Raw genomic sequence first — 116,575 nt, 5'->3', positions numbered from 1 at the left:
TAGCTATTACTAGTATTGTTCTGTTTGGTCCTTCTTACATACCTATCAGGTTAGGTATAATTTGCCCTTGTCCTGAATGGCTCCAGATGGTCTTGGTCTAAGCTCTTATTCCAGCTTCTCTATTCTCTTTGCTCTGATTTCCCTGCTCCTTCACATCAGAAATCAAAAATCCACATCATAGTTCTAGCCTTGCAGCCTCTCTTCACCACCAGGAAGAGTCTACACACTTAGGTTCTGGTTTGGGTTTTAATTTCACACCTGATTATTCAACCACGTGTCTGTGCACCAGATGTAAACCAAAGTCCTAAAATGTTGAATGGGAGAATCAGAGGAGAAGGTCTGTATAGAGGCTGGCCAAAGGGAAGAGGACCTGAGGATAGGGATTTGTAGTAGACGCAGTTGCATTCATTTTTGTCTGCTGCCTTTGAGGCAGGGGTCAGGGGTTAAAGTGCCCCATGACCTCAGAAGAAACTCCCCAGGCTTGAGAATGGTCTGTGTACTAGCTCTGCACAGCTCTGTCCCTTACTGCCATATCCAACTTCCTACCAAGTCCTTTTGTTTCTTCTCTCATGGTGGTTCTTGCTCCCAGCCCATCCTTTCCATTTTATTTGATGTCGTCCCTCCATTCATTCACCCACGGAATCAGTTTTACAGTTTCCTGGACTGTAATCTCTTTTCCTCTGCATTCTGCTGCCAGATCTACCTGAATCACCATTTTTGTATCAAAATACCAGCTGGCAAGGTGGTCTAATGGAAGAAGGACCAAACTGATTGCCTGGAGCCCTGGGTTCTTGTTTCGCAGTCCCTCTCTCTCTCTCTGTGACCTCCTGTGTATGCTTTTCCTCTCATGACTTCAGTTTCCCTATCTATAAACGGGTGTGGAGTGGTGGTGGTTGAATTGGCTGATCCCTGAGGCCCCTTCAGTTCTGGCATTTCTCGCCTCTGTCACTTGAGTTGTCAAGAATCTGCAGGACTCCCTTTTTCCTGTAGAATTGCATCTCACCCCCTCATTCTGTCTAGTCTTGCCCCACCTCTCCTCTCCTTTGTTTCTTCCCGTGCTCTCTTCTTTTTCCACAGTCTCCTGAATGTAGCCACCCATCCCCCAACATGTACGCCCTTTCTCGTGATGTTTTCTTGCTTACAGGGCCTTCCCAGCTTCCTTTCTGTATATCCAAATATTGGTAATCCTTTAGGCCATTTCTAGTTCCACCTCTTCTATGAAAACCTTCTTGATTAAATTCAACTAACATTTGATCTCTTGGCTTCCTGCACCCAAGAGAAATATATTCTGTGCCATTTTTAGTAGTGCACTTCATTACATTATTCCAGGAGCAGGACCCATCTGTTGGATAGAAAAGCATCCTCCTGTTGACTGACATGGGGAGCTGGGATCACTGTCCCCTCCTCCCTCACCCCCTGACCCCCATCAGCAGGCTTCTTGTTCCCCAGCCAGACTTGGGAACAGCTGGTATTCGCCCAGCCCTCTGAAGTCTCCAGCTGCCCCTGCTTCCTTTGGGTTTTCTCAGATCCCAGCTGTGGGGCCCAGGGCAGAGCCAGTGACAATGCCTCCAAGGGCAGCTGGAGCAAACTGAGATACCTGGACATGTAGCGGTGGAGACTTAGAAGGAGAGCAGAATGGAGCACAAATCACACCAGTGTTGAAAAGGAGGGAAAGCAGTTTGCCAGCTTATTTTTCCCATCTTGCTTTCATCTAAAAAAAGAAGCTGCTCTGAAACACGGCCCTCCTCAGCCTGCTAAGCCAGATGGTCCCTAGATGCCTGCCAAGCATGCACATCTAATTATTCATCTTCCTGGAATCACACCCAGGTCTGAATCTAGACACTGACACATTTTTGCCATTTGATCTGGAGCCAGTGAACCCTTCTGAGCCTTTGTTTCTTTTTCTGTAAAATGGGTTCAGTAATGTCTGCTGTGTCATTTCAATATTTGGTGGGAAGGTTCAGTGTAAGATGTAAGAGCACTTTGTAGTTTACAAAGCACTGGAAAACTGTGTGTTGCTATTAATAGTAAAAGTGCCATATTTTGCTTTTGCTATAGTGTGCTCCTAATTAATGAGCGCTTATTCTGTGCCAAATACTGTGCTAGATGTTTTACATACATTGTAAATACATTTAATCCTAACAATGTTTGTATAAGATAGTGTGTGTTATCACCAGGAAAGTGAGGTTCAGAAAGATTTGCTAGCCCAGCTTCATTCACCCAGCATGTAAGTGCTGGAGCCAGGATTTGAACCTAAACTGCTGGGTTCCAAAGCCAGTGCTCTTAATTCCTGTTCATTCCTATCTCACCAAAAGAAAGCAGTTCTTTACCCTATGTAAGCTAAAACAACCCACAATTTGCTCTCCAGTAAATGCCCTAAGCAGTTGGGTCATACAAAGAGTCATTTTTGTTGAAGATTCGACTGAGACCTGACAGTACACCTTGAATTGCTTTTCTGCTGGTAGAGATGGGCTGGCTAAATCCATCCATCCATCCATCCATCCATCCACTCACTTCACATAAAGTTGGCAGTTCAGGGAACAAACCCATTAGTACTGTATAAACCATGGAGTCAACCAGCTGGCAGAATTATTTTTTTTGTCTCTAACCTACATATTGTAAATTGTGGCCATGTCTCCAGTGATCCAGAGATGCTGATTCAGAAGATATAGGGTGGGCCCAGGGATGAGAGAGAGAAAGACAGAGGCTCCAGGGGTATTCCTAATATGCAGCAAAGTTTGAGAACCCTTGCTCTGTTTTAAAACTATTAGCCTATTTTATAAAACAAGAGTATCTGCTACCTGAAAATACAGAATCATTAAATTTTAGCCTTGGAAGTGCTTTTACGAGGTCAGACAATTAAGTTCATGAACTTCTCCTAGAAAAAGTGCTACACACCTCATTGCTGAATATCACTATGGTCACCTTTGAAGTACTCCCCCAAGCTATGCACTGACGCCAGTACCTAGTCCACCTTTCAAAGCAATTTTGGAACTCTTTCTGGAATGGCCATCAGAGCTGTGATTGTATTACCCTTGATGTCCTGAATATCATCAAAATGTCTTCCTTTCAATATTTCCTTTATCTTCCCCAAAGAAGTCATTGGGGGCCAGATCAGGTGAGTAGGGAGGGTGTTCCAATACAGTTATTTGTTTACTGGCTAAAAACTCCCTCACGGACAGTGCCGGGTGAGCTGGTGCATTGTCTTGATGCAAGAAGCATGAATTGTTGGCGACAAGTTCAGGTTGTCTAACTTTTTCACGCAGCCTTTTCAGCACTTCCAACTAGTACACTTGGTTAACTGTTTGTCCAGTTAGTACAAATTCATAATGAATAATCCCTCTGATATCAAGAAAAGGTTAGCAATGTCGTTGCAACAAGTTCGCGAACTTGTCAGACCTCGTATATTATTTGGTCCATGAGGAAACCAAAACTCAAATAACTTCAACAAGTAGTTGGCAAACTTGAATTAAAATCTAGATCTTCGGACTTCCAGTCTTATGCTTTAGATACCCCCATGGGTACCAGGGTTTTATTGGATTGTTGAGAAAATCCTCAGGACCCACTCATCGTGACATCCATGATTTCCAGCAACCACACCTTGAAGTTTTTGTGTAGGGAAGAAGCCCGGCTAGAAGGTGAGAATCTACCCAGATGGCAGTTCTCAGGTGTGTTCATTTATTCTACAAGCACTTATTGAAGTCTGTACGATGGCTGGCCCCATCCTCAGGGAACGGAGTCCAGAGAGCAAGAAAGGCAAGTCCACAGGTCCCGTGTGATGAGAGCTGTTGTAGGGCGTGTATGAGGGGAATTAGTTCAACTTCAGCAGAGGAAAAAGGCCTCAGAGAGGGTCATATACTTGAGCTTACTGTTTGTTAGTTATCTATTGCTGCATAATTATCCCAAAATTTAGCAGCTCAGAGCAACAAACATTATCTTACACTGTCTGTGGCTCAGGAATTCAGGAGGGGCTCTGCCTTAAGGTCTTTCACGAAGTTGCAGTCAAAATGTCAGCTGAGAATACTGTCATCTGAACGCGTGAGGGTCTACTTCAAAGCTGGCTTATTCACATGGCTGTTGGCAGGAGGCCTCACTTCCTCAACAGGTGGAGCGCTCCAGGGGACTGCGGCTCAAAACATGGCAGCTAGCTTCTCCTGAAGCAGGTGATCCAAGAGAGTAAAATGGAAGCTGCAACATCTTTTATGTCCCATCCTTGGAAATCCTACTCCGTCATTTCCACAGTATCGTATTATTACACAGGTCAGGCCTCTTCAACGTGGGAGGGCATGAATACCAGGAAGTGGGGATCATTGGGGGCCATCTCGAAGGCAGGCTACTATGGTATTAAAGATGAATGGAATTTTCCAGATGGACAAGAGAGAAGAAAGGCATTCCAGGCAAAGGAAATAAATATCAGGACAAGTAAATATGACATACATGTTCAGGATATTATAACTGGTTTGGGGAAAATAGTTGAAAAATAAGGATGTAGGAGAGTCTATGGAGGAAATCAGAGAGCGCCTTCTATGCCAAGTGCATGTGGGCCAGTGGGTTTCAAATGTTGGAATCATTTGAAAACCATATTGGAATCACCTGAGGAGATTGTAAAACTTCCAATGCCTAAGCTACACCCGTGTCAATTCGACAGGAATTTCTGGGAGTAGACCTGGAGATTTGTAGTTTTAAAGTTTCTCAGGTGACTCCAGAATTCAGCCAAGGATGAGAACCAGTGCTGTAGGCAACAGAAAGTAACTGAAAAGCTTGAAGCAGGAGAGTCATACGATCAGATCTGCACTCTTCTCAGTGATGAGGACGTGCAGCTGTACCTTCGCTGCTCACCTAGAAAGTAACACTAGAAAGGTCTACCATCTGTACTCACCTCCTCCCGCAGGGATTATGTTTCATCAGCTCTACTACCAAAACCGAAGCAGAAATATTTAAACTTTAGCAGCCCCAAGTAAGTTCCCAGCATCCTAAATCACCTCTTATTTTTAAACTTCCAAACCGAATGTTGATGCCAACATTCTTATATCAACATAACCCTCTTTAGAGGTTTTCTTTTCCCCTCACTTAACACTGTTTCATATATGCATTTTTCTATTTGTGCATGGTCCTCACATCCAACCGTCTGAAGCAGTAGAGTGTATAAAGGTTAAGGCATGACCTTCAGAATCAGATGGACCTCTGGATTTGAGTCCTGATGTCATCACTTACCAACTAGTGGGGAAACTTAACTTGTTGGGACCTCAGCCAACTCATCTGAAAAATGGCTAGATTACCTACCTCAGAAGATGCTTGAGGGTATGACATGAGATCATGCATGTCAAGACCTCTGCCCAGTGCCTGGCTCATTGTTAGTACTCAGTATTAGTTCTTCAGCATTCCAAATGGCATTTTAATATTCTGTTGCATCAACACCCACCCCCACCCCCACCCCTCCGGGTCTCCTTAGCAGTTCTCCCCATTGCCAGACTGTTTGGGCCATTTCTAATTGTTTTTAGCTATAATATTATACATGTCTTTGTATAAATTGGTTGGATGTTTTCTGAAAAGTTATTTCCCTAATTTTTTAGTTGTGGAAACAAGATTGGAGAAGTGATTTGTCAAACAGAAGTCATATTGCTTGTTAGCGACAGAGCCAGGACTAGGGCCCAGGTCCCAGCTACCCTGAGTCTTGACCGCATGTCTCTCCACGCTGCCACCTAGCCCCCGTCCTCACTACAGACTTGAACACTGGCCCTTCTTGCCTTCTTTTCCCCAGGCTGAATGATTCCGATCTCCCATTGTGTCCTCTTACATCTCCTCTCCCACCCTTTCATCATCCTAGCGGTCCCTCACCAATCCAGGATAATTGGAGCAGCATCTCTGGGGAGTGGGGGCAGATGATGACTAATGCTTTGGAGACCGGGACTCATCTTCAGCGCCTCTGGATCTCTGTTGCTGGATGTGCAGTCAGAATGGGGATCCTATCTGATTTAGACGTACCCCTCCCTCCTACCAGGAACACTGTCTGATTCCATCAAATCTACCTTCCCAGAACAGTAAAGCTTAAAGGGACCATAGAGCTCATTCTCTAACCTAGCCCCTTGTTATTTAAAAAATAACTGACGCTCAGTGATGCAGGTTGATCAGTGGCCAATCTGGGATGGGATCTGGTGTTTGGGAGAGAGGGCAGACACTGGAGCCAGGCAGGTCTGGGTATATCAACTGTGTGAACTTGGGCAGGTGAGTTAAAAGATGCTCAATTTCCTCTTCCATAAAACGGTAATACCCAGCTCACGAATGTTATAAGGATTAGATGAGAAACCTAATGTGGAGTCTGGAGCACTGTGCTCAGTAAATGGTAGTTACTATTCAGTAGGGCACAGTGGTTAAGAGTCTGGGCTCTGGAATCAGAGAAACGATTCAAATCCTAGACACCCACTTACGAGATGGGTGATCTTAGACGACTCATTTAAAAAGAGCTAATACTTATTGAATTTGTTCAGGCCTTAAGCCATGTGCCTTAGGTATGTGATTCCATGTAACTTTCCCAACAATTTTAGGAGGTAGGTACTATCAGTACCCTGATTTTATAAATGAAGATATCAAGGCATGGATCACTTTAGTGGTTTTACTGCTCCATCCCATTTTTTCCCTGATTATTTTCTAGTTTGAATTCTTTCTACGAAAACACACCCACCTTCTCTGCTTCAATGCTTAAGAATTTCTCCTGATTTGAGCTTTGGAGCAGGCCATAAACTCTTCAACACACACCGCCCAGCTCTCCTCTTCAGCAGGTTCTTTTTCTCCCCTCTGTTCCAGCATTGCTGCTGACGCTCTAAGAAACCCAGCCTGCAAGCCTGCGTAAGCCACGCCAGCATCTCCCCTCTCCTGTCCCCATCAGCTCCTGGATCTACTCTTCAGGTTTGTTAGTTTCACTTTTTTTGGTACGTATTCTGATCCGGGTCCTTGTTGTGCATCCTGGTTCCCTCTTAACACAAAGGACTTCCTGAAGACAAGTGTCCCTGGCCAATTCAATTCAACCAACATCACACCTGCTTGTGTCACTGCTGTACCAGGTGTTGGGTACCATCCTGATCATGAAGTCAGGCTGACAAATCACATATTGCTCACCCCTGCTCCGTAAGAATGAAACTCAGATTTCTTGCCCAAAATGTGTAAGTCTGAAAACATGAGTGTTGGCACAAATGTGGAACATTGGGAACACCAAACTGTTCTGGTGGAACAGCAGTAAGCAGGTGCAACCACTTAAGTTTAAATATCTAGGTGGTAAAACCTAGTAAATTAGGAAACAGCCATGTTATTAACAGAACATGAAATAACCAATGTTTTAATTTACCTTAGCACTGAGCTGCCTCTTTTCTTGTTGACATAAAAGATGTATGCTTTTTCTTTCCTTTTTAATACTTATACTTCTGCTATTTCTACCTTTTTATTAAGAAAAAATGAAAACATAGAGAAAAGCTAAAATAATAGTACAAGAAACTCCTGTGAATCCACTACCTGGAGTCAATAATTTGGAGATTTAAGCAGTTTATAAAATTTCACCTTCATAGGTCTCTCTCTTGGGTTAGTTCTTGTATTTCATGTGCCCCATTCTTTCTGGGCTTCATTTTTCATTTTTCTAGAGTACGCATACTTTTTTGAAAGGATGGTTGAGAGGGAAACTTGGAGTCCTGGCAGGACCTCAGATGTGTGTGCTAATTTGGTCGGGGAGAGAATTCTAGGTACAACTTTTCCCCTCAGAACGTTGAAGGCCTCATTCCTTTATGTATTTCGATCCAGTATCATTGACAGCGTGTAGTACTATTGGTAAGAGATCTGATGCCAATCTAAGTCTTGGTCCTTTATTGCTGGGAACTTTAGAGGCCAACCTTTGTTCTCAAAGGCCAGACACTTCAATACGTGCCTAGATATGCATCTCATTTCGATCAAAAGACATTTATGAATAAAGGACTTGGTCAAGGAGTATAGATAGTTTGTGTTAAGTTTCCTCTGAAGCCTGTGAGTTTTTCTTTCACAGAAGATCTCTTTCCTGAGTGGGAAGTCTGACTGTGGGATCTGGTAAGTGGCAGGGCCTGTCAATAAGCAGACTTCCCTTTAGGCAATCCTGGGATCTCTGTAAGTGCCAAAATAAGGAGTGGAACAATGTGTTAGGGGTCTGTTGCAATTAACAAAAAACAAACTTGATCCCACTTAAGCAAAAAGAGAATTTATTGGCTTAGGAAGTTTGAAGTGGGATTGTTAGCTGTCTGCATTGTTGGCAAGGTGGCTGCCAGCAGCCCGAGACTCCCATCATCGTTGTAGTCCACCATCCCAGAGGGAGATCTTGGAGGTGTTCTCAAAGGGACCAGTAATATGTTCCCAGGGACCGTATTATTAGACCCCGTGGAAGGAGGTTGACTCTGCTTGGAGGTGTACCCACGTCCTAGGCCAGTCACTGTGGAAAGGAGATAGGTACTAAACTTGTCCAGGCCTGAGCCATAGCCCAGCTGTGACCCTGTGACTGATTGTTTACCAGAACCACATGGCATGGCAGCAGGGCAGACAGCCCCCCAAAGGGCAGAATTCAGGCAGACAGACCACCCATATCCTCATGCCGTGTTTCCCCGAAAATAAGACCTACCATCAATTCGAATGCGTCTTTTTGAGCAAAAATTAATATAAGACCCGCTCTTATTTTACTATAAAATAAGAGCGGGTCTTATAATATAATAAATATATTATATATATAATATATTGTAATATAATATAATATATAATGCAGTATATTGTAATATGTTACAATATATTATATATTATAATATAATCCAATCAGATAGGGCACAGTCTCCTGGCAGAGTGGGCCAGGGTCCGGGCAGGGCAGATTCCAGGCCCAGACTCTGCCCTCATTTATCTCCCATGGGTCACTCCCTGAGCAGTTGGTCTGAGCAGGTGCTCCACCCATTCTTTGTCTCACTCCCCGCACCTCCTTCCTCTCCCTCCTGGGTCCAGATCAGGAAGGTGAAGGTGACATGGGCAAGGGTGAGCTGGATGCCTGCTTCCACCCCACAGGCGCCACCTCAGCCCCTGCCACTCAGTTTCTCCTGCCTCCTTGTCTATAATAAGTAAAACTAAGCCCCAGAGGACACCCTCACCTTCTTGCTCCATCCAGTTCAAAAGCTGCAGAGCCTGAAAGACTTCCTCTAAGCTGCTTTGGGTGGCTGGGAAAGAGATCCACAGCCCCTGGGTCCTGGACGCCTCGTGGAAACAGGGCAGCTGCCTCCCCAGGGAGCAATCCATCCTCACTTTAAGATCTCAGCCTTGAGTTGCTATTTTTATTGGTTTTTTGTTTTAATTTCTCTTTGTTCCCCACCGCCACCTGTGTTTTACTCACACCCCTACCATCCCTCTTCTTTGACTAAGACATGCTGTCTTAGTCAGCTGAGACTGTCATAACAAAATACCATGAGTTGGGTGGCTTAAACTGCAGACATTTATTTCTCACAGTTCCTGTACCGGGAAGTCCAAGGTGAAGGTGCTGGCTGATTTGGTTCTTGACGAAGGCCCTCTTCCTGGCTTTCAGGCAGCTGCCTTCTCTTGGTGTCCTCCCATTGGCAGAGAAAAAGAGAATAAGTTCTGATCTCTTTTCCTCTTCTCATAAGGACACTAATTCCATCATGGGGGCCCCACCCTCATGACCTAATCTAAACCTAATCACCTCCCAAAGGCCCACTTCCACATACTGTCACATTGAGAGTTAGGGCTTCAACATATAAATTGGCGTGGGTAGACAAACATTCAGTCCATAATAGATGTTTATTGTAGAAAATTTTGAAAAATACAAAAAAGTGAAACAGAAGAAAAGTACAACCTATCCTACCATCTAAAGGTAAGTAGTGTTAGAAACTTCTAGTGTATTTCCTTCAAGTATTTCTCAACACATATTCTTAAAACTATATATCATACATAAAACTTTATATCTTATTAGCATTTTCCCATATTAAACAATCTTTACAAAACATTTAATAATGTTTATATAGTCACCACTATAAATGACTGAATACTTTCCCTTATACCTATATCATAATTTATGTAAGCAATCTCCTAATATTGGACACTGAGATTGTTTTTACTTTTTTACTGTAAAAATTAACATTATTCCTTCTGATGGAATAAAACCACTGTGTTGTGGTTTGACTATGGTGTGGTCCCACAATTCTACACTTGATGAAATTGCATAGAACTAAATACACACACACAAATGAGTGCATGTAAAATGGTGAGATATGAATAAGGTGTGTGGAGTCTATGCATGGTGATTCCTTGATTATGATTACACAAGGTATTATTGCTAGAGACCAAAAGTTTGTGTCCTCTCAACATTCATTGTTGAAACCTGATTCCCAATGTGATGGTATCAGGAGGTGGGGCCTTTGGGAGGTGATTAGGTCATGAGGCTGGAGCCCTCAATGGGATTAGTGCCCTTGTAAAAGGGACCCCAGAGACTTCCCTCACCCCTTCTGTCATGAGAGGACACAGGGAGAAGATGGTTATCTTTGAACCAAGAAGGGGCCTTCAGCAGACCCCTGGCACTGCCTTGCTCTTGGACTTCCCAACCTCCAGAATGGTGAGAAATAAATGCTTTTGTTTGTTTGTTTTCTTTAAGGAGGGCGCAGCTCACAGTGGCCCATGCGGGGATCGAACTGGCAACCTTGGTGTTATTATCACCACGCTCTAACCAACTGAGCTAACCGCCCACTCCTAAATGTTTGTTTTTTAAACCACCCAGTCTGTGGTGTTTTTGTTACAGCAGCCTGAACAGACTAAGACGGTTACCTCTGAGGGAAACTGGGTGAAGGGTATTTGGAGTCTCTCAATGTTATTTCTTACAACTGCATGTTAATCTAAAAATTAACTCGAAAAGGGGGGTTGAAGGTGAAAAAGGTGAAGGGATTAGCAAATACAGATTGGTAGTTACAAAACAGTCATGGGGATATAAAGTAAAGCATAGGGAATATAGTCAATGATATGGTAATAATTATGTACAGTGCTATGTGGGGACTAGACTAGTTGGGGAATTGCTTCTTAAATTATATAAATGTCTAGCCCCTATGCTGTACCCTGAAATTAATATAAAATAATTTTGAATGTCAACTGTAATTGAAAAATGTTAAAAGGTGGGGGGAGGTGAAGGGGAATAAGAGGTTCACATTTCCAGGCATAAAACAAGTAAGTCACGGGGACGTAATATACAGCAAAGGGAATAGAGTCAACAGTATTGTGATGGCGTAGTACGCTGTCAGATGGGTGCTGGACTTATCCTGGTGATCACTTCTTTAGGTCTATAAATGTTGAATAACGATGGTGTACACCTGAAACTAATATAATATTGTATGTTAGCTATATTTTAATAAAAATCTTTAAAACTAATAAAAATTAACTCAAAAAGTCTTTGAAAATCCACTGTAGAGGACATCTTTTAGATGTCACGTGTACATCTCAACTTCTAATTATTTCCTTTGGGTAGATTCCTATGAGAGAAATTACTCATAAGAAAATTCAGTAAGAAACAAGAGCTCTCAATCTCGGCACACTAGGGTTTACTGGCTCTCCCCCAAGGAGCCTTGTAGGCCTAGACAGCTGATACGCACACGTATGTCAGCAGAGAAAGAGGGGTTAGGCGTACTCACAGACTGTTCTATGAACTCAGAATGCCAGCTCACTAATTTACAATGAAAAATGTAAGTGGAGGAGACCAGACAACCCACCCCGGTCACCAACCAGAACTTGTGGCTCCACTGGCAGAGCCACATTACAATCAGAATATTGGTGATATGGATGTAGTCCAAGCAAGGGGAGTAAGTGACATGATCCAAATGTTCAAAATATCAGGCGAAGACGTGCTGCACACATCTCCATTGGAGACCTAACCATTGTCACCAGGGACAGACAAATATTGTCATTTCTTGGGCCAGGGCACCCTTCCTTTAGCAGGACTTGAATGGGCACAGCCTATATTCGCCTCAGTAACTCTCCATTTCTGTGCTCACGAAGTTTATTAACCCCTGTTTCAATCAGCACATTGTTTCTTAGATGTGTGGCTATCATCTAGTGAGTTATAGCCAATCCTGTTGGCCTGGGAGGTGATGTATCTCATTAAAGCTTGTTCTTCTTCTTTTTTTTTTTTTCAAAGAGGGCACAGCTCACAGTGGCCCATGCGGGGATCGAACAGGCAACCTTGGTGTTAGTAGCACCACTCTCACTGAGCTAACCCAAAGCCTGTTCTTAACCCCTGCTTCAGTGGACCTCTGGAAGGCTCTCATCCTCCCTGAAATTGCATGCAAAATTTTGAGTGTATGGTCAAATATGCATTGTTTTTCTGGAGAGAACATTTGTCGTGTTGACCAGATTTTCAGAAAAGGATATCAACTTACTAGTGAACATCCCATGGACCCCATCTTCCAGACCTTGTGCTGAGGGTTCACATACATTATCTCATTAAATCCCCACTGAAGGCAAGAAACTTGCCGCATGTTAACATTTGGGCAAGTTGAAGAACTATCACTTTAAAGTGACTTTGTAAATCTTTTCTCAGGTGCATTCGCTGTCTGTGCCACAGGGAAGTGTTATCCCCTGACCCCTCTCTTATCTTCCTAAATGAAGAACAAAGATATTGGCAACAGGCGCACACAAGATCCTGCCAAATGAAGCTGTGGAATGGCTTTGTTGATTCTTCCTAGAGACTGAGCTCTGCTGTCTGTTCCAGCCTCTCTAGTTACCTGTTTTATTTTCTTATTCACAGATCCACTGTGTGCACTCAAATTAACTTGTGAACTAGCACTTCGTATCAGCATCTCACCCACATCGACAGCTTGGGTTCCATCTTCTATAAATGCCCTTTCTTCCAAAAAGCAGTCCCACTGTCGGTTTACCCTCCCTCTTCCTCTATCAGAGTCTAGAACCTTCGGGTTTTCTAAAGGATCACTAGGTTGCTTTTTATCAAAAGTGGTATGCATTTCTGTTGGCTTTGCAATAGAAAATCAGGTTATTCAATTCCCTCACTCACTGAATACTCATTAATTTTCCAGACACTGTTCTGGGCACTAGGGATGTGGATAAAAATCTTTGCCCTCGTGGAGCCTAGGTGTTAGGGGAAGAAAACAGACAATAAACAAATAACCAAGTAAAGCTATAGCCAGTCAGATGCTTTTAAGTGCTGAGAAGAGAAATGAAACAAGCTCAGGGCATTGGGAGTGCCAAGGATGCCGCATCGCTTGTTTACTTCGAGTGATCAGGGAAGCCTCCCTGAGAAGTGACAGTGGAGCAGAGACCTCTATGGCATAGTGGAGAAAGATGGATTTGGGGGTCAGAGAGGCCTCCGTTCAAATCCCGACTCTGTTCTTTTAATTGTGTGGCCTTGGACTAGCCCCTTAGACTGAGCTCTCATTTCTCCATTTACAGCAGGAAGATAAAAGTACCTACTTTATGAGGACAGGAACTGCCGTCATAGCTTTTGCTATATAATCTTGAGGGTCCATCTGGTCCAGAGTTTCATTATTTCTGAGGGTCTTACTTGGATCCAGAGGCCCAAGGGGAGGGCCTGGAGTCTCCTCCCCTTCCTGAGCCCAGCAGCAAGATGAGGTCTAAACCTTCTCTATGATGATTTGGGTGAAAATCAGTCTGTAACGATATCCTCTCTGAAAACAGGGTTTTCATGTTTAAGAAAGACTCCTCACATTTCTCTCTTCTGCTTCTCCGATAAAGGTGTGGTCTTCAATCCTGTTCACTGATTGCAAAAACCTGGATTGATTCAACACACTTGATCTATTTTCATCTCTCTACCACTTACTTAAAATAAGGAGCTCATTGCTATTCCGCCCACGGCTGTGTCTAAATCATAACTGGGCTAGGAGTTGAATACATTTTTCTCTCTTCTGCTAATATCATTTTTATCTTTGCTGAGCCCGAAGTCCTCAGACAACAGTGTCTGCTCTAGCAGTCCATGCGTGGGCCTGAAGGAACAGACAGGTGTTGAGGGACCCCTCCCCAGCTCAGAGTGAGTGTCCCTCCCCAAGACCTGTTTGTCCCCCACAGAAAGTTATCCTACACCTGGAGCTAGAGGAGGCCACCTACCCAGCTGTCACCAGTTCCTTCTTCGGTTTTCACCATCCTTCTGTCTTTGGTGGAGAAAGGGGGGTGGGGCTTGGTGAGCCTTTGAGTCTCTAGTTTGTCCTGGAAGGCTTGACTCTAAGCCCCTCTGGACTGAAATCTTCCCTTTTTTTTTTGACCCTTGTTATAAGAGGTAGAAAATTAGCAAAATGAAGAATTCAAGGATCTCTAAAAAGCAGTTTCATAAACGTGAATTAAAAAAGACTCTTTACTCCTAAAAGGAATGATGTCATACTCTAAATTCAGCCTGAAACTCACGCTTTTTCATCTCTCATCCTCTCCCATCCAAGCTTTAACTCCTCTCACGTACCTCCTCTCCCCCTCCTTCCCATGAGAAGGGACAGTAGACATTATTATCATTTTACAGACAATTGAATCAGCCCCGCTGAGGAGGGAGTCAGTGGCTTGGTCCAGATTAGGGCCTGAGGCTTCCCTGAGGACAGACTAGAGCCTGAGGTGTCCCTCCACTGCTTCATTATTTTAATCTTTATGAATTTTTTTCTTTTCAGTTAGCCCCTGTGCACTTGCGATAAGAAATCCTTAATAAGATAAGAAACCCACTGTTGCAGACCTCACGTATTAAAAAGAGGCACTAGGAAAAAGAATAAACATCCCATACTGCTGCTGGGTAACTGGGAAAACTGAGGGTAAGGACCCCAGAGAGAGTCAGGAATGCAGGAGAGAGAATGAGAGCTGGCCTCCGCCTCTCAGTTGGAGCCATTCAGAAATGGGACCATCAAGTGAAGGGTTTTCCAGCCGTGGAGGTGGACACCAGCGAGCCAACTACTAGAATGGCAAGAAAACAAGCTCTGAAGCTAGTCAGCCCCTAGCCAATCCTGATTCTGCTATTTACTAGCTGTGGTACCCTGGACAAGTTACTTTGCCTTTCCAAGCCTCAGTTTCCTCATCTGTAAAATGGGAACACTAATATTTCCACCTTATAGGGTTGTTGTAAGGATTATATGAGATGATACAGTAAAAAATAGCTAGCACAGTGTGTAATAAACAGTAGCTATAATTGTTAAATGCCTACAGTGTACTCAGGCACTGGAAATGCTTGCCTAAATAGGGCAGATTCCTCACCTTCATGGACAGGACAGACAAGTAAACATTTACCACACAGTGCGCTGGGAGTAACGCTGTCCATAGCTTTGTAACAATAGATCTTCCTGCCATTAGATGAAGTTAATTGTGTGAGAACAGCGAGACTGAACCCCTGACCTTAATAAAACATTAAAAAAATAATAATAGCAGATAGCAAGTGGCCGTTTCCAGGGAGAGGGTGTAAAATGTCATCGAAGTCAGTGATTTCATTTTATCCTCTGCAAGGCCTTATAAGACTTGCTGATGAGTAACTGAAGAGGTGAGTGGGGCTTTTCTGTGGCCTCAATAAAAGTAATTGTCCCTAAGGCCCTGCGCATACCAACCCTTACCCTGATAAAAGCCAGCAGGGTCGGTACTGATATGTTATATGTCCCCCACCTACCTTGCAGTGGGAAAAATCAGTAGCAAAATGGCAAAGGGTAATTTGGGAAGAGGCTGCTGACCAGAACCTGGTGAACCTATTACCTACCAGTAAGCAGATCAGTTTTTACGAGGTCAAGGAATTTAGGAAAATGCCTTTAGGTTTAGGTTCAAGTGAAACCCTCTAGCCTGCCCTCCCCTCAGGTGGATATAGGGCAGTGGCAGGAGAGGTGGGAATGATATGACGGAGGGCACTTGGCCCTGTCGCTATGCCCGTGACCTCTGCCCATACCTAGAGCTCCATCTAAAGGCACGTCCTGGCATGGGTTGGACTTGAGGCCTTGTTCACCCTGTTTTGAGTTTGCCATGTCATTTTTGTCTTTCCCCTCATACACGTAGGATATTGACAGAGTATAAATTCTTTTCAGCGCTGGATGCCCACAGATTCTGTGAATCGCCCTGTGAACCAGACATCTGTCACTTCTTAGGAAATGGAGGCTCAGAGAAAGCAAATGACATAACCAAGATCAAAGCTATAAGAGAAAGTGGAAATCCCAAGCTCTGCTGGCCCCGAGTCTGGTGCTTCTACTGTTCTAGATGCTTCCCTCCCTGGGGCTGTTGATTTGGCTTTTGCTAAGGAGAAGTTTTCCCAAACGACCAAAGGATCCTTGGCCACAGGACTCACTTCCTTTTCCTGACACCACCTTTCACATGAGAGGTCACAGGAACATCATGAAGCCAATGGTGGAGGTACATTGAGCCCCAGCTTCACAGTCAGGAGGTCAGAGCTCTCCTCCAAATCTGTGCCGTCTCTCCTGTGACCTTGAGAAGGTCACTGTACCTCTTAGGGCTATGGGGTCCTTGTCTACTATCAGGAATACTACATGTTGCTCTCCCTGCTTATCTTTTGGATATGATGAGAATCAAAGTAACAAGTGATGTCAGAAAAGCTTTTGAGAATAGTTGAAAACATGATTCTGAACATCTTCAAGCTGAAATGAGGGCTTGCCTGGTGGCCCTCAGACTGTTTCTCTCTTTCGTTTCTTTCATTCATTCATTCACAATGCTGGAAAATGTTTGTTAAATACTTCCCCTATGCCAGATACTGTTAAATGATGTTAAATGATGGGGACCCGAGGAAATTCCCAGGCTCTGAGGAATTCAAAGGAAATAGAGACCGATCTAAACAAATAATTATGGCACGTAAAGATGAGGCCTTTGAAAGAGACGTCCACAATTGGGGAGACCTTTCATCGAGGTGTTCAGAGGTGCTGTGGGATGTAGAAAGGGGTGCAGTGAGGAACAGTTGGAGCCAGAGAAAGGCCCCACAAAAGGAGGATTAGTCGGAGGGTAGTGGGGATGTGGGAGAGTGGGGGGTGGGAAGGGAAGAAGAAACCGCTTACACGAGGCTCCGGAGAGTATGTAAGTAGGTTAGCATAGCGGGAGCTCTGGTTGGTTGAGGGAAGTGTGGTGGCTGCTTCTTATTGTCAGAATGGGGCCTAGTGGTCACGCTGGAGTCTTCCTTGAGGCACATTTAGCTGTGTATGTCCAGGAGTATTTGTTTGCCTCTCTGGGTTGCAGAAAGAACCCCACGGAAATGAAATTCAGTCACAGAGCTTTGTTATGAGGTTCCATGGGAGGAGAGATTTTGAGGAAACTGTCTCAGCTGCTGGCTGGCCATGCTTTGGGTTCCTAAGCTTCCTATTCAGGTTCCAGTCTGCGCTGTAGAGTCCCACCCTCTGCAGGACCACCTAGTGTTGGTTGGTGGTGGTTCCTGAGAGAAACAGGGTCTACAAGTGACTGGTGTAACTTGCCCCTCAGGGGCAGAGTTTTCAGCCAAGCCACATGGTAGGAGCTGGTTTCCATTGGGTCCAGCAGACACCAGGCCATCCCTTCCTAGGGCCAGGCAGCATCCATTTTAATCACAACCTTATGCAGAGAGAGCTCATCCGGACATCTTCCTCAGAAGGAGCTGTGAGTGGAGCAGGTACTTAGTTTTCCAGAACCCACCTCTTGGATGGCATTTAACCTGCATAGGCTGCATTATCTATCCTCCGAGCCCTTTTCAGTTGGAACTTTAGGGTTCAAGTTGATATTTCATGACTTTTTTCTTCTTCTTTAATGTATCCTGATCTCAACACAGTTTCCCCTATAGAGCGCTTTGTGGATCTCTCCTTTGGACTGAGAGAGTGGAGCTGAGAAGGAACCTTTAGAGATCACAGTCCAGCTTACTTTACAGAGGGGGAAATTGAGGCCCAGAAAAGACAATAGACTTGCTCAAAGTTGTTCAGCAAGTTAGCTACAGGGCTAGGCCTAGAACTCGGTCTCCTGACTCCAGTTAGATTTTTTTGGTCGCTATATAAAGGTGCTTCTGTGCTATGAGGTGTTCATGAAGCCACCTCTGTGTACATGGCGGTGCACCATGTCCTAGGAAGAGGCCTCCATGTCATTCCTGTCCTCATGGAAGCTCCAGCCAGGGTGTCAGAGCACAAATACAGAAAGATAGCTGTCCGATTTAAAACGGCCCTGAGGGAAGCCAGTACAGTTAGGTAAATTTTCCTATGTCCACAGGAGAGATCTATGAAGCTCTGAGTGCCTGCCTGCCCCTCTATGACCTTCTGAGAAAGGTGATCCAGATGTTTTACATTTTTGTCTTCTTAGACCAGACAGGCAACAGCAGGACCCAGCCATAGACCAGCAGAGAGCAGTGAGGAGTGTGAAGGGAATAGAAAGGGGTAAGATTGGGGACCTCATTGCCTGTGACCTGTTCTCTAAACCATCTGTTCTTGCAAACCGCTACTAGCAGCCCAGAGCAACTAGTGAGCAGGACAGGGGTCTATGAAACACAAATCACCAGTGATTACAAGGCCATCAGGCATGAGACTTGTCTTTTCTGTCTCCAAGTGGATATGGTTTATAAAGGATAAGGGGTGTATTTTTTCTGGCTGGTCCAGTGTCCCTCCCATACACGGCTAGGGGTGCTGTCAGAGGCTCCTGAGAGTGGCGGTGGACTGGCTTCCAGAAAGACAAGTTAAAACGCAGCTCCAAGGTAAGCTCCCGAGCCTGGACCCGGGCAAATTAGTCTTTTGCCCTGGTTGCCATAGAGACAGACAGGCAGCAGCTGCGAGGGAAGAGGGAACAGCAGCTTCACCGACATCTAGGATTCTGAGACAGCCATGGTGGGGGAGGGGGCTTGACACCGCCCTTTCTCCCCCAGATCCAGAGGCTCCCCGTCTGCGCTCCAACGCCCAGACTCACAGGATCTGGTGAGTTGCCAGGGTCAAAAAGGAGACATGACAGCGCTGGCTCCTGAAACCCGGGTTTCCTGTTTCTAGGCCAGTGCCTGCCCCCTACCACCGTTGCCTCTTGCTCAGCTTTTGGAGCAAACAGATCTTCCAGCGCTGAGCTCCTGGGCCCCAGGAGGGTTCCCGAGCTCCCTCCTTGGATAAGTCATTAGAGGTGAATCCCAGAGTGTTGGCCACCAGAGGCCAATTTGGCCCCGTACTCTGTCGCTGTCTCTCTGGAAAATCTGGCAGAGGCTCTGTGGGGATGTGACCAGCCATTGTCTGGGAAAGGAACCTGAAGCTGAGCCCAGAGGGAACTCGGCAAATGATGGGGTTTATTGTTCCCTCATCTGATGCTACACTGATACTAATTTGTGGCTTCAAGCCTTGTCCCCCCTGGCCCAGAGGAAAGAGTTCTGGGCTCTCCTCTCCTCTGGGTTATCTCTGGAAATTGAAGGTGGGAGAGAAGGGGCCTGGGATCCAGATCGTCAGAGTCTACTTTCCCAGCAGAGCTGCCAGGAGGTTGTATCTCGGTTTCCTCCTCTTCGGTAAGAGGAGAAATGGGGCTGGTATTATCTGGGCCTTTGCACTCCTGGGCGTTGCATGTGAGCAGGGTCATTACCTGAGAGAACAGGGCCCTAGTGTGGAGGAAAGCAGAACTGGAGAAAAGCAGAAGCTACTGCCCACCAGCCGGGGCTTTGGATGATGTTGTTTTCATTATGATTTAATATATGATTTAATATAAAGTGAACTGAGAAAATGACCCATCACCTCAAGCCCCAATCCCTCATCCTTGCTGGAAACTACTCATACTTTTGTTGTGTATCTTTTCAGATCTTTCTCTAGGTTTATACTTTTCCCCCTATATGATTATTACTTTTTAATTACACAAATGATATGAGAACACATTTTTATAAAAGACACAAACACCATATACAAACATAGAATCCACAGCAAAAGTCTTCTTTTGGTCTATTCCCTTCAGCGGAGACAACTGTTCTTAACAGTTGAATGTCCTCCATACATTTATGTACAAATACAAATACAGTGTTTTAGCTTTACTTTCTTGAGCGTAAATGCAATTATAACATCCGTGTTGTTGCAAGTTGCTTTTCCTGCCACGGTAATATGTTACCCTGTAGATTTTTCCATGTTGACATACCCACCCTGTTCTCCATATCTGCTGCCTAATATTCTACATTATGGATGTCCTGTACTTACTTAAGTGGTTTCCTCTCGTGCACACTTCGGTTGTTTACAATCTCTTGTTATTAATTATGCTCTGAGCACTTGTGCATCTATTTATGCAGGGCTTATTTCTAGGAGTAGAATTGCGGGCTTAACATGTCTGTATATCTTAATTTTTTTCAATACCATGGGGATTTATTTTTAAGTTTTATCTTTTAAAAATTATCCAAGACATGGATGCCCATTGCAAAAAAAATGGGGAAGGTATGAAAGCTACATAGGGGGTACAAAATCACTCACAATCCCTCTACCCGGTGGCCATGACTATTTACTTTTGGCATGTTTCCTTCCAATTATTTTCTATGCCTGCTATTGTTACAGTGATCCAATTATATTGCATAGGTGATTTTCTATCTGGCTTTTTAAAAAATTTTTACTTAATGTTATAAGCATTTTCCTATGTCACCAAAATATTTTTATAAGCATCCTTTTTATGATTTCATGATATGTATTATATAAACATACTATAATTTTCTTAGCTATTCCTCTATTGTTGGACTTTTAAGTTGCCTATATATTTTTTTCACTATAACACCTTGGTGAAGATGTTTTTCTGTAAATCTCTGTCTGAAATCCAAAAATTTTCTTAAGCTGGATTCCCAAAAGCAGAATTACTGGGTTAAGAGGCTGGATTTTAGTGAATCTATTTTTTTTAAGTTGATTTTTGAATTGCTAATATGTATACATGGTACAAAATTCCAAAGGTACTAAAGGTTACACAATGAAAAAACTGTCTTTCTCTGACTTGTTCCCTTAGCTGTGATTTTCCTCCTTAAAGGCCACTATTACCTGGTTTCTTAGGAAAAAATAATAAAAACAAAACAAAACAAAATATATATATATATACACACATATATATACACACACATACACATACACACATTCCTTTTTTCATATAGAAATAGTAGCATATCAGATACGTACTTTTGCACTTTTCTCTTTTCACTTAATATTTCTTGATGATTGTTCCATATATAAAATATAGAAGTGCCTCATTTTCTAGCAATATTACATAGAATTTATTTAAATGGATGTGCTGTAATTAATCAATTCTATTGATAGATTTTGAGGTTGTTTCCAACCTTTTGCTATTTGAGCAGTGCAATAATAAGTGTCCTTACATGTATGCCATTGTGTCCATGTACAGTGCCTCTGTCTGTAGAATAGAGTGGAATTGCTGGGTCCCAGGGAATGTGCATTTTACATGCCGATAGCTATTGCTATCTCCTTAGAATGTGATCATCTCCTCATTAAAGGGGACGACGGGCAGTTTTCAAGGTCTTGATTCAAATGGCTAAACTGCTTTTTGGAACTGTTACCTATTTCCACTCTCACCAGCAATACACCAGTGCCCTGTTCACTCCACCCACTGAGTAAAAAATAGTATGGGAATGTGTGCAATGTTCTTAATGGTCATTTTTTCAAAAGCATCTGTGAAAGATTAGCAAAAGTGAGCAAATAGTTAATTTAAAAAGCTCCAAAACTTTAAAATAAAAACACAGGATCTGGGAGAATTTCCTAACCCACTTTTGCCATATACATGTGTGACCTTGGGGAATTGCCTATCCTCCCTGGGCCTGTAATGCCTTAGAGCTGTCGTGAGGAGGAAATTAGATAATACACTTAGTACAGTGCATGGCACATAGCAAGCACTCAAAGGTGGTAGCTAGGAAGAAAGGTTTAAGGAAAAAGTGCCGACCCTCCTAGTAATCCCAACTGTGAAAGGAACGGAGCCTTCCAGGCTCTGAAAGTGCCAACTTTGTTCCTACCCCCAAATTCTCCCATTGGTCTTTCCTGCCTTGAAGAGGAAAAAGGAAATCTGGCCACCAGTGCCCAGGGGAGAAGCATCCCACACCAGGACAGGCCCTTCAGAGGGGCTGGGGTCTGGGACGTCACCCACATTCACCTTACGCACCCTGGAGGAGCCCAAGCAGAATTTGGTCTTCACCCTCGGTGGAGTCCCTGTCACGGAGCTCATACCCTGATCTGAGACTGGGAAGGGAGGAGTGCTGACCCAGCTTTCCCTTTCTTACTCAAAGCTAACAGCAGGCGCTTGCAGCTTGCGCCTCGCGAGCTCCGGCGTTTCAGAGCTGCCGGGGGTGGGGGCAGCTGGGTTTGCTCTGGCCGGGGAGGTCCTTGTGAAATCTCAGCGCTGCTCTCTGGCTTCAGGGCCTGTCGAGAGGCAGCTCACCCTCTCCAAGGTGCTGCAAGAGGCAGGGAGGTGTCCTGGGGGCTCGTACTGGGTGCTGGGTGCTGCAGTCGGCTTGGCGAGCCTCTGCCCCGACTCAGGATGGCCACGGTGGGCTCGGCACCGCCACTGGTCCAGAGGGACTTGGCCTCCCCTTCTCCCAGAACAGAGCTGCCGCGCTGAAAAATCAGCTGCGGGGACGCCATTGCTGTTCCCACCCTTGTCTTGGCTGAGGAAGAGCCAATCAGATCCTTGTGTGTAGCTCTGAAAGCTGCAGGTAGAAGCTGCCTCGGGTGGGAAAGCAAATCTGTGGAGCGCAGGGGAGCCATTTTCTGGGAGGATTTGGAGTCATTTCCACTCACAGTATAATCACCATGTTGGAGAATTTCAGCCCCTCCCTCCCCTCCACCCACCTTACACAGGGGAAATCAAGTCTTTCCTTGATTTTCCAGAGAGAGCTGACAGGGACAATACTATGTGATGCAAAGGCTGTGCTACAGGGAACCAGCTGACCTGGGGTTTACACCTGGCCCTGAACCTACCCTGCTCTGTGACTGTGAGGAAGAAGAACAGCCCCAGGCCTCAGTCTTCTTATCTATAAAAATGCAGGAAGGAATAAAATCAGACTATTCCAAGTATGGGTAAGGTTGTGGGGAAATGCATTCTCTTCACTTGTCCTTATCTAGTAAAGCTGAAAATATTCATACCCTGTGCCCTGACAATTCTGTTCCTGGGTTTTTACCTGGGACAAATACTTACACATGCATTCAAGGAGACTGTTCACTGCAAGACCAAATCTAATAAGAAACCATTGGAAACAGCTCAGTGGCCGTCAGGAGGGTAAGTATAAATAAAATAGGGTCTAAATTCATAATCGGTCACTATATCACATTTAGAAGGAGTCAATCAGGTTTATATGGCTAGAGCTCAAAACCTGTGAAGAACAGAAAGTTGCAGAATAATGCATACAACATAATACAATTTTTGTAACATGTCAAACAGAACAGTGGATTTTCTATGGCATATTCAAACATATGGAAAAAGCATTTTCTTTTTAATTAACAGATACACTCCTAACTCATAAGAGTGGCTTTCTCTGGGGAGAAGGTCAGGGAGTTGGGATAGCCAGGAGAGGTGGAAGGGAACTCCAGCTTTCATTGTAATATTCTAATTTTTTCTTTAAAATAATGACAGTATATTCATATGTTACTTAAGGAATTTTAAACTGCCTATTCATAAGAAAACACTGGGAACAAATATGTCAAAATGTGAACAATGGTTGATTCTAGGTGATGCAGAATATGAGTAAATAAATACATAATTTGCCTGCTTGGGATAAGAGGGATGAAATACACAGGACAATAGGAAGAATAGGTTGGAGGAGGGGAGAAGATGAGTAGTTCAGTTTTAGACGCATTTAGTTTGAATTGCCTATGAGACAACCAAGTGGAGAGGTAGCATAGGAGCTGGATAAATGTCTGGAGTTCAGGGCTTAAGCCCAGGTAGATACATACATTTGGAAATCAGCAGCATAGACGGTATTTAAAACCAGGCACTGGTTGAGCTCACCAGGGGTGTGATTGGGTATAGAGACGAGGTCCAGTTCTAAGCCCTGCCATACTTAAAGGTGAAGGAAATGAAGAGGAATTAGCAAAGGAGACTTGCAGGGAACAGCCACTGAGGCAGGAGGAAAACCAAAGAGTTTAATACCCTGGAAGCCAGGGAATAAAGTGATTCAAGGTCACCCATGACAAGAATGATGCGGATGTGGAATTGGCCATTGGATGCAGTAGTGTGACGTCATCAGTGACCTTGACAAGAGCAGTGTCTGTACAGTGTCTGCATGAGGAGGGTTTAATGAGCAAAGGCAGAGAGGAATTGGACAACAAAGACAGGCCTTCAGAGAGTGTTGTGATAATGAAGAGCAGAGAAGAAAGGAAGGAGTCAGGGTGGGGAGGGCTTCAATGTGGAATGAATTACAGCAGGTAGAGATGCTGCTGGGAAAGTGCTATGGGGAAAACTGATGCAGGAAGGGCATCTGAGACAAGCGTGGGCTCCCCACGTCCTCCTTTTCATTCTTCTACCCTCCTTTCTCCATCTTTGTTTTCCTGTGTTTTCTCCTGATCTCCTTGCCCCACTTTCTCTTCTTGTAAGGAGCCCCCATAGTCGACCTTACCTCTGCAAGCGTTCGGTGCAACAATTCCCTATTCAGGGAGGATTTGCCATGATTTTGACTTTTCTTCATACGAACACCAGGCCACCCAAACAGAATCTTTTCTGTCCAAAATGAGAATGGATTTACCACCATAGGTCTCAGTAGCCTCTCCTGCCTGATGTCATACACCACCAGTATGGTTTACCCTTTCTTTGGTGAGTATCTTGGGAACCCTACTGGATTGGAAGGATCTTGAGGACAGGGACTTCACACAATGCTTCCTTGGGTCCTTCATGACACCGAATTGGGTGCTGTGTAAAGAGTATTCATTTAGTCAACATTTATTGAGTACCTACTGTGTGCCAGGGTCTGTGCTACGTGTTCCAAATCAATAGTCCCTACCCTCAGAGAGCTCATGGTCCAGACAGGAGGCAGATATGTAATCAAATAATAGCAAATAAACTGTTGAGTGTTATACTAGAGATATGTAGGGTGCAGTGGAGGCTCAAAGAAGGAAAAGATGAACTCCATGGGGGAGTGGATAAGAAAGACTTCACAGAGGGGATGGCAATGAGAGGGCACCTGAAAGATGGCCAGAAGTTTCCCAGGGGACTGGAGGGGAGAGGGCATTACAAGCAGAGAGAGAGAGTGCAAAGTCACAGAAGTATAGAACAGCATGGCAGGTTTGGAAAAGGGCAAGTGGGTGGGGGCCTGACAGGAGCAGTGGGAAAGGATCCTGGAGAGCTGGGAAAGAATTGTGGAGGGCCATGCTAGGGAACTTGACCTTTAATCCTGTAGACATTGGCAAAATGGAAGGACAGGATCAGATTTTTAGAGAGAACTTTGTGGTGACAGTGGAGTGGCGGTCCACTTGCTTTCGGCAGTCTTGGTATTAGAAAAGTTTAGTTCTATTTAATTAGATGCCAATATGTAAAAATCAGGAGAATTCACACGAAATCCTAAATTCCAACTTCTCTAGTCACACATTGTCCCAGGACAGCCATCAGCCAAAGCTGGGAACCCCCTACTGTGGGGTTGAATTGTGTCCCCTCAAAAGATGTTGAAGTCCTAACTCCCTGTACTAGTGAATGTGATCTTTGTAAATTGGGTCTTTGCAGATGATCAAGTTCAGATGAGGTCATATGACTGGTGTCCTTAGAAAAAGGGGACATTTGGACACAGAAACAGACACTGAGGAGATGATGTAGGGGCTCAGGGAGAATGCCACCTACAAACCAAGGAACGGCTAAGGCTACAGAAGCTAGAAGAAAAGCTTGGTAGATTCTCCCTCACAGCCCTCAGAAGGAACCTACCCTGCTGTCACCTTGATTTTGGACTCTGGTCCCCAGAGCCGTGAGACAATAAATTTCTGTTGTTTAAGCCACCCAGCTTGTGGTACTTTGTTAAGGCCTCCCCAGGAAGGTGGGACGTCCCACTCCTCCCGCTTAGATGGGGCCTGCACTCTCCAGTGATTTGAGGTGTCAGGTGCCCAAGTTGGGAATGGATTCGAAGGGGGGACCAATGAGGACCAATTAGGAGGCTACTGTGGTAATCCAGTGGAGTGGTGGCGTCTGCAAAAGCCCTCCTGCAGTGCTCATGCTTACCAGTTGATGCAAGAGCTCAGCCATAAGCCCCTGAAAGTCTGTAAATCGACTCTGCGTTCCAGTGACACATCTGCTTTCTTCCCCTCTTGAATCCTCTTTTACATAACATCCCACCCATCTCCACCTGACACCCTAGCCACCCCCACCTTCCGGACTTGAATTCTACTCTGGGTGTGATTTCAGCAGCCTTGGTCTCAACTTCCTGTGACAGCTGTAACCTCTGTTCTCACTGAATTGCTAAGATTGCTGATGAATGCCAACGACTTGGCAGTTTTGTAAGGAACCAGGAACATGTTCCCATGCATGTGGCCACAAATTAATGAATTAAAAGTAACTGGTAACTCCCCCGTTTTTAGGCCCACAAGTGCCCATTCAAGAAAAAGACTAGATCTGAAATGAAAATCATCCTCCTAGCCCCGTGTGGGAAAATAGTCCATACACCAGTTCAAAGCCCCAGAAGTCAGCAGAAGGTGAGTGCTGCAACCTCACTGTCCCCACGCCATCTTTCTTGTTCCCATTTTTATCATTTGGAAAAAGTCAGTTGAAAGCAAAAATAGAAAGCAATTACCCCCAACTTCCATGCTACTACAAGGTGGTGTCCTGAATTGGATCCTAGAACACAAAAAGGACCCCAGTGAAAAAATGGAGAATCCAATAAAAGCCAGCTGTTTAGTTAATGGTATTGTACCCATATTAATGTTTTAGTTTGGATAAATGTATCATGATTATGTAAGATATTAACATGAGGGGAAGCTGGCTGAAGGGTATATGAAAACTCTGTGTACTATTGTACTCTCTTTGCAACTCTCTGGAAATCTAAAATGGTTTCACATTAAAAACATGTAAAAAATATATTTTTAAAATGTCCCTGGGATAGTACTTGTTGAATTGCAAGAGGCTGGACTCCAGAATATACCTTTAGTCATGTTGACCCTATGCCTGAAGTGTTGTTTAGTGGCCAAGATGACATCAGCCAAATGATTCAACACTTGCTGAGTGTCTTTCTATTCATGGCACTTAGGGACACCAAGACAAAATCAGATAGAGCCTGCCTTTTGGGAGCTTACTATCTAATGAGGGAGACAAACATATCTATGGATAACCACAATACCAGGCACAGTGTGTGGGGATCAGAGAGATTAATTAAGACCTTGAAGGTGGAGAAAATTTCAAGAGATAGAAGTCAAGGGACTCAAGCCTGAAGGCTGGTGTCAGCAAAACACTGGACCATATAGATGTGTGACTTTATAGGGAGCCAGGAATAGTCCAAAAAAGCTGAAACTTTGGAGTGTGCGGGAAACCGGGGTAGGGGTCTCAGAGACACAGGAAGATTTAAGATCAGTAAGGAGGGTAAAACTCTTTCATTTTAAAAATGTAATGTTTGTATCATTAATAAAAGTAATACATGTTCACTTTAAGGAGTTTGGAAAATCCAGAATAGTATAAAGAAGAAAACTAAATTGTAATTTTACCCACCAGAACATATATTTTGGTGCATTTCCTTCATTATATGTTCTTCCTAGTTGAGCTCATATTGTACACACAGTTGGGTAGCCTGTTTGTTTGTTTCATTTAGCATAATGTCACAAGCCTTTCCCCATCTTATTAAAAAGGAATCTTAAAGCACGAAGGGAGGCCACTTAATCCACCTTCCTCCTAATGCAAGAACCTTTCTTCCACATTCTCGGCAGCTAACAAATCTTTGTCTGGACACCTCCCATAGCAAGAATCTCATTCATTCTTTAAGAGATCCATTCTATTGTTAGCTAAGTCTAGTGATCACAGAGTTCTTCCATGCATCCTAATTGTGCTTCCCTATAATTACCCCTCTTTTTGAAATGACATATCTTCAAAAGCATCAAGAATCAGACTTTTAGGGTTTAATTGACCTTGAGGTAGATTGCAGTTACCTCATGCAGGGTCTCAAAGGCCATACCAAGGACTCTTGGACTATAATCCAAGGGACTCATCAAATTTTTTTTTTTTTTTTTAAAGATTTTATTGGGGAAGGGGAACAGGACTTTATTGGGGCAACAGTGTGTACTTCCAGGCCTGTTTTTCCAAGTCAAGTTGTTGTCCTTTCAGTCTTAGTTGTGTCGGGCGCAGCTCAGCTCCAGGTCCAGTTGCCGTTTTCTAGTTGCAGGGGGCGCAGCCCACCATCCCTTGCGGGCATTGAACCGGCAACCTTGTGGTTGAGAGGACGCACTCCAACCAACTGAGCCATCCGGGAGCTCAGCGGCAGCTCAGCTCAAGGTGCCGTGTTCAATCTTAGTTGCAGGGGGCGGAGCCCACCATCCCTTGCGGGACTCGAGGAATTGAACTGGCAACCTTGTGGTTGAGAGCCCACTGGCCCATGTGGGAATCGAACCGGCAGCCTTCAGAGTTAGGAGCATGGAGCTCCAACCGCCTGAGCCACCGGGCCGGCCCCAAATTTTTTTTGAAGTTTCAGGAATTTTTATTTTTCTCATGTGATGTGCCCCAAAGTTGAATTCATGAAATATTTCAAGCAGAAAAGTGGCACGATCAGAGCTGTGCTTGATGATTACTATCTAGCTGTCAATTATTGAGGACTTATTATATATTAGACACAATGCTAGGTATTTTACATATATTGTTTCACTTAATCCTGACAACAACCCTATGAGATAGGGGCATTATCCCCCTTTCACAGATGATGAAATGCAGGCCCAAAAAGGGGAAGTCACATGCCCACGCTCACACAAGTAGTAACTGAACAGTACCTGCAGCGTTATTTAAAGCACAGGATTCAAATTCCTTCTGTGACATGGCTTAGCTCTGTGACCTCAGGCAAATGTCCACAGTTCTCTGGGCCTTTCTCCCCAATCTATAAAATAATAGGGCTGGCCTGATAAAACAGTTTAGAGTGAGAGCTAAAAACATAGACTTGGAACCCGACTGCAGAAGCTCTGTGCTTCTGTGTAGCCTAATTGGACAAGTGATTTAATCTCTTTGCAGGCCTGCTACCAACAATTGCCATACCCAAGGCAGGAGTACAAAAGGGAAGCCCACATACCTTAGGTCAAAGGATTTAAGAATTATAAATCAAGCTAACAAACTTTTTTTAATGTATGTTTTATCCTTCTGCCTTGACAAATGTATCTCCATAATAACCTAGAAAGCTGAGAATTCTGGGATTCCTTGGTGTTAAGAGTTCAAGAGAGTGATGGGAGCCCAAGAGGCAAATGGGAAGTTATCCTCATAAAAGCAATCATTAGAAGGAAGCATGGATTTAGATAAAAGGGATTAGGGTTAGAACGGAGTGAGAAGACTTGCAGAGGCAGCGACATCTTTGTCCCAATCCACTCACACATTTCACATCTGTGCCCTCTACCACATTTCACTGACTCAAAAATGTCACTGATTTTGAAGACATACCAGTATTTTAGATACCACTAAGACACTATGCTGTCAATAATTACAACGTGCTATTTATTGACGTATGAGGCACAACTGATCTCAAAGATACAAAAAATGTGAGAGAAAAATACATCTTAGAATGAATTAAATAACATGTATGCCAGGTACTGTGTCAGGCTTCATGGGAGGGGAGTGGGATACAGCTATGAAAAAGACCTTGCCTTCAAAAAGCTTCCAATCTCATAGCAATACCTACAGACACTTTTACCGCAAGACTGAGTGAAAGAAGTGCTCCAGTGCAGGCTGCAGCGCTGTTGTGAGATCAGCTGCTGCTTGTCAAGTATTTATAGGAGTTATTAACACAGACAGAATTGACAGCCATATCTTTCTTGGGATTTCTAGTCCTCCCCCTCCTTTTCCCTGATGCTTGAAATTTCTAGGGACAAAGCCTTCCCATCCATTTTTGAATGAATGGAGATAATGAATTAAAGCGCCACATGGTGAGTGTTGAACTGATACAACTCCTATGGAAGGCAATTTGGAACCATCCAAATCACAAATGCATTTGTCCTTTGACCTTGCAGTACCACTCTAGGAATATATCTTGCAGGCATCGTCATCCACGTGGAAAATGCCAAGTATACAAGGTTATTCATTACAGCATTGTTTGAAATAGCAAATAATTGGGAACAACCTAAGTGTCATGGACACGGCCTGGTTAACTAGGTTATGGAACATTTATTCATTCATACAGTAGATTCCAGGTCAAGGAAATGCTGGATGTATGAACAGCTCCCTATAGGAAGAGATCCCTGACATGTATTGTTGAGTGAAAAAATGCTAAGCGCCCAACAGTTACAGTAGACTACCATTTGTATTATAAAGGGGAATAGAAGTAGGAAGAGGAATACATATCTACAAATTAGTTTGTGTACATATGAAGAAACTCCAGGATTCACAGTAGCTGATAACAGTGGTCATGCTGGGGGAGGGGTAGGTATTGAATTTGGCAGGTGGGGAACGAGAAGGGAGGAGGACTTTTTTTACTTTATTTCTAAACTATGTGAATGTGTTATCTATTCAAGATGTTAAATTCATTGAATTTTTAAAAATACCCCATGGGAAGAGTTAACCCAGTGACTATGATTCCCATCAAAGGGTGAAAGTCTACTATTCATTCATTCATTCATTCATTCATTCAATAACCTATAGCAATCAAGAAACTTCTCTTGATGAGAGTTAACAAGTGTTAGGCACTTACGATATACCAGGCATTGTGCTGAGACCTGTCATACACATGACCTCACTTAATCCTCACCACAACTCTGTGGTACGGGTGTCTAGCATTACAGAAAAGGAAGCTGCGGGTGAAAGAGCTGGTTCTTGTCTAAAGTCACCTGCTAACATCCAGGCTCCACCATCCTGGGCCAGCCCCGGTTCTGGGCACTAGGGATACCAAGCCAAAGACACAACCCCTGCCTTCTTGGACTCTAATGAGGGAGCCAGGCGTGTAAAATGGCAGATTCACAGACAGCATTTGAACAGAGAAAGAAGTGTTAAAACATGATGCTAAGGAATAGGGGACAAAGGGAACAGAGAGGCTGAGACAAGAGGAAAACCTCTCCCACGACATCCTTTTGCCAAGGACAGACCCTGCAAGCAGCAGTGGCACTCTGCGGCGTCTATGTGGGAGCCAACCCCTGCAGCCTCAGAACCAACAATGAACAAAGGCTGCCAGTGCTCTGTAAGAACAGAGATCTGACAACAGCCCGGCTCGTTTGATCGGTGTAGACATCCCTTCTGGACTTTGAAGCCTGAAGTACTCTCTTGTAGCTGTCTACACAGATCAAATAAGCTGGATAGCTGCCATATCTTGACTTCACTTTGTACTAATCCATAGTTACAGCTAGCGCCAGAGCAATCCGACCAAACCATCTGAGCAGAGGCAAAAATAATTCTCATGGGCAAAGATAGTGCTAAGATGGGAACATTAACTCCTTGCTGCCACTTCAGGAGGGAGTGGATTTGAAGTTGGTTTTAGGAAGCTTCCAAGAACGGAGCTTGGAAGCAGCGCTTCTGTCCCTCTCCACAATGAACTGGCAAAGCTCTTTTCTCTCCTGACAGCTGAAAGATCTTCCTGGTCCAGGGCTCATATATGAACACCCATAAGAGTTGACAATAAATAGCCATGGTCTGGCTCTCAGAAAGGCAACCCTACCCTAAAGAACAGGAATCACCCCACCCCACGAGCACCTTTTCATTCACAGGATCATTCTAGGGGAAACCTTACCCCAACCCTCTCATTCCTCAAGCAGCCGTGAGGAGCTCAAGAAATCCTGTCACTAAGACTGGCAGGACCAGGCATCTAACAACCCAGAAACTAAGAGGCATCATTAGAAAAGATTAAAAATCTCTGCGAGTTCTAACATCTTCGTTCCTAGCTGTGGTTTCCATGGAAATAGACATTTGCTCTAGGGAAAAAGAAAAGGTGGGGGCAAGTAAGTGTAAGTGTTTTAAAATAATCAGTGTTTTGAAAGATTAATTTTTTTCCTTGTCACAACATTCATAGTCAGAAATGTGAGATTTTTTGCGTGGCAATTTCTTGTCTTAAGAAAAAAATGCATCACATGGGTGGGACCTTCCTCTGCAAACCTCCAGATCAAGTACAAAGACTTCAAGATAAAGGCTGGTTCAGTGGCTAATAGACCTCTTGGCCTTGGGTTCCTTGCTTATTTGTGCTGCCTGCCAACCTGTCATTTTTCAGAGAGGTCTGCTCCCCACATCTATCACTCCTATCCAGCTTGTTGAATGATTTCTGAGATTTTGCTTAGAAAATTGACAGATGGAAACACCTGGCCAGTTCGTGGCTAAGTTTGGTCTGGGAGGGAGAAGCCTTTCAGGGCTCAGAATCTGAGTCATTCCTGGTCCATGCCAAGGGAAAATCACTTAGATTGGGGGTGGGGGAGAAGCTGACCCCACACAAGGGTGATTGTTGGAGAAAATGCTGCAACAAGCATATTTCAGGCAACAACAGCACACTGCTAATTGTTTGCTTTGTGTGTGTGTCTGCTGCCTGTGTGATCCAGTTTTCCTTGTCTCAGACACCTATTCATTGTATTTATGTCTAGCACATCCCTAGTGACTAGCTGAAGAGTCTTTTTAAATTAAGACTGTTGTTTCAGCAGAGTTGGTCATACTTGTTTTTGGGTTTGGGGAGATGGAGCCCATTGATTAAAAAATTAAGGTGTCCTTCTGCCCAGTCAGGATCTCAAAGCAGGTGCATTGGTGTAATGACCACCCACCACCTGCCGAACAGCCTCCCTGGTCAGGGGAATGGGAGGAGGAGCCTGGGAACCATATTCATTTTACTCCTTGCCCTGGGGCTTTTTTTGTGGGAAAAGGGAGGACAGTCCTTCTGATAGCCAAGGTCAGCCCAATTTCCTTTGTGCTTCTGCTGTGCTGTGATCTATCCAGGCCAAGAGGAATGTTGACCTTCTGGCTCCTTTTGTCTTGATTCTTAAAAAGGGCCCAGCACCACTCTGGGGAGCACGTGCTCTGAGAACAAAAGCAACACTTAACTGCAGTCGGTGTAGTTAGAACTGCTATTGCTCTTCCTTCCCGATCATCAGGCCAAAGACTAGGCAGAACAGATGGAGTCTGCATTTAAGCCGAGTGCCTGTTGGACCAAAGAAGATCAAATTCCAGAGCCTTATGCTTTCTCCCCACAGGTTTCTGGTCACCAGCTCCGGGATCCTAGCGAGAACGCACACAGTGAGGAACGGGCCACGCCCGTGATCTGATTTAGGATTGAGTGGGTTAAGGATTATGATGATGTCACAATACAGGTGACATGCGAGTGTCGAGGTACGGAGCCGGGTGCAGGGAGCCTTACAGGGGCATATAGTGGCATTGTCCTGTCACTAGGGCTTCGGCGTTTTAGGTGGCGGCACGGGGTGGTACACAGCTGGGACACTGCGCAGTCCCAGTATTGCCCTTTTGGCGATGCGAGTCAAATGGCTCACCCGAGGTGGAGTCCAGGCGGCCACCCTCTGAGAGGTAGGGAGGGATCCCACCCCTCCCCGCCCCGCCCCGCCTTTTTAGGGATGGGAGAGCTGGTTCAGATCCAGGCCAGGGGCTACGGCAACGCCCTCTTTCGCGGCTATACAACCGCCCCGGCTCCGGGCTCACACCTGGGGAGGACCCCAAACGCCCCCACCCCTCGCATTGTCCTTTCCCTCCAGCCTAGACTACACTTCCCGAGGTGCTCCGGGGTCCACATGGGCGGGGCCCACTTGGACTGTGGGGGGAGGGACCGGCACGTGCCGTCGCTCTCAGCCAATGCAGAACCCTGCAGGGAGGTCACGTGCCGCTGTTTGGCGCTTTTGTGCGCGCCCGGGTCTGTTGGTGCTCAGAGTGTGGCCAGGCGGCTCGGATTGAGCAGGTAGGTGCGGATCTCTATGAGGAGGCGGTGGGCTGCGAGAGGGACGCGGCCGGCAGGAGGGGCCAAGCCTTGGCAGTGGCCCCCCGCTGGAGGGCGGCAGGCGGGGCTGCGGGCCCCAGAGAGGCTGGAGGGCGGGGGTCGCTCTGCTTTGTGTGTGGCTCAGGCGGAGCCTGGGCTTTGTCCCTGTTCCCTGGGGGCGCGGCTGTTGTGGGGAGGGGGCGCGGCCAACTGAGCGAGCCCAGGGCGTTAGCCCCGGGGTGCCGTCGAGTAGACAATAGGGGGCGTGGGCCCTCATTTCCCTCCCCCGCCCCCTGAAGGCGCGACCCCGCTGGGGTCCCCATTGTTTGATGGGGCGGCGCAGCGCCCCCAGGGTGCTGCGGTTTTAGGGCCAGCCTGCGCACGGCTCGGGCTGCGCCCCTTCCCCGCGATCGCCCTCACCCTGACTGTGGGGCCGCGCCCGAGAGGCTAACACCTCACGAGGGCTCTCCTGCCCTTGTGGCTGGGGCCATGGACAGCTGCGTGGCGATGGCTGGGTGTGAGCGAAGGAATTAGGTGGCGAGCCGATGGGGGCGCTACCCCACGGCCAGTTCCCGAGTTGCAGTGGGGGTGGGGGTGGCCTCGAGGTGTTTTTGGCGGGAGTTGGGGGGCGTCCGGAGTGAGCCCAAGAAAGGCGGAGTTACTCGGGTAGGACCGTTAGCCCCGCCCATCCCCCCTTCCCACGCGCGCGGGCTCCGGGTGTTGTGAGTTCGCGGAGATTCGAAAAGGCGCGGGGAGGAAAGGGGCGGGGCCAGGGTCCGGAGCGCAGGGCGTGCTCTGGTTGGCCAAGGGCGGCCTGCCTTTTCCTGGCCTTGACCAGGGCCACGCCCATCCTGGGTCCAGTGCTGCGTCTGATGCTTAGATCATTTCGCTGCCTCTGATTCTGATTTCCAGCTGTTGAGAACCTGTAAACCTACGTTTTTGATACTAGCCTGGGTTCTACAAGAATCGTGACCTTAAAAAAAATCAAGACAGATGTAGACTTTTTCATGACATAAGGCAGCAAATACAACCTAAAATCTAGAGGTTCGTAAAACTAATTTTGCCCGCTGTTGGACTAGGAGCTTTAGCCCCAAGGACAATAGAAGTTCAACATTATTGTTTAGTGTTAGCTTGGATGTTTTGTTTTCCACCATGGCGGACACAGACAAAGCAAGGGTGGGTATTTCATTTGCACAATGAATTGTAGGCAGTATTAAGATGGCTCCGGTCTTACTGTTGAGTTGAATCTGGAATATCTGCTGTTTGGAGGAAAAAATTTAGAGTTGATTGGGGAGAAAAAAATATTGTGACTTAACCTTGTCTAATTTTTAAAATCCAAGAGTTGTTTTTTTGAACAGGCAAGCTCAGTTAATTTTCTGCAACCAATTTTTTATTCACTTCAAATTTCCCAATGTTTGTATTTTATAGATTTTTATAATTTTCTAGTTAATGATGTCTTATTTAATTTCACCGCAGTGATTTTTCTGACATTGATTTATGTCGATGCGATTTGAGGTCCCTTTGGATTGATGACATAGAAATGCAAAGAAATTGATGCATGCTTTTGAAAATTATTTTCAGGGTTTTCCTTGCCAGTGGATTGTGTAGAATACACTGCCTGTCTCTTGTCTTCTGTTCACCATGGCTTCTTCTGGTAGGTAAACTATTTGGAAAAGCTGAAATTGTGATGGGCTTATGATTGTAGAATAGGAGATAGCTGACGTCTTAAGCCGTTAATTTGGCACTTGTGTTTTTGTCCCATCAAAACTATTTTATAAATCAAAGAATAATTAAAGAAGAAAAAATGGTTATCACTTGAACATACTGAGAGCTCATAATTCTTTCATTATTAGATGATTTGACTTGAACTGAAGCAAAATTGGGGAGTTTTACACAAGTCTTTCTTTTGTTCATGAAAGTAATTGTCAAATACTGATGTTTCAGAATGGTATTTATTAATCCCAAAATGTTGAACTTTGTTTTTCTGGGAGGTGGTATTTACATAATAATTTCTTGCTCGCAAACACAGCTTCGTCAGTCCTAATTCTATGCATTCAATTGATTTGGTTTTTAGAAAATTTTAGAATAGTTTATTAGAATAGGAAAAACCCCATTTTTCTGAATATGTTATAAATATATGATCAAATCTAGATATCCAGGTGAAAGAACTGGAGAAGCGTGCCTCAGGCCAGGCTTTTGAGCTGATTCTCAGCCCTCGATCAAAAGAATCCGTCCCAGAATTCCCCCTTTCTCCTCCAAAGAAGAAGGATCTTTCTCTGGAGGAAATTCAGAAGAAATTAGAAGCTGCAGAAGAAAGGCGCAAGGTAAACATCACAATTCACAGGAAACAGGATATTTATTAATGTAATGTGGCAAACCAGTTTTGTTTCCGTAACAGAAGGAAAACAGAATTATAGCTAGACTGTGATTATAACTACATGAAAATTACATATGCCAGTGACTGGAAGAAAATACTATCATTTATTGAGCTCCTATTATGTATCAACTTTATTATATTTTTCTCCTATAATACAACGACTCTAAAGGGTGGGTATTATCCAAGATACTGAGACTAGAAAATGGTCTTGGGAATGTTAAATCATTTTCCCAAGTCATATAACTAGTGAGTCTTGGAGCCGCAATTCAAGCCTAGGTCTGTCTGAAACCAAACTTCATGCTTCTCATGGTTTCTTTTTTTTTTTTTTTTTTTTTTTTTTTTTTTTTTATAACTTTTTTTTTTTTAATTGGGGGAAAGAGAACAGGACTTTATTGGGGAACAGTGTGCACTTCCAGGCCTTTTTTCCAAGTCAAGTTGTTGTCCTTTCAGTCTTAGTTGTGGAGGGTGCAGCTCAGCTCCAGGTCCAGTTGCCGTTTTTTTCTAGTTGCAGGGGGCGCAGCCCACCATCCCTTGAGGGGTCGAACTGGCAACCTTGTGGTTGAGAGGACGTGCTCCAAGCTCCAACCAACTGAGCCATCCGGGAGGCAGCTCAGCTCAAGGTGTCATGTTCAATTTTAGTTGCAGGGGGCGCTGCCCACCATCCCTTGCAGGAGTTGAACTGGCAACCTTGTGGTTGAGAGCCCACTGGCCCATGTGGGAATCGAACCGGCAGCCTTCGGAGTTAGGAGCACGGAGCTCTAACCGCCTGAGCCACCGGGCCGGCCCTCTCATGGTTTCTTTTTGAAAAATAGGTTGTTGATAGGTTGTTTTTTCAGTTTCTTTGTTTTTTTTTGTGTTTTTTTTTTTTTTTTTTGTCTCTTTAGATTTGGGGGGGTTCTTTTGGTTTGTGTGTATGCCTGTGTAGTTTTTTTGGTTTTGTTTTTTTGAGACCTGTACAATAAAAACATTTTAAATTGTTAGTAATGTGATTATGTTGCTCAGCTGATAGACTGGTGTTGTGGCAGCTTTTATCTAAGCAATTCTATTATAAAGTAGCCACCTTTAAAAAGAACTAACCAGAAAAATCAAATATTAATATGCTTGTTACAGAAAAATTGGGAACCACAGAAGTTTATAAATAGGAAATTAAGAGTATTCATTAGCCTACTTCCTAAAAATAATCATTAACATTTTGATGTATTTCCTTCCATTCAACAGTATTCTATGCATTATGAATTTTATGTAAATTCCCCTTTGATCTCCCTTTCCAACAACCCTGATTGGTGTGAATGGGTTTAATTTTAAAATCAGGGAAACTAAAGCACAAAAAGGTGAAGTAGTAACCTGCCCCCAACCGACACAACTAGTGCAATTTGAAGTCTAGTACATTTAACCACACACATACACATAGAGGCCCCTTTTGTAGCTGCTGTAGCATGTGCTATGCACCTTTCAGTGCCACAGTTGTATATATGTTCACTGATCCACTATCAACACTGTGAAGCATTTCCCCAGGAAGAGGCAGTATTGGCAGTGGTGCATTGTCATGGAAGAGACGCAGCTGAAAACTGGACAGTTTTTAGGAATAAACGCTGGTCCTGTAGCCATTAGCCAGTGCTTTACATAGTAACTGGCTAAGTATAGGGAACCTCTTACCATGGCTGAGATTTTGCAGAAGAGAATTAAGAGAACCGGTGGCAGATGTTCTGTTTCTTTCCTGCAAGTAAATACTTCCAGACACATCGGAATCTGTTTAGTAACGAGGTGTTATTGAGTGTTGAAGGAGGCACCCCATGGTAATAGAGCTCCAGTGGTCTGGAAGTTAATGCAGCTTCCACAGAGAGAAGCTAGTAAGCTTTTCTTTGAAACAAATCCTTCTGGCTTAAATAGTAATCTGGAGGCTGTAATTTTCTATTCATGTATTTTATCAGCATGGTTACAGTTTTTTTACAATGAGCTTTGAATAACGGAAGTTCTTTATGATAAAGTTCCATTCCTAAGTGCATATCACTCAAGGCACCTTGATACCATTAAGCAGTAAATCTTATAAGGATTTCCTTAAGGGATAATTGGGCAAGAATTTCAGAACAAACATGGGCAGTTTCCCCAAGTAAATACAAACACTAAAAAAAGAGTATGATTTTCACAGTATTTAGATACAGGTAATTCAGGTCCTGACTCCAGTATTATTTAAAGAGTTCTAATATCCTGCCTCTTTTCAACCCTCCCAATTAATCGTTTATTTTGTAACTTGAAAGTAATGCAGAATACATTGCGGAGAGCCTACCTAGCCTGGTAACCTTCTCTTTAGTCCCATGAAGCTGAGGTCCTGAAACAGCTTGCTGAGAAACGAGAGCACGAGAAAGAAGTGCTTCAGAAAGCGATCGAAGAGAACAACAACTTCAGCAAAATGGCAGAGGAGAAATTGACCCACAAAATGGAAGCCAATAAAGAGAATCGGGAGGCACAAATGGCTGCCAAACTGGAGCGTTTGCGAGAGAAGGTCAGTGTCTCAGCCCTGCTCTGAGAAGGGTTAAGCATGTGAGGTTTCATGCACCAACGAAGTGGCTTCAACTAATTGCCTTGATCAAAGGTGTTTGGTGTCTTTGTCATCAGGCTTGGGGCTTAACATGGTCAATGAGAGGTATCTTATTTGGAACACTCAATAATTTCCAGCATAATTGCATTTTATTTGGAAGAGCAATCGAAGGCTCAGTTAGATTCCTTGTGTGATCCAGGAAATACAGATTATGTCTTAGAACTCTTCATATGTGATTCCCATAATAACTGATGATACAGTCGTCCTCCCATATCTGTGTGGGATGTGTTCCAAGACCCCCAGTGGATGTCCGAAACCACAGTGCCGAACCCCATACGTATACACTGTTGTTTCCTGTACATACAGACCTATGGTCAAGTTTACAGCTTCTCTTTGGCAGATTGCCAGCATCACTATTGTGCTTTGGGGTCATTATTAAGTAAAATAAGGGTGACTTCAACACAAGCACTCTGATACCGAGACAGTTGATCTGATAACTGAGACAGTTACTAAGTGAGTGACAGGCAGGTAATGCAGTCTGGATACCAGGATAACTTATGTGCCCAGCGGGACAGCCTGAGATTTTACCCCACTACTCAGATTGGCATGCAATTTAAAACTTAAACGAAATGTTTATTGCTCGAATTTTCCATTTAATATTTTTAGACCACAGTTAACTGAAATCATGGGAAGCAAAACCATGGATATGGGGAGGCTATTGTATATATAATATTATTTCACAGGTAGTGTACTGACGCTGTGTTGGGCCTTTTTTGGGAGTGTGACTTGGCAGGCTGCTCTATTGGACTGATAATATACTATTTCTTACAGGACAAGCACATTGAAGAAGTACGGAAGAACAAAGAATCCAAAGATCCTGCTGACGAGACTGAAGCTGACTAATTTGTTTTGAGAACTGACTTTCTCCCCCTCCCCTTCCTAAATATCCAAAGACTGTACTGGCCAGTGTCATTTTATTTTTGCCCTCCTGACAAATGTTCTAGAAGCTGATGTAGGACTATAGGTAGATCCAGATTGTATGATGTTGTTTTAGGGGCTAAAGGGGAGAAACTAAAAGTGTTTTACTCTTTTTCTAAAGTGTTGAAGTCTTTCTAATGTAGCTATTTTTTCTTGTTGCATCTTTTCTACTTCAGTACACTTGGTGTACTGGGTCAATGGCTAGTACTGTATTGGCTCTGTGGAAACATGGTTGTGAAAAGAGTATGTAGTGGCTTCTTTCAAACTTAGATGCTGAATTATCTGTTCACTTTTAAATTCCAGTTCTGTCCCAATCTTACCAGATGCTACTGTACTTGAATGGTTAATAAAACTGCACAGTGCTGTTGGTGCCAGTAGCTTCTTTCTATCCAGGGAGTACATTGTCCAGTGACAGAGGCCCTCCTGGCTGATGCTCCAGGTGGGGCCTTTGGACTGGCGGGAATACCCAGCATGCGTAGCACTGCAAGTTCTCTGCCCTCGAGTTGTTTGTATTGTCTTCTTCCACAATCATCACTTTGTTGTCATGCCTTGGCCCAGATAGCTGTTATGATAGTCTGTCAGATGTTTATTTGCAAACAAGCATTTTTTTGTTCCTGTGGCCCTGTTAAAAAGACAGATTCAAAGCACAAATGGTGTTTCTAGAGACCAGTTTAGAGGAAATCTGAAGATCGTAGTTAAAAATATTTGACAATTCCATGTTATAGCTGGGGATGGGGCATGTCCTAATACTTTCCTGCCGTAGAAGCTACGACTCAAGAATGGGAATATTAAAATAATAAAAGTTGCTATGCCCCTGTAGCAGCTCCTGGGAAGTGATAAGAGGACCTTATTTTGCAGAGCAGCATTTGACTTGGGTGTTTAGGGTTGGCAGTTACATCATCTTGTTTCCCAGAGGTTATAATGTTCACCCATTGTCAGAGCATTGCCTCACTTCGAAGAAAGCCTTTGGCAGCTTTCCTAGGGTATTTGGGAAATAGCCTTAATTGCATATGATTATTTGCTTCTCAGACATCTGTATAAAAGCACTTGGGAGGCACATACCAATAGTGAAAGTGTTTGCAGAATGACTGCTGCTACTAGGTGTTTGTGCCTCTGCAGCCTTGCCTTTATCTTGATTGGGGTTTCACCCAACACATTAAGGATAATAATAGCCTCTTTCAGTCTTCCACCTATATTTTAGGATTAAATGAGTTTGTGTATAGAAAGCTTAGACCTGTGTTTAGTATGTATTGAGCATTATACATAAATAATGACAACTATTTTCATCCAGAGGTGAGAGAGTGAGTTAAGTTTATACTCTTGAGTTGGAAATGGTTATGCAGCTTTTGTGTGCTTTGAATTGATTTATAAATGAGATCAAGATAATCAATTGTTGGAAATTCTGAAAAATGGAATTTAAAGAGTTATGGCCATGTGGAGCCAAGGAACAAGATAGTAGTTTAGTATAACAATAGGTTCAGGCAATATCTAAACATAGAGGTCAAGGTGAGGCTTGTGTGCAGGAACTCAGCCTTAGATCCTCAGTCTCTGGCACCCGGCAGGTGTTAGAAGCTTGCATGGGTGAGATGGTGCCTACAGGAATCTTAAAAACACCAGTTCTGAGTAGCTGGGGTATAACGATGGCCTGAAGATGGAAATTTGGAGTAATGATAGTAGGTGTCCTACAGATGGCAGTAGCTTTTCACATAGGACATGTAGGGAAGGTATCAGGTTGGGGATGGGGGAGAGCAAGAAAAGGGACAAGCTGGGCTTGAGGGAGGATCGTCCTAGGTCTATTTTTTCCAAGATAAAATGAGAAGATTGCTCTAGGTTAGTTAACTATCTTCCACTTCAAAATTCTTTGCATATCACTTGGAGGGGAGGAGGAGTGGTGAGTTCCGGTGGGTTTCTGGGAAGTGCATCTGCCTTCCTGGGCCTGCGTGTTCTCGCTCCTATCCTCAAGAGTGTACATCTCTCCCGGCAGGGCCAGCCTCTCCTGGCAGCACTTCGGTCACAGGTTAGTCTTCTAAGACCAGAGTGCTTTGACTACAGCCCGAGGACTGTCATCCAGGAGCACGCTCCATTCCCTTTGACTTGAGTGGAAAGTAAGGCTTGTCCCTCCCGAGCCTTCTGTACTTGGGCATGGTGACGGCCTGGCCTTGGTGGAAAAGAGGTTTGAGGGATGGACGAAGGCCATGAAATCCACATTTAATGAGCACCTAGAATGTGCTCCACGTTGGGCTACATGCTTGTGAAGAAAAGGTGAAAAGGGGCCCCAGCGTGTTAATGTGCTTATGCGGGAAGTGGGAGGAGAGTGGTACAGCACTTAGCTGAGAGTAGTGTCCACCACGTGCTTGTACTAACCAGTGGTTAGTGGTCTGGGAAGGAGTGACCTGTTCTGGGAGAGACGTTTCATCCCCCACGCACTGGCCCTAATGAAGGTATTCCTTTCTACTGTGCGGTTTACCCCCAGTGGAGAGTTGTGCTTCCCAGGGCTGTGTAAGCACCCCATGTAAATCTGTCCTCCGTCCTTCCAGATAACGGTTTGACCACCTTATTGTTAATTCAGTTGTCTGAGTCAGTATTGAACACGATGCACGCAGGAACAATGAGAAGTGAAGGCCCGGCTCCTCATGGAGGAGCTTCCCCATTTGGATGGGAAGTTGGATTAGGTGCCCTGAGAGTTCCCCTCCAAATCCAAGACTGTGGTTCTGGGTCTTCTCTACCTGGACAGATTGCACATTGCAGACCCCTGAGATAGGGACCATGTCTCAGCCTCTCAGGATTCCCTCTCTGAGCTGAACCTGAAGGCCCCAGAAACACTACCGCCACTTAAATCTCTTGTCGTCTGCCTCCTCCCTCTTCACCCAGATCAAACAGAAGGCCCACAGTGTCCCTATGGCTGAGGCCTCTGCCAGCAGAAGCTGGTATTCTGCACGTAAGGGGCACAGGGAAGGTTTTCTGACTTGTTTTCTGAGGCACCCAGATTTTTAAAATAGGGTTTGATGAGCTCCAAACAGGAGGGGCTCTGGCTCACTGGAAAGGCTCAGCCTTCTCCCCGTGTGATGAGCAGTCCCTCCCCTGTCCTCAGGCACCGAGCCCCACTGGGGGCAATGAATCCAAATGGAAGAAGGAACAGGAGATTAGCCAGATGCCCATAGCTCCATGGTGGGAGTGAGGGGGACTGCTTGTTACATTCACCGCTGGATCTGGGGCACATGTGGGAGGTTAAATAGGTGCTGAATTGAGTCATGAGTGGGTACGTGACTCCTGTGGTCCACCTCTGGGCGCATGCTTTGTCCTCATTCTGTGTGGATCCCACGGGGAGTCAACATGATTTTCTAGAAGCAAAGGATGGCTCTGCCCTGGTTTTGCACATGGGCCTCAGAGATGCCTAATCCTTACTGGCATCCTCCTAGGTCCAAAGGAACCAATTGGTGGCCTGCAGCTAGTTGGCCTGCATGCATGTTGTGTTCAACTTATGCCATGTTTTAAATTTTTGAATTAGTTGGCAATCATTCCACTTGAAAATCTGATTTCAGGCTTATCTTGAAAAACTGGAAGATCTGGCAACCCTGGGCTCTCAGTCCCGCCTGCAGTCAGTAGGCTCTGCTGCCCCCTTGAGGTAGGACGTGCGTTCTACAGCTCTCTGGCCCACCCACTTCTGTCCTTTAAGGATCCGGGGCCTTGCCTAGGCCTCGAGTTTGCAGGTACCTGACATCAATGACAGCCACTCCAGTCTGTCAAACTTTTTTAGGCTCAAAGTCCAATCAATACAAAAAGTATAATGAACCATAAATAGTGTAACAAAAAATGACTCCTTTCCCTCTGACATCCCCCAGCTCCTTTCCTTGGAGGCCGCAGGTCCCTTCCTGTGTCTCCTACAGACATGCTGCACCTCTATAAGCACAGTCACCACACACTCATTGTCACCTCTCATGGGCCGGGCACCAGCTGGGCATCAGAGTCACATGGCACTTTTCAAAATTCAGAGACCCAGGACCCAGAGACTCAGATCTTTGGAGGTATAATTTCTAAAATTGGAGCCTAGATTTTTTTAAAAGCCCACAGTCTTCTCTTGCTTAACCAGGCAGAGACCACTATACCCAGGTCCGATGTCCCAAACACAATTCCTGCTCTCCCGCCCCCCACAGTCTGTTGGAGATGGGCCCGGAGCTCCAACCATTGAGGCCACTGCTCAGAGTTGTACAGACTGTACTCTGCACAGGGGCACCCAGCCAAAGCCTGACGTCTGGCCATACCCTTGAACCAAGGTACATGTTAACACCGCCCCCATCCCCCAGAGAAGCAGGCATGCATTTCAAATTTACCATCTCAACCATTCAATGCAAATTGAATGAAGCAGACCTGTGCTCTGCTGTAGGGGCACAGACAGGCTCCTCAGTCTGCTGCACACCCAGGAGGACTTCCTGTAGGAGGTGATGCTTGGGCCAAGTCTGGTATAAGGGTTAGAAGCAAAGAAGGCACACCTCTGCCTTGTACTTCTCTGTCCCAGCTCACCCCACCCACAAAACTCCCTGATGGGGACTCCATAACACTGTACGTCAAGAAGGACCCTGGGACATGAACTGGGGTGGGAGGAGGAGCCATCATAAGTCAGACCCGTGTGCTTTGCCTGGGGCTGCTTGGAGGTGACTGGCCGGGTATCCAGAAGTGCCTTCTTGGGGTAGTGGGGATGCAGGAGCCGTATTCCTTCTGGAAAGTCTCCTGCAAAGCCAGAATCCACCTCTCAGCACCTTGAATCAAATTTTTTGTTGTAAAAACATAGAACATGCCATTTTAACCATTTTAAATGTACAATTCAGTGGCATTAAGTACCTTCACAATGTTGTGTAGCCATTACCACTATCTAGTGTATTTCTCTAATTTCATAAAAGTGTAAGTTCTCTGCAGATTAAAAATAAATTTTAATTTAGTTTGAGAAGCACTGGCCTAAATCTTGAGCTGTAGGCGTCCCAAAGCCTCGAAGGTTTAGGGGATATAGGCACCTAATTGAAGGGCTCAATACATTGTTTGGATTCATTTCCCCAAACTGTTGAGTTGAGATTTGTCCCAGAGAGTGGCGTGGGCTGAGTGGAGGGATAGGCACCACCCTGGAAAGGAGGGCAGGGGGCATTGCGCTGCCTGGGACTGGGCAGGTAGAGCGGCTCTCCCTGGGCAGGCTGCCCTGTGCTCCTGGCGCAAGAAGGCCAGAGAGGCCTGCAGAGAGGCCTGCAGAGCCTGCAGGATGTCCTGGCAGGCTTTCCTCCTGACTCAGCCCAGGAAGGCGGGGGAGGCATTAGTTTAGAATTCAAAGAATGTCAACTCTAGCTGGAAGGGCCCTGGTGTCTATCCTCTTTGTGTAGAGGAAGAGTTTGAATCCAGAGAGAAAGGATTTGCCCAACGTTACAGCCAGTTAGTGGTGGGCCCAAATCTAGGCAGGCCTTTCAATTCCCAGGCAGAAGCAGGGCAGAGCTTTTTGGAGTCATACAGAATGGGATTCAAGTTCCAGCTCCATTAGCTCTTTAGGGGCCTCGAGCATCCATACTGGCATCTGTCAAATGGGGCTAATCCCTCATGGGTTGCAGGAGTATTGAGCTGTGCTGGGTTTAATGAAGGGCCTGGTGCTTGGGGGATGCACAGGACACGTCAGTCCCTTGCCCCTCCATGCCCTTCCCTGCCCCTGCCTGCCCAGTGTTCCTCCTCCTGACTGCAGGGTCTCGGTCTGCCATTGCCCCTCACTGCAGGTGAGGGCACAGGAAGGCAGACGCTCTCCCTCCAGACTGAGGAGAACAGGGCTTCAAAATCCACTGCACCAGTCTCTCTGAGCGTCGCCATCTCTGGCCACCTCTCTGTGCTTGTCTCTTCTGCCTACAATCTGGATATCGTAAGGAAAGTTTTGTCCTTTCTAGGACTCAGAACATTTGTAAAATGCGGGAGTTGAGCCAGAAGAACTCAAAAGTCCATTTTGGGGAGGGGGGTGCTAAAGTTTGGATGCTCTAAATTTCTGTATCTTTTCTGGGAGGGTCAAACTCCCAGCATGTCAGACTGGGCTGCCCCTGCGTTACTAGTTACAGACCTCTCTCTGCACTTGCTCGCTGCCTCCTGTTTCTCTTTTCTTTCTCTTTATAGCTAAGGTGTTTTGAGCACTTACTATTTGCTGTGCACTGTACACACATTTTATATATTCCATGTTATTGAATCCTTAAAACATCCCTGTGAAGTCAACACTATTCTTATCCCATTTTCCAGATGAGGAAACAGGTTCTGAGAGGTTACCGCACTGACCCATAGCTGGTCAGTGGCAGAACCAGCAGGTGGCGCCCTCGACACCACTCCCCAGATGATCAGGTCCCATTCTGGCCTGAACTCTGCACGTTCAACACATGTCGGCGCTCACCTCCTCCCTCCTGTTTTCCCAAAGGGACTCCGACTCCCAAGCCGGAGACGCTCCACTGGTAGGATCACTGGGCGTCAGGGGGGGTTCGGCGGTTGGTGGGAAGATGATCGCTCCTTGGTTCCAGTTTCTGATTTGTATCTCAGGTGTCACACTCCCTGCCACCAATGTCCTTCCTCTTCTTTCTCTTTATATGTCCAAGAACAGAAAGGTCCCCTAAGGAATTACCTAAAACAAGCCTTTTCATTCATTCATTCATTCATTCATTCATTCATTGAACAAATACTGAGTCCTACGTGCCAGGCACAATTTCAGGCCTTGGGGACAGGGCTATGCAGAAAGCAGACAAGGTCCCTGTCCTCATGAGTTTACATTCTGGTGGAGGAGACAGACAGTGAGAACGATTTTGATGAGTGCTATGGAGAGAATGAAAATACGTGATGTAATAGTGACTGTGGCAGGGAGTAAAAGTCTCTACAGATAAGGCAGGTAGGGGGTGGTGTCTTCCTGGCAGAGGGAACAGCTGGTGCAAAGGCCCAAAGGCAGCACCAGCAGGTTTGAGGAAGGAGCACAAACAAAACCCACATGGCTGGATAAGGTGAGCAAGGGGGCCTGGTGCAAGGAGAGCCCAGCCTTGCAGGTCTATGGGCCAGCACGAGTGGGGTTGCATTATATCCTGTGTGTGATGCGAAGCTGCTGATGAAATTATGTTTGCAAAGAAGAATGGATGTAAGAGGGAGGGATGAGGGTGGCTTGGACTAAGGTGGAGGTCAATGGGCTGGAGAGACCAGGTCAGATTCCGGATCTATGTCACAGTGAAGCCAATAGGATGCTGATGGACTGAATGTAGGCCGTGGAGTGAGACACGACCCTTGGGTTTTTCAGCTGAGTGAATGGAGGTGTCATCTACTCGATTGAGAAAGCTTGAGAAGGAACGTATGTGGGAGAAAGGAGTGGAGAGAAGCAATCGTTCCATTTAGCTATATCCCTTCTCTCCTTCTTTATAAAAGAAGCCTGAAAGATTTGTTTTTCTTTAAGTGTTGACCTGTCTGGTTCCTCCTCTGCCTTTTGCCCTTTATCCAACCTACTTTTTCCTGAATGGGACAAGATACTAGAGGTACAGCAGCCATCTTGTGATCGTGAGGGTAAAAGCCACGTGATACTATGGCTGGAGCTGGGAGATATTAATAGATGGAGCCTGGATCCTTGATAATATCACGGAGCTGACACACCAGTCTTGAACTGCCTCCTACCCCCTTTCTTCTCCTTCTCTTTCTCCCCCTTCTTCTTTTACAGTACAAATGGCCTTTGTTGTTTGTACTGGGCAATGGAAGAGAGGAGAGAGGAGGGGATAAGAGAGCTCCAGCTCCAGGGGCGGCTCCAAAGACTCCGTTTCCACACTCTAAAAGCCCCAGGTGCCTGTTGTAGAAGGCAAATTCATCCTTTTTCTTGTGTAAGCCACTGTCGCTTTCAATTGTTTGCTGTTGAATAGAGTTAGTTATAGCTAATGGAGTCATGTTGAGTTTGAGATTTTGGAGGAGGATCCAGAACTCAGTCATTCCTTCAAGAAATACTTACTGAGCACCTATCACGTACAAGGCATTATATTAGGTGCTCAGAGTTCAGCAATGAATAAACAGGCCAAAATGCCTGCCCTCAAGGAATTTATGCTCTGGTGTAATCTAGGAGCCAGATCTGACTTCTGGGCTATGTATTTTCATTTGTTCTAAAGCTGTTATGCTTTGAAGTATAAACAGGTGACGGGGGTGGAATGTGGCATGTCTGTTCTCTCACCCACCCATTATGTTAGCAAATCAAAATGGTCAACATATTTCTCTAGTCTTTTCTATGAGCCAAACATGGGGCTGCATTCCTCTCTATGAGACAGGTGTTATTATCACCATTTTGCAGGGAGATATTTTTATTAGCCCCATTCACAGCTAATAAGTGGTTGTGCTGGGATGTGAACCCCGGGCTTTCAGATTCCTGGAGCTCCACTGCACTCACTGACCCCCTGGGAAACCCCTTGGCTCTCTTTCCTGCACCGCTTTTTGGTCATTTTTTGAGGAACTACTTTCTGATTTCCTTTTTCTCCTTGCTTTGGACAGAGACTATGTCTCTTGTTAAACTGTTTATTCCAGGCACCTAAGAAGGGCCTGGCATGCGGGGGGCAGCATGTGGGGGGCAACATGTTGGGGTGCAGCATGCGGGGGGCAGCATGTGGGGGGCAGCATGTGGGGGCCAGCATGTGGGGGTGCAGCATGTGGGGTACAGCATGTGGGGGGCAGCATGTGGGGGCGCAACATGTGGGGGTGCAGCATGTGGGGGGCAGCATGTGAGGGGGCAGCATGTGGGGGCAGCATGCGGGGGGCAGCATGTGGGGGGCAACATGTGGGGGTGACTGGACTATGGATGGAGGGGGAGCAGGCAGGGAGGCCATTCAAATGGCAGGTCATTCAAAGCCTTGTCGCCAGGACAAGGAGTTTGGCCTTGCCTTGGGAGGCCCTGGGGAGCCGCCGATGGGTGGTAAGCAGTGTGGGTCTGGGCGCTCCATAAATACTTGTTGATGGAATGAATGCATGACAGAAGGAATGGTAACGTGGGGTCCCTCCCGTGCATATGTTCTGCGGGAAGGGGGCGGTTAAATGACCTGACAGTAGAAGGACAAGCCAGGCAGATGCCTAAATACCAGCCAACCACTTCCCTCACCTCGTCCTCCCCTGCCTGTGCCACCACTGTCACTCGTCACTCACTGGGATCTTTCCTGGAGCCTCCGTACCAGCTCCCTTTGCCCCTCTGCAATGTGTTCTCCAGCCGTCAGTGACATCCTGAAGTCAGGCTCTCCACCTCAGCACTCTGCCCAATGCCTTTGCCACCTCAGCTACATTCACATGGGGGAAGAAATTGCTGCACTCGTCATCCACAATGGCTCTGGCATGTGCAAAGCTGGCTTTAGCAGGAACAATGCTCCCAGAGTGTCGTGGTAAATGTGGGACAGGATAGATATGTGGGTGATCAGCACAGAGCAAGAGAACTGTGCCGAACCTGAAGCGCCCCCACTGAACTGGGCTGATGTGGAGAAAGATCCAGCATCATACCCTCCCTGCAGCTTCATGCTGCCCCAGGAATACTCTGTTCCTTTTACCAAAGCTCTGCCGGACTCTAAGGCCGGCACCAAGAGCACCCAGATCAGGATGGAGGCCTTCAGTACCTTCTGTGTGTGCTGCTGCCCCTGCGTGGCCGGCTTGTGTGCCTCTGTTCACACCACCAGGATGATTGTGGGCCCCGGAGTGGTGCCACCCTCAGGGCCCATTAGTGAGGGTTATACCCTACCCCTGGCTAGCATCTGCACTTGGCTGATCATGATTTGAGAGACAACCTCACAGACATCCTGACAAAAAGGTCACAGCTTCACCACCACAGCTACGAGAGAACTGGTGTGTGATATGGAGGGGAAGCTGTGCTCCGTCACCCTGGACCTGGAGCAGGAGATGCCCCTGCTGTGTCCTCCTCCTTGAGAAGGGCTGTGAGCTTCTGATGGTCAGGTCTCCGTGGGCAGTTAGAGGTCCAGATGTCCAGAGTGTCCTCCAGCCATCTTTCCTGGACTCGGAGTCCTGTGGCATTTCATGAAACAACTTTCAGCTTTGTCCTGAAGTGTGATCTTCACCTCCAAAAGGATGTGTGTGTCCACTTGACATTGTCAGATGCCAGCAGAACTCAGGAAGACATCACGGCCAACAACACAATGTCTGTCCAGCAGATGTGGGTCAGCAACCAGCAGGAGGATGAGTCGGGCTCACTTCCTGTCCACAGCAAATGCCTCCAAATGATGCAACCACATAGTGTTTGTTGCACAAGTTCATTTGTAAGTTTGACTTTGCCCCGGCGAGTATGTACACTTAAGGGGCCTGGTGATGCTGGAACAAGCCTTTGAGAAGCCCGCCCCTGATACTGAGAGAAATAGCAGCCCTGGGTTGTAAAGTAAGTTAACTAATTAGTGTAAGTCAGGTCCTGCCACCCCACTGCTCATTTTATCCACAGTATTAATATCTATTCTTTTCCCCCAATTAGGAGATAGGTTTCCTGAGGGTGGGGACTATGTCTGTCCTGTCCTGTGTCCCTGGCACCTGGAATAGGGCCCAGCACACAGTAGGTAAGGTGCCCCATAAATACTCGTAGGAGGAGGATGTCCTTATGCTCCCTGTGTGGCCTGTTACCAGACATTGCCTCTCTCCCTCCCACCCTGCCCCCACTGCCATGCTCTATGACTATCTCCAGCTTTGCAGCACTGTATCTCCTACCAGCTGTCAGGGGAAAAGTGGAAATTTCCACTTGAAGATGGAAAAATAGCCATGTTTCCTGGCTGGGCTAGAGGGGTCGAGAGGAAATTTCCATGAACCATGTCTGGCAGTGTGACAGGCCTGGGAATCTGGGAAGGGTCCAGGGGTGCACGAACACATAAACCAGCCCCCTGCCCCAACTGGAGTGCAGTATCTGTGTGCAGATCTGCAGACAGGGAACTCCATCTGTGCTTATCTCACACTAGAAGGTCCAGCCTGCTGGGGCCTGGGACATCCTCCAGCCCTGGAGCCAGAGGATCTTTCGCCATCATCAAGTTCAATCCCCTCCTTTTCCAGATGGAGCAACTGAGGCCCAGAGAGGCGAAGCAATTTGTCGCAGGTCACACAGAATTAGTGACAGACAATGGACTCAAACTGACTGCTCTGCCAGGGTTTTTGCTTCTCTTTTCTTCCATTCCCTCCCTCCTACTCTTCCCTTCCACACTCCTCCAACTAACCTTTCCCAAGTGCCATAGGCCCTGAGCTTCCTGCCCTGGAACCCCAGGCTCCCTGAGGCCATGTCATTGTCACTGCCTCCTATCAGATCTCCAGAATTTCCTGCCCTTCCTCCCCACACCCTGTCCCTGCCACAAACTTTGCTACACATTTAAAAATCCTGATGTCCAGTTTGCTCCCCGTACCAATTAGATCAGAATATCTGGACATGGGGTCCAGTATTTTTAAAAAATATCCCTGGGTGATTCCATTTGCAGCAAAGTTTGGAAACCAGTGTTTTAGCTTTGGTCAATGGCATCTCCACCTCTGTCCCTTGGTCCCCAGGCTGCAGATCACCTGGTGACTTATTTTTTCCAGATCTATTTTCTGGACGCATGGGCCTGGGCCCCAGGACAGACCTGGGCTGAGCAATCCCATCTCTTTGTTGGGGAGGAAGAACTTTTCTCTATCCTTTCGGCTCGTCTAGAAATCAAATTAACATGAGACAGATTAACAGGAGAAGAACAAATTTTGAATGTACAGGAAACCCCACATACACTAGAGGTTCCACGATGAAAGTAAAATGAGGTATAGATGCCATTTTGAGCCAAGAAATGGAGTGACGCTTCAGAGGGGAGGAGAATAATCCACAGGACAATAACAGCAGATGTTCAGTAATTAGATGTTTGCGCTGCCATACAGATAGGTCATAACATTTATTTCTGGTAGTAACTCGTATGATGAGCAAGGCCCCCAATTTAAACTCTTTAAGGAAGAGGTAAAAGTTTCTCGTGAGCCCATAGGGTCCCAATTGCCTTTAGCTCAAAATAATCCTCATGCCCAAGTGGCACCTCTTGGGAAGGCCTGCTCTGAACCTCCTCACTGCTCCTGCCCTTTGCCCAACCCTCGGCCTCCAGTCTGCCTAGATTGCCTGGTCTGACCTGTCTCACCATTACCAGGTACTCATTAAATATTTGCTGTTATTGATGGCAGTGACCTCAGTCTGGCCAAGAGGATCTTTGACGTGGAAGAAAGGAGAGGGCTTTGAGGTCAGGCAAACTTGGATTCTAACACCAGCCAGTTCTGCTTGTTGTGCCTGGGCCTCGGTTTATTCATCTGTGGAGCGGGTGAGGCTGGTGGTGAAAATGGCCACCTTGTAGTTTGGTGGCCAATTTCACTACCTAATATATGAGAGGGCCCAGCAGTTCACAAACCAGTTGCTCTGAGAGCAGGCTGGTCTTGCTCTGATGGTGGGGAATGGTGACTGTTTCCATGGGTGGGAAGTGGAACCTTAGGAAGGAAGGTGGCTGTGAGCCTTCTGAAAAGGACCCCGGCCCATGGAGTTTCTTCCCAGGGCAGGGCAACCACGGCAGAGAGGTGGGCAGAGGGTGCAGAAGCTGGGGGTCATAAGGGATCAGCTAGATTGTGCCACCACCTTACCTGAGAGTGTGGGGTGAAGACCCTGGTAGGGATCTCCCAAAAGAGCCCCATGGGGACAGAATCAACATTTGGGTATCCGCGATGCCCAGAGGTGCCAATGACCAATTAAAACCACAGCAGACAAAGATAAGTTTTCCACCCCTATCTCTTCCTCTGAGCTATCAGAGGGGAGAAGCTTTAGACTGAATAGGACATGAAAATTTTGATCGTAAACAGGACCGGACTTTCTAAGACCTAGAAGGTGAGATTGTGCCTGTCCACCGAGAAGGAAAAGCTACAGGACTGTCTCAAGCAGGGGCAAAAATCCAGAGAAGTTAAAGGGGCGCTGGCAAGTAAGAATCAAGGGGCCGCCAGTGCCACACTGAGTCCAGCTCGTTCAATGACCAGTTCCCCTGCTGTTTGTATTATGAAGCCAGTCTGTGCTGGGTGTTGATGGAATTGCTGCCAAATGCCTGTGTGGCCATGGCAAGGCCCTTTGTTTCTCTGGGCCTCAGTTTCCCTAACTGTCAAACGCCTCTCTTTTCAAAGGGTCCTCTCAGACTTTGCCAGTCTGTAAAAAGATCTGAGGTCTCTTTGTTCCGAGCAGGAGAATTAAATGTATCCTGAGCCCAAAGCCTGAAACGAACTCTGGTAGGTCTTGGGAAGTGAGTCAGGCAGCAAGTCTGAAATCAGGCAGCGAGTCTGAAATCAGGCAGCGAGTCTGAAAAATTATCTCCTCTGTATAGTGAGGAAATAAAAATATTTTAATTTGTTTAAAGATGTTAATCGCAGTGTTATTCTTAACAGCTTTATTGAGGCATTAATTTACATGCCATAAGATTCACCTTTTTTAAGTGTACGATTCAATGACTTTTAGTAAATGTATGGAATTGTGTGACAATTTCAGTTTAGAACATTTAAACATCCCAAGGAGATCTCTCATGCCCATTCCCACCCCTACCCCTGGCAACCACTAATCTATGTTCTGTCTTATAGATTTGCCTTGCATCTGGCTTCTTTCACTGGACACAATGTTTCTGAGGTTCGTCCATGTTGTAGCAAGTATCAGGATTTTATTCCTTTTTTTTTTTTTTTTAAACTTCTTTATTTTAAGTGTGTTTTTCTAGGACCCATCAGCTCCAAGTCAAATAGTTGTCTCAGTCTAGTGGAGGGCACAGCTCACAGTGGCCCATATGGGGATCGAACCAGCAACCTTGTTGTTAAGAGCACCGCGCTCTAACCAACTGAACTAACTGACCACCCCTTCATTCCTTTTTATAGCCAAACAATATTCTATTGAATGGCTATGCCACATTTTATTTCTCTATTCATTATTGATGGTTGTTTCTGCTTTGGGAGCTATTAGGAATAATGGGAATACATAAGTGAACATTTGTGTTATAAGTCCTTGTGTTGATGTATGTTTTCAGTTCTCTTGGGTAGATTCTTAGAAGTGGACTTGCTGGGTCATATAACTAACTGTATGTTTAACTCTCTGAGAAACTGCCAAATTGTTTTCCAAAGTGGATGCACCAATTTTGCATTTCCATCAGCAATGTATGAGGGTTTCAATTGCCTCACCTCCTTGACACTTATTTCTTTTCTTTTTGATTATAACCATTCTAGTGAGTGTGAAGTTGTAGCTCACTAGGTTTTGATTTGCATTCCTATAATGACAAATCACGCTGAGCCTCTTCTCATGTGCTTATCAGCCATTCATATATCTTCTTTGGTGAAATGTCTACTCAAATCCTTTATCCGTTTTTTAATTGAATTATTTATTTTTTTATTGAGTTGTAATAGTTCTTTATATATCCTGAATACAAGTCTTTTTAGCAGATATGTGATATTTGCAAATATTTTCTCTCAGTCTGACTTATCTTTTCGGTTAATTTATCATAAATGTAAGGATTTGTTTCTGGACTCTCAATTCTGTTCCATTGATTTATATGTCTATTCTTATGCCAATACCACAGTGTTTTAGTTATTTAGTTCTATACTATCTATTTTTTTAAAAGATCTAATTGTCTTTATTGAATGATTCACGAATTGGGCAACATCCCATTTAGTAAATAGAGAGTTACTCTCCGATACTGTCTTTTGAAATCAGGAAATGTAAGTCCTCTACTTTTTTCTCCATTTTTAGAATTGTTTTGACTATTTTGGATCTTTTGCAGCATTTTCATACAAATTTTAGGATCAGCTTATTAATTTCTGCAAAAAAAAGTCTGCTGGGAATTTGATAGGGATTGAATTGATATATATATATATATGTGTATATATATACACATATATATATATATATATATATCAGTTTGGAGAGAATTACTATCTTAACAATATTGAGCTTTTCAATCCATAAACATAGACTATCCCTCCATATATTTATATCTTTTAAAAGTTCTTTCAGCAATATTTTGTACATTTCATTGTACAAGTCTTACACTATTTTTATTCCTCAGTGTTTATACTTCTTTTTGATGTGGTTATGTGCAATGTTATTTTAGTGCTGAAAAAAGGAGTAAGAAAGATGACATTTAAACAGAGATCTGAAGGCAGTGGGTTGGCCAGACGGTCAGCTGTTTGGAGCCCAGCAGAGCTGCATGGCCTGGGAACCTGTGCAGTTACACAGGGCCTTGTGCCCAGAAGGCTCCCACACTGGGTTTAGTGGCCCATGCGGGGATCAAACCGGCAACCCTGGCCTTATTAACACCATGCTCTAACCAGCTGAGCTAACCGGCCACCACCAATTGCTTAATTTTTTTTTTTTAACAAAGATCTGCATTTTCATTTTGTACAGGGCCCCAGAAATCAGTAACCAGTCCTGTTTGGCGCAAAATGAGTTCTAGGCAGAAAGAGCATCAAGTGCAAAAGTCAAGAGATAGGAATGTGTTGGCAACTTTGAATCAGGAGTAGGAGAGGAGTGCATGGTTGACTTCTCCATGTCTGCCCTTTAAACGTCCACCCTCCTGCTGGACCACTGTGGTTCCCACCCCTCCAGGGCTCTCAGGAGGGGCGAAGGTAAGGTTGCATGGTCAGGAAAAGTCTGACTTAAACATTGTCTTGAGCTAGTATTCGTGTTTTCCAGGCTTGGCAGGGGGTTAAGGCGACTGTTTTTCTTGTTGGAGGGTGGGAGCACGTTCCTGGAAGTCTTGGTCTGGTTTCCCCCAAAGCAGAACCTGAGACAGAGACTTTGGCACAAGAAGCTTGTTTGGCAGGTGACCCCAGCCAGCTGAGGGAGGGAGTAGGGAGAGCGAGACAAAGAAGGAGGCAAAGCACAGAGGAAGATGTGCCTTCCAGCCTGCTGCTTTAGGTAGTGGAGCCTGGATTCCTGGGGCTGACACAATGCCTCCCAGAGTTGTCTTCTTTTGGACAGGAGGCTGGGGCTTTCACCAAGAGTATCAATGCACTATTGGATGAGGGCTGTTCCCAGGGTGTTAACTGCCTGCACTTCTAGTCCGCACCTAACTAGGAGGCTGAGCTATAGCTTCCAAGAGAGCCCAGAGGTCGGAAAACAGAGGCATGCCTGGTGGGCACTTGGGGTGGGGCTGGGGTCAACATGCCTAGAATTGTCCATCACTGCTGAGACTGAAATCTGAGGACAGCCAAGAAGGTGTGACCCCTTGTGTTTGCCGCGCTGGGGATAGTCACTGTGAGGTCTCCCATCTGTAGATCCCTTGAGAAGGACAGAAAAATCTCCACCAGCCAGTTGCTGGTGGTGACGGCACCCAGCTGTCCCGGACACCTCCAGCCTCTTTTCACTGAGGCCTCATGCCCTTTCAAGAGACCATCCTGAGCTGGATCTAAGGCCACCCCAGGCTTACTTTGTCCTGTGGCCCAATTCTGGCCTGGGGGAAGCACCAACAGGTGGTCTCTTCCATGGGAGTACATTTCTCTCCCACCACTGCCCTCTACTCTGCTGCTACAGCCAGCCCTTTGGGATTCTTGGGCAGAGGTCAGATACCAGACCATGGAGTCCCAGGGGACACCCACCACCTCTGACTGGTCTCCTGAAAGCCCCCTCACTAGGCTTAAAGGGAGAGGAAAATCAGTCTACCCTATCCAACTCTCTCCCAGGAAAACCCTCTCTACTCTCTAACTCCAGTATCCATGTTGCCTTCAGGATAACCCTCACATACACACTTGGTGAGGCCCTCTACATCCTAGCCTCTTCCTACCCTGCAATGTCATCTGGTATCTGTTGCCACCAGGTCCCCATGCTCCAGCCCCAGAACATGGTGGCTCATGTCCTAAACTTACCCCACCACTCGTACCTCTGTACCTTTGCAAGTGCTGTTCCCTCTTCCTGGAAAGTTCTTCCCTGACTCATGGCTCAGTGAACTCCTCTTCATCCCGTATGACTCACCCTAAGTGGCCTGTAGGCAGTGATTTTCTGTAGGAAATCAGTCCCTCCCATATTATGTTTGCCCTGCATGGTAGAGATTGTGGTCTTGAGTCATACTCCCTGGGTTTGAAACCTGGCTTTGCTATGTGTGTAAGTGAGGAATCACTTCAATAATGCTAAGTAACAAACCACCTCAAAATTTAGGAGCTGACAAGACTTTATTTTTCTCACTTATTGGCAAAGGGAGGGAATAAAGAATTGAAATCTGGTAATCGTTGGCATTTATTGAGCAGTTACTATATGCCAGGTGCTGTGAGCTCTTTACATGCATTGTGTACTCCTCATGCCACCCCTATGTGGTGGGTATTATGAATGTGTTTTAGAGTAGAGGAGATAGATGTCCTGACAAGTTACATAACTTGCACAGGGTAACACAGCTTGTAAGTGGTAGAGCTAAGGTGTGAACACAGACAGAATTCACCCTGTGCTTCACTATTTTGTTGCCTCTCATGGATGATTCCCTTTTTGGGGGGAGAAGACACAAATGTGTTCAGGACAGCTCAGGCACCCACATTCTTCCTTTCTCTTACTTTGGATCCACTGAAGCCCTTCCTAATAGTCTCCCACCTCTGAGCTGGATATGGGAAGGCTTTGGACTCCTTTCAGGTACTTGACTTAGGCCTGCCCAGGAATCCAGTCTTCCTGGGGACCCTGTTCTTCTAAGAGCTGAACCTGGCACCTGGGAGGGCAGCTGCATGATGTCCAACTCCTCCTTACAGGGTCTGGGCTGAAAGTGTCTTTGGGTATGACGATCTTCCTCAGTTCTTGTCTTCTTGAAAGAAAGAATTCAGTCAAGAGACAGGAGTCAAGCAAGCAGCAGACAGCAAAGTTTATTTGCAAAACACGTACACTCTGAGCCTGGAGCGGGCTGACCCGAGGGTGGGTAGCAGCTCAAGTCTCTGGGACCCTGGCCTTTTATCCTACACATTGGGCTATCATCCTCCTCCCTTTTTCCTGTTTTCCACCTCATTCTGCATGTCTCCTTCATCCTAGTGTGTTTGCACTGGCCCAGATCTTTTTGTTCTGGATCCTCTCTTTGGAGGGTTTGTAACAGAATGTTTGCTGATGCCACTGGGTTACCTGTGGGGGCCCCCTGGTTCCTCCTCCAGCGCATGGCTATCTTCCTACCTCCTCTATTAAAAGGGTTACAGGTTCTGGACTCCTCGAGCAGTGGAGTCACTGGGCCTCACCCAGGTGGCCTAAGCTGGGGGCAGGGGAGGGCAGGGAAGGAAGGGGCCCTTGACTGCCCTGGGGCTGCTCTTACTGTGCCTGGCTGGGAAAAGGAGTTGGAGCAGAACAGGGATGGGAAGAAAGCGTCCTGGCCCCCCAGTTTCACTCCTTGACACCAGTACTGTGTAGCAGATAAGAACTGGGCTTGGATCCAGGCCTGTCGCTAGCCAAGTGGATGGTCTTGGGCAAGTAGCATCCTTCTGAGCCTGTTTCCTCATCCATAAGCCGAGGTAATGACAGAACCCCCTCATGGGCCTACAGTACATGTAAGGGGCTTTGCATCAGGCCTGGCACGTGGCAAGTGCTCCATAACTGATCACTGTTCTTACTTGTATAATTTTTATCACTCAGCTCTCCAATACCCACAGCCAAGTTTCATGGAAGTGACTCTTCTCCCCAAGCACAACTCCAGGTCCATTTCTCAGAGCCTGAATACATCAGGAACCATGTGATCTGGAATCCATCATTTCTCCCCTCTGGGCCTCGGTTTTTCTATCCATAAAATGAGGGTCATCACACTCCCCTCACAGGAATGCGTGAGGCTAAATGAGATAATGCAACAGCCCCAGGTCCCCTTTCTGAGCCTTAGTTTTCCAATTTGTAAAATGTAACTAGGGCTGTCTGGATCAAAGGAGGTAGTCATGGCAACTGCTTAGCGCATTGCAGTTTACTAAGCTCTGCGCATAGGAAGAGCTTAGTAAACTGGAGCTTTAAAAGCAAGCCCAGTACAGAACAGGTGTTCCAAAAATGGAAGCTGAATCCAAGCCACCATCCAAGTTTTACATTTTTATTCACTCTGATAGAATATATTCCATATTAAAGAATATAATCTCCATAATGTCCTTGTTTTCATTTCCTATACCCTACCTTTTCTAAATGATTAGACTTTCTATGCCATTTTTCCTATCCACGTGGGAAATGGAAATTCAACTAATTTCTATGGGTTTGTCTGAACCTGTTTAAGTAGAGACCTGTTTCATCCTGTCAGATTACAATTATACGCATTTTGTTCTAGTAAAGAAATATATGTTTCTCCAGGACATTGCAGTTGACAAACAACTTTCATATCCATTTAATCCTCCTAATAATCCTGTCAGGCTGGTATTATTATCTCCATTTTGCAGGTAATAATACTGAGGCCCAGAGAGAACAAAAAGACTCGCCAAGGTCGCATGGTGAGTGAGGGGTAGGGCAAGGACTTGGGTCCTGTCATCATGTCCCACAACTGCCTCTTTGAATGGACTCAAAGCTCCCTGAGGGCAAAGCAGTGGCCCTCCTGGACTATCTTCTCTTAGCTCTTTGTCCATCAAAGCTGTGTGTTCCCAAGACTGGGTGGGGTGTCTCCCAGGTCTGCCTGGTCCAGGTCTTTGCACACCTCAGGAGCTAGCAACCCCTGCCATTGCTGGTCTGATATTCACTGAGGGGCTCCTCTGTGCAGGAACCCCTCATCCTTTAGGTGCCCCACTCCTGAGGGAGATGTACACTAGGGAGAACAAAGTGGGTGTTTTAATACAGGTCCGAACAAAGTGCCTGGGGCTGGGCACATCACGGGCCCGCTGCCCGAGGAGAGGGAACTTGAATAAGATGGCTGCAGAGGTGGGGTGGAGCTCCCCAGGCAGAGATGAAAAGGGGGGTGGCCAGGCTTATCTCATCAGAAGTAGCTTAGGTGTGTGGATTTAAGTGGCTTCGGGCTGTCACACGCTCTAGCTGGGAAACTTGTCCTGCTCCTGATACAACTTGTTCCTTCCCCATCAAGTCAACAAGGCCCTAAAGTCTCCGGAAGTGGGAACCACTGAGCTGGAGCCTTCGCAGTGCCTCTGCCAAGCCCTGGGACTTGGGAAACCACTTCTGCTTTCTGGCCTCCGTTTCTCCATCTGCGTAGGGACCACAGAACTCCCAAGACTCTGTCTCTCCTCCGCGTGCAACACTTGGACACGGTGGAAAGGAGGCTGTTTGCACCACGTCGAGGCCGGCGAGGTGGGCGCGGGCGATCGCCTAGGCCTGGCGGGCGGAGGCCGGGCCGGGAGTCCCCGAGCTGCCCCCGCTCGCCGCCAGCCGCCAGCCGCCTCCTGGCCCTCCCCCGGCTCCGGGCGGGGCCGCTCCCCCGCCGCCCCTTTATCTGCGCGCTCGCTGCCGGGACTTGCAGGGCCTCCTCTCCCAGCTCCGCTCCGCCAGCCGCCACCCGCAGGTACCCGACTTGGAGGGAGTGGGAAGGGCGAGCAGCGTGCCGAGGGGCTGCTCCCACGCGGCGCGGGGTGCTGCGGGCAGCCCCGAGCTCTGTGTGAGTGTGAGAGTGTGGGGAGGGTCCCGTGGGGAGGGAGGACACAGGCAGGACCGCGCTGCTGGAGCGGGGGCGTCTCCCGACGCCAGGGGAAATCAGCTGGAGGGAGCACCACCGCTGAGGAAGTGGGAGCAGGAAGGAGAAGCCGAGCGGTAGGGAAAGCATCTCAGGGACGAGTGGGAGGAGGCGGGAGGAGAAAGGGAGTCAGAGCTGGAGGTGGAGCACATCTGGGAGGCTGTGGGCTGAGGGGAGAGCTGGCCCGGGAGGGCCGTGATACCTTGGAGGAGAATTGACAGGGAGCTCGCTGCTTCCACTGGCGGAAAAACCTAGGGAGAGTCTAGGGGCAAAATGGGGTGTGAGCACCTGGAACTGGGAAATGTGAGGGGGTCCCTGTTGGGAAACCAGGAACAGTGGGAATAGCACTGATGGGGACCCAGAGGGGCTCCTGCTCCCCAGGAGCCTAGGCCCCTTGTGATGGGGAGGCCTCCCTTGGTGTCAGGAGGGCATGGGCGATCCCCTCACTCAGTGAGGGAAGGGGAAGATGGAATCCCACACTGCCCGCAGCACTTGCCTCTCACCTGAAGGCTTTGAGGACCCAGAGATTTCCCAGGGACAGCCCCTGCAGGCCAGGGTGGAGTGAGCAGCCAGGTCAGGCCAAGGCTGGGGAGTTTGAGAGTTTGATGGAGTCTCAGAGCCTGGTTGCACCTGGGTGGACGGCCCAGGATCTTATATGAAAGGGACCCAGCCTCCTGTCATGGGGCTTGTGCCACCTCCGGGCAGCTTGGTGATAGGCTGTCCGTCTCCAGCCTCAGTTCCACAGCCCAGATGGGCTCTGGCTGGTCAGTGGTGAATCTCAGGTCCCTTTCCTGTCCTCCATGCTGGGTGACTGTAGCCTGTTTACGGAATCTCTCCAGGCCCACTTTCCTCCTCCTGTCAGAGTGTTTGTGAGTCTGAGCTCCATGGAAGTATTCCTTTAAGAGTTACTTATTTCATTCTGATCACACTTTTCAGTACAAATGGAGTCCCCAAGTGCAGTGACAAAAAAACAAAACTGGTTTCTGTTCAGTTTTTAAAGACATGGAAGGACATTTTCTTTAAACATATTGGGCTGAGTTGAGAAACTGGTTTGCATTTAGGGAGGTGACCCAGTTGCTGCAAGATTGGGAAGCCAGCCAGGGATGAGAACTTTGCTTGTATAAAATGTGACCACCCTCTGTGTGCGGGGAGTTGACCACAGTGGATGAAGGGCAAGAGCATTGGTTTTGGAGTCAGACAGACGTGTTGTGCTCTGCCATCCTGCCTCTGAAGCTGTGACACCAGCTTAGATGCAGGTTCAAAGGGTTGCAGTGAGGGAGAGATGAAATGTGCGTGAAAGTTCTTTGTAAACAGCAAGCTACTGTAAATTATTAATGTTAGTGCCTAATCTTGTTAATGTTTCAGGCTCTGCCACACTGTGTTGTCCTAGTCAGGGCCCCTCAGGGGGGTTTACCTCTGACAGCCCCAGTGTTAACGCAGGTCTGGCCTTGGCCTTATTTTGATTTAATGAGGTTAGACTTTGCTTTCCATGGCAAGACAAAGTTGTCTTTAAGGGAGTGTGCTGAACAATCCGAGCCCAGAAAAGCAGCAATGGATACAGTTGACCCTTGAACAACAGGGGGTTAGGGGGTACTGTCCCACACCACCCCCTGCCCCAGTCAGAAATCCTCTTATAAACTTTTGACTCCCGAAAAAATTAACTACTTATAGCCTACTGTTGGCCGGAAGCTTTACTGGTGACAGAAATAGTTGATTAACACATATTTTGCATGTTATATGTATTACATACTATATTCTCACAATAATATAAGCTAGAGAAAAGTAAAGTTATTAAGGAAATCGTAAGGAAAATACATTTACACTACTGTACATGTTCATTGAAAAAATCTGCATATAAATGGACCCATGCAGTTCAAACCCTTGTTGTTCAAGGGCCAAGTGTATTTTGCATACCAGGAAAGAGGCAAAACAAGAAGTGGAATTATAACCAAATAATATTTATAATAGTTAGTTGTTATGTAGTTAGGCTATTAAGCTCCAAGAGGTCAGGGTATTAATACCCTTAGGTGTTACCCTTAACTATTAATGAGCTGGGCAATTAGTTCTATAAGGGTGGTGTTTTAACTGCTTTGTTTACTGCAAAGCTCCAGCCCTGGCACATAGTAGGCCTAAAACAAATGTTGGAATGTCTCTGGGCCTCAAGGACCCTTTGAAGTCACTGGTGAATTCACTTTCCTTAACACTTGGAGAAACAGGGCCAAGAGGGGAAGGGACTTGTTCAAGGTCACACAGGGATTGAGTGGCTGAGCCAGGACTAGAACCCCACAAAGCTGTGTCAGAGCGGACTCCTAGCATCCATGACTTTTGCTTTTGCAAGATCCCTTCAGGTAGCTATTATTATCCTCTGGTTATAAATGAGGAAATAGCTCAGAGAGATTAAGGGACCTTGGCAGTCACACAGCTGGTAAGTTCCAGACTTTAAATCCCATCCTCACATAAAAATGGGGACCTGGCTTCTTTTGAAATAGTCTGCCAGAGGTGAGTGGTAGACACCCGTCCTTGGGGCAGCAGCAATCTCCAGTTCTCCATGGTCACCACCTGGGTGGCTTCTCTCTGGACTGGATTTTCTTAGGCCACTGGGCACTTGGTTTGTTTGGGTTGTTTGTCAGGGCAGGGAGCCTGTCTGCATCATTCACCAGGTGCCCCAGCCCCTGTAGTGTTCCAGTGTGGCTGGCATATAGCAGGCACTGAGTAAAATCTGTGAATCTGTGGGATGGGTATAACCTGGCGCTCTCCCACTCCAGAGACGGTTTACTACCCATTCCTACAACCTGGTCCTCTGTTTTGCCCACAGACATCTTAGGGGATTCTTTGATAGTGTGTATGGCGGGGGCGGGGGGGGGACATCAGGAGGAACTGAGGGTGGCAAGCCTTGGTTGAGGAGCAACCTCCTCATGAGGTTGACCACGAATTTAGAAAAGGGGAATGTGAATTAGGAGGGTTGGGGAGGTGGGAGGGGAGAAGAGGAAGGAGCTGCTAGGATTGACAGGAACTCCCGCCTGCTTAATTCTGAGGCTCAGCCAACTGGACTGGAAGCCTCCCAAACCTGCAGCGTGCCTTTTGGATTACCTGCTAGCACTGTCTACCCTTTTCCTCCCCCGATCCCCCTCCTGGCTTGGTGCCACCAGGATGGGGCTGCTGGGCTTGTGGCCCTTTCCCTGGGGGTTTCACTTCCCAACCACCTCTTGGGTCTGTGGGCAAGTACAGATCAGGGCTCTGTGAATCCTGAGGGGTAACTCTGAATGGCCTTTGCAGAAACAATTTAATTATTTAATAAGGTCAGTGTCCCCAGAAGTTCAAACTCCAGCCAAATTTCCCTGGTCCCTAAATGTACCCTTAGGACAAAGTAAATATTTAAAGAGACACAGTTAGCTTTCTAAAGGCTCCAAAGCCAGTGGAACGAGCCGTTGAGAGCTTAAAGAGGACTGTGGTTTTTAGAGAATCCCAAGCAAATCTTCTGGGCTGGGGCTATTTCAAATACTACTACTAGTACTACTAATAATTAATTACTACTACTATTAATAATAAATAATAATAATAAGCAATCATTTATCGAGTCCCTAAACTGTACTAAAGCTTTATTCTAATTAATTTTTCCAACAATCTATGAGGTAGTTAATATTATAATTCTCATGAGAGAACTAAGGATCAGAGAAAGTAAGTCACTTGTCTTAGGGTCACACAGCTGGTATATTGTGGAATCAGGAGTCAGACTTGGTTTGTCTGAATCTGAAGTATATCTCCATCATGAGCCTTTACAGTATCTGCTTTCTTTTTCATTCCTAACTTTCTTCTATTCTGATGTCCACTGAATAGGGGACAGAAGCCAGTCAAGTTTGCCTAATATTCAGGCCCTGGAAACCTGGTCTCAGTCCAGCTTTGCCCGTTTTGCTGTGTGGTCTTGGGTAAGTTACAACTTTTCAGCCAGCCTTCGGTTTGCCTGATGTTTCATGCACAGGTTAGCAGTGAGTTTCCTTCCGCAGCTGAGGTCTGGCTAGAAAAGTAGAGTTTAGCCTGGATTTGACCAATGTGGGAGTCACAATTTGACCAATGTGGGAGAAGAGTGGAGGCTGTCTTTAGCTCCACCCTCTAGTGACATCACATAAGACACTCCCAGTCCCTGCAAGCCCCACCCCTAGTGACCTTCACCTGTGGAAGTGCCCTCCAGTGTTTGGCATCTGGCAAATTTGCCAGTCCCACAGCAGAAGTCATCAGCCCCCAGGCTTTAGAGAAACCCCTAGGTAAGCAGTGCAAGGGGGCCATGGAGCTGTACTGGGCTGGGCTGGGCTGTCTGGAATAGGCAGGTCCTGGCAGCCTGGTGCCCTCTGGATACCCACCCTCATCCTTCCGGCTCATGCTGGTCCCCTGCCCCTGCTCTTTTCCCCCTGGATCCAGGGCCCCTTTCCATGGAGTCAGGAGATGGGAACTAGTTATGAAAATAGACCTAAGATGAAATGGGGCCTCTGGCTGTGGTCTGAAGGAAATAGGGTGGCAGGACCTCTGTCATCCCAGTATGTGGCCTCTGGGTTCTGTGTTTAAGGCCCACTGTGCCTGGGAGAGGGGGGAGGCTGTGAATGAGCTGTCACCCAGCTGAGGAGGTAAATGGTGCAGAGCGAGGGGCTAGCTGGTAAAGGCGGGGAGACGGGTCCCTGGATGTGAGTCAGTGGCTAGAAGCCTAAGGGAATCATTTACAGGAAAGGACTTGTCGCCTGCTTCAGACCAGTATTTTCCAAAGGAGTTCTGTGGGATGCAGAGAGGTGTGATGGGAGGCAGGGCAGCAGCAAGTGGCTAAAAGTGTCAGAGAGCTGAGTCCAAACCCTGGCTCCACCTCGGTGTGTGTCTGTGTGATCTTGGGTAAGGAGCTCCTGGTCACTCTGAACTTCACCGTCCTCAACAACAAAACGCGTGTCATAATACCTACCTCACAGGCTAGTTATGTGAATTAACAGTAACAAGTTTGTAAAGAGTCAACACTTATTACATGTCAGCTGGCTTTATAATACAATTACTAGTGGGAAAGGAATCCTTGGTCACGTAAGCTTGGCAAATATAGGGTCAATAACAAAGTGAAGCAGGCTTCTTTGTTGCGGGACTTCTCAGAGCCTTTCATATGCTCTTATGCCTTGGGAAGTTCTAAGAGAGGGATAGGGAACATTGGATTGGACTTCATGGATCAGAGGGACCCAGGAACTAGGCCACCATTGCATGTCATTCTTCCCTGGTCTTTGCCCTCTTGGTGGGATGGAAGCCTTGCTGGACTGGGCAACTCTTGGAAAGGCCTTCCTGTCTGGGCACTTGTTTCCTCTGTGTAAAACAGAGGAGCTGCATGAGATGCTTTCTGGCTCCCCGAGGTTCTGAGTTGGGAAGACAACGCTGTAGACAAGGATGGTACTGATGGTAGGAACTCAAGGAGGAAGGTGACCATTGGAGGTTCAGTGGGCCAGGGAAAGTATCACAGAAGAAATGGGTTTTGAGGGATGAATAGGAGTTTGCCAGATAGACAAGATGAGGAAAATGTCTCAGGTCGAGGGAACAGCTTATACGAAGCTATAGATATATGAAACAACAGGCCCAGGGGGTCGGTGAGGCTGTGGCTGGATTTGAGTACATTGTGGTTGAGCAATAAGGCTGGGACCAGATCATGTAGGGTAATGAGGGTCAGTGGGAGACTGAGGTAGAGGCAGCAGGTCTGTTAGCAAGGTCATTGTCACTGCCAGGTGAACACTGATGGCAACATCAACACAGGAGAAAACACTGGGGGCTGCTGTGTGGAGCCTGGGCTGGAAAAAAATGGCTGAGGTAGTGAGCTTCATTAATTAATGCATCCCTCCAACATTTATGGAGCACCTACTGTGTGCCAGGGAGTGTTCTAGGCACTTGGGATACATTAGGGAGTAGGACAATCACGTGTCAGAGCTGAGCTCTCCTCTTCTCCAAAACTCAGGGACAAGGGGGTGGGGAAGAGGGAGTAAGTAAGAATTAGGCATAGGGGTGAGGGGGTGAGGATACCAGCCCTTGACTTTGCTCTCGCCCCTCTCCCAGCTCCCTGTCCGGCCCACAGACATGGCCACCATGGTGGCCCAGAAGCTCAGCCACCTTCTGCCCAGTTTGCGGCAGTTCCACCAGGAGCCTCAGCCATCCGTGCAGCCAGAGCCTGTCTTCACGGTAGACCGAGCCGAGGTGCCACCCCTCTTCTGGAAACCATACATCTATGTGGGCTACCGGCCACTGCATCAGACCTGGCGCTTCTACTTCCGCACGCTGTTCCAGCAGCACAACGAGGTGGTGAATGTCTGGACCCACCTGCTGGCCGCCCTGGTGCTGCTGCTGCGGCTGGCCATCTTTGTGGGGACCGTGGACTTCCGGGGAGACCCCCATGCCCTGCCGCTCTTCATTATTGTCCTCGCCTCCTTCACCTACCTCTCCCTCAGTGCCTTGGCTCACCTCCTACAGGCCAAGTCCGAGTTCTGGCATTACAGCTTCTTCTTCCTGGACTATGTAGGTGTAGCCGTGTACCAGTTTGGCAGTGCCCTGGCGCATTTCTACTATGCCATTGAGCCTGCCTGGCACGCCCAAGTGCAGACCATTTTCCTGCCCATGGCTGCCTTTCTCGCTTGGCTGTCCTGCACTGGCTCCTGCTACAGCAAGTACATCCAGAGGCCCGGCTTGCTGGGCCGCACTTGCCAGGAGGTGCCCTCAGCACTGGCCTATGCGCTGGACATCAGCCCTGTGGCACACCGCATCCTGGTGTCCCCCAGCCCTACCCTGGACGACCCTGCTCTTCTCTACCACAAGTGCCAGGTCGTCTTCTTCCTGCTGGCTGCTGCTTTTTTCTCAGCTTTCATGCCTGAGCGCTGGTTCCCTGGCAGCTGCCACATGTTTGGGCAGGGCCACCAGGTCTTCCACGTCTTCTTGGTGCTGTGCACGCTGGCTCAGCTGGAGGCTGTGGCGCTGGACTACGAGGCCCGGCGGCCCATCTATGAGCCACTGCACACCCGCTGGCCCCACGACTTTGCCGGCCTCTTCCTGCTCACTGTGGGCAGCAGTGTCCTCACGGCATTCCTCCTGAGCCAGCTGGTACAGCGGAAACTCAATCGGAAGACCCAGTGAAGCAAGGCAGCCGTTGGTAGGGAGGGAGGGAGAGTGGGAGCTCGTTGGGGGTCTGCGCTTGGCTCTAGATGGGAACAAGGCCTGGTAAAGTTGTTTGTGTCTGGCTTGCAGTGACTCTGTGCATGTCTCAGCTGCCAGGGGTGGTACTGGCTAGACCTTGGATTTCGGGATTGGCTGGGAGGTGCAGGCGTCCTCTCCTGGGCATGCCCTAGCTCCCTGCCCTGGGAGAGGGAAAGAGATAAAGATGTGAGCCATCCTGGTTTGCTTCTCCACATTGCCTCTCACTAGGGCTGAGGATGGGGGGATCAGCCAGAGCCAGGACCCTGGTTTGGGGCTTCCAGATTATTCGGGAGGGGGTGAAGGTGGAATTTAGGCCAGAGTCAGATTTGAGCTGAGAAGCAGAGGGAGCCTCAGCAACCACCCTCTGCTCAGATTTCATTGATGGATAGAGGAGGGGCAGGGCCAAAATGTGTTCCAGATCTTACCATTGTTTGAACCCCAGCCTGGAGTTTTGGAACTCCAGAGTGCCCCCAAAGGTAAAGATTGTGCCAGGTGAAAATGGATCCCATCCAGTGCCCCATACCCCTTCAGTCACAGTCTCAGATAGTGAGCCCAACCCTCCTAGCTCTGGCCTCTATGTTCCACACATCCCTCCCAGTCTCTCTCCTGGTTTCCTTGTTCACTATTCAGTTATGCATTTATCATTTCCTGGGCCTCTGCGCAGAGACAGGCCACCGACTGGGTGGGCCCTGTGGATCAATGCAGCATCAAAGGCTTGAATGGAATGAACTGTCAGGGGAAGTCCTGAGGATGGAATAATCAGTGCTGCCTAGGACCCTCAGGGTCTTGAGTTGGGGAGGGTAAATAGGAGTTTGCTGCTGGAGAAGAGGAAAGGCATTCCAGGCAGAGGGAAAGACCTGGCAAAGAGGTATGGGAAGAGTTCATTGGGGCTGGAGCCTAGGGGTGGTCTGGACTGTCACATGGCCTGGATGCAATAAAGTCACTGTGGTAACAGCTGCCTCTTTGTGTTTTGTCTCCTGTCCCAGGGAGACCCATGTGCCTGCTCAGAGTGTGGGCAGTGGTTTTGGGAGTGGGGTAGGGGGGAAGCTGGGGCCCCTGGGATTGGCACAGGAAAGAGGGGGGCAGTTCTTGTTTTATATTTGCCTGAGGTGACATTGGGGCCTTATACACTATATGTATGAACTTTTTTTGGCAAAGGAGTGGGAGCAGTTTTATTACTAAATAAATTTTAGAAGTTAACAATGTTTCAAAATATATACATAATACATTTTATTATTTGACAAACATTTCATTTTTTTTGGTCTTTCTTTCAATCAAGGAATATTGTATGTTAACTATTATTATGTTAACTTTTGTAATATTGCTTTTTTTCAGAGTACACAAGTAATATATGTACAATGAAGGAAAATTAGTAAGTACAGATAAGAAAAACTCCCAAATGCGTAAGAAATATACATATACATACATATATATATACATACATATATATATATAAAACACATCTATGGAGATTGTGGTTAGGAATGGAAGGACAGGTGCGATGCCATCCTTTTTGCATTTCTGAGAGGCTTTTAGATTTTACAAAGTACTTTCACAAACCTTACCTCACTTGATCCTTTAAAATCCAAGGTCACACAGCCAAGCCGTGAAGGCAGGACTGAAAACTAGTTCTTGGCTCCAAATTTTTAGCTTTCATTTTAACATTTTCTAAATCCTCTCCCATGTGGGTTTAGTTCAGCTTAGATTGTCTGTTTTTGAATTACAAAAGTAATTCATAAACTCGAGGGTACATTAACCATTTAGGGTACTGTTGGGTACCCTAGCTTTGGAGTCGGGCGGATCTGAACCTCGGCTCCACCCTTCCTTTTGGGTTATTGTGAGGATTCAGAGACGAGGCCAGGAAAATCCTGAGCCCGGGGTAGTTATTGTTATTATATTTACAGTTAAGAAAGCGCAACCAACTCAGCAAAAAGAAAATGCACGTTTCTTGTTCAATGTCGCGAACATGTTCACACAACATATTTTCCGGAATACAACACTTGGATGAGATCAGAAAGAACGTGACGACCTTCGTACAAGGAAAAGAACTCCACGCTGCAGAAGACCAGTTTGCGGTCCTCGTCAAAGGCGTCCGGCGCGTCTTGGGGAAAGGGGCGGAGCTTTCGCCCGGCTGGAGCGGACGCTGGGGGCGGTACCTGCGTTGGGGCGGCCGTGACGTAACTCCTCCCACAGCGTTGGCGCGAGATTCGAACGTCGGCAGAGGTGATGTGGCCATTCCGTGAGGCGTTCGTGTCCTCAGCCCAGTGTCCGGATGGCTCGGCCTCCTGAGCGGCCATGAGGCGCCGAGACCCCGAGGAGGAGGCCTGCGGCGTGTGGCTGGACGCGGCGGCGCTGAAGAGGAGGAAAGTGCAGGTGGGACGTTGGGGCACGAGAGGGTGTTGGGGGAAGGCTTGGGGATCTGGAGGCGTGAGAAGGGAGTTTAGGGGACCCGAAGGTAATGAAGGTAAAGTCGGGGACCGAGAAAGCAACAGCTTTGGGAATTCAGAGGCGAGAGGGAGTGGTGCCTGACGAAGGGTGAAAAATGGGGTTTGGGGAAAGAGGCTGGAGAGAAAACGAGGCGGAAGGAAGGCTGGGGAGATATATGGAGAGATTGGGACAGCAAAGTGTGGCGGAGAGGTGGAGAGAAAATTGGCTCCATGGAGTTTGATGGAGCAGACTCCTCAGGAACTCCGATTCCCTGAGAGGCGTCAGAAGAGGCTGAAGTATTGGGAAGGGGTGCATATGAAAATTTGGGAAATTCTCATGCTGAGGGGCGCCAGGTTGCAGGCCGTCTACCTGCCAGAACCAGGAACTTTAGGGGAAAAAAATAGAAGAGACGGGAAGGGGAGCTGGCCTAATATTTATTGAGCATCCACTGGGTGCCAGATACTGTATTAAATACTTAATATATATTATATGTATCATGAGCCTTACAGGAATGAGGAAACAGATTAAGTAACTAACCCAGGTGCCCTGACTAGGAAGGGGAAATTTGTCACATATACAAGATACTCTGTTAGTCACTACAAAGGAACAAAAGTAGGAGATAATGGTTGTTGTTTATTGAGCATTTTATGCTGGGCATTGTGCCAAGTATTTCAGATATGTTATCTTGTGTGGTACAACTCTATATGGTAGAAAATGATACCCATTTTATACATGAAAACGGAGGCTCAAAACACACTACAGGCAGGATTCTTGTTCTAAAGTTGCTTACAGTCTTAGCGGGGAGAAAGGAGATGCACTTTGCTGGGATATTACATGCCTTATCAGTGGTAGGTACAAAAATTCAATGAAGTAAACACTGCCATTATCTGTTTTACAGATGCAAAAATTGAGGCTTAGATTAAGAAATTTACCCAGATAAGCAGGGGTTCAAGTCCATTTCCAACTGCTACAAAGGCTAGTGCTCTTACAAGGAAGAAAATATGCACAGATGAGTGGTTTCAAGGGAAATGTGATATTGGAGGTCAGAGAGGTTAACAAGTTCATGTGTAAACAAGAAGCAGAGGCTTCTGGGGTTCAGTGGCGCCTGGTATTCTCTCTCTCTGGGTAAAAGCCACATGGAAGTTAATTCAAAGTTCCAACATACACAGGAATGTAAGTAGTCTTGTTTGTTTTTGCCCTGCAGTTGTTAACTGATTAACTTCTTGTCTCTTCCTTCCACCCTCTGGCCTAATGCAATTTAATTTAGGACATCTCAGAATTTTCTCCTTGTCATACCAAACCTGCAATATCTCCGCGGTATGTCTGTAGACAGATACATGTGTGTGCTTGGCTTGAAGGCCAGCAAGAAGGCTAGTATGGCTGGAGCAGAGTGAGGCAGAGAAGAGTAGGTGAGGTCTGAAAGGTGAAAGGGCATACATGGCAGATCGTGCCTTTTAGGGGTTGGGGCTTCAACATATGAATTTTGGGAGGACACAGTTCAGTCCAAAGCAGTCCATATTTATTTATTTATTTACATTTTTACCAGTCCTTTGTTGATAAAAGGTTATCTCCAAACTTTTGCTATTAAAAACACTTCTGTAATAAAGAATTTATACACACATCATTTTGCACATACACAAATGTATCTATAGGATGAATTACTAGAAGTTGAATCACTGAGTCAAAAATGTATCTATTTTTTTTTTTTCCCCCCAAGTCAAGTTGTTGTCCTTTCAATCTTAGTTGTGGAGGGTGCCATTCAGCTTCAAGTTGTTGTCCTTTCAGTCTTAGTTGTGGAGGGCGCAGCTCAGCTCCAGGTCCAGCTGCCGTTGCTAGTTGCAGGGGGCGCAGCCCACCATCCCTTGCGGGATTCAAGGAATTGAACTGGCAACCTTGTGGTTGAGAGCCCACTGGCCCATGTGGGAATCGAACCGGCAGCCTTCGGAGTTAGGAGCAGGAGCTCCAACCACCTGAGCCACCGGGCTGGCCCCAAAAATGTTTCTATTTTTAAAATTAAGAATATGAAACATAGATTTGTTTAGTAAATATAGTAGTCTCTCCCTTCTATTCAGTTGTTAAAATTAGGGTCACTTCATGAATCTGAAACATATTTTCTACAATGCAGGAATTCCTGAGAGAAGATCTTGTGTCAACCTTAGCGTTTTGTGTTAACTAAGCTTGTTAAATCAGCGATTTAAAGTTGTCTTGCTTCCTTGGTAACCTTTTTTGTTCTTTAGTTTGTGAATTAGTATGCAAAAAAGTATGAGTTGTAGCATATTTTTATGAGTTGTAGCATATATTACAGCACAGATAGAATGGTGACTTCCCCCCCCCCCAAATATAGAGGAAAAGGCTAATTTATGGTTGTTAGGGAAATACATATATTCATTTAAAAAAAAAAGATCAAAACGTGCAATGGGTATTTATTACTCCTTGAATTAGGAATAAGTCTTTTATACTATTAGAATACATTCTTTTTTTTTTTTAAACATTTATTTGTGTTTTTCCAGACCCATCAGCTCCAAGTCAAGTGGTTGTATCAGTCTAGTTGTGGAGGGCGCAGCTCACAGTGGCCCATGTGAGGATCGAACCGGCAACCTTGTTGTTAAGAGCACTGCTCTCTAACCAACTGAGCTAACCGGCCGCCCCTGGAATACATTCTTGAATGGCATGTGATGGGTGGGAAACCTGAATACCAGTTTAATTTGGAAAGAGGAGAGAAATGGAAGAGAGTTAGGAAGAGTTCAGGAGAGAAAGAAAATAATCCATAGGGAAGCTGAGAGCCAGTACTTGGCTCTATGTCTGTACATGGACACCACAAATCACTCCTTTTTGTTTCATCATCGTAAATGAAAACATTTGTTCTGCTGATCTAGTGTGTGGCGTGAATCTTCTCTCCAGGATCTCTAGGCCTCTAGGATTTCTGGAGGCCTGAACCTTATGACCACAGTCACTGATACCATTTCTCCTTCTTGTTACTTTATTCCCTTTATTTATAAGACAACTTTATTCCCTTGTTACTTTGTTTAAAATTTGGTTCCCCCACGAGTTCCTCGGACTTTAGACTTCCAGCCCACAGCGAAGTACTAAAGGTTCCCTTTTACAGGATGTAGAAACCTGCCTCTTCCTAAAGTAGCTCTCAAGTAGACACATTTGGAGAGGCAGTAACTACTGGCCAGTGGTTTCGAAAACATGCTTCTTCCCACTTATCCCTAAACAGAACTGTCTGCTATTTTGAGGAGAATGGGGGGTAGTTTGTTGTCTGGCCAGAAGATAGGGGCCTATGTGTGGAGAAAGTTTGCTTCTCTTCTGGGCTGACTACCTGCAGAAGCATGGCAGACTTACATTCATTACCTAGGCCTTGGTATGGAGGACATTGTATTTGTTTGCATTTCAGTCTATTTTATGAGAGTAATACGTATTTTTTTAAAAAATCAAATAGTATAGGATTGTGTTAAGTAAAAGCAAAGGCCTCACTGGCAGTAGCTCCTATTAACAATTTGGTTTCCTTTGAGACATTTTCTGTAACTATATAAATAAATGTGCGTGTGTGTGTGTGTGTGTGTATTTCCCCCACAGATGAGATTGTATCAAACATACTGTTCTGCTGTTCAGCTTTCACTAAATATACAGTGGAGAACTTTACATGGGAGACTTACAGGATTTTTAAAATTTTAATTTTAATTGACATAGTTTTCAAATTTTGTATTTTAACTTTGCTGTCTCTATTTGAAAACATTGAGAGACATTTCTAACATGTCTTCTTACACATTAAAGAGGTAAAAAGATTTAGTATGTGATTTGTGTATTTGCCGTCTCTTAGATGTTTTATATTTAAAATGTCATTGTAACAAAAAATAGTTTCTCTTCTTCATCTATAATGCAGTTTAGTTCCTTACCCTTTAAATGCGTAGCAAAGAAGTGGACCTAAGTAAGAGGGGGACGGAAATGTGAACATATCAGAAATCTTGGCTGAGTCATGAGTGGTTTTGAGGCAGCCTTGGTAAAACACTAAATGCCACTCTCGACATTTTGCAACTTTACTAACAACGTTCAGTCCAGCAAATCCTCTGGATTCTCCCTTCAAATGTGTTTAGAACCTCATCATTTTCTATTTCTACCACTGCCACCTGAACCAGAGTGATCCTTTGCACACCCTGAAATTTAAAACCATCTAGTGGTTTCTGTCTTGCAGTAAAAACAAACCTTTTTAAGGCTCTCAAGACCATGCATGCTCTCTCACGCCTTTTCGGCCTCCTCTACTCTTTTCTGTGCCTCACTTTTTCCAGTCACACTAGGCTTCTTGCTGGCCCTCAAAGCCAAGGACACCGTGCTTGGGACTTTGGTCCACCTCTGCCTGCAGTGCATAGGGATTAGAATGCCACATGGCTCCGCTTCTTCATTTGTTTCAGTGTCAACTTGTCAGGGAGTCCTTTTCTTAACCACCATCAAATTGCTGTTCCATAGCCCCTACTCCTCATACTCCATAACTACTTTAATCTTGCCTTATTTTTCTCCATGCTTTTCACCGTCAGACATACGAATACTAGATACAATTAAGCCTAGAACAACACGAGGGTTAGGAGCACCGACCTGCCATGCATTTGAAAATCCACATATAACTTCTGACTCCTCAAAAACTTAACTACAGTCGGCCCTCCGTATCTGCGGGGGATTGGTTCCAGGACCCCTCTTGGATACCAAAATCTGAGGTACTCAAGACCTTATGTAAAATGGCATAGAGCAATGCATAGTCGTCCCTCTGCATCCATGGATTCCCCACTACAGATAGAAAATTCCATCCGTGGTTGGTTGAATCCATGGATGTGAAACCCACGGATACGAAGGGTCAACTATATTTATTGAAAAAAGTCCGCATCCGTGTTGTTCAAAGGTTAACTGTACTGTGTATTGTTCATTTATTGTCTTGCTTCACCTACTAGAATGAGAGTTCCATTAGGTAGTTCTTCAAACAGCATCTGACACATAGTAGGTACTCAGTAAATATTTATTAAATGAGCAAATGAGTGAATGAACTAATCTACTTGAGCTTTGCTTTTCAGAAGCTGTTAGATAGGATTGTAGTTGCTTCTTCTCGCCTTACTTTGATGACAGGATAAGTGGGAGGACTTTGAGCTTTTAGAGCAAAGGTGGACTGGAGACCTCTGGTAAAATGGCAGTTAAAGCATGTACTTCACATAACCTCCTCCCTGATACTTACTGAAATGATAGAAGAAGAAACAAAAATAGAGAAGAAAAGTTCATTTTTACTGCCCCGGAAAAGGCTCAAACTAACTACTGAAGTCTGTGGTAGCAGTACTATTAGGGTCTGTACTGTGAGACTGCCAGAAGTCTATAAGTGTACTTCACAAATGTTTATTGTGATCTTTATGTAGTGGCTTGTGGTTTGTAAAACTTTTTACATTATTCCACTTTTTAATAGCTTTGTGAGGGAGCTGTGAGTATCCCCATTTTACAGATGAGAAAAGTTCAGATAGAGATGTACTTGAGATCACATCAGAGTTAAGTGCAGCTGTAAGGCTCGATTCTGACTCTTGGTCCAGTGTATGTGTGTTTCTTTTTCTAAATGTATAAGATGTCCTCAGATGGTAAAAAAGTGAGTAAGATGATTACAACCCCGGCAGCAGGGAATACAATAGGTACACAAGTAACTGTCAGGCAGACCGTAAGCGCCTTAGGGGCATAAGAAAATTTTTTTAAGGGTTTAGAGGAAGAAATTATATTTGATCATGGGCGGAGGGTTTAAAATATATCCACAAATTCTTTTCATCCTCCTCCCTTTAACCATGGAGCCTAATTCTCCTCCCCATGAGTGTGGGCTGTACGCGGTGACTACTGAAGAGAGTGTGATGGAAGTGTTAGAATCCCAAGGCCAGGTCACAAGCAACACTGCCGCTTCAGCCTCACTCTTTGAGGGCAGCCAGCCCCATGTTATGAGACAGTCAAGCAGTTCTGTGGAGAGATTCACGTTGTGAGGAACCTAGGCCTTTGCCAACAGCGTGAGCAAGCCACCTTGAGAGTGGATACGGTAACCCTGGTCGATACCCTGAACGCAGCCTAATGAGCTTGTGAGCCAGAACCGCCTCGCTGGGCAGCTCCCAAATTCCTGATGAGCAGAGGTGGTGAGACAATGTTTGTTGTTTGAAGTTGGTAAGTTTTGGGGCAATTTGTTAATGCAGCAATAGAAGTTAATACAGATTTTGGTTCTGGAAGTGGAGTGTTGCCTAACAAAAACCTGAAATGTGGGAGTGGCTTTGGAATGGGGCAATGGGTGGCAGATGGAAGGTCTTTGGAGAGGGTGCTAGCGGAAGCTTGAAGAGCTTTTACGAAACTATTTTGAGAAGTGCGATGGCCTTAGAGGAGTCCGTGGGTGAGGGTTTTAAAGTAGACAAAATGGGATCCTTATTATGTAATGACAGGAATTTTAGCAATACAGTTGGCCAATACGGTGGAAGGTAGAAAGGAATTGGGTGACGTAGGAGATTCCAGGCAGTGTGGAAGGTGTTGCCTAGTTTCTTTTTGCTGGCTTAGGCGAAATGCCAGAGGAGAGAGAGAAGCTAAAGGAAGGCCTATTAAACAGAAAGTATCTTAGACTTGCTGGTTTTGAAAATCCCCAGACTCTCCAGGTGGCACAAGTGGGCTTTCCTTTGCAGGAAGTTTTAAAATTATTATTCCAATCTCTTGTTATAGCTCTGTTTAGATACACACATGAAAATATACTCAACGTCATTAGTCACTAGGGAAATGCAAATCAAAATCACAATGAGATACCCCTTCACATCCACTAGGATGGCTATAATCAAAAAGACAGATAATATCAAGTTTTGGCAAGCATGTGGAGAAATTGGAACCCTCATACGTTGCTGGTGTGTACATAAAATAGTGTAGGCACTTTGGAAAACAGTTTGACAGTACAAGCAACCCAAATGTCCATCAACTGAGGAATGAATAGATAAAATGATATATCTATACAATGGAATATTATTTGTCAATAAAAAGGGAATTAAAAAAGGCAAGGAAGTACTTATATACATACTGCAACTTGGATGAGCCTCCAAGACATGCTCCGTGAAAGAAGCCAGTCACAAAAGACCAGACATTGTAATGTATATGAAAGGAAAAAAACAACTGTACACTTAAATGGGTGAATTTTATGTGAATTATATGTCAAAGCTGTTAAAATAAAAAGGAAGGCTTTGGGCCGCGGTGGCGTTTGAGGCAGACCTTACAGCAGTGGTTGGAGTTTGTTGGAAAGCGGTGGAGGTGGAGTGAGCATGTGAGGAACAGTATGAACAGTGGCAGAGGGGCGTTTGTGAGACGGAGGGGAAGTAGGGGGTCCCCAAAACCACCCGCATTTCTGACACCAAGATGAGGGCCCCACGACCACTCTCAGGTTTGATAATTTGCTTGAAGGACTCAGCACTCACTGAAAGCTATTATACTCATGGTTACAGTTTATTACAGTGAAGAGATACAGATTAAAATCAGCCAAGGGCAGATTCTACCGTGTTACCCCGAAAATAAGACCTAGCTGGACAGTCAGCTCTAATGCATCTTTTGGAGCAAAAATGAATATAAGACCCGGTATTATATATATTATATTATATTATATTATATTATATTACACCCGGTCTTAATTTTAATATAAAACTGGGTCTTATATAATATCAGACCAGGTCTTAACATTAATTTTTGCTCCAAAAGGCGCATTAGAGCTGATGGTCCGGCTAGGTCTTATTTTCAGGGAAACACAGTATGAGAGACTAAGGAGAAGGCGGGACTTGGCGATGGTGCTCTCAGTGACTCTAGAAGTGGGAGGAGATGCGTATGGGCCCTGCAAAGCATAAAGGAGGAGGAAGCAGGGCAAAAAGAATGAAATACAGATAGTCGTGTATTTTAAAGCCATGTCAGTTTATATGGAGAGTGAGACTTCATATATTTAAGACCACGGTGACCATTATGAAAAAAGGAAGTTGGATCGAATTATGTCCTAGATTTTCATTGAAGGCCATATGAATCCTTTAAAAAAGGAATTAAATTGGTTTGAAAGCAGAACTTTAAGACCAATTTACAGATAAATTATCAGAAGGGATAAAGATAGAATGAGGGCTACACTGAATTTAAATGCTGTGAAGAATGAAAACATTTTCTAATAGTAAGAGGGGTGGAGTATATAACCCCAGATCTGCTTTGATACTAGAGTTGTGAAGTGTAAAATAGGGTCACACTTTTGGAGTGATTTGCAGCCCCCTAACCCCCCTCAAAAAAAAAAAAGCGAAAAAAGCATCACTTTGTAGGACAACATCACAAAGGCTGCTTGTGATAACAAGAACAGCAGGAGCTCCATAGCTGTGGCAAGTCAGTTTTTCCTTCCACCCCTCTGAAGGAAGAAAACTTGATGGCACAATGAATGTGATATACCAAAGGACTAGAGATCCTTTGGTTTGGAGGAGTGTGTTCCTTGAAGTTCGATTCTTCAGGGCATTCTTACAGAGTAAGAATTGTTAATCCCTCGCTGTGGCTCCCCACGGGGTTTGGTCCTGGAGGAACCCTAAGCCTGTATAGGCTTTCTCGTACACACTGGAGCTGCCTTTATTTTGAAGTAGGGATAATCTGCTCAACGACTTTTACCTGGGCCCCTCTCCTTTCCAGATGACTTGTTCTCGCTCAGCCTTAACATTCCGCTGAGATAACTGAGGCAACGTCACTCTGACCTAAGGAAGGAACGTCCTTCTACTACTAAGTATGGCCCACGTGGTAAAAAGCTTTATTCCCGAGTGTTTTGCTAATTGAGGTCTTACTGTTATCTGATAATCTGTAAGTCTTCTATATGGGACTTAGTGTACTTGTAGTAATTTAAATACTACCGTGTTTTCCCGAAAATAAGACCTAGCCGGACCATCGGCTCTAATGCACCTTTTGGAGCAAAAATTAACGTAAGACCTGGTCCTATATATATAATTTTTGCTTCAAAAGGTGTATTAGAGCCGATGGTCCGGCTAGGTCTTATTTTCGGGGAAACACGGTATTTATTATTGGCTTGTCTGTTTTTTCCCTTAAGCTATAAGCTTTACTAGGGCAGAAACAGTATGTTTTGCTGATCACTGTATTCCCAGTACTTAGAGTATAGGTGTTCAAATACTTGTCGGCATACTAACTCACATGATTTCACGTATCTAGGATGTGTCTCATAAAATATAGTCATGAGCCTGCTTCGGCTTTCTCATAGCATGGTGGCCAGGTCCGAAGAGTGAGCATCTTAAGAAAGCAAGGTGTTTTTATGACCTAATTTTGGAAATCATATAGTGTTACTTCTGTTAGGTTGGTGCAAACATAATTGCGGTTCAGAAGTTTAAACATAATTGCAAAAACCGCAGTTATTTTTGCATCAACCTAGTATCATACTTTATTGGTCTAGTGTTGACAAAGTTTTTCCCAAGTGAGGGAATATGAATCTCACCACTCGATGGGAGGAGTGGCATGTTATGTTAGAAGAGCGTGTGAAATGGGAGATGTCGTATTGGTCATCTTTGATAGGCTATCTATTACAGTTATTTGTAGTTTTCATGAAATTTGCAAAATTTTTAGCCAGAATTTCTTCAAATATATTTTCTGCCCTCTTCCACCTTGTTTTATGGAACTCTAATTAATTATATGTATGCTTGACATCCCACAGGTCATTAAAACTTTTTTCTTTTTCACTTTTTGCTTCATTTTGAATAGTTAATATAGCTGTTTGCAGGTTCACTGTTATTTTCTTCTGTGGTCTCTGTTAAGCCATTTAGCAAATTTTTCATATCCTCTGTTTCTCTCATTTTCATATTTTCCTTTAAATTCTTGAGCATATTTATAGTAACTTTTAAGGTTTTGTCTGCTAATTCTGTCATCCCTGACATTTCTGGGTCTGTTTCTATTGATTCCCTCTCCATCCCCAAATTATGGATATTTTTCTGCTTCTTCACATATCTAGTAATTTTTTACTGCATGCTAGCATCTTGAGTCCTGCAATGTTGGGTATCTGGATTTTGTTGTCCTTAAAGAATACTGAAATTTGTTTAGGTAGGTAAGTTTCTTGGCTAATCAGCTTGCTACTTTAAATGCTTGCTTTTAAGCTTTGTTAAGATGGATTTGGAATAGCTTTTGCCCTAGGGCTAGTTTAGCTCTAAGGCATGATCCTTCTGAGAACTCTGTTGAATGCCCCTGGTCGTCAAGGAGGTCCCTCTCCTGGTTAGAACTATCCCAGCCCTGTGTGAGCTCAGAAATTGTTCAGTTTACAGTTCCTGGCATTTCTTTGGCCCCGTGGGGTGTCACCTAACACATGTGTATGTTAGTATTCAGTAATAGACTTAAGGGATCTCTGTGTAGATTTCTGGATGTAGTTCTCTGTGCTGCAAATCCCAGGCACCTCAGCTTCCTCAAATTCCAGTATCGGTTTACTCAATTCATCAAGACTGGTGATGCTCTGCCTGGGCAACCTATATGCATTGCAGGCTTGCAAGAGCTGCCAAGCAGAAAGCTAGGGTGATCACGGGCCTCACCTCATTTGCCTGCCTTCTCGAAAATCATTTTCAGGGATCAGCCCTGCACTCTCTTATCCACTGTCTAAAATTAGTTGTTTAATGTATCATATCCACTTTTCTAGTTTTTTATGGTGGAAGGGGAAGTTCTATACCAGTACTACAAGTCAAAGTATGAATTTTATATCCAGGATTTCTTCTTTTAATCACCTAAGTACAATTTTAGTTTCCAAATGTAAAAATGAAATGACATCAACTTTGGGCTAGAATTTGGGTTCAGGTTTCAGGCCTACTTCCAACTTGCTGCATGAATACTGGCAAATCCCATTTCTTCTTTGGCTTTCACAGCCAAATTTAATTGAATATAACCCAATTTTCTCTACTTCTCAGGCATTCCATAACAAACAAATAGAAACAAAAACAAATCACACTAAATAATGATGAGGTTATAAAAGTGGACACTTCCAAAACCTCCTGGCCCATTTCCAGTTCCTACTCTAAAGTATAAAGGGGCCTGAGATGAAAAGAATAAGACCGATGATGTGTCACTGCTCTTCATCCTAATGACAGCCACCTACTCTATTGAATGGTGTTTCTGTGCCAGGAAGACTCTTCTGTGAATTAATTCACCAAATCCTCTGAACTGCCCTATGGTACAGGTACTGTTATTGTCCCCATTTGTCACATGAGATTAAGCAACTTGAAGAGGGTCACACAGGTACTAAGTGGCAGTGGCGGAATTGGGATTGATTTGAACCCAAGCTGTGTGACTCAGGAGTCATGCTCTTAACCACTATGTGCCTATCTGAAAACTATCAAAATGCATCAACTGCTGTAGAACCATTAATTAACTATAAAGGAGAGCGTCATCCCCAGAATCCCTTCAACAAAGCCTGTTTGTTCAGTTAGCCTGATTTCCATGGAGAAGCAGAAAGATTGGGCTGTATGGTTGGAATGTGTGATCCCTGGGAAAAGCACACACCATCAGTATGGCAGGAAATGGTGGACGATGATGCACAGCAAAAACTACCTAGAATATAGGATCTGAGTGGAGCCCACAGGATGCAGCATGGCTCCAAGAACGCCACTGGGATTTACTGAGTTTCTCCTATCTGGCAGCTGTTTTGTTATTAACAGGTCCTATTACTCTTTTACTCCCCATTTTCAGACACAGTTAATCAAGTCAAGCACCAAAATGCTAACACTCTTTCCTGGAGAGAGAAAGGCTAAGATCTCTTTCCCTCAAAGAACTCCACCTGCGGGCGTTCGGCAGACCAGCATTGTTTCCTTCTTCACTTTGCAGCCAGGTATGGTGACCTGTCTGGGAGCACCCAGGGAGCAAAAAGGAGTGCGTTCATTTTTCCATGCTGGAACATTTAGAAGTGGTGACACCAGTGCATTGTGTTAAACTTAGCTCACCTATTAGAAGAGGTTATAAACCACAAGAAATCATCACCTTTTGAAGAGCAATATATACATGCTTTTACAAACATACTTTTCTGGTTCTGTTTTGCTCAGTCTACTATTAAATATTTGTATTCCCTGCCAGAACATTGAGGAAAGGTATACTTGGGAGTTGGGGGAGCTCACCTGCCATTAGTTAGGTACATGTCTTGGATTGGTGACAATGAGTAATCTGTGTAAGATTAATTGATAATTGATATTTCTGCATGAAATTTTTCAAATTAGTCAAGGTTCAGCGATGTTTTTTTCTTAGAAAGTTTGGCTTGCATGTCCTACTTCAGGGGACCAGCTGTCTCAGAGCAGGCTGGGGCTTACAGAGCTGGGTTCCTGCCAGTTGGAGGGCATTGGGAGGGGAGCTCTAACTCCTGGTATGACTCCCAGGATTGCTTTACATAAGCCTTCAAAATGCACTCTTCCTAACCCAAACAAAAACTTAAACACCCTTTTGCTTTAACTAACAAGGACAGATTTTTTTTTTCAAACTTTCCATTTCAAAATTCTACTTCAAATTAATAGTTTTGGTATATTCTATAGTATATTTCAAAATTCTACTCTACAATCTGTATTGAATTCCTAGGCAAAATTGAGAACTCTTTCATAAAACATAGTTTCTGCAATGTAATTCTTAGAGAATTTGGAAAGAAGAAAATCAGTAATTCAGGTTTGTTTGTAATTAATCTTGGTATAATTTAAAGGGGAGTGGGAATTCCATGGCTGAACAGGGTCCATTCTATGCCTGAGAAAATGGACAGGCTGGACACTAGTAGTTGTTTATTATTGTCCTTCTTGTTGGTTGACTTAGCATCGAATTACGTCTTCACTCTCTTTACCACAAAATGTGTGGGAGTGGGGAACCTGCATTCTTCACTCTGTCACCAGAAGGTTTCTCAGAATTGGATGGTTAATGTGATCTTTGAGGCCTTACAAAAATTGTGTTGAGCATGTTTCTCAAAGGATAATATCCAAGAGTAGTGTTTGGCAAGGATCACTATATAGCAGAAAGCACATTTAATAAAAGATAAAAGCAAAACTGATGTGCCATATGTTAAACAAACTGCACATATGAAAAGCCAGCTGGAAAAGTAGGCTGTGGTCTCATTATATGTCGTGTTTGACTTTCGTAGGTAGGTCGTGGGAGGCATTCATATATTGGAGGTGGGGAATATAAGACGTGTGTTTTAGCAAGATCGTTCAGGAGAGAATAGATCGAAAGCAGGAATTGTTCAGGACAGAACAGTGAAAGCAGGACTATCAGCTACAAAGGTATGTGAGGAGTCGGAGACCCTTGCACTAGATAGTGATGGTAACAGATTTCAGGAAGAGCCAGCTAAATCCTGCTCAGGGCAGTTTTCCTACAGAATAATATTTGTTCATGTCTGTTTTACTAGGAAAGACAAATGGTGATCAGAGGAGTGTTTCATCTCGTATACAAAGTCAGACCAACAGAGAGTCTAAGAAAGATGCAATCCAGCTAGACCATCTGATCCAGGGCTGGGGGGATGATTGCGTGGCACCCCCTTTAGCCACCTCAACCCCTGCAGACATCCGGGAAGCTGGGCTTTCTCCTCCGTCCCTCCAGGCTTCTGGCCACCACAGAGTGGGATCCCCATTCTTGACTGGGATGCCTTTGTTAAACCAGCCTGACACCTTAGTCTGTGCTGGAGAGAGTCAAGACTCACTGGCTTGTTCCTTTACCCAGGACTTGGAAAGTTCTTGCTTGCTGGACCAAAAGGAGGGAGAAAAGGATTCTTCCCAGAAGAGGAAATGGCTTCATGGATCTAAGAAAAATAACTGTCAGGGTATGGAGAGACGTGGTAAACCACCTGGGGGCAGGGGCCATCAGCCCTTGGACAAGACTAAACTGGAAAAGGTGTCTGCCAAAGAAAATAGGCAGTCCCCTATCCTTTTTCAAACATACAGGGATCCCTGGAGCGGAGAAAACACAGAAGCAGTGAAACAAAGCTCCTGTGCTGTTCCTGTCTTTTCCTGGGACAGTGAAAAGAATGACAGGGACTCCTGGAGTCAGCTTTTCACTGAGGATTCTCAGGGCCAGCGCGTCATTGCCCACACCTCTAGAGCTCCTTTCAGAGATGTAACTAACAGTCGGAATCAGGGCTTCGAGCAGTTTCCTAGCAGCCCTTGGGCTCAGTTCCAGGATAGGCCCAGTCAGTTAAACCTGCAGCCTGATGTGCTCTTTACCGCGGACTCTGAAGGTAATCAAGTTATCAGGCACCAAGTCTAAATGTCTTTGAGGGTTTGGTTCTAAAAGTACCTTGAAATGACAGCCATAAGGAAATGTCTTGGCGGGGTATGTGTGTTGGGGGGAGTGTGTTTGGTTAGGAGGGAGGTATGGGGATGAAGCTCTTATTATTGAGCACTTTCTTCGTGTAGATAAAGCAGATGGAGACACTTGTTGAGACGATATGGTTGGCACATGTCTTTCCCTGAGGAAGACGTGGCTGGTATATTCCGTGTGAGTCTGGTACACTGAAGAGGAAGGGCAGGCACTCATCCTTCCACGAGAGCCTGTGAGTCAGCTGGCACGAGCCACTTCTGTGCTCTTTCAGATGCCTGACTGGAACATTGCTTCTTATAGGTGTGTAGACTTTTAATCTCTGCTGTCATCATACTTACTCAGCCTAAGTTTGGGACGATTACTCCTGCCACGTTTTTGAGTGATAAGTCAAATCTCCCTAACTTGGGTATGGGGGGCGGGGGGTAGAAGGTAGAATGGTGGCAGTTTTATTTATTTTTTGTGGTACTTTACAGCATTTTAGAGTTATGTATTATGTTTAAACATCTCTCCCTTAACAAGCCTGAGCTTGATGTGACCATATCTACTACAAGGTGGGAGAGAACTCCCTTTGTAAAACTAAAGTCCAAATAAATGACTGTTTACAAAGCTGGCTCTGATGGTAATTAAAACATTACCATTTTGTAAAAGCAACATTTTATTATATGTTGTCACTGCCATGGGTCTGAACAGGAGTCTCATGTGACCTATGTATGTGCTACATAGGTGTTATCCATCAGGTGGCAGTTTCCCTAAACAGCCTGTGGGGCCAAGCTTGCAAGTTGTAAGATGGAACTGCTTTAGAGCAAAACCTCTACAGAAAGGGACAAGAGGCTCCTTCGGGAAGTTCTCTTATAAAGGCCGGACCTTATAAGGAAAGGGGAAAGGCAGGGGCCTGTTAATGAAAGTCAGTACTATAAAATTAACAGGAATCCTAGACCCGTGGGGGAGACCAGGTGGTTACAGCTCAGAGATGGACACAGCAAATGCAATGTATCTCCAAATCCTTCCTTTAATGTCAGGTAGTGCTTCAGCCCAAACACACACAGGGTACATACCGTAAAGAAAGGGACCTGAGGGCGTCTGAGTCATGCATGGTGTGGTAGGTACAAACCTTGGCCCAACGCAAGGGAGCAGTCAAGGGCCTGGAAGAAAGGTGGTATTCTCTTTCCCCTCCCCATTTCTCTTTCCTGCTGGGCTTAAAGTCCATGGAAAAGAAAAATTTTCAGTGGAACTAACGAGGCTCCAGGGCCTTGGAGGGTAGATTTGGTTGTAGAGTATTACAAAATATATTTCAGAAAAAAACAGGCCAGGCCTCCCAGAAGCAGCCCAGACGTCAGCTGGTCCAGAGGCTCGACCTCTACAGCTAGGTGTTGGACGGGGGAGAGGGCGACTGCTGAGCATGGGTGTCGGTTCATGATAAAGCAGCATAAAGAGTTTTCCTGCCTTGTGAACATGTACATAATCATTTATAATCCCCTCCTCTCTGCTCTGATGCAAGGAAGCTGCTGCGAGTGACAGCTGGGCACAAAGTGTCCGGTGAGACCAGTTATGGGGTCTAATGCAGTGAAGTCATTCAGGACCTATTTTCACATAGGAGCAAGGGAAAACCAGACATGTCTAGCTCACCCTTTAGACTAAAACATTCCAACCTACACATTTACCTGTAGCAAGTGTCTCAGCTCAAAACAGGTCTTAGCTTCTGCTACGGTTTGAAGTAGGGGAAACATAATCCAGCTCTTTTCTTTCAGTCCAAGCTCTAGCTTTCGGCAAGACTGTTGCAGAAAATTTCTGAGAGGCAGAAACATCTGCCGTGAGGAAGGCAGCTATTGAAAGAATTCCAGGAGCGTGAGACTGAGTTTGCAGAGCTGAGTGCTGTCAGTTTCCTTTTCTGCTGATATCTTCTTCCTTCAGAGCAAACTTCCTTCTGAGGACCTCAGAGATAAGGACCGCAGGGTCTTCCTCCTTCAATAAACTCCGATTCCTAGAGACACAACAATAATTTATTATAATTTAATAATTTCTTGAGTACTTACTCTGGCCTGGTGTTCCATGTCTTTGAATACGATCTCATTTAATCCTCCCAACAATTTAGGAGACAGGTGCTCTGACAATCTTTTTTTTTTTGACAATCCTCTTTTACAAATGAGGAAACAAGCACAGAAAGGTTATATAATTTGCCTAACGTCACTAGTCACTCAGCTAGAAGGTGGTGAGTCCAGAGTCCAAAACCTAGCTAGCTGGTTGCAGACCTCATTTCTTAACTAGAATGTTTTACTGTTTCCTGAGATGGCTATAAAATGTGGGCAAAATGAAAGGCCATCAACCAGTTAAGAGTTGGCCGGTGGTGGCTAAGCTTCTGCTCCCACCTTCTGGTGCTTAGTAGCACTTCCCCAGGTCAGCAGGGGACGTGACTAACGACTCCTGGCTATTCTGACCTTTATTAGTTCCAGGGAAAAGGTGTGCTCAGGGTACCTACTATCATGTCTCCCCATCAGGAAGGCTGTGAGATTTTTTTTTTAAATAGGAAATCTAGAATTTATACTAAAACATTCACCTCGTAAGAGACCTGTGGGAATAAAACCAACTCCAGATTGGGGTAGGTTCAAATTACCTGGTACATCATTAAAAAGTGTCCTAGATACCTGGAAAATATGTGCTTGAAGTCCTAGTAAACTTATACACGTATATCCTTATAAAGGCATTTTAGTAGTCATTAGGCTAGATATGAGGGCCAAGATTGATTATTAAATCTTGAAAGCAAAAATAAGTAATTGCCTTCAGTCTGTCATATTTCTGAAGCTTTGGTGATGGGGCTACTTTCCTATGCTTAGTCATCAACCCCGCTCCTCCGAGTAACAGGGACAAAAGATCCCAGGACACAAGTCAGAGGAGGAGTTTGATTTAATATGGGGCAAGAGGCAAGTAAAAGAGTTTGAGAGTCAACCTATAAAACATTGACCAGAAGGAAAAGACTCAGGCAGCCCCAAAGCAGCAGCAGCTGAACCTGGGAATGCAGGAGACCAAAGAACTGTGGGTATGACCAAGAGCAACCTGGCCAGGGCCAGAGGAGGACGGTGAAAGTGACTTCCCTAAACGACTGACTGACTGCTGGGAAGCACTGAGAGAGAGAAGGAAATGGGGCCAGCGACACAAAGGGATCCTTGCACGGAAGGGATCCTTCCCTTCTACAGGAACTTCATCAACTCGAGAGAGCCTCACCTCCCACAAGAGCTTTTAATTTACTTGAACAAATACAGCTGCACACACTGGCCTTTGGGATCTGGATTTCAAACAAATGTTTCAATGCCCAGGAACCCGCAAATAAGCACCTCTGGTGCGTCCCACGCAGGAGCTCAGGACCACGCTTGGAGAAACACTGCAAGGTGGTCACTCCCTCGGGCTGGAGCTCCAGGGCTTCTCTGCTGGATGAGTTTTGCAAGGTAGGTATTCCCCAAATTCCCTCAAACTCCCATCAGAAACACCTAGAGCTCCACTCCTTGGGGGTTTGGCTTTAGTAAGTGTAAGGTGTATTTTAACAAATCTGAGCAATTCTGATGGGCAGCCAGATTTAGGAACTAACTTGTTCTCAAATCTCTGAAATGCAGGGTTGGTGGACCACTGTATTTTAAAGCAGAAACTCCCAACTTTATGAAATTCTCCTTCCACCAAAAAGTCTACTAATTTGAGACACTAATTGTTATGCAACCCGACTCTGAAGGGTGGGGCATGGGAACACTCACTACCAGGATGAGAACTGAAGTGGTGAAGCCTCCTGGAGGGCAGAAGTGGGATTAGATGAACCTTCTTAGAAAATTCCTACTAGTCTAACATTTGGTTGGCTTAGATCACCCCAACCAAATGTAAAGTGTTGCTCTTTCCTCACACTGGGGCCCCGGGCATTAGTGAGCAGGGAGCAGGCTTTGTTAACAAAGTAAGTCACAGCTACTAAGGAGGCCTTACTACGTGAATGCTGTCTGTTAGGTCACTGGTCACAGGCGACTTAAACAGTAAGTAGATCACCAGAGCGCTGTATCAGTACTTACAGGTCTTGGCTCTGTTTCATCCGGTGAAAGTCCTTCAGGATCCCCATCATGTCTGCAAAGCTGCTGGCCTTGGACAGAGACATACAGTCATCTTCTTCAGACGAGTTGCAGGTGGCTTTGTGTTCTGGTTTGCAACATTCAGGGCTGGCAGAACAAAGCAGGGGGACTGATGGAAGCTCAGGGACCTCTACCTCGGTCTCCTCGGTGATGTCACTAATGACAAAGGAAGTTGTAGAGTGGAATGAGGATCCAAAACAAGGTAAGGGAGAAGAGACATTTGAACTTCCTGGAGATAAGAAATCTGGCGTTAATGAAGCCGAAGCTGAAAGAGAAAACAATAGGCATGGATGGACATTGGGGCTAGAATACAGCAGTAATATCTTCTCACAAGCACTGCCTACCAAACATTCATTTCCTGGGCAAGCCCAGGATGGGTAACTTCCATGTAAGCCAGTGGAAGCTTCCTCCACTACCCTTCCCTCTTAGGATTTCGAGAAGGTGTAGAAGCACTGGGCTCTCCAGTGTTCCAGGGGAGCAGAAAAACCCACCCAATCAGGCTTTGGCTCCTAAAAGCTTTCATTCTGTAATGAGCTATGGAGTAAAAGCCCTGTTCAGACTGAAACAATGACAGAACTGAGGCTGGAATTTGTCCTTTTCTTCAACTGGCCTAGTGCTTCTGACTACCCTGCTTTGAATGCTGTCGGTGACTGGAAGAAGCTCGCTGTAGCAAAAAAGAATGGTGACGTTTCCCAAACTTAATGGCATTTCCAAGTTTCTCAAACACCAATTTTTCATAAACTACTTTAGCTTGTCTCTGAGATGATAAAAAGTTATGCAGTGAATACAAATGGAAATTTCAAGTACAATGCCTCTAAAACTGCCATGAGGGAATTAAATACATGAAGATTTCAAAGAGAACACCTTAATTTTCATGTGTTCTACCAACTGATAAGGTTTGGGTGCTGTGCCTTTGAGTCAATTAGGAGCAAAGAAATGAGAACAGGAGGAACAGGAGGAGAAATAAACCCTGAGCTGCTTGGGGGAGAGCCACACGTGGGGATTTCGTGCCACCGGTGAAGGCAGACTCCCATCCATTTCCAGCGGTTCTGCCTTAACTGCAGACAGAGAAGTGGAGGGATGGAGAAGTAGGCTCTGGACAAGGACAGGAAAGGGAAGACAGGTGCTTAAAGGGGATGCTTATTTCTAATATTGAAAAGGAAAGACAGCGGGTCATGGAAAATGTCATCTTAAAGACACTCAGCAGAGGGGTGTTAGTTTTCTGGCCAAGGGAGGGAATCTGCTTGAGGTCACAGGTTAAGTGAAGATTTTGTTCCTAATCAAACCAGTCAGCTCAAAATGGCTGACAGAAACCATCCAGGAAGGACTACAGGCTACAGGCCTCCGAGTAACCCAGAGCCCTGGGCCCAGTGCCCCTGAACTAGGGACCGCCATTTTCCTTTCCGCCATCCTGTCCAAAAGCCAGGGGGAAAGGCCCTGACGGGGGCTCCTACCTGTGTCGGCTGCCACGATCTTAGCAATCTGGCTGCGCAGGTGGCTCAGCTCATCCTGCAGCTCCGTGGTGCGGCTGAGGGCTGGCAGGGCTGGCTTCTTCAAGGCCAGGAGCCTCTCCTCCGACCCACGCAGGTTAGGCACGGAGGCATTGCGCTGCATGACGATCAGAGGGCTGGGCTTCCACGTGTGCCTCAGGGGGCGTGTATCGCTCCTGGACAGGGAAAGACAGGTGTATCACAGGCAGCTAGCCGGCCACTGCACCCCTTCTGAAATGCCGTCCCCCACTCCTAGGAGACAGCCAGGTTCTGCTTCCACTCAGAGCCCAAGCTCTCATTCCTGCTGCCCTCAGCCTCTCACAAGCACTCCCTGCCGCCTCATGTGGGAAGCAGCTCCCCATGGCCCAGCAGACTGGCTATTGCCTCAGCTACCTGACCCGGGCATAGGTCTCCTCTTCATCTGCAGCAATCCAAGCGATGTCGGCCAGAGTGGGGACTGGGGGCACATCCCTCAGATACAAGTCAGAGATGTTGGGCAGCGTCTGCAGGGAAGCAAAATTCATCAACAAACACTGACAGGAGACAATCAGACCGGGCAGAATACATACGAGGGGCACCTAATCCTACAGGACAGCGAGGAGGGTTCCTGGTTGGAAGCGGCTTGAATAAGAGGCCAGAAGCAAGAGAGTTTGTGGGGTTACAAATAGTACAGCATGGCTGGAACAGACAGGATTGGGGTGGGGGTATTGCAAAAGGTTGGAAAGTAAATTAGGAGCTTTGATTCTAAAAGCAATAACGAGCCACTGGGAGATTGTAAGTAAGGGTCAGATTTTAGGTTTTAAAAGATTATTCTGCTGCTGTGTGGAACATGGATGGGAGGTGAACAGCCCACTTATGAGGCTGTTGTATCCTCCAGGCAAAACAGGGATGGGATCTGTTTTAATAAAGTTTTATTGGAAAACCAGTCACACCCAGTGCTTATATGCTGTCTGGTAGCTATTAAGCTATAATTGCAAAAGTGAGTCATTGTAACAAGCCGGTTACAACCCACAGCCTAAAATACTTATTATCTGGCCTATAAAAGAAAAAGTTTACTGACCCCTGGCTAGAGCCAAAGGGTCTTCAGTGGGCGTGGCCAGAATTACCTTTTAACAGAGAAGGCTACTGTCTACCAGTGTCTTGCCCTCTGGCTGTGAGAACACAGGTGCAAGGACATCAATAACCCGTTGCTCAGTAGGTTTCCTCTGGCCAACTCTTTACAATACCATTAGAGCTGTTAGGTTGGTGCAAAAGTAATTGTGGTTTAAATGGTTAAAAATAATTGCCAAAACTGCAATTACTTTTGCACCAACCTAATAATTGGGATCTACACTGTTAATCGCAACCCTGTTTTAAGCAAACTTAATAATGAGAATATTTAGGTTTGAATAAAAAAGACAAAATTAATTATGTAAAAGGAATTGTATAGTAGGATTCCTTGAAATAGCCCCTCAACCCAAATGAACAGTAACCAGGGAACAGAGAGGCTGAGTGACACTATGTTAAATGAAAAATTAGGAAGATTCAATCATGTTAAGTATGATTACAAAAAGCAAAAAACGCATCTAGAAAAAGATGGAAAAGAACTTCAACAAAACATTAATAGTTACTGTGTCATGGCTAGGTGATTATAGGCAGTTTATTTTCCTTTCTCCTTTTTACTTTCCATAGTATTTTCATATGGATAAATTTAAAACAAATCAGCAAGATTCTGTTAAATAATAATTTACAACAGCGATCCAGGGATAATTTCTCAAAAACCCACCCATGCATGAGTTAAATTCAGATGTTTCTGCTATAAACTGTTTGGTATGTGGTTTAGGAGTTGATGGCTCTTGCTTTTACATGGGAACTGGGTCTCCCAGGAGAGTAGTAATCGTCCACTGACCCAGGAGTTACTACTAAGATGGGCCATTTAGAGGGGAAGCTTTCCTCGAGCACTCTGCTATTGGCAATTAAATGAGTTAACCTAGTACATAGTATGTGCTCAATAAATGGCAGCTGGTGTTACTAATACAGGCACACCTCACTTTATTGCACTTCACAGATGTTGCGTTTTTTACAAACTGAAGGCAAGACCTCCCAACAAGTAAAAAGACGACGACTCGCTTTATTGCAATACTTGCTTTACTGTGGTGGTCTGGAATGGAACCTGCAGTATGTCTGAGGTCTGCCTGTTCTACTCACACATACTCCTGCTCTGGGCGCCTGTGCCTCGATCAGCTCTGCCCAGCAGCGTCCGGGAGAGATTATACCCAAGTGTGGGAGCAACCCTCCAGAGTCCTTCCTACTCCCCGGCTGTGCTTCCCTTTGTTTCTGATGCTTGAGGCAGCTAAGGCCACATCCCACTCATGCCCTTTAGGCAATTCTGGGTATCTGGGTCATGGGACAGCTCCCCCCGGCCTCCTCAACACACACACACGCTTCCAACCCCATTCCTGACTAATACCAACACTGACACCACTTCTGACTCCAGGTCTAGCTCCTACACAGACTATGCGTGTCAACATTTGATACACAAATTCAGCTCCCTAATTTCTGTGTCCACCTGGGCCCACATCTTTTCAGGCACATATCTGTCTCCTCTGTAGGCAGAAAGCTGAAATACTTCTTTTGGGTCCCAAATACACACAACTTAAGCATGGAGCCTGGAGCTGGTGCTTAACCATTTAGTAGTTCTTAGAGGGAAGCAATTGGGACTAATAAATACGTAGCTTTCCACTACAGGAGGGGGTCCCAGAGATGTGGGCGAGGCCAGAATCTGCTGCAGAGTGGGTACCCAAGGCGCCCGAGACACACAGGTAAGACTGAAGCAGCTCAGTAAAGGAGTAACCAGACTTGGCCAGAAAGAGGAAGAGGAATAATGGCCTCTGAGAAACTAAAAATAGGTGGTGAAGTGGCCAAGTCTCCGGGCTGGTAAAGAAAAGCAGAGTTCAGCTCCAAGTCACACAGTAGAGTCCCACGTGGGGACCCACAACCCTGCCAGGGTTGCAGGCAAACACCTCAGCACGACCTGGCTGGCGTGGAGCTGTGTCACAAGCGCCTGCTCTGATAAACTGGATTGCAGAGCCTGATGAAATCAGAGCCACAGCAGAGGCATCACACATGTAAGGTGATTATGAGCAAACTGGAAGCCTTACTGTTGTGGTCACAGGTCTGTGTGCCATCAGGAAGGCACAGTGACCAGGACCCATTATAAGCACTTAAGTATTTCTCTGACAAATGAAAAAGTGACCAGGAAAGCAACCTGCCTTGGCAATGCCAAGGACTAGGGCACAGCATCCACCTTCCACGCTGGGCCTCTATTCTCCCTGCCCTTCCAGCACACTCACCTCAAAGGACGCCCGGGGACATGGCTTCAGGGGCAGGTTAGTCCCAATTCTTCTCACCACACTGCGAGCAGCCCCATGTGGCTTGTTTTGCCAGATTGGAATGGTCTAGAGCAGAGAGGGATAAGCACAAGCTCAGAGATGCATCCAAGTCCTGTCCCCGTCCTCTCCCCCTCCCCTTTACCAGGGAAACTGAATTCCTCAATCCAGGGACAAAGTGGGGGGTAGGGGTGTAAGTCAAGTCTCAGTGATAAGTGAGGGCAGGTTCCCAGCCTCCACCTTGGCAAACCACGTAAGGGGACACCTGCCAAGGCGCAGTCAGTGTTGGGCGACCTGCTGAAGGGCTGAGGAACTCGCTGTGTGCAGGGATCATCCAGGCTTCCCTCCCTTCCCTCTGCATAGAAAGGCAAAAGGCCATGACTCCTAACTGCCCCCCAAACCATAGTTGGCTCTGCCTGGGGGCAGTGGGTGGAAGGGTGGCCTCCCTCCAGTTCCAGGCCTCCAGGGCAAAGGGAGGATTAAGTGGAGTTTCAGAACCTCAGCAGGCCCTGCCCCGGCAATGCCCTCACCACACTGGCTTCCATTCCCGACGTTTCAACCGGCTCCTGCTCTTGAAGGACAAGGCAGCCACAGGGCAGCTCGGGGAGGCAGGAGGCGTGATTCCTTCATATCAGGCCATCTTCAGGAACACCACAGTTCCCTTCCTGTGGAACGGCCTCACAGTGGGGACTCAGTGGCCACCACACAAGCCCCACAAAACCAGGCCCTGCAGAGCCATGACTAACACCAAGGTTTCTCTGACATTTCACAGGGGAGAAAACCAGCCCAAGAGGCTGCCCTTACACAACAATGGCTTTTCCAAATCCAGACCCTTGGAGGTTTTGTGCCAAACTTGTTGCGTGAGCTTGGACAACCCTGGGAGCCCTCCTGGGCCCTTGGTTTCCTGAAACAAAACTTGCAAAGATGAAACAGAACTCTTTGGTAGTTAAAAAGCTCATGGGAAAGCCAAACAGTAGGTCCCACCCATGAATGAAAGCCCAGCATTCGTTCTTGAAGATGAAACGTGAAAGAGCCCAGCATGTGCCACCCAGCCCATAGGCTGGGCCCCTGCCAAGGGGAGAGGTAAACGAACAGCCGGCGCTCGCCAGTCTCAGTCTACTAGGCGACAGGGAAGAGTCTGTCATTTTTTTAAAATCCTAGCTCAGCCATCTACTGGCTTTGTAGTCACAGACAAGTCACTTAACCTTTCCAAATGCTGGTTTCTGCACCTGTAAAAAGAGAACAGGAACAGCAGCCAGTCTCACCTACTTAGTAGAAGGATCAATTGGTGAAACAGGGAATGTAAAGCACTTAATGAACTGTTAAAATGTGACAGCTGGGTGGGGTCACCCTGACTGGATTTTTCACAGCTGCCCTGGCATCGTAGCAGATGCAATCAGTGAGGGCGCTCATTCCCGTTCATCAGACACAATACCCACATTGCTGGGCGCTGTAGGGACTGCGGACGAGTAAGACACAGCCCTTCTCTCAAGGAACTAGGAGAGAGCACCTGAGTACAGGCTCCTGGCCAAGGCTGGCTGTCACTGCTGAAGAAAGCCACACTAGGCAGGTGGCTGACCCCAAGGCCCCATGGTGAGTTCAGAGAGGGAGAAGGGAAGAAAAACAGCAACAACAGGGCAGGTCCAGGACTGGAAGGAGAGAGATTCGGGAAGGTGAGAGATTTGTCAAGAGGAGCAGAGTAGGCGTAAAGCTTAACTGGGGGTCACGTCCTGAGGGCTGGGAATACCCGGGTGAGAAGTAACTGGGTAGCCAGGGGCAGCTTCTGAACGGGTGGACTGGACGACCAAAGCAGCTGGTTCTCGAAACCTCCTTTGTGGAGTCTCTTTCACCTCTGGGGGAGGAGTTAGCGCTTTGTGGGGACAGGCAGCTGGAGAGGGGAGGGAACTCGTGTAAAGTCACTCATCGGTCTTGCCAGGAGAAAGCTCCTCACGTCTGGTCTAGATTCTGCGTCTCCTGCATGGTCTCAACTGCTCAGCGCAGTTCAAGCCTTTCATCCAAGTCCCTCTGTGTACCACGCTCTGCTGAACGGCCCTGCTTGCCCCAAGTCCCACATGACAGTGCTTCCCCGCTTCTCATTTCAGTCATTGCAGCCACTTCCCTCCGAACTTCCCTCCAAGGACTCAGTTGGGCCTACCTCACACAACCACCAGAGGGACACTGCCAGGTACATTCTTCCTTTGTTTAAAACCCCCACAGGCTTCCTAGAGCAGACAGGATAAAGGCTAGACTCCTCAGCGTGGCCTGCAAGCCTCCAAAACCAGGCCCAACCTCAGTGGACCAACCTCACTGCAGCCTGTAATCTGGCCGCTGCACACACGACGGCCACACCTCCTGCGTCCCCCTTGCCCTTCGGCCATACTGGCCTTTCAGCACCCCAACACGACCTGGAGGCCTTGCCCTCTGCTTGAAACGCCAGCACCCCCGTCCTCCAGCTCATTCTTAATCATTCTTCGGAGCTCAGCTTAAGCCTCACCTCCCCTTCTCTGACAGTCAGGTCCTCTGCTATTCAGCCCGCAGCAACCCCGCATTTCCTTGGAGTCCTCTCCCAACAGTAATTAGGTGACTGTGTAACGTGCCATCTGTCGGAAGGGCAGGAACTTCCCGTAGGCATAGCAAGCTCTTAAACATTTGTGCAGTTAAGGAATGAATGAACGAGAGCACCGACTTAGCCTTCATACCCTCCCCCGCCCCATCACACCGGCTAGAAGAATCTTGCCCCAGTTCGCTGGCAGCGCTGGTAGGTTCTTACCACTGCGCTCCCACGGCCCCTCTCCAGGCTGTTGTCTTGTCGACACACGGTCCCGCAGGAGACAGGGAGCTCCGCCAGGGCAGGGCCTGGTCTCATCACCCCTGGGTCCCGGGCGCCCCACGGGGGCCGCCGCGCTCAGTGGAACTTTGCCGAGCGGACAGCTGCGCCAGGGAAGCCGCTGCGGGGACCTTGCCCGGGATACGCCTCCCCTCCCCCGCAACAGCTGAACCCGACAGGGGCAAGGTCGGCCAATTCTCGCTGCCGGCCCAGGCGGCCCTTGGACCCACAGGCCCGGCCCCAGAAGGAGCGAGGAGACGGCACAGGCGGCCCGGCTCGCCGAGGGCCGCGGCCGTTACAAGAAGCCCCTGGTGTGGCTCGGCCACCGAAGCTGGGTGACTTGGGCGAGCAACACTCCCTTGGGGACTCAGTTTCCCCCCGTGCCAAATGAGGCGGACAATACCGGCTCCCGCGAGAACTGGCGCGGGAACGGGAGCCGCGGGTTCCGCACAGCGCCTGACTCTAGGCCGCGCGGAGAGCCGAGACCCAAGGCCCCGCTCCCTCCTCCCGGGCTGCACTCGGACCCAGTCTCACCTCAGGCACCGGCTCCGGGACTCACTCACCTCACGGCCCCTCCTACCACCGGCGGGCCGCCCAACATCAACTGCCCTCACTTCCGCTGGCCCGCCCCTCCCGGAAGCGGCCCTTTGCAGCTGCGCACCGAGCCGCGCCCCGGCGCTCCCTCGGCAAGCGGGCCCCTCGGGCGGCTTGGCACGCGCAGCTTCTGCGCGGGCGGGGCTGCGGGAGGTCACACGTGCGGGCCCGGAGGGGGGACACACCCAGTCCCGAGACCACGCCCCCTCCTGTCGGAGCCCTAGGGAAACGTTGACACACCTTGTAGATGCCAGAGGCCGGGTTGGTCCTGTCCCCCGCTGTTCTCCGTTTCCTTGTTGCTCTGTTTCCTTGCTGCAACAAGTCCCTTGTTACTCAAAGGTCCCAGTCCGACCTTTGGAAGCTGAAATCTGACTACGTTGCTGCTCTGACCCCAAATTGTGTGGCGTCTGTTGTCCCCACCCCTACTGCAAACTTGAGAATCTTCACCCTAGCGTTCCAGGTCCTCCGGTGGAAGAGCTTGCCTTGCATCTCGCCCTGGTCCCCTTCACAGTTCATACTTACCAACCAAGACCTTCTACAGCCTTCTCTCCAGCAAGAATGGGCCTCTTCTCTGACTCCTGCCCTCCAGCTTTGTAGCTTCTATTTTAGTTAGCCTTTATGGTTCTCTCTCTCTCTCTCTCTTTCTCTGTCTCTCTCTGTCACACACACACACACACACACACACGCAGTATTTTCAGTGAGTTGATCAGATGGGTAGGGTAGATTGATAGGAAGATCCCAGAGGCACTGGGAAAGCCACCCACATTCCTTCCAGGTGCATTCACCCACTCCCTCTTTGTGCTGAAACCCTTCAGGTCCTGGTCGCCATGGCATCCAGGCCTGGGTCACATGGCCCCCTCCGGCCTCAGCATGTGTCTGTGCCTGGCTCACAGACTGCAGTTCTTTGGGCTCAAAGCCAGCAAGTCCCAGCTGCCAGGCGCAGGCCAACCACACAGGGCCTCACGGGCAGAGCTCCGTGCTTGTTTTAATGTTCTGCTGTTGCCCTCCTGAAAGTCATTATTTTTTAAAAAACAAGGGGCCCTGCTTTTTGATTTTGCATTGGGTCCTGCAAGTTATGTAGCTGGTTCTGGCCAGAGACCTCGGAGGTTGTCCATCCTGATCCCCACTGTAAGGCTTGCAGCGAGATAATGAGGCTAAGCGGCAGGCAGGTTGAGAAAAGTGAGTGCTTTATTCTGCGCTCCTGAGCGAGGTTCCCTGGTCCACAGATGGGGGCCGGCGAAGTCGCGCCCAGGGTAGAGAGAGGGAGGCATATATGCGATTTTGGGGTGGAGGTTGGCTGAGTGAGGTGGCAGATGAGCAGGCCCCCCAGCGCAGATCGGGCGCGAGCAGCTGTGTCCAGAGTTGCTTATCGCACCAGCGGTATGCTGCCTTTTCTGGGAAACGCCAGGGGCCCCAGTTTCCGTCATGCGAGGAGGGGTCTGACTTGGCAGAGGGGTATGACTTGGCTCCCGGCCGCTTTGACCATGCCCACAGCTGACCTAACACCCACCATATTTCAAATGACGAAGGTTGACTTCCCCGTCCAGCCTTCTTTGCAGGATGGCAATTGTTACTTTAATCATGGATTTCCCTCTCCTGGGCAATGACAAATCTTGCAAATCCATTCTTTCCTGGGTGTGGTAGATGCTCTTGATGCTTCACCCAGATCCCCTCTACTCTGCCAATGAATTCATCCTCCAGCTGCTGGGTTGGCCTCTGACAGCTGCCCTCTTTTGTGGAAAATTGCCCTTGCAGAAGGGAGAATGGAGGCCCTATTTTGGGAAGTTACTCCACTCCCAAGTCAAAGAATACTGATACTGGTTACAAAAGGCTGGTTCGACTCTGCCGTGTGGTTTATGCTCCAGAGCCCTTCTCCTGTGATCAGGCCAAGGCTCGGCGTTGAGACTCTCTACCTGCCCAGCATTTCTCCTTTCCCCATTCTGCTTCACTCCTTTCACAGGTTTTTCCTGACTTGCACTCCCTGAAAAAAATTACTCAATACCTGTCTGGGTTCTGCTTCTAAGATAATGGGTTTAACTTCAAAATCTTTGTAACAGAGCATCAGATTCTAAAAATAGTAAGTCCTACTACTGGGTCTATCACAAACTTATTTTCAGAAAGTCACTCAAGCCCTCTGGTGACAGAAAAGATAGTCCCCAAAGGCATTCCAGCCTCATCCCCTTGCCCATCTGGCAAGCCAATCCCACAGGAGTCAGATCAAGGACAGTTGAACAACATTCCCCTCAAAGGAAAGGCACTTAGAACTACCCTAGTCTCTCCAATTTTATTATAGGACATATTGGGGACAGGTGAGGGAAGTGGCAGAGGGGTGACAAAGCAGTTGGGGCCCTCCCCCACCACGTGCTTGGAGGTCAGAGGCATCTGATAAGGATGCAGAAAGCCCAACCAATCAGTGCCTTTCTGCCACCCAGGCCCGGAAGCACTGAGACGGACTTAGGGACCTTCCCTCCTTGTAAAGGGCATGAAAGCACTGCCTCCCAAGATGTACAGAACTTGGCAGAGCTTGCTGGCTCCTGCCCCATTAGGTCTGGAGATCAGAGGGGAATGAGACATTTAGGTTTGAAAAGCTTTTTTTCACCTCAGTGAAAACAGGCAGGGGAGAGAAGTGGGGGTGCAATGTAAAACAAACTATTCCACAATCAACTCTGGCTGAATCTCAACTCTACCAATGAGTTACCTTGGGCAAGTCACTTCATTTCCCTGAGACTCAGTTTCTTTATCTGTAAAATGGGAAGTTAATATCTGCCTCACAGTTTTGTTGTGAGGATTCAATGAGAAAATACATGTAATCTTAACAAAGTGCCTCAGATAGAGAAGGCTCAGTGTGGATCCTCCAATGGCAGGTAGGGGAACTCAACAGATGGGAGGCCAGGGAGTACGTCTGAGGAAATGTCTGCCTTCCTTCCTCTCCCAGGTTTAAGACTGAGCCCCTGTGGGGCAGGAGCAGGGGAGCAGGCTTGGCTCCAAGACTTTAATGAAAGCCCTGGAGCCCCTTGTGGGCCTGAGTGGAGGTGAAGGACAGAGTTGGGGTACACCGACTGTTTTTAAAAAGCTAGAAGAGAAGGAAGAGAGGAATGTTTCTTCCCATAGGTGCACCTGCAAAGACATCAAGCTGGATCCATCTAGGATTTCGGATCCAGCCATCATGGGGCAGCTGCTGGGGGAAACTACTGTCCCTTCCTTCTCCTCAGTGCTAGGGTTATCAAAAATACCTACAAACTGTGAGAAAGTTCACATAGAAAACACTTTTCTGCATGTATAAAAAAGAGAATGGCTGTAGTCAGTGGCGTAGGACGTGGACCAAAGCCCTAAGAGTGGCCAAAGAGGGCCAACGGCCACCCAATGGTGGACAAGCTGGTCTGGCCTCCCTGACAGCTGGACAGTGCTGGCTCTGGGGAGGCTGTGTTCATTAGTGGGGCTACACATCTGTGGAGCTGAGGTCTCAGGGGCAGGAGGCGACACGGGCTCTGGCTCCAGCAGTCCTACTGTGACGCTGTGCTGGGACAGGCAGTCGGGGTGCCTTGGGCCTGGGCCTCAGGACCCTTGAGTGGAGCCCCTTGCTAGGGCAGAAACCTATTTCACACTAACCCTTCCCAGACATCTGGCCTCCAGCCAGTCCCAAACAGGTTCTGGTGTCCTGTCATTAGGGTGGATAGACTCGTCTGGGGAGCCGAGGTCTGGGGTACAGCATGACTTCCCCTTCTGCAGGAGGGTTCTGCCAGAGCCTCCACATGGCGGTCTCAGCTGAGACTGATCCCACTGGGGACTCCAGGCACAGAAGGGCAGTCGAGGCTGTGGCCAGGAGGAAGGCTCCAGAAAAACAAGAGTACTTCTCTGGCTCTCTCTTCCCCCTGTTCTATGCCAGGCCTTCTTGACGTTCCTTTTGGGAGGGGGTGAAAGTAAGGAGAAAGGGGTGGCCCTGTTTTCCTAGCACCCACTCTTCCCTATTCTTCACCCCACAAGGGCCTGGACTATGTGCCTGAGAGGGTGAGGTGCAGGGAAATCACCCCAGGCTTTGTTTTGGGGGGGGGTTTCCCAAACAGCTTCCAGAGCCGGGCTGATGGTGGCAGCTGGAGCTAGAGACTCACCCATTCAGTCAGCCCAGGCACCCCCTTGTGAACCCCCAAAACCCCAAAACAGAGGCAAAGCTAGGAGGGCCACCCTTAGTTGACCCCTGACCTCATAGGCAGCCTGGGAGTGGACGGGGTGGGGGTGCCTGACATTTGAAATGTACGAGGACCACTTGGCTCTGGGGCCCAGGGGCCTGTCCATCAGCGCTGGGGGCCTTACTTTCCAGCAGCCCCAGGCCTGGGAGGCAGGCACACTAGGGCTGGAGCAAGGGCAGGCCGCGCCGAAGGCCCTCCTTCAGGAACTGCATGTAGGTAGCTGTGGACGGGTCTTCAAAGGTAGATGAGAAGCTGAAGACATTGTTCTCGACATCCTCGGGCTTCATGGAGGTGATGTCCAAGAAGTAGTTGGCATTGATGTGGTGGACCTGGGAGAAGGGCTGGGTGAGGAGAGTGGGCCCACCCAGGCCCACAGCCCTCCACTCCCTGTCCTCTCAGGCTCCCTTTGGAGAAGCGGCCACTCTCAGGCCTCGACTGTCCTCATTTTGAGGGGGGTGGCAGACAGGCAGGGCAGCTCTAAGCACCGTCGGAACCTGACCCCGGTTCCTGCCTCTGCTCACACAGGGCCCTCTGACCACAGAGCTTCTATACCTCATCTGCCCACGGGCGAAAACCTAACGCCTTTCAATACCATCTTTCGCTCGCCCCCACCCCCATGACCCCTCTTCTCCTCTGCTCCCGTGACCCCTGAACTCCATACTGCCGGTTGTCAGGAGAGCAGGAGAGGCTGAGGCTCACAGGCAGGCCTGCTTCAAAGCCAGCTATCCTTCTCACTTGTGCAACTTTGTCAAGTCTTGGACTTTTTGAGCCTCAGTTTCCTTGTCTGTAAAGTGGGCATTTGTGATCATCTAGCTCCCAAAGCTGCTGTGAGAATCCAACGAGAAGACGTGTGTGCATGCTTGTAAGGGGCCCTTACGGCGAGGTAGGGTCTTGAAGCTCGGCTCGGCTTGGTGCGTCCCCAGCTCCTTGGTGCCTGTCACAAGGCCTGGCCACTCCCTCCTTCTATCCCAGGGCTGGCCACAATGGTCCAAGGTGAGCCTTCCCTTTCAGGCCATTTCCTGTCCACTCTGCTGTTACACTGTGCCCACTGCTGCCTGGTCCCCAAAATGCTGTTGGGTCCCCCTTCCTGTGGGAGCATCCTGACACCTGCACAAGGCAGGCAGAGTGGGCATCAGGATTCCTATTTTATAGACAGGATAACTGAGGCTCAGACTGGCTAAGAGACCCGCGCAGAAGTGGTGGAGTCAGACCCGAAGCCTGAGCAGGCGTGCGAGTCCAGGCCCCTGGCTGGCTGCCTCCTCTGACCCCAGGTGCCTGGCCGCAGGCTGGTAGAGGTGCTGGGCTGTCCTACCACAGTGCCATTGGGCAGGCAGAGCATCATCTCCACGGGGAAGCTGTACTTCTCCAGGTGCAGGTCAGCCAGCTTCTTGTGGGACGGGTTCTCCTGGTTGTTCTGTGGCGACAGTGGGGCATATTCCTGATGCTGCAGCCCCCAGCATTGTCCCAGGGGCTTCCGAGTGGCTGTTCCCACCCACTCTCCACTCACCTGCAGGTCCTCCAGCTCCTTCACCAGGGACCAGGTGCTAATGAAGCTCTCATTGAGGAGGGCAAGGATGGGCGAACTTTCCAGGACGGTCTCCCGGAGAGTCCGCCCTGAACCTGTTCAGGGAGAGGCAAGGGCAGAAGAGTGAGGCCCCCCATGTGTCTCACTGGGTTTCAATCAGCACTAACCCTCAGGGACTACAGAATGGTCTGTGCACCCAGGTGAAACAGATTCAAAGAGCCTGTAGGTGCTGAATAAATGGTAGCTGTAATTCACATCAATAACATACTGGCATCCAGGGTTGAGGTTTTGGGCGGAGCCCTACCTGGCCCAGGGACTGGTAGTCTTAAATCCACTAAACTCTGTGCCCCAGGGCCTCTGTACAGATTATTCTTCTCCTGCTCATTCTTCAGAGTCTCAGCTTAAATGTCACTCCTCTAAGAAGCCTTCCTGACTCCCCCAGTTACACACGCTAGTGCCACTCTGGACTCTGCCTTGTGTAACAGTCACCACGCTCATACTTAGTCAGCGTCTGCCTTCTGCATTACACTGTGCACTCCCCAAGGACAGCACCACTTCCGACTTCCTCTCTGCAAGGCTCCCAGCAACTGGCCTATGGCTTGGCACAGGAGGCGCCCAGGATGTTTGCTGATCGACTGCATGAGGACGGGCTCACTGTTTCACTCATCTTTGTACCCAATGTCTGATTCTCAAAGAACTTTGCACCCAGTAGGTCTTTGGTGGCTTTCCTAAACAAGTGAATGCCTGCCCAGCCTCTGGCACTAGTTTTTTCTTTCACTTGTGTGTCACACTTTACAGAGCACAGGCACGTTCACATCCATTTTCGCAACTCTGGGAGGCAAGTATGTTATTCCTCCTTCACAATTGAGAAAACTGAGGCTCAGGAAGGGGAAGTCACTTAGCCAAGGTTTCCAAACTGAAAAGGCTGAGCTGGGCTCTTTCTACTGCTGTGTGCAGCAGCTTCCTATGAGCTCAGCCCACGCCCGAGTCCCTCAGCCTCCAACAGGAGTGTGACGTGTGAAGTGTCTCCCCCATTCTCTCCTTGGACTGGCCAGGTCTCCCTCACCTCAGCAGGACTGGTCATCCAGGGCTCCCCACAGCAGGATCGAGTGCACCAGCTTGTTCTTGGCCTGGGCTTGGGCGAAGGCCTCGGTGAAGGGCAGGTAGGTGACCTGGGGCCAGGCGGAGACGGAGAGAAACTACTGGCTGTGGCCAGGGTCCCATCAGGGGATGAGTGCATAACATGTATGTGTGTGCATTATGTTATACACATGTGTGTTTGCAATGTGTGTGGTATGTATAGCACGTATATATACATGCATGTGTGTAATGTGTATGTGTGTGTGTGTGTGCACATGTGAGGGAGGTTGCTGAAATGGGGGACGCCTCCTCCAAGTTCCAATGACAAAGGGTTGGCTCCCCTGGCCCCACTAGGCCCTGCAGGGAGGCAGCCTCAGCAGCAAGCCCTGCACAACGCCCGGAGCCCTGTGCCCACCTGCTGTTCCCACAGCTCCAGCCCCAGCCCCATAGAGCCGGACCCTGGCCCTCACCCCTGCCCAGCCTCACCTTCTTAAAGGGGTACATGGCTACCTCCAGGCGCCGGGCGGCCTCCTCCCAGCTCAGCTCCTGCTGCCACTTGATCTCCTCAAACACAAACTGGAGGGGCTCCCCTGAGGGCAGGCGGCTGTCAATCATGTTGCCATCCTCATCCAGGATCACGGAGGGGACTGAGGGGCTTGTGGCCTCCAGCTCCATCTAGGCCGGAGGTCAGTGAGGGATGACGTCAGTGAGATGGGCCCTGAGAGACCCTCAAAGATCCCCCACTCACTGCACAGGTGGGGAGACTGAGGCCCAGGGAAGGGCAGTGAGTCTGGGACAGAGCCAGGGCCCAGCCAGGACTCCTTCCACTGCGGGAAGCTGTCTGAGGGCCATGGCAGATGCTGTGTGCAGGAACAAGTGGCTTCCCAGAATCCTGCGTTGGGTACAGTTGGGCTCAGCCTGCCAGGAGCTCTGTCTTGCATCGTGGACTTCCCTGAGTCTCCTCGCCAGCTGGGCAGAGAGGCCTGGTGACAGCCTTGCAGCTGAGCCCCACCTTCTTCCTAAGTGGGTGGGGCCATTTGGGTGCTCACCTGGGGTATGTAGCCGATGTCCACCTCCATGTTGCTGCTCTCACTGGCCCCGTACAGCCACTCCATGTCCACATTCAGAGACCTAGGGACGGGCAAGCGGGCGGCCAGAGCAGAACACCACTGTCAGCAAGGCCCATGAACCACATGTCCACATTATCTCGCTGAAATCGCACAACTGTCCCCATTTTACAGATTAGGACACTGAGGCTTGGAAAGCTGAACCCAAGGTCTTAGAACTGCTGGGACTCTGACTGCAGAGCCTGGGCCCTTTCCTCTCTGTGGGCTGCTCTTCTTAAGGCACCGCGACCACACCACCCTCCACTGGCCCAGCCTTTACAGTTCACAAAGGGCTTTCAGATCCATGTCTGCCCTTGTCCCTTTCAGGCAGAGCTCATCCAGGACACAGAGTGGGTCAGGAGTGAAAACCTGGCACTGTCCAGCAGGAAGTCTAGCCTAACCAGGTGCCATCTGTGGATCTGCCACATGGGGGCGCGCCAGGACTGACAAACCACTCTGGGCAGAAGGAGCTGGATACCCTCAGAGACGGTCAGCAGTCCCTGTGGCGTGGCCTGGCCTGGGTCTGGTCATTTGCCCCTCTCCTGTTTCATCCAGTCCAGGACCCCCCACCTCCAATCCTGGGACGGAGGCAGATATAAGCGGGGCTGAGCCTGTGGAGCACAGGCGCTTGCGTGCTTGCGGAGGGGAGGCAGAGGAGTAAAGCTCATTCTTTCTCATTTTCCCTGTGGCTCAGGATGCTCCCTCCCTCCAAGGAGGGAGAGGAAGCCACTCATTTCTGGGGGCAACTTCCTCTTCCTAGGTTATCCCAACCAGCCCCTTACTCCTGCCCAGGAGCCAGACTCCCATCTAGCAAATGAGGAAACTGAGGCCCAAAGAGGGCCAGGGCCTACCCACAGGGCTTTCCCACCATGCAGCCCGCTGGTGCCATGGCTGAGACTTAACTATGGGCTTCTCAGCCCCCAGCCCAGGTTTTGTCCCTGACAGCAAGTGGCTGGAAGAGAACTGAAGCCTGGGTCTCTAGGTCCCCTGACGAGAGGCTGACCGTGAGCAGGTCACGCAGACAGGCAGGTGGCTGCCATAGACAGTCCCAGAAGCCCCCTGAGGCTCTGTGGTAGCGATTGCAGCCAGTGGAGGGCCTGCCCCAGGCCTTTGTTCGTGCTGTTTCCTCTGCCTGGCTAAACCTTCCTCACCCCCCAGGTTTCTGCTTCTGAAAGCAGATGTCCCTTCTGAGAAGCCTTTCTGGACCCCAACCAGCCAAGTCCCTGCCCACCGGCTGGCCTGCCCCTAGGGTGGCATGAGCAGGCTGTGGTAATAGAGGTCTGTTGGGGTCCATCAGTGGGATGAGGGCGGGAGGCCCCAGCTTCAGGGAGGGGCTGCTGCTGCACTGGGTCCTAAGCACAGCACTGGGTCCAGGCCCATATAGCATCTGGGACATACCTGTCGGATGGAGCAAAAACCCTCCTCCACCTGCCTCAAGCTGCCTCCTCCAGGGTCAACTCTAGGTCCCTCCCAAGAGGGGTGGGTCTGGGGCTCAAAGCAGGGGCAGAGACTGAGGGGGCCTCAGGGCACCTGCATCAGACCCTGGAGCCAGGGGATGGGTCCTACCGGGCCAAGGATCCTACCTGTGGTTGGGCACAAACAGCCGGAAGTCGCGGACGTGGGTGGCATCTTTGGAGAGGATGATGTGGCCGGTGAACTGGCCGGGTGAGAACCAGAAGGGGAAGTCGGGCGGCTCACTGAGCTGGAACTCGGCGTGGATCCTGGGGAAGGAGCCCAGCTGGCAGCAGCCCCCCTGAGCTGGAGCCCGCCCTCAGACTTCAGCCGCAATGCCTGGGAACCCTCGGCCCGACTGTGTGTGGAGGAGAGGGCTAGGCAGGCGGGAAGGACAGTGTGTGGGGCAGGGAGAAGGCATGAGGCCCTCCAAGGGCTGCCCATCCGCAGAAGCCCTGCCCGACTCCTGAGCTCTCACAGCCTCGCAAGGGCGCGTGCAACCTGGTGTCACAGCTCTATACACCCCTCTTCTTGTGGATGACAATCACAGCCAGCAGCCCTGTGCTAAGCACACTCTGTGCGTTTTCTCTTCCTCCTAAGAAGTTACCTCCACCCTGAGGCACACATGAGGAAACCAGGGCTCAGAGAGCCACAGCTGCTTAGGCAAGACCCAGGCTGGAAACTGGTGGAGTGGGGGCTTTGAGCTGTGCTGTGTCCTGGAGTCCCAGGCCTGGGCGGGAGGCAGGGAGGGGGTGTGAGGGCCGCTCACCGGAACATCACGGTGTAGTAGAAGTCGCTGATGGCAGTCAGGCAGGCGACCGCCCCCTGAGGGGCAAAGCGGGTCTTCACGAAGGGCCGCGGGTGGAACATGCTCAGGAGCCGGTGGATGATGACCTGGGGGAATGGCAGTGGGACCCCAGGATGGCTGGCCTGGCCCTGCTGGGCCCGGATCCCCTAGGTGAGGGTCCGCTGTGAACCTGCAGGCCTAAGGGCCAGGGTGGGGATGGGTCCAGAGGGAGGCTGAGAGCAGTGGGGCAGCATGGGGGTCCAGGTGCAGATAAGAGGGGCTGTGCCTGGGCTGCCCTCACCTCCTTGCCCTTGGGCGGTGGTGGATAGAAGCGGTTGTTGGACAAATAGCCGGTGAAGACGCTCAGCTCACTGGGGATGATCCACCAGGGCTCGCCCAGCTCCACTTGGCCCCGAGGTGGAAGGAAGGGCCGGAAGTGGCGGGCGGCAAACACAGCACGTGGTGAGGCTGCGGTCGTCCAGTTGCGGAGGCCGGACAGGGCCAGGCGGGAGACCTGGAGCAGGGGAGAGCCAAAGCTCTGGGCCAAGAGAACCACGACTTTGGGGTCCCCTGTCCCATGCATGGATGGAGGTCTCCCTCGAGCCGAGCCAGCCCACAAGCTGAGGGAGCAGAGGGACTCAGGGAAGGCTCCTACCCTGGTGGTGGCCACAAGTCTGGCACTGTCCTGCCAGAGCCGAGGCTCATCTCACCCTCCTTGGCCCCCTGTCCGAGAAGCAGTGCCCCTGCAGGCCAGTTAGGCCCAGCCCAGGCCAGAGCAGCTCGCTGGAGGGCAGGGTCATTGAGGGAGCTGGAGGGCCACCCAGGACTAGAACAGGGGGCAGAGGGAACCTTGCTTTCTGCTCCCTGATCCCTTCTCCAGGTCTCCTCCTTGAGGAGACTAAGTCCTCCTGACAAGGTCAGAGTTTGGGTTTGGAGCTAAGTCTGAGGAGGGAGGTAGTAACTACCTTCTGAGTGAAATCTGCAAGGTTAAGAGCAGGATGAGCCCTCAGACAAGAGGAACGCCCTTCCCTACAGAAACTGCCCTGTGCCACATTAGCTGGGCCCCTGGGCAAACAGCCTGCCCTGAGCCATTTCCCCATCAGGAACCCGCCTCACTTCTGTCTGATATGCTGCTGGGCAGGAGAGAGTACGGGTGAGAGAGACTGCAGGCCCGCCTGCACACCTGTCTGGAGCATGCGGGGCCCCTGGTGGAAGCTCTATCTTCGGTAGCTCTCCCTGCCCTTCTGGGCTACAGGCAGGAGTCCTGCTGAGGCATCAGCCACCAGGACAGTGAGTGCCTGGCACCCCTCAGGAGTACTCAGCCCCCAGGGAGCTGCCCTCATCTTTGACAGCAGCAGGTGTCCTCTCCCTCCCCCATCTCCATGGTGGTGGGGGCCCGGGCTCAGCGGGAAGTAGAGGTGGCAGGAGAAAGATGCAGGGAGCACCCACCGAGGGGTATGAACAGGCAGGTCCTCAAAGCAGGGCTGGCTGTGCAGGGCCAAGCAGAGCCTGTCCGCCCTCCTGCTGGGTCCAGCTCATGGGCTTGGCGAGTGCCTGCAGGGGAGCTGTCTGCTAAGGGGGGCTGGGCTCTGTAGGACTCTGCTAGGGCGGCCAGGCTGGGGTGCTGCTCCTGACCCATCTGCCCCGTCAGTGCACGTTCTCACTGCTCTGCAGGGGACTCATCTGCTCAGACAGATCCAACCCCCACGCCAGGCTCATCACCACCAAACCCATCCCCACCCAGAACTTTCCATGGAAGGTCAAACCTGTGTTTCGAACCACTTAGTGAACTCTCCCCCAGACATCCTCCAGGCACCTCAACTTCAACATGTCCAATCTGACCTCATTTCCTCCCCATCAGACCTGCTTCCTTCCTCCAGTCCCCATGGAGCAAACAGCCACCATAAACCTCGTCACCCACCAGACCAACTCCCGCCACCACTCGCACCCCCCAAAAACACACACTTTCCATTAGTAGCCACACCCTGCCTTTGCTCCTTTCCTGGCACCCTCCAGGCTGTAGGCTGTCCTTCCACCATCACCACTGCCTCCCTGGCCCCCGCCTCCCAGGAACTGGTCTTCCTGCCTCCCATTTCGCTCCAGCTGCCAGCCTGGAAAGCATAGATTTGATGAGGGAACTCTCCTATTTCAACATCTGCTATGGTGTTTTGCTGCTGCAGAATGAAGGCCACGGTCAGACAACAGAGGCCTTTCGAGGTCTGGCAACTTCTCTTCCAGCCCCACAGACCGGGATGCCGCTGCATGTGTCCCATGTACCCTGGGTCCAGCCACACCCATTCCCTGCCCTCGGTTGACCGGTCTGGCACTTTCTGCCTTCAGGTCGAAGTGTCATTTCAGCTGAGATGTAAGAGCTGAGTGGGTGTGGGCTGGGCACGGGGAAAACATTGTTTCTGCCTGAAGGAACAGCATAGAGAAGGCTCACAGTTAGAAAAAAGCCTGGATGTCTGGCATGTTTGGAATAGAGAAAGCCGAGTGGAGAGAGCAGGAGAGAGGGTGGGAGAGGCAGGTATCTGGGGATGCCTGGGTCCCATGATAGGCCGGAGACCTTGTCCACAGGACCTCGGCCGGGGAGGAGCTGGTCAGCATAGCATTTGTCAGGTGCCCTCCCCACTCCACGGCCCCCGTCAAGGGCAGAGCCTCAGGCATGTGCATCGGCGTTCAACAGAGCACCTGTCAGGTGCTGGGCATTGTGCTAGGGACCTGCGGATACACAAATGTGGGGGACACAAGCCTGGGCCTCAACAAACTCCGCCTGGATGGGGGAAAGACTGACCTGCAGAAAGTAATGATTAAGAGTGAGGCGGCTGCCTCAACAGTCTGGTGCGCCTGTCTTTCCTCCAACCAGAGCCTTCCTACCTGGCCACGCCCTTCTCCTCCTGACAGATGTCACTTCTCCAGGAAGCTATCCCAGATCCCCCATCTGGGTTAGAGGCTCGTGCTTATCCTTCCTGCCTCCCCCACCAGACTGTGTGGTGGGCAGGGATGGCTAAGGGCTGGCCAATGTGCCTAAGGGCTGGCACATTGGGTGCAAAGAGGGCAGCTGAGAAAGGAGGGAAGGAAAGAAGGAAAGATGAACACAGACCCATTCTCAGGTGGCAAGTGCATACAGACGATCCTCTTGTCTGTGACCCACCTGTGGGGGCCCCCTTCCACCCCTATACAACTTACCCCCAGGAACCCATCTTTGCTCTTGGTCATGGACTCTGGGAGCAGTGGCTGGAATCGGGCTTCTATGGTGAGTGTCTCCTCGCTGGGGTCAGGGGGCAGCTCCTCCTCCTCGTAGCTGGCCGTAGGAGTTGCCCCTATAAGACACAGATCGCTGGAGGTGGGGGGCCTGCTGGTGACTAAACTAGGGAGACAAGCTTGGAGCTGAGGGTAACAGTTACAATTGCCAAAGTAACAACCAATATGTATCACATTTTAGTTGCAAAGTGAGGCAGACAAAACATTACTACCAACTCTGTTTTACAAATGAGAAAGTAGAGGCTCAGGGAGGTGAAGTTACTTCCCGAAGGTCACACAGCTAGGTAGTCGGGGAGTCAGAATTCCAACCCAGGCCTGTTTTACTCCAAAGCCACAATTAGCCCCAACCCTCTTCTGGGGGAGTGAAGATCTCAGTTTCCTCAAAAGCTCAGGAACCAAATGATCTGAGTTTCAATGCAAGCCCCATTTCTCACCAACTGTGATTGGCCAGTGGCTTGTTATGATTAAGTGAGATAATCCGTGTAGTGTTCGCATCAGGCGTAGTACAGAGTAAGCACATAATAAGTTTTAGCTGTGCTACTAGTACCAGAGGTTTCAGTGTTAGGCAGGAAGCTGGAACTCAAACCTAATTCTCCTGACACCAGCCAGTGTTCTTTCCACCAGGCCAGGCTGGCTGCAGAAAGGCCATTCTCACTTTGTCCTTCCCTTTGTCTTCCAAACCGAGTCCCAGATGAATTTGGTGCTGGGCCCACCAAAGGTGGCATGTGGGCAGGCAGCTGCTTCTCCCAGCTGGGATCCTCAGCACCAAAGAGAGAAGCTACTTTCCTGGGTTGGGAGAGAATGCACTGGGCCGGGCATTGTCCGCCCAGGTCCATGTTGGGGTCACTCCATTTCCTGGACCATTTGGGGCAAATCCCTCAGTCTCTCTGAGCAATGGAGTCCATGTTGCCATGTGTGTCCCCGTCAGGGGGTCTCGTGAAGAAACAAGCAATGCTTGGAGAGGCGCTCAGTCATGGGGCTCAGAGCAATGAATGAAAACAAGAAACAGAATCAGTCATCTTTGTTGTCACAGAAGAGAACTGGTTTGGGAAAGAGGAGACTCGCTTCTCTCTGATATTCTGGGTGGCTCCATTTCCCAGTCTGTATAAGGGAGGCTGGGCTGGCAGTGGCTGTCTTGATTCCTCAGATCTCTTCCTGCTCAGAGATCTACCAAATCTGTAATCTTTCAAGTGTGGAGGGCGTCGTGATGAAGGTTTAAGGGAGAAACAAAGCCTATTTCAAAACAGGTGACTAGTAGGAGGGTGGGGCCCCAGCACACTGGTAACGGGACAAAGCAGGCGTGGGAATTATCACATCTGCTCTCCCAGAGCAGGTTAGTGGTACAGAGACTAGGCTTGACGATCGTGGACAGACTGACTGACAGACTGAATGGGTGCATTTGAAGCAGTTCTTACTCAGGATCCTCAGAATTACCCAGGATGCCATTTTAAACCACAAATCCCAGAGCACACCTCAGACCCACTGAGTCAGACTCTTAAGGGGCTAGAATCAACCCTTTTAATTAGCTCTCTCCAGTGGCTCCTGATGCAAATCCCTGTTCTGAAGAATCACTGTTATGTCTGCATTTGCAACGAATCTTTGCAAAAAATGGGCAATCTGGAAACCTAAGGAAGGGATCAGTAAGAACCTGCAGGGTTATTAGTCTGCTTGCTTATTCAATTGTTTTACTGCTGTCACAGATAATTATTAATAACAATGCCCAGCATTGTATGGCCCTTTGCTTTTTTAATAAAAAAAAGTTTTATTTCCTGACTTACAAGTAACATTTGCTTATTCTAGACAATTTCTCAAACTTTCAAGGTATAAAGCAGAAAATTAAACACTCATAACTGTACCAACTAGAGAGACTGCTTCTATTTGCTGCTTAGATTTGCTGTTTTTGTTTTTTATTTTGTTTTCCCAAAACTTGGTCCAGTTTTGCATTTACAGTGGCCTCACAGGTAACAAAAGGAGGGGTTATTTTCCCCTGATGGTGAAAAAGATTTATGTGAAAAAAATTAAAAGTGCCCCAAAGCCCAGGAAGCTTAGCCAACATGTCCTTATGAGGGAACTCTGGCTCACTGGCCGTAGAAAAGGACAAGGAGGAGCTTTGTGGATGCTCAGAAGAGTGTGTGAGAATTAAGAGGTCAGAGCCAATCCGCACGGTGCTGACCTGTTTCCCTCCTCGGCTGCTTTCACGACAGAACTGACTGCCCCGAGACACACGCAGGTCTGCTCCAGCAAATCAGCATGTTTCATCTGACTCTCCTCCTCTGGCAGTGACCACTGGTCACTGGGCCAGCAAGTGACAGACCTACCCGGCCCATCCTGAGACCAGAAAACCCAGCACGGGGCTTGGATGCTTACTCGCCCGAGAGCAGCTGGCATCTCTTCTTGCCTTTCCCATCAATTGACCCACTGACACTGGGCAACTTGGATAACAAGCAGATGCCCAAGATCCTAAGTTCAAGAAATATCACAAGAAATGGACACAAAGGTTGGGGTGGTGGTAAGAGAAACATTTTATAATTCATTAGATGTTTCAGCCCTTCATCTAACTAAAAAAGGAAGGAAGGAAAGAAGGAAGGAAGGAAGGAAGGAAGGAAGGAAGGAAGGAAGGAAGGAAGGAAGGAAGACAAAACACTGATTACAGGTAGGCAAAAATGGAGAGCAGGAATGGGATAGGAATCTGACAGCAGAGTTTAACGTTCAGTAATAATTGGAATAGCTCCTGTCTATTGACAATCTACTGCCCATCGGCGCCTTTGCAGATATTCTCTCTAATCCTCGAACCTGTGAGCTGGAGTGGGACCTGGAGCCAGATGGCCCCAGTTCTTATCCCGGCTCTGTACCTTTCTAGCTTGGGCAGGTCGCTGAGCCTTCCTGTGCCTCCGTCTCCCAAACTATAAACATGAGAAGAACGACTGTCCGTGTCACGGGCCATTGTGAAGATTACAGAGCTAACTCACATGAAGTGCTTAAAGTGACGTCTGGCCCTGAGGACGTGGTCAGGGAATGTTAGTATGATTCACATGTGAAAAGAACAGGTGTGTGTGTGTGTGTGTGTGTGTGTGTGTGTGTGTGTACAGCTTGCTCAAACCAGCAGCTAGAAGGTGGCAGAGCAAGGAGGACCCCAGGGCTGCCAGAACCCACAATCTTCCTTCTACCCGAGGCGGTGCTCCTGTGCAGAGCAGATACCGGGGCCAAGAAGCTGTGGGCAGTGCCTGGGCTCCCTCCTCCCTAGGCCCCGGCCTCTTCTGGTACCTGTCAACTTCTCAGCGATGGGCCTGAACTCCTCGGGGCTGATGTACATATCCCGGTCAGTGTCCAGGGAAGAGAAGAGAAAGAGGCCTTCTGTCCCCAGGGCCTTTAGCGCTGACTCCTGCTAGGGAGGAAGGGGCTGTGCTGAGCACCCGCCGGACACCATTTCCCTGAGTTCTCCCCACACCCCGCAGCCCATCTGCCCCAATGTAACCTCTGCGCCGCCCCAGAGCCCGTCCCCCTTCCTCACTCCACGCCTTCGTCCACTGTCCACTTTCTAAGACCCCCACCCCCCAACCTGTCGAGTCTTCCCACTCCCTCCTGATGTGGCCCCATCCCCATGTCCCCTTATTTGACCCGCTGTCCCTCCTGTCGCCCTCCATGCTGTCCCAGTGCTCGCAGACCCCTCCAGACTCTGGTCCCAGCGTCACTCTATTGTTACAGTCCGCCGTCTGAGTCACTTAGTCTTGCGATTGTCCTGCAGTGTGTTCGTGCCAGTGCCTCACAACGGCCAGTCCTTTCACCGCCCCCCCCATCAGTCCTTCCAAGTCTGCCCGACCTCTGGGACCTCAGTTTCTCCTCCCTGCCATGCTGCCCTCCCGGCCCAACAGGCCCCTCGGGCTGCCCTTTCAGTCCCTCCCCAGCCCCGGGCACCGTGCCCCTCCCAGCCAACACACGGCCTGCCCTCCCCCGCCGCCACCCCATCCCGGGGACCAGACCCTGGGCGAGTCCCGCCGCACCCGCCTGGACCCCCCCAAGTCTCCGGCCCCCCGCGCCCGCCCGCCGGACCTGCCGCGCGGCAGCCTGGGCCTCCGTGTGGCGGGCGTAGGCCTGGGCGGCGGCAGCGGCCGCGGCGGCGGCGAGCAGGGCCCCGAGCAGCGCCAGGGCGCGGGCGCGGCGTGGCGGGGGCGCGGGCGGCGCGGCGGGGCCGGGGCTGGGGGGCCCGCGCTCGCAGGGCCGGGCCCGGCCCATTGCGGCGGCTTGGCGGCAGCTCCCGGGGACTAGGACGCCGACCAGCGGACCAGCGAGCGGCAGGCGGGGCGGGGCGAGGCGGGCCGGGGGGCGGGGCGAGGGCGGGGCGGGGCGGGGCGGGCGCGGGCGGCGGGGCCGAGGCCCGAGGGGGTTGTCTGTCGCCGCCGCACGCCTCCTCGAGCGACCCGCGCAGTGTTTGGGCGCACAGTGGCGTCCGTAGGTACTGAGCGAGTCGGCAAAGGGATTCCAGGACTCCCTGCCATCCCTGCCAGCTCGCTTCCTCCTTCCTGCACTTCAGTTTCCCAAACTGAAACCAGGCCTCCTCGTCCCCTGTCGCTGGCAGAGGCAGGGACCAGGAGAAGGGAGGGGCTGGGGCAGAGGGTGGGGGGATCCGCGCGTCCTGGAGCTCACCCGGGAGTGGGGTCCTCGGCCACCAGTCCTCGTGTCCACCTTTGCTGGCAGATGTGAGGGAGGCCAGAGGAGGGCACTGCTGGCCCTTCAGCCACCGATGGGTACCCCAACCGCCACCCTTATCCCACCTGCTTTTACAATGTCTTCAGTCAGCTAAAGAAAAATCCTGAAGTTCAGGGCCCATTCCTCTCACGGTCCAGCTGGAAGGCCGTCTCTGCAGATTCAGCAGGGATGGAGAATCACCTGTTCCAGTCACACGCAGCTGGTGGAGGTCCGAAACCCTCACCTGCCAAGTCCAAGCTTTCCTCACCTGCAAAGAGTGGGTTGTGTGGTGAGGAGGGAATACCAGGCTGGCGGGGCGGGGCTGTGAGCCACTGGCCGCCCTCTGCTCTGCTGGGCCTGGCACGGCCATACGAGTGATTTTTCCAGAGAACATTTGGCATGCGGGGGGAGGATTGGGAATGGAGGCGTGTGGGATTTGAGGAAATCACTTCATGTCTGTCAAGTCTCCAGGCGCCTTTGTGCCCCTGGCTGCTCTTCCATTACATCAAGGTTCCCAGGGCCCAGGGAGGCTCTGTCGGCACTTTCCCAGGAGAGGGCAGCAGCTACTGAAGCCTCTGGACAGGAACCCCGAGCCCAGGAGAGAGGCAGTGCCATCCTTGGAGATCACTGCCAACCCCAGTGCTTGTGCACCTGTCAGATTTGGAATGTCAGTGTGATAGAGGTACTGGGTGCCCACTCTGTGCTGGACTTGGGGTAGGGGGCTTTATGTGACCTCAGTTTGTTCCTGAGCCACTCAGTGAGGATTGTTTGCCTTGTTTTTAAATGAAGGAGCGTGAGCTCTGGCACCCAAGTTTATCTGAGGCCAAATCTCTTGCCATGCTACCTCCAAGGGGATGGCCAATGGACTTTTGGGGGCAGGGGCTTGCCTCTACCACCACACGGTCTTTCGTGGGTAACCAGCCAGACAGCTCCACATGGGCAGGGCCCCGTCTTCCCAGCTCCCACGCACGACCTGGCACATGGTGGGCACTCAGTGTCTTTTGGACGAATGACTCCCAGGGACCAGGAGTTGTGGGCCCAGGACCCAGCCCTTGCCCAGTCCTCTGGCCCCACATCCTGAGAGGCACCCACTGAGGGCCTGACATCTGGTGTTGGCTTCCAAAGCCTTCCAACTGTGCCACTTCCAACTCATTACCACTAATGTTTGGGGACACCCAGCATACGGCAGATGCCATTAGAAAAGCAAATTCCATTCTATCAGGAAGCAAAGCTAACAGAGCACAAAGCAGGTTAGGAGGAAAAGATTTATGAGCCAAGGCTGTTGGAAAATAAATGAGGGAAGTTTTCTTTACTAGATTACTTTTATTTATTACACTTGCTTTTTGTTAAAGACACAGACACCCCACTGGTCTCTGGTCCCAGGGCTGGAGAGACGCATGGCTGCGATTGGGAGGGTTATGTCTCAGAGCTCAGCAGGGTGTGGGGGATGGTTGGGTTTACAAGGTTTGACTCAGGTCAGTGAGCCTCTGGGAAAAGGATCAACCTCGGGACTCAGCTCTGAGGCGACATCAGCTCTGGGCCGCTGTTAGCGGCCCAGCTCTGGGCTGTTAGCGGCCCAGAGACCAGGAACAGCTGTTAGACCTGAGCAGGACTCTCTGGGCCTCAGTTTCCTCCTCTGTAAATCTTTGCCTGCAGGATTCATCCATCAGGACTCTTTGAAGAGGAAATACAAATTGGACCTCAAACACCCTCTGTAACGGAGAGACACCTCTCTGCCAGATTCCTGGGCAAGCTCTCAGCATCTTCCTTCAACCCTCCGCCC

The 116,575-nt window shown here is 48.0% G+C and overlaps 5 protein-coding genes across 15 annotated transcripts; 3 read left to right on the top strand and 2 right to left on the bottom strand.

The window, feature by feature from the left end:
* Nucleotides 1–33,832: 33,832 nt before the first annotated feature.
* Nucleotides 33,833–40,650, top strand: STMN1 (stathmin 1). 3 transcript variants are annotated; one of them, XM_033115292.1, is made up of 5 exons: nt 33,833–33,916; nt 35,516–35,588; nt 36,086–36,258; nt 38,623–38,814; nt 39,682–40,650. In XM_033115292.1, the coding sequence occupies exons 2-5, from the start codon at nt 35,576–35,578 to the stop codon at nt 39,751–39,753; spliced, it is 450 nt and encodes a 149-aa protein (XP_032971183.1). In that variant the 5' UTR covers nt 33,833–33,916; nt 35,516–35,575; the 3' UTR covers nt 39,754–40,650. The 3 variants fall into 3 exon arrangements, with proteins under 3 accessions (XP_032971183.1, XP_032971185.1, XP_032971184.1); XM_033115294.1 differs by lacking the exon at nt 33,833–33,916 and adding an exon at nt 34,831–34,978; XM_033115293.1 differs by lacking the exon at nt 33,833–33,916 and adding an exon at nt 35,044–35,110.
* Nucleotides 40,651–59,738: 19,088 nt separating this feature from the next.
* On the top strand, nt 59,739–67,646 carry PAQR7 (progestin and adipoQ receptor family member 7). 2 transcript variants are annotated; one of them, XM_033115282.1, is made up of 3 exons: nt 59,739–60,242; nt 64,248–64,336; nt 66,474–67,646. In XM_033115282.1, exon 3 carries the CDS (start codon nt 66,495–66,497, stop codon nt 67,539–67,541), a length of 1,047 nt encoding a protein of 348 aa, XP_032971173.1. In that variant the 5' UTR covers nt 59,739–60,242; nt 64,248–64,336; nt 66,474–66,494; the 3' UTR covers nt 67,542–67,646. The 2 variants fall into 2 exon arrangements, with proteins under 2 accessions (XP_032971173.1, XP_032971176.1); XM_033115285.1 differs by lacking the exon at nt 59,739–60,242 and adding an exon at nt 60,466–60,487.
* A 1,311-nt stretch (nt 67,647–68,957) lies between these two features.
* Nucleotides 68,958–84,941, top strand: AUNIP (aurora kinase A and ninein interacting protein). 2 transcript variants are annotated; one of them, XM_033115280.1, is made up of 3 exons: nt 68,958–69,974; nt 81,735–81,873; nt 83,419–84,941. In XM_033115280.1, the coding sequence occupies exons 1-3, from the start codon at nt 69,897–69,899 to the stop codon at nt 84,270–84,272; spliced, it is 1,071 nt and encodes a 356-aa protein (XP_032971171.1). In that variant the 5' UTR covers nt 68,958–69,896; the 3' UTR covers nt 84,273–84,941. The 2 variants fall into 2 exon arrangements, with proteins under 2 accessions (XP_032971171.1, XP_032971172.1); XM_033115281.1 differs by having other exon boundaries at nt 69,000–69,974; nt 83,730–83,862.
* Nucleotides 84,942–85,310: 369 nt separating this feature from the next.
* Nucleotides 85,311–97,335, bottom strand: MTFR1L (mitochondrial fission regulator 1 like). Of its 6 annotated transcripts, none has more exons than XM_033115290.1 (8): nt 97,228–97,335; nt 96,946–97,017; nt 93,815–93,949; nt 93,249–93,353; nt 90,310–90,419; nt 89,881–90,092; nt 88,370–88,691; nt 85,311–86,307 (listed from the first exon to the last, which is right to left on the bottom strand). In XM_033115290.1, the coding sequence occupies exons 3-8, from the start codon at nt 93,827–93,829 to the stop codon at nt 86,202–86,204; spliced, it is 870 nt and encodes a 289-aa protein (XP_032971181.1). In that variant the 5' UTR covers nt 93,830–93,949; nt 96,946–97,017; nt 97,228–97,335; the 3' UTR covers nt 85,311–86,201. The 6 variants fall into 6 exon arrangements, with proteins under 6 accessions (XP_032971181.1, XP_032971179.1, XP_032971180.1 ...); XM_033115288.1 differs by lacking the exons at nt 96,946–97,017; nt 97,228–97,335 and adding exons at nt 94,089–94,188; nt 96,646–96,691; XM_033115289.1 differs by lacking the exons at nt 96,946–97,017; nt 97,228–97,335 and adding an exon at nt 96,675–96,815.
* Nucleotides 97,336–100,358: 3,023 nt separating this feature from the next.
* On the bottom strand, nt 100,359–114,339 carry SELENON (selenoprotein N). 2 transcript variants are annotated; one of them, XM_033113311.1, is made up of 13 exons: nt 114,157–114,339; nt 113,371–113,488; nt 110,032–110,165; nt 107,144–107,356; nt 106,825–106,949; nt 106,187–106,324; nt 104,547–104,628; nt 103,984–104,172; nt 103,484–103,589; nt 102,400–102,512; nt 102,205–102,306; nt 101,017–101,221; nt 100,359–100,606 (listed from the first exon to the last, which is right to left on the bottom strand). In XM_033113311.1, the coding sequence occupies exons 1-12, from the start codon at nt 114,337–114,339 to the stop codon at nt 101,051–101,053; spliced, it is 1,674 nt and encodes a 557-aa protein (XP_032969202.1). In that variant the 3' UTR covers nt 100,359–100,606; nt 101,017–101,050. The 2 variants fall into 2 exon arrangements, with proteins under 2 accessions (XP_032969202.1, XP_032969201.1); XM_033113310.1 differs by having other exon boundaries at nt 100,359–101,221.
* Nucleotides 114,340–116,575: the final 2,236 nt, after the last annotated feature.

The sequence above is a fragment of the Rhinolophus ferrumequinum genome, chromosome 9, assembly GCF_004115265.2.
Source record: "Rhinolophus ferrumequinum isolate MPI-CBG mRhiFer1 chromosome 9, mRhiFer1_v1.p, whole genome shotgun sequence".
NCBI classification, from domain to species: domain Eukaryota; kingdom Metazoa; phylum Chordata; class Mammalia; order Chiroptera; family Rhinolophidae; genus Rhinolophus; species Rhinolophus ferrumequinum.
Note: the sequence above shows the minus strand (reverse complement) of the source record. Positions and strands in the feature narration are given on the sequence as shown.

What these genes read in the sequence shown, in the direction of transcription:
- STMN1 (XM_033115292.1), top strand. An exon ending in CTGCAGAAGAAAGGCGCAAG is followed by an intron (nt 36,259 to 38,622) that starts GTAAACATCACA and finishes CCTTCTCTTTAG; the next exon opens with TCCCATGAAGCTGAGGTCCT. An exon ending in TGGAGCGTTTGCGAGAGAAG is followed by an intron (nt 38,815 to 39,681) that starts GTCAGTGTCTCA and finishes TATTTCTTACAG; the next exon opens with GACAAGCACATTGAAGAAGT.
- MTFR1L (XM_033115290.1), bottom strand. An exon ending in GTCCCCGGGCGTCCTTTGAG is followed by an intron (nt 90,420 to 93,248) that starts GTGAGTGTGCTG and finishes GCTTCCCTGCAG; the next exon opens with ACGCTGCCCAACATCTCTGA. An exon ending in GATCGTGGCAGCCGACACAG is followed by an intron (nt 88,692 to 89,880) that starts GTAGGAGCCCCC and finishes TTTCTCTTTCAG; the next exon opens with CTTCGGCTTCATTAACGCCA.
- PAQR7 (XM_033115282.1), top strand. Translation starts at nt 66,495, where the DNA reads ATGGCCACCATGGTGGCCCAGAAGCTCAGCCACCTTCTGCCCAGTTTG.
- AUNIP (XM_033115280.1), top strand. Translation starts at nt 69,897, where the DNA reads ATGAGGCGCCGAGACCCCGAGGAGGAGGCCTGCGGCGTGTGGCTGGAC. An exon ending in TGAAGAGGAGGAAAGTGCAG is followed by an intron (nt 69,975 to 81,734) that starts GTGGGACGTTGG and finishes CCCCATTTTCAG; the next exon opens with ACACAGTTAATCAAGTCAAG. An exon ending in CTTCTTCACTTTGCAGCCAG is followed by an intron (nt 81,874 to 83,418) that starts GTATGGTGACCT and finishes CTGTTTTACTAG; the next exon opens with GAAAGACAAATGGTGATCAG.